Source organism: Panthera tigris, chromosome B4 (assembly GCF_018350195.1).
Source record: "Panthera tigris isolate Pti1 chromosome B4, P.tigris_Pti1_mat1.1, whole genome shotgun sequence".
Lineage (NCBI taxonomy): Eukaryota > Metazoa > Chordata > Mammalia > Carnivora > Felidae > Panthera > Panthera tigris.
The window spans coordinates 64,811,199-64,913,505 of NC_056666.1; the positions used below are offsets into that span (position 1 = coordinate 64,811,199).

At 36.1% G+C, this 102,307-nt stretch overlaps 1 protein-coding gene and 1 long non-coding RNA gene across 8 annotated transcripts; both read right to left on the minus strand.

The window, feature by feature from the left end:
• Nucleotides 1–585: 585 nt before the first annotated feature.
• SYT10 (synaptotagmin 10) lies at nucleotides 586–67,222 on the minus strand. Of its 7 annotated transcripts, none has more exons than XR_006219882.1 (8): nucleotides 66,905–67,222; nucleotides 48,470–48,827; nucleotides 33,517–34,084; nucleotides 12,104–12,224; nucleotides 8,601–8,772; nucleotides 5,734–5,863; nucleotides 2,588–2,732; nucleotides 586–673 (listed from the first exon to the last, which is right to left on the minus strand). XR_006219882.1 is itself a non-coding variant. In XM_042992097.1 (8 exons), exons 2-8 carry the CDS (start codon nucleotides 49,946–49,948, stop codon nucleotides 2,661–2,663), a joined length of 1,476 nt encoding a protein of 491 aa, XP_042848031.1. In that variant the 5' UTR covers nucleotides 49,949–50,010; nucleotides 50,266–50,499; the 3' UTR covers nucleotides 1,884–2,660. The 7 variants fall into 7 exon arrangements, 5 of the variants coding, with proteins under 5 accessions (XP_042848031.1, XP_042848028.1, XP_042848027.1 ...); XM_042992097.1 differs by lacking the exons at nucleotides 586–673; nucleotides 66,905–67,222 and adding exons at nucleotides 49,894–50,010; nucleotides 50,266–50,499 and having other exon boundaries at nucleotides 1,884–2,732; XM_042992094.1 differs by lacking the exons at nucleotides 586–673; nucleotides 66,905–67,222 and adding exons at nucleotides 49,894–50,010; nucleotides 50,262–50,499 and having other exon boundaries at nucleotides 1,884–2,732.
• On the minus strand, nucleotides 65,369–66,500 carry LOC122240327. The gene is made up of 2 exons (XR_006219884.1): nucleotides 66,103–66,500; nucleotides 65,369–65,554 (listed from the first exon to the last, which is right to left on the minus strand). It is a non-coding gene; the product is annotated as an uncharacterized LOC122240327 (long non-coding RNA).
• Nucleotides 67,223–102,307: the final 35,085 nt, after the last annotated feature.

The following is a 102,307-nucleotide window of genomic DNA, read 5'->3' on the forward strand; positions in this document are numbered from 1 at the left end:
AATTTCCTCATTCCCCTGATTATTTAGAGAATCAGGTAAAATACACAAGTAAATAAAATAAAATAAAATAAAATAAAATAAATTAAATTAAAAACCAAAAAGAAAATCAGTGTTACAAAATGAATCAACACTTGCTCCCTTTTCCTAGACTTATATTGGACAAGTCCCTGAATAAGTCCCTGAAATTAGGTGTTCATTATATACCCAAATTGCAACTTCATAATGGGTCAGTGTTGTCATTAAAATGTTAATTTTAAATACTGAAATTCAAAACATTCCATCTTCAATTACAAGCAGAAGGAGGATCAGTTTGAATCGGTGTGTGGCTGTGTAGAATGAGGGTGTGTTGTGTTGAAAGTGGTAGGATTATGTTTTTGCAACAAGACGTATTATTTTCAATGATCACGCTTTATGAATAGGAGGGTAAACGTCCCTCATGCGTTGCATGAAAGATGAGCTGTGGTAAAGTTTCTTTTCATCTGTCTCACAGGATTAACAAATACTTGGCATGATGGGTTTATTCTAATCCCTAGGAAACAGTTTTTAAAAACTACCCTAAAAACAGATTTTATCTATAATCCCCATAGTAAAGTCTCCTGTTTGGCTGGTTTGTGTTGTTTTCATCACAAGCATTGGCTTTTTCTCCATAGGAGGCAAAGAAAAGCAGGAGCTCCTAAGAATGCATAAAAAGTCCTTTAAAATATGTTTTCAGATGAAAATAATTATTATAGGAGATATAAGGAAATACAGTCGCTAATTAGTTATAGGCTGCAGCTATATCTACTAATAAAACATCTGTCAGCAAAAATGTTATTTTATTGAGTATCGCTTGTCTTCCCATTTGACAATTTTTATTTCCTAGTGAAACAAAGATTTCCAAAATTGAAGGATCATCTTCAGTCATTCTGTGTATAGCAAATGGTTCTTCTAAACTTCATAAGGTAGACAATTGTTTTCAAACAAGTTCCTTCTGTTATTTTTTATCAGCTAATATTAGCTAGAAATAATTTCTTTTGTTAGGAAGATACAGGCATTTTTGAAAAGTTTTAGGGAATTGTGTTTGCCTTTAAAATGTTAATGTGTAAAATATTTACATCTTAATTAACAGTAATGCCATCAGATGAGAGATGCCATGATCAAAATTTCACAGCTTAAATTTTTTTTTAACATGTAGAAATAAGGGATTCTACTAAAATCAAAATTTTATAACTACTGATAAAATTTTCTCATTCTGATAATGTGTTTTTACATTCTAAATACAGATTTTTCTTGCCTTTTTTGTTCTTTTAACCTCCTATCTTGAGATAGCTTTGAAATATGCACTATCCATTGCATATATCTCAAAAATACGGTTGAGGTCATTCAATATGGATACCTTCAGATAGGGTCCAGAAATGAGACAATAAAAAGTTGACCTGATTTAAAAGAAAGTTCTGTCATGTAAAAACATTTGCATAGTTTTTACAACTCCTGGCCTGATCCTTGATCCTTATGAAGGCAAATACCTTTCATGAAAGGATTGTGGGTCTGGGCCTTTAGAATTATTTTTATTTCTATTAAATGTGGAAGTTATGTTATTTATGGTATATGTATAGAATTTTCTGAAAAATAAGTCATCCATTCTTTAGGAAAATACCCAGTTCTAGTGATTAGTTTCTGATTGGGTTTAAAAGTCACCATTACTATGTACAATCTAATTGACAATAAGCACAGACATTTTATTGTACCTTTGGTGTAGTATGTTCTATCAGAAATACAGAATCTGTGTAATACCTTTATGTCATAAAATATACAGGTCACAGTACTTGAGAACTTTACAAACACTTAAAAAATAAATGACTTCTCATTCTATTGACTTAGGAATACTAACGCTACATTTGAGATAAAGATTATTAGAATTTTGAAAATATCAGTTAAACAGTTCAACAGATGTTTGAACCACTGTAACATTAAGACAGTATAAAATGGTAGCCCAAATGGCTCAACCTCCATTTTCCAGCTACTAAATATTACTCCTTAAGTTTAATTCAAAATTGTTCTTTAAATTACAGCTTTACGTGTATGCTTCAAAGAATGAGCTTGAGAGACAAAGTTTTGAGTTTAGCTGAGCCAAACCTCACTAAGGACCTAATTTTCTGAGAATGAAAGAATATATGATCAGATAAGTAACATTAATTTGATTGTTTAAGGATTTAATGCTGTTTAAGCTCAAAATTTCCATTAAAGTCTATATGGAACCATCTGTGGGACTAGAGATAAACATTGTAACAAAATCAAAACCATACATAAGTGACATGTGCTACTTTATACAATAGCAGCATAAACTATATTTAATTTTAGATAAGTATGGATTCTTTTAAAAGAATGTATTTCTTATGCAAAGAATTGCAACTTATTAAAACACCTTTGTGCTAATAGGTATATGAAATGAAGAATAAAATGCCTTATGAAAGTAAGGACTGTTTGTATTCAAGTAAAACATATTAAGATGTCCAAAGTTAAAGAAGGGACAAAAAAAAAAGCAAATGAAAAATTGTACATCAAGTTTGTTCATTATCAGGATATATTTTAAATGAGGAAATCAAACCTTCCACTCTTTTTCTGATCTGATGAGCACATGGTCCTGGGTCCTTATTAAAATGGTCTTTATTCTGGAGGCATTATGGTGTGGAAGGTGGTTTGGGAGATGGACAGGATCCTTGACTATCAAAACTGGTTGCCCGGCCAGGTAACTGAAAGACAATAATTTCATAATGCATGATCTAGTGCAAAAAAATAACAGAGTGGGTAGTTGTTGCTGTCTCTTAAAAAAATGTATATTTATTTTTGGAGTGAGAGAAAGCATGAGCAGGGAGGGGCCAGAGAGAGAGGGAGACAGAGAATCCCAAACAGGCTCTGCACTGTCAGCACAGAACCTGATGCAAGGCTCAAACCCACGAACTGTGAGATCATGACCTGAGCTGAAACCAAGAATCAGATGCTCAACCAACTGAGCCACCAGGGTGCCCCTGTTGTTACCTTTTAATAGTGAATATTCACCCATGATATGCAGTCTCTGAGGAGAAGATATACATAAATACCCCCACCCTCCAGAACTCACCTTCTCAGGCAGCACGATGGGGCACAGATATCTCACGGAGATGTAGACACAGCATGGTACAAAATGGCATGCAGACCAACACTGTACACACAATTATTCATGACTAGAGATTCATTTCACATTCTATGAATGTTCTCACTGCAAAATAATTAATGGTTTGTGATAGTGGAGGACACTTGCTAGGTAAGCGCAAGAAGGCTCAAGGCACAAGAGACCGCATTGCACTTGTTCTAAGGCAGGAGGTGATTTTTATCAGGGTCATTAACGAAACAACAGGGACTGACTTTGGCAAATGGGAGCCATGGGGGTTGAAGAATAATTTCTCATGGTTCTTAAATATTACATGTATTTAAAAAGTTCAATTACAACAGGATAAACTTTTGATTATTTAGGTAGAAGTAGCCAGATTTTCTAAATGATGCTTTAGTCTCTGTCCCGCCAACTTACCCTGTTTTCGAGTAATTGTTCCTTTATTATTTTAATCCCTCCTCTGGCAACAAAAGACATAGTTATACACTCACCACTTTCCCAAAATGCAAAATCCAGCCAGTTCTTAGGTCTCTAGTCCATATGTTCTGTTTGACCAATGAATGTAGGTGCAGGAGTTGGAAAAAAGGAGCTACTTGCTGGAGAAAGTATATTTACATAGTCTTTAGTCCCATTTGTCCTCTGATACTCAGCTGCTAGAAAAATATCAGGGATCTTCTTCTGATGCCCAGATTGTAGCTTGTTCTTCCTGTATGTCCTATAATGACTGAAAAGTGTTCACATGTCCTGAGACACAAACAGATGCCTATTCCATAGCTCCCCTTCACCAGATAAATGTAGAGCTGCTTATTAAACACTTACAAGTAATTATAATATACCTTGGGTCACACAAACCCTATCCTGTTATTAGTGAAAAGTTTTTGCTCATACTATCTCTTTTCTCCTTACATAATTCTTGTGAAGTCTGGAGGGGCATGCATTTCTATTTTCATTAAATATGCAGGAATGCGGCTGTAGATAGAATAAGTGATTTGCTCAGGATTAGACAGCCAGAGAAGCAAGGATTAGAACCCACATCACTTTCCAGTGTGGTTCTCTGCCCAGCAAACTTTACTTTCATGTCTAGATTCTTAGAATTAATATTCACTTTTCAAATTTTAAGTAAAAACAAGATGAGAAGCAGGAAAATGGATAGTGATCAAATAATAAAAAGTATAGTATACTTTAGACAGTACACACTGTTGACATGAAACACAACTTTCCCAAGACTTGCTGAATTAGAATGCACATGTCTGTACTTTGAGGGAAAGTGCTGCATGAATGTGCATTTTTGTTTGTATATGTGTATCTTTTATGATTTATATGAAATGAAATGAGGTAAAGATTAAGAGCATTAATATACATAAGCAGATATCTATGATAACAGTTCACTTCTGTTGCCTGAACATGCACTGTTCATATAGGGTTCATCAGATTTTCCCTATAATGTCCTGAGTAACAGCCAAGGTCACAGTTTTGTGACTAAGATGAAAGGAACCTGGACCCTCTGACATTTAGTTAATTACACTGTGCTGCCTTTCTCATTCAACCCAGGGCTTAGTGCCAGATAAGAAGCAGAATCTTACTGGTGAACATAGGGCAGAGTATTTTTCATTTACTATGTGGCTGTCATAACTATTTTTATCAAATTGCATAAATTCCATCATCTACCACACAACGTTTTGTCAACCTGCATTATCTCTCAGGTCACATAAAAGACTTACTTTGTGACTCTTCAAGAGGCTCCAGCAATCATCTTTGAGAAAGAAAGTCATTTCATCTAGCAACATTCAGTGTATCAAGTACTGACAAGTAACTTAAAGCCTAAAAATCCTGATAGAAACTGGTATTGATACTTCTGGTTAATATAACTATTAATGTTAGTTGTAATCAGAGCTAACATTATGTCAGACTGCTAAGCACTTACTATTTGGCATTTTATTTAGTTTTACTCTTTGAGTTTACTACTGTTACAGAGTAACAGCAGAAATGTAGAGAGGTTACAGTGACATGTCCAAAGTTCTCTAATAGACAGTCAAAAAGCAGAGCCAGGCTTTGAACTCAGGCATGCTGATGTCTCAACATTCTAAATACTTGTGAGCACTTTCACTTCCTGACCAGAGTATTGGGAGATATACCTGTCCCTTTACACAGATGTATTAGAAGATAGTACTTCTATTTAAGGATTCTTGGGATGTTTAGGTGAGGTGGCTGTTGTCACAAAAGAGAAGCAGCAAAATTCGGTTTCCAGTTAGCAATAAATTTGCTTGCTCTATTACTCATTGATAGAAGTTTCCAGGCTATGTAAAGATAATGACAGTCTTGCAATTTTCATGAGCTTACTGTCCAAAGGAATATCAAACGCAGAAAGTTTAGTGGTTTCTAAAATACAACAAGGCACACAAAACTCTGAATACTGGATGATAGAATATGTGGGACAGAAGTAAGAGCAGTCTCTGTTTAAAAAAATAGATGAATATATAAAATTTCAGACAAATGTTGGCAGATAAATAATATTTAAGCAAAAGAGATTAAAAGAGAGAGAGAGAGAGAGAGAGAGAGAGAGAGAGAGAGAGAGAGAGAGATGTCGGGGAATCACAGCATACCTCCAGCAAGGGGTGCCAATGTGTTATTGGTTTTCGGTGATAGGCCAGCATTTCATTCCAGTGGTCTCGCCCAAGACCCTCAGCGTCCAGTCCTGTTCTACACACTCCTATGACCTCATTGTGTCCTACCCTGCAATTCGGAGGATATCACACTTTCATTCCAACATTCAAAGATAAATGGAGTTTCATACATCTTAGCAGAATTTCAAGCATATGATTTAAACACTGGATTTTGTAACGGGCTCTAAATGATTCTGCAGATTAAACTACTTTAGGTCAAATTAAAAATCTTAAGTACACAAAATTTACTACACAAGATCAGCATTCAAATATGAATTTGTAAAAGGAGCACACATAAACCATTTTAGTTCTCTGTAACTTGAGCACATGTCACAATAAACTAGAATGAGAAACACTGCTCCTTACCTGTACTGTTGAATTTGGAAGCAGTACTATCAACTTTAAGTGACATAAATCAGCTCTCATTTTTTCTCCACAAGGCTTAATGTTTTATAATGATGCTTAGATTTCTTATCAAAAGGTCAGTACCCACTTTCTTGTATAAATGACCATATTTAATTGACTCTAAGTGATATGTCAGCGTATGTTACTGCTTATACTACAATTAAACAGGGCAGGGCTACTACAGCATTTGATTTATTATTGCATGGCACCAGAGCACACTGCACAACATTCCTATTTTCTATTCCTGTCCTGTTTTCACAGCAACAAATCAAAATAACAATGATAGTTAATATGTCTGAGAGCTTATTATGTGCCAGACACTGTTGTAAGTAATTTAAATGTACTAACTCACTTAATTCTCACACCATGACCATGAGTATCATTATCGTCATCTCATTTTACAGATAAAGAAAGTAAACACCCAGAGAAGTTAAGGGACCCACCCCTACTCACTTAGTAAGAGGCAGAGGCAGGGTATGAATCAAGACAGTTGACTCAAGTGTGCATGTGCTAAGTTGCGCAAGAATGAAATGTTATTTATTTATTATTTATTTATTTATTTATTTACGTGCTCACTTATTTGAGGGGGTGGGCAGAGAGGATGGGACAGAGAGGATCCCAAGCAGGTTCTGCACTGTCAGCACAGACCCCGATGCAGGGCTCAAACCCACTAACTGTGAGATCATGACCTGAGCCCAAATCAAGAGTCAGATGCTTAACCGACTGAGCCACCCAGGTGCTCCTAGAATGGAATGTAATTTAAGGGCATTTCTATAGGGTTATTTTGACAGACATCTCTAAGGAGACTTTTGAGATAATTTTAAGATCTTTTCGTTACTTTCTTCCTGTCATTGATGTAGATATGAATGCTTAGTATCGTGGTTCTTTCATATAAAGTTTCGCAAACAAGCGTATTTTTAGGAATAATTTTTCAAATCTTTCTGTTTTATATACTGTTAGCATCCATTTCCCTAAAACTGTCTGCATGACAAACACTCACTTGTATCTACCTGCAGTCACTGCTGTGCTAAATCAATAGGAGTAATTTTTTGGTAAAACAGAACAAGGGCTTCTAATGAAAACACTGCAACATTTTTAGAGTTTGAAATTTTAACCAATTCAAGATTTCTCTCTCTATAAATAGTAAATTTTTTCCCCATGAGCTGTGATATAAACTAATTGCAGATAGATGGTATAAAACATTTTATTTTTTTAGTGCTTCATTTCCTCTGAGCCAGAGGATAGCATATCAATTTCTCTAGGTTACAGGGTTCTGGTTACTACTATTTTCATCATACCATAAAATGGAGCACTCTTTTTGAATATATTAGAACAAAATAAATGTAGTAAGACACTGTCTGTGTGCTGATAATTTTGTAGGTTAAACATACAGTATTATTTTCTAAAAGGGGTGTGTGTGTGTGTGTGTGTGTGAAGCTGTGAAGCATGGGTGGGATGGGGTACATAGAGCTAGGTAACATTTCAGACCAGGCAAGAATGGGAGAATAAAGTAGGAGCTAAAGCAGGAAGAAACTTCAGATGTGCACTTGGGAGTTTGCCATTGATTTTGTGAAAGAAGTGACTCAAAGTGTGTGAGCTGGAAGAATTACCCACAAAGCATGTTTTAAGAGTGACGTGAAGGTATCAAGGCTGTCTTCCTATGGCCGTTATTCACCTTCCACTCTTAATACTCACTGTTAATGGTCCTGTAATATGCTAATGTCTTTCAAATGGGAAAAGTGAATCCCAAAGAGATTACATAATTTGCCCTTTCACACAGCCAGTTAATGATAGAGCCTGGTTAAGAATTACTAAATTCAGGGGTGCCTGGGTGGCTTGGTCGGTTGGGCGTCCGACTTTGGCTCAGGTCATGATCTCACGGTCTGTGGGTTAGAGCCCCGCGTCAGGCTCTGTGCTGACCGCTCAGAGCCTGGAGCCTGTTTCAGATTCTGTGTCTCCCTCTCTCTCTGCCCCTCCCCTGTTCATGCTCTGTCTCTCTCTGTCTCAAAAATAAATAAACGTTAAAAAAAAAAATTAGAAAAAAAAAAAGAATTACTAAATTCATATTCCAGCCCCGTTGGGAAAACAAACTTGATTGGTTGTAATTTCTGTTGTTACTGTAAAAGGACATCACAATAGTGTTTTGTGTAATGGGTCCCATACTACTTCTGCACCACCCTTACACCAGCCCCAGGTGTCCTGTCTTTCAACTTAAGAATGACTTCTTTTGGAAAAGAAAAAAGAAATATTATAACATGGGAAAAATAAATTTTGAATGAATAAATTTTCCCTCTTCCAGTTTAAATTAAAACCGTTGTTGTAGCAGTAAATAACCAGAAAAACTGTATTTGCTCTACATATGACCACACAGGGCTGTTCTTCAGTGAGAGAAATACACATACCTATCATAATCCATGACTGCAATGGAGAGGCTGACCTGGTCCACATTCTCTGGAGGGATATCGAAAATAATAGCCTCATTGTACACAGGGTTTAGAGTGTTTTTCTTCGTCGTTGTTTTCCTCTTTTTTAATCTCCGACCTTCACACATCAGAGACACTTTGACATAAGGATCTAGGAGTAGTGCGGTAATTTCATTAAAATGAAAGTAATAGTACAAGACATAAATCAAACTGTAGGTAACTGTAACTAAATAAGGAAAGTAGTATAGTAAGCCTTGTAGTATTATGTTTTAAATTCGAATGACTTATTTTGGGCAATAGACTAAGACTTCTTACTTTAAAAATTTTTTTAATGTTTTATTTATTTTTGAGACAGAGAGAGACAGAGCATAAGCAGTGGAGGGGCAGAGAGAGAGGGAGACACAGAATCCGGAGCAGGCTCCAGGCTCTGAGCTGTCAGCACAGAGCCCAATGCGGGGCTCGAACCCACGAACTGTGAGATCATGACCTGAGCGGAAGTCGGACACTCAACCGACTGAGCCACCCAGGCGCCCCATGACTTCTTACTTTAAATGTAAGAATTTATCCTGAAAGAATCAGAAAAGAATTAATTTCATTTTTAATACAACAGAGAAAACCTACTAGTTTATCAAGAGCCAGTCCAGAACTATAATGTGTCTTTTAGTCACAGCTATTTGAGGACATATTTTGTTAAAAGTGATTTCTAGGGAATATAATCCTAACAAGTAAGAATAATTGCATTAAAGTTAATTTCCTTCAAATGATTTAGGATAAGAGTAAAATTTGTGAAGAGCAATATTGTATCATATATGTGTATATATATATGTATATATATGATATAATAAGTAGAAATTAGAAAGCAAAAACTACATTAGTTAGAATTTCCTCAATTGTTGGAAAGGTACTAAAATTAGAAGTTTAATTTTACAGTCAGCATGTTGGTGCTTGATTAAGGAGCTCAGATTGAAGAAGAGGTCACTACAAATATATTAAATACATTGTATTTATATTTATTTACATTGTATTTGGTATTATACAATAGTATACAATAAAAAAAAGGCAATATTTGGTTTAAAGATGTTCTTAAGGAAACCTATTGATATGACATTGCCTATATGATGCCGACTTGGAAGAGAAAAATTTAGTTGGAGTATATTTTTATAGGCCAAAGGGGTCAAATAAATGTTAACAAGTTCTGCCCCCACTGACTCATCTCCAGTCTTACTTCTGCCACCTTAAGTAGAAAAACTGGTCCAGTATTATAGAAAATTATGCAGAATCATATGAAAGTTTCTGTAAAAGCCTTACTTTTGTACCTTTTTATGAGAAGCAGGTGTGGTTTTGGGAGGGGGTGTTGGCCTTGGGGTGAGAATGCTATCTGGTGAAAATCCGTGACTGCTCTACATTCATTCTTGTTTTTTCTCCTTTCCATCTATGGAGTAACACGTCTCATTTCCTTAGAATAAGCCAAAATCATGGCAGTATAAATTTATTTGAGCAAATGAACACCTTTTAAGTGCTAGAAAAATGTACGTGTATATTTCATAAGCATTTCCATCAAGGGGCAAAATATATGTTCTGACTAGAAATAGACTATGCAAAGGAAAACAAAGTAAAATGGTAATGTTCAGTGACTGCTTCCCATTTATTTTTCAGTTTTTTAATAGGAAGTATGTTCTAAGGAAGAAACTCACTTCTCTGATACTCTTTGGTCTATGAGCCCCCAGGCCTAGGCCTCTCATTAACAATGGGAACAAGGCATGATTTATCCTCCACCACCCCCATCATGTCTCTGACCACATTTCTCTACTAGTGACAAGGATAATTTACTGGCTCCTTAGTTGATTCACAAGCCTCCTGTGAGAATTAATGAGGTGGTGTTCTCCGAGCATGCACTCCTCTGATGAAAAGCTTCATATAAACAAAAAGTACTCTTGTAGTTAATTATAACTTTGATGCTGTCTGCTTGTCTCAAAATTTGATCTCTTTTGATACATGGTGGAAAGAGTAGAATAAACAATAATTTGCAGAGTTCTTCAACATTTACTGTCCCAAGACTTTTTCACCAAAACAAATGTGAAATTTACTTACTTTATTTCTACCTTTATATATCAATTATGTGTTGCAAATTAAAAAAGATGAAAACATAATTCACAAAATAGTTTAAAAGTGAAGATGATAGAGAAAAATTTACAATTGGAAGTCTCCCTCCCATCTGTTCCCATACCTCTCTCTCCACCGTTTAGTTTTTGTGTATCACTTTGGTATTTCTTTTGCAAATATTAACAACATAAATATATATTGTAGTGTTCCCCATTCTTACACAGAAAGGAACATGATTTTTGTATTTATTTTTGCACCTCACTTTTTATTTTTATTATTATTATTATTATTCACTTAGTATATCCTGGAGCTCTATCCCTTAAGCTTGTTGCAAATTTAGTTTATTTTTTTTGTTCTGTAGAACCATAAAGTTATAGACTCGTTTCCTTAGGTCATCCTTTCCTGTATCTCCACTACCATTTTTTATTTGTTTAATTCAACACATGCTTACTGACCTCCCTCTTCTATCCTTACCATTTTTCCCTTCATAGACCTGTGCCAGAGTTCACATATTTAGTTAACATATAACCCTCCAGACTGTTGTGATTTAAACAAAGGGATAGGGGCGCTTGGGTGGCTCAGTCGGTTGAGCATCTGGCTTTGGCTCAGGTCATGATCTCACGGTTTGTGAGTTCGAGCCCTGCGTTGGGCTCTGAGCTGACAGCTCAGAGCCTGGAGCCTGTTTCAGATTCTGTGTCTCTGTCTCTCTCTGCTCCTCCCCTGCTCGTGCTCTCTCTCTTTCAAAAATAAAAAAAACTTAAAAAATATATATATAAATAAACAAAGGGATAAAAGAGAATGGTGTGGCTTTACCTCTTTATCAAAATTAGCATAAGAGAAATTTTCTCCAAGAACATCCTTAAGAAACTTCAAGAAGCATTTCGTTACTTTATTATTTCTTTCAGTCCCTACTGTTGCCCCAATTCTTATTTAGAAAGGTGGTAAGAATAAATGCACATGATGGTCTTGGAAACTTGTTATTTCTCTATAGATCAGGTGAGGGAGATAAATTAAGTCTAAATGTGTTTTCATACTTGTAGGGTAATGCAAGCTTGAAGTCCAAGAATCTTCTTTTATAAGCCAACTGACTGGTTAGAAGTAGGGCAGTGATTGGTAAATTATGAATTTTTGAGAAAGAACTAGATCAGCAGAGAAAGAAAAAATAAAAATCCAAGTTCATAGTCAATCTATTTGATAACATCTTTTAAAAATTGTGAAATGATAATATAAATAAAACAGGTGATTTGGAGTACTTTGTCCAAATGAACTATAGACAAATGAACTCAATAATTCAACAGCCATATAGTTCTGTATATATGAAATATTTTATTTGGAATTTGAAAATGTACCCTTGACCTAGTGGCCAATTGTGTACATACCTGATGACCCAGTGATATCCATAGCCTTCAGATTTCTGCACTTGATGACTGTCAATGTCATACGTCCAGCAGTTGGCAAATAACAAAGAGAGAACATGATTTCACCCAGATCTATACTTTCCTAGAAAGGCAATTGGTAATGTTAGTAATTTCAAGCACCAGATAGTGAAAACCAAATATAATTGAAGATGTTGAGTAAAAAATCACTTTCATAGAATATCTGAATGTCATTCTAAATTGTTTTATTAAGGATACATATGACATTGCCAAAAGCTGTTCTAAACAGAGTAAAAAAAGGGAGTATAGTCTAGTCGCTCCTTTGACATCTCCACTTGTGTTTTTAACAGGAATCTCAAACTTATTATAGTCAAAACCAGACTGCTGATTCCATTCATTGCCATTCACTTTCTGAAACCAATTCCTCTGTCAGTCTTCCCCAAATCAGCACATGATGTCATAATTCAACCAGAGGCTGGAGCCAAAAGCCCAGCAGTCACTTTTCTTCCTTCTTTCCCTTGCCCTTACACATCCAATCCATGTCTTGTCAACAAAGTCTACAAAGTATATCCAAATTAGTGACTTTCTTTTTAGCTCTAGGAGTATCAGGCAAGTATCAGGATTACTTTATCAGTCTCTAAAATTGATCAATCTCAGAAGGAGCCAAAATGATCACTTATGAAATGCAAATCAAATTATTTTACTCTTCTGATTAAAACCATCTAAGGGTTCACAACTATACTGGAAACTTCAAACTCCTGGTATATAAGTGGGGTAACTATAAATCTTGGTATATCTGGGAAATTCTGGGTTTGTGCCTACTTTCCTGGTGTAATTATTAAGAATATCCCCTTCGGGGCGCCTGGGTGGCTCAGTCGGTTAAGCGTCCGACTTCAGCTCAGGTCGTGATCTCACAGTCTGTGAGTTCAAGCCCAGCGTTGGGCTCTGTGCTGACAGCTCAGAGCCTGGAGCCTGCTTCAGATTCTGTGTCTTGCTGTCCCTCTGCCCCTCCCATGCTCATGCTCTGTCTCTCTCTGTCTCAAATCTAAATAAAAACATTAAAAATTTTTAAAAAAGAACATCCCCTTTAATTTTTTTTCCCTTTTTTAATTTCAGAGAGAGCGCGCGTGCGCACATGAACTGGGGGAGGGGCAGAGAGAGGGAGAGACAGAATCACAAGCAGACTCTGCGCCACCAGAGCAGAGCCTGACACGGGGCTTGAACTCCCAAACTGTGAGATCATGACCTGAGCTGAGACCAAGAGTCCGCTTACCTGACTGAGCCACCCAGGAGCCTCTTTCATCCCTTTCAATTACTAAATATGTCTTTGGTTTGGACAATGCATTACAAGGTGACACATATAAGGCCCTGGGTCATAGGGATCCTACCTATCTTTCTAATTTTATTTCTTGCCTCTCTTCTCAGCTTACTCTGATGCAGACTCAAAAGCCTTTTTTTCTTTTCTGTTATTCAAACAAATGAAGTTTGTTCCTGCTTTTGCCAGTTGCATTTTCTTTTTTTCTCTTATGTCTTTTTTGTGGATGACTCCTTCTCACCATGCAGGACTCGGCTCAAATAGCATCTCTTTCCATCTTCTTATCCTATGCTCAACTATTCACAGACCCTTTACATTTTTTCCACAGCGCTTATCATCAGAAATTATCTTTTAAATTCATTTTTTGTCTCTCTGATTCCCATATTTAAGGTTAGGACATCAGAGTTCTTGTCTGTCTTATTGCTACTTCCTTCTGAGGTACATGGTACATAGCTGGCTCTCAGTGCATTTTTTGGAAGGAATGAAAAGATTATTAGTTAATATGGACAAAAATTGATCTGCTTTGTATCAAATATGAATTTGAACTGTGTCCAGTACCCTGATATAGATATATTTCCTCTCCATGGCTGCGTAGATGGTGGACAAATGAAAATGAGTGTGAACAATGCACATTTAAGATGCTTCCAAAAGAGCTGTTTACAGGATTTGATCAAATCATCCCTGGTGAGACAATATATGGTAGATTTAATTTGGTGGGAAATAAGTTGCTTATGTACCCAGGCCCATAGAAACAGGTTCCAAGAAATTCTTCATGACAAACTATTCACATTTACTGGACTTATTCTTCCAGCTTAGGTTCTGACTTCTATAATTCTGATTTCTTTATCCAGGCTCTAGAAGTAGTGGAGCTTGGTAGTTAAGAGCATAAACTTTACAGCCAGTTAACCTTGTGTTTCACTCCTGTTTTCTACTTCCTAGCTGTGAGATCCAGGAAATTTAATTCAACTTTGAATCTCTGAAGCTTCATTTTTAAATTGGGAAAAATACCCACTCAACAGTGGTGTTAATCATTAAATGAGATAATGTAAATAGAGTCCGGAGCATTCAACATAGTGTCTGGCATATGATAAAGGATGCTGTTTTGTTCATGGCTGTATTGCTATCACACGGAGCAGGGCCTTACACATACGAGAAGCTCAGTAAGTACTAGACAAATGAAAAAAAAATTACTGAAGGAAAGCAGCTATTATTTTTTAAGAACATTAGTAAAAAATATGTGTTTGAAAACAAAGATATATCCAACTGGGTCTCCTCTGGGCTGTTGGATTGCTACAGACCCCAAATAGTGAGTAAGATCCAATAGGAGAGGCCTGATGAAAAACAGGAAGAATATAATCTCTTACAAAGGATTCATTCTTTTCACCACCAAGCAGTTAATGAATATTATTTGCTAGGTGCACTGGTAGGTGCCGTAGATGCCAAGTAGATGTGGCATGATTCTGTCCTTGGAGATGTCAGTTGAGAAGGAAAACAGTAGGCTCTGAAAGGCTGAGAAATTAAGTCTGATCCTATTCTATCTGATTATTTTCTTCCTGTTTCTCTTTCTATCTCTTTTTCCAAGTATTTCTTTTCCTTCCTTCCTTCCTTCCTTCCTTCCTTCCTTCCTTCCTTCCTTCCTTCCTTCCTTCCTTCTTTCCTTCCTTCCTTCCTTCCTTCCTTCCTTCCTTCCTTCCTTCCTTCCTTCCTTCCTTCCTTCCTTCCTAAATAGGCTTCATGCCCAGCATGTAGCCCAACATGGGTCTTGAACTCACAACCCTGAGATCAAGACCTGAGTGAGCTGAGATCAAAAGTCAGGAGCTTAATTGACTGAGCCACCCAGGAGCACCGCCCCCCCCCCCCCCCCCCGCCTGAGTTGGTAGAGTTTTCTCTAAAGTTTTCTACCTGACAGCCAACCCCCTTTCTCTCACTGTGTATATCTCCTTCCAGGAATTATCAGTTGGGGATGGTGATGGAGAAGCTGGAAGGTAACAGGAGACATGATCTCATAGATGAAATGCTTAGAGTCCAATAGGGAATGTACCACAAACAGACAAAGGTACACAAACAGAGAAATCAAAGGGATTAACGAAACACTTTCATGTGTGGTGATTGATACGGTTTTCCTTTTACACATTAAACAATCTGTGGAAGTAATTTGTCTACTTTTCTAGATATATCACATGCTTACTGGTTGGAACAAAGAAAGTTTTACCATATTTGGTCCCATCTCTCAAAGGTCCTTTCTATGGATCCAGCTGCAACATAATTTTGACTATCTGTTATTAACGGGTATTGGTAAACATAGAGGTTAAACTGAGGAGTTGACCAAAGTACTAGCCTAAATCAACTGAAAGCAAAGAGCATGATTAAAGAACATCTCCAGGCAGCTCTGTACAACAAGCTAGCAGGCTTTTTGCCTACTGTAGTAGTAAGAAATCTCCTGAAGCATTTAAACTCCATGAGGTCAGGGGTTTTAAGGAAACTGGAATGGACTGGGTGGTAATGCTTAATGTATAATATGCATGCATAACAAGTGCACAAAAGTTAGTCTTCATTAGACTAGATTTTTCCTTCAGGAAGTATGAGTGTAAAAGAACTGAAACTGCTCATATACTGTAAAGGGCAGAATACTCTCTAAGATAAATACCAATATTCTAGAACTTTTTACATCTGGAAGTGATCTAAGAGATAAGTATGAAAAATGAACTTAATGAAGGTAAATGGCCATATAACCTTTAAAAAGGTCCTCTAACAAATGTAACAGCAGAACTCCGGATTTTGGCTATAGTCCTGTGAAGTAGCATGCACTAATGCTCAGTACCCTGACAGAGTTTGTCCCCGTGTTGATGTCCTCACTCCAGGGAGCTGAGTGTATTTTAATTCCTGCCTCTTCTCTGCCCCAGATCACTGCAGTTTATAAGGCCACACTCAGCCCCAACAATCTGAACCCTTCAGTGTCCAGCAAAGAATCAGGAAATAAGTTGAAAGGTCTCTGAACATATGGCATAAATATAACACAGTTATCTGATGAAATTCTCTTAAATAAGGATTCTACTTCATTTTCTATTCAACACCCATTTACTATTATTTTAGACAAAATTCTAACAATGTTTACTTGGCATATCAATCAATAGCAGGTCAAAACTCACACGTGAAATGTGGAGATGGGGAAACAGAGTTGATCTGGTGAAGGCAGCAATAAATGATGGCTAGAGAGACAATATTCATACAAGAAAGAAGGAAACATTCTAAAAACGATAGCAATCTGGAATCATCTTGTATCAAGGGGAACTAACACTAATAATGTATTAGAAACTTAAAAACAGCATTTTATTATAAACTTCAACAATAATTAGTATTCAAAATGATGACTCTTGAGTCATTAAGCTAAGAAAAAAATATTCCATATGTTCTGTTTAAGAAGGTAGAGAAGTATATACTAATTTTTAGAGTTATCTTTATTGAAATTCCTTAAAATGTTTGAAGTGGTAATTTGGGGTTTTAGTTTCTTAAAATGAGAAAGGCTTTGAGTTTCTGAAAATTTTATTTATGGGTAACCTCATTTATTCCAATTCTACATAAGCATGAACTTCCCATATTAATCTTTGAGAAACTATTGTATCTTTGGGCAAATAATCATTTGAAAACCTGCTTTAAGTCTAGGATAGTGTTCCATAAAATTTCTTACGGGTAAGAAGACCATTCTCATACACACTAATGTAGTTGGTGGAACATTCACAGTGACAATCTTTTAACTGTATACTTGGGAGAAGGGCTTACGAAAAAGTCTGACACTGAGGCTGAGTCAGGGACCGTATGTTTGATTTCTTTATCCTGGTCCCACAGACATAGGGCTGGGTAGATAAAGATCATTTTCTAATAATTGGCTATAGTTAACCTCATAAACATAGTCACAGTTATAAAGTTTCTTTCCACGTACCACTCTCCAAGATAAAAATAAAAGTCATTGGCAATCCTATTCCAGGACTGAGCTAATAGTAAGGTCAAACTGTAGCAACTGAGTACAGAGATGGAGAGGAGGCAGATTCAAGGCTTGGTAACTACAGTATGTCATAACCAAGGGAAGCACTCCTGGAGGGAGGTGAACATCATGTTGGGGTTTGAGAGTCTAAAGAGGTGGGATTTGACAGAGAACAAGAGGAATAGTGTTGTATGTGAGTACTATGATTGATATTTACAAATAAGAATGAGCAGCTTATGTTGAGAAATAAGGAATTTGGTAACATGTTGGAGGTCATGTAAGGCTATAGGTAGCTTATTCTGTGGCTCCTATGGTACCGGTAACAAGAAAGAGTGGGAGCTTGGCAGAATGAAAAGGGCGTATAAGTTTCCAGATTAGAAAAACCAGAGTTAAAATCCTACATCTTCCATGTACTAATTCCTACGTGTCAAAAATACATGACCTCCTTGAACTTCGGATCAATCACAACATGGGGATAATAACATCTGCCTCACAAGGTAGGTATCATGCATGTAAAGTGCCTGGCATAAACAGACACTCAAAAAATAAGGACAGTAATGTAAATAATATTTGAAAAACATTTCTTTGTTGTGAGTAGGCTAGGTTAGGATGAAAAAAAGAGAGGGGCCATTGAAGTAAACAGGTGTGTGAAGGTGTTGGCTGAAGAAAGGTCTGGATTCAGAGATCTATTAGGAAGTAAGAATCATTAGGACTTATTGAAAAGAAAATTTTAAACAAACATTTGGTTGCCATGGTGACAGCAGTCCTCACATCCACTTAACACCCTAAATGCAGCCTGCCTTTCACATTTCCTGGTTGGTAAGAAAACGGATGGTTTTCCTCACACTGTTAAACGATGTGTTACTAGATCAAAATGAGCTTCTTCATTAAATTACCAGTGTTTCATCCACCTGCTCACAAAATGAAGCTACGGTGCAGTGCAGACCCAGAGTGGGTCTGCTGCATTCAAACTACTATAAAATCTTTATTTCTTTCTGACCCACACAATCCATGCACCTGAGAAAATCATGGCATCCAACCTTGGGCAATCCACTTAAGCTCACTTAACCTCAGTTTCTTCGGTATAGCATGAGGGTGTTCCAAGAGATAAACTAGTTTATTTTCCAGCTCTAAAATTTTGTAATTTTAAGCACTGGTAAAATGAGGGCTAAATAGAATATATAATTCAGGCATGTTGAGGAATGTATGAATAGGCCCTTTTAGCCCTTGTGTGCTACAGACCCAACAGAACCTCATTAGAAAGACCACAAAGGATCAGCTAGTGCTACCAGCTCCATTTCAAGCTCAAGAACAAGATCAGGGCTGATCTGGTTGGGGATTCATGAGGAAAGAACATACTGGATAATGAATGTATCTGACTCTTCTCATGAGAATTAGAACTTCAGAGGTAGGTGACTTTTGATCTGAATTTTGAAGAATGACCAAAGGTAAAGAGAATTAAAAACAGAGGGAGCAGCACAAAAAGAGGCCATGAGGTGAGAAATGAAGTCTCCAGCCATGACCAAAGGTGAACAGAGACCACTGGCTCTGGCAAGGCCACAGGATAATTTAAATGGCAACACACTGGCCTTATTCTAAATGACCTCTCCTCAGCAATACTTAGATCAACCCTGATTTTTTTCTGCAGTCAAGATGAGATCCATTGTCATGGCTAATAACAATTACCTGGAAGGGTTGCGTTCAAATTTTAAAGGGATATATTATGGGTCCAGTTTGTAGTCTGACACATAGTAGATGTTGGAAAAAAATACCATTTCTTTTCTTGTTTATAACAATGTTTCTGGGGTCAGTGACTGGAATAAGGTTGATGCTCAGTAAAAAAATTATTGAATGAATAAATCATAAGAGCATCAGGCTGGGTCATGACTTCAGTGATAGTAGGGACACCTACCATTTGAAGGAGTGAAGGCTACTCCATAATCAGAGAACAAGTGAGCAAAGACACAGTTTATGGGTGTTGTGGACTCTGTGCGTGGGGCCCCCAGGAACTGTAGGGTATGTTCATACGGTGGCCCTGGAGGTACAATAAATAGTCCTAATAGTTTTGAGCCATCTAAAGATACACTAAGGGCTTGGGGAGCTAAAGCTAGAGGATACTTATCTATTGGTTTTATTGAACTTTATTTCTTGGGGCGCTTGAGTGGTTTAGTCGGTTAAGCATCTGACTTTGGCTCAGGGCATCATCTCATGGTTTGTGAGTTTGAGCCCTGCATTGGGCTCTCTGCTGTCAGCCGAGCCTGCTTCAGATCCTCTATCCCCCATCCCTCTCTGCCCCTCCCCTGCTTGCGCTCTCTCTCTTTAAAATAAATAAAAACATTTTCAAAAAAGAACTTTATTTCTTCAAAGATCCTTCTACTCTGGAGTGATCTGGGATTATGTTTGCTATAATTCTATCATGCATTGGAATTTGAGAATCAAATGTATCTTTAAGGTGTATAAATTGTGTTTTTTCCTTGCACATCTGGCCATCTCCTCCAACCTGCCAGCACAAGCAGTCTCGTGACTCTGGGAGGCAAAGGAGGAGGAGGAAGCTGTTTGATAGAATACAATTAGGAAATGTAATTAACATTGTAAATCTTCTCCAGTTTCTATTCCACTTCTCTCCTTTTCTTTCAAAGAACCACAATTTTCACACACTTCCTTCCTGCTCTGCCTCCTTTTCCCAGTGATGTGATTAAACCAAATTTCACCATGTTGAATGAGGGTGGAGGAAGGAACAGGCAAAGGAAGGTTCTGCCACAGCACCTGGTTGAACTCCTGGATTTTTACATACATTTTCATTATTGATTATTTTCCACCATCTCCACTGGAAGACAGAGAAAATGCTTACCAGGTGCCCTTTAGCAGGACCTGCTCATATTTCTGCAGGAAGGAAGGAATACACTTTTCAATAATATATTTTCAGTAATACAATATCATATTAAGCATTGTGCTTGGCCATAGCACAAAGTCCAGGTGAAACTTTGCTGAAGTCAGGGCAGAAAGGGGCAGAGAACATGGCAGTGTTAGAGATGGAATGATTACAAACCCCAATGAGCATTAGTGATCAATAGTCACCATGCAGAGCTACTATTGCCAGGGATGCAATTTAATAGTGCCATGTTTCTACTCAGTGGGGAACCACTGTCAGCTCCCAATCTGGGTGGGAAGTAACTCTGCCTGCCAAAATGGTTTAGCTTTTATCCTATCCAACACAACCTTGGATTTAGCTACTAGAAGCCACAAAGTGCTCAGGTTGTAGAAAAGAGCTGAGACCTTAAAACAGCCTTTCCTGGATTTAACAAATCAAATTTCATATCTACGGGTATAATAAGCTGCCTGAAACAAAGAGGGGACAGTCCGTTGTAGACACTGGGACAAGAGCAACCTGGGGCATAAGAAGAGAATACAAATCTAATAAGAACTCTTCCCTTTATAATACTGGTTAAGAGATACCTTAAACTTTTTGCTGAGAGGAACTGGTGACTTATTCTCAAACCTTGATGACTGTTTATAGATAGTGGCATAGAAACTTGTGTAATAAACTATGCAGCTCTCCTTAGAGTGTTTGAAGCTTTTAAATACCTTCCTAAAATTCCTAATTAAGGACATCCCTCTCAGTATCATTGTACATAGACACTTGGACTGGAGGAACTTGGCTTCTCTATTTAAGAAACTACCTTACTTTACATGGTTTCACCCCCCGTTGTGTATTGACTTTTTGTGATTTCAAACCAATGTTTTGAAAGCTTGTTTTTGTTTTGTTTTTTTTTTTAAGTAGGCTACATGCCCAGTGTGGAACCCAATGTGGGGTTTGAAATCACCAGCCTGAGGTCAAGACCTGAGTTGAGATCAAGAATTCAACCAAACCACCCAGGCACCCCTGAAAGCTTGTTTTGGACAGCACTGTTTGTAGTTTGAATTTGTTTTGAATAACTTGTTTCAACGAAATTGTTCTGCAGTTAGATATTAAGACTTTCTTGCCAAACGCTTGCACATGGAGTAGAGAACCATTATATCACTGATAGTGGAGTAATGGCAAGGGTGTCCATCACGTGATGGACTTTCAAACTTTAAAAACCAAGGTTTGACCAGTAACTCGAGAGTGTTGGGTTTGGGCTACTCTTGGCTAATCTAAATAGATTTTGTCTGTAGATTTTGAGACACCTCCTCCTGCCATGGCCAGGCTACTCTTGGTTGGCAGTGCCATTAAACTGTGCAGCAGTGTCAGGAAGGGACAGGTGTTTCTGACTTGGCAAGGCTACTTGTCATAGGCAGTGGTATAAGCTGTGTCCCTTGAGTAATAACCTTCGTAGAAGCCCATCTTGTCTGTAATATTGGTGCTGCCTCCTGCTAGCTACATGGTCCTAGCTCCTACTAGGCCAGCAACTGATACCCAGATTTTAGTTGGAAGGGTTGACTACCAAGAACAAACTCGTAGAAAGGAATACCTCAGCTAAATGTGGATTTTATTTCATTCATCTCCTCTTTGCCTGGAGCAATATTGTAATTATTCTATCATTGACTTGGTATCTCTTTATTGGCATATTAAAAGATGTTATCTGGTATGCTATTGGTTTGTGAACTATTATTGTAAATTATAATTCCCACAGTGAACCTATGTGAAGCAAATTACTGGCAAAGACAATCTTAGTCTCTCAGCATAATTCGCTATAAACAAAACAACCTTAGCTCCCCCATGTCTGTTCTTCATATAGTAGTCAGAAATCTTACTGAGGCTAAGTGACACCATAGCTCACTTCTGACCAAAAGCCATCAATGGTTTCACAAGTCAATCCGAGTAAAACTAAAAGCTCTTTCCATGGCCTGAGGGCTCTAGAAGATCCGGCCATCTTCTAACACTCTCATCAGAGAGGCCCTTTCTGACCACCCTTGTACAGCAACTCTGCCCCACTGCCACTTACTGTCCTTTATTCTGCCTCTGTTTCACAAAGCATTTCATTCATTGGACATATTACATATTTCCATTATTACCTGCCTCCCTTTTCTACAAAGTAGCCCTATATGGTGGGGACAGATTATGCTCTAAAACATCCAGAAGAGTGCCTGGTAAAAAGGAGAATTCAATAGAGTTAGATGAAATGGTGGATTTAAGATTCCTGTTCTATGAGTGGATGGGGTAGGTAACGACTTCCATCACAAAATGTTTTTATTCATTATTTTTCTCTGGATGTGCAATATATCATACATACCTGCTACTCTGTAGATAGAGAGACTATAAGTTAAACATCTGACCTGCACTGACAAAAGCCTGACTGGGCATAATTTTCTGCTTCTGATTATAGACTCTTTTGTAGATTGGTATTTGATAAGTGACTGTACTTGTAAAGCATCCTTTACTTACCATGGGGTGTGGGACTGTGCATAGAGTATTTAAAAATTTAAAGGCACTCTAAAGACATGAGTAAAACTGATACTCAGTAAAATCTCTGGTTTAGTGAATTAAATTTACAGAAAGACTGAATTTGATATATGCCATGGTATAGTCTTTTATGATACTATCCTATTTTATTCAAGTTCAAGATTGAAGAAAAGAGTAAAGGAAAACTATCTCATTCATTTTTTTAAAAAAAACATGAAGGTGATTCACTTAGGAAATTTAATTATTAGGGTAAGAAATTTAAAACATGGAAGAAACTGGGTTCTTAGCAATCAAGTGGATAACAAACAGCTGCTTGTGTGCAAGATTACAGCATGCTGGGATAAATGACACTTGGCAACTTTAAATTGTACAAGAAGTTCACATTTATTATCTCATTTCATTTTCAAAATATTCCTGTTGGGTTGATATTATTATACACCTTTTTTTATATGGACAAAGAAATGAGTTCAGAAATGTTAAGAAACTTACCCAAAGTAATGGAGCCAGAAGGCAGCAGAGCCAGGCTTCTAATGAAACTACACTCACTTAAGTTCCTGTAGACTTTTCTTTCCCTCTTAACCTTCCCCAGCAGAAACAATGCTTCAAATTTTACTAGCCAGGACAAAAAAACTTTAAATTGTTTTCATGGCCTTAGATTTCAAAGCCAAGAGATGAGTAACTATATTTCCTTGAAAAAATTTTTTAGAAATTAGGAAATCAGTTACCTGATTTATAGGAAACTGTTTAATGCAGTCTACTATAGTGAAGGAGGAGAATATTTTAAACATTCACATTTAAAAGTCAACTGCATATTCTCTTCACTATATAAGAGCATGTTAATAATAATTAAATTAGTAAAGTGCAAAAAGGAACACATTTAACTCAATGGTACCTTTAGAACTATAATGAATTCCTAAAACTTACAACAGATGCAGGTATATTGCTAGAATGTCATGGGGCTGAAAACCTTCTCCTTTTTTATTCATTTTTTAAAATTTTTTTTGAGGGGAGGGGCAGAGAGAGGGAGAAAGAGAATCCTGAGCAGGCTCCAGGCTCTGAACTGTCAGCACAGAGCCTAATGCGGGGCTTAAACTCAGGAACTATGAGATTATGACCTGAGCTGAAATCGAGAGTTGGAAGCTCAACTGACCAAGCCACCCAGAAGCTCCCTGAAAAGTTTCTCCTTATCTTTTGCAACTTCCAAACATTAAAATACAGTAAGACACAAGTGGTAAAATTCAATTATACCCCAAATATGGATTTTTTTCACTAGTTCCATCTAAGAGGAGAAAAATGGCCTAGAAATTTCCTGAAATAACATTGATTGCAACTGTTCCTTTTGAATAAGGCCAAGAGAGTCATTGTTTAGCTCTCCATGCATTTTAATAAAAGTTGTTAACAAGACAGATTTGACAAGATTATAAATTTTAAAAGCCTTAAGCATATTTTTGTCATAAGTATCATATTAAAAATTTCTTTAATTCAACTACGTAAATATTTTGAGATTTCAACTCTGTAAGCCAAAAGTTGAACTCCCATATTGAAAAGAAATTCTCTTTATTTCTTTTTAGTATATTCCAAGAACAGTAACACTCCAACATAATTCAAGACAAGGAACACTGGACTAAGAGTTGATTAAAGATTTAAAATATAGTTCTGGATCTCCTATTAACCAGCTGGATGGACATAAGTGATTTTTTTTTAACATTCCTTGGCCTTCATTTTCTAGATGATAAAATTAAAGGATTAAATTGAACTTTCTAGCAATTCTAAAATATGATCACATGATCTAGACATGAGTGTTCTCAAAATTCTACTCCAAACACACACCAGAATTTTTAAGTTAATATGAAAAGTCTTCTGACCTATTGTAAGTTCAAGCATTTTACTCTGAGAAAAAGATCTCAGGTCATTATTTAGGACATTGATTTTATTTGTACACAATTCTCTCAGTGTAAATATTCTTTTAGAAACCTAAAAGCAACAAATTGGAAAGGTAAGGAATGCAGGAAGCATGTGTACTTATAATGGAAGAGTAATGGACAGAAATAAAAATTTGCTTTTTAAATTTATTATAACAACTGATGGTCATAAAGATCACCACTATTAAGAAAAGGTTAAATTATTCAGTAGTTTTACTTAAAAAACCAGGGACATGCATAATATTTGATAAGTGTTTCTATTTAAAATTTTTTAAGTAGGAAATTAGGCACATAAATATGTTTTGAAACTTATTAACATAGAGTTTTTTTCAGACTATTCTTTTTTTATTTTAATTTTTTTTTTAACGTTTATTTATTTTTGAGACAGAGACAGAGCATGAACGGGGGAGGGTCAGAGAGAGGGAGACACAGAATCCGAAACAGGCTCCAGGCTCTGAGCTGTCAGCACAGAGCCCGACGCGGGGCTTGAACTCACGGACTGTGAGATCATGACCTGAGCTGAAGTCGGCCGCTTAACCGACTGAGCCACCCAGGCGCCCCATTCAGACTATTCTTAATAAATAATGTGTTATTTGTCTGAAATCTTGATTTTTAAGAAGCAGAAATTCTGACTTTCTCAATTGTGATGAAATGTGAAATTCCATTTTAAGGAGCTCCTTTCCACTTCTCTGTGTATAAAAATGAGAGGATGTTAGCATGGCCATGGTTCTTTCTCACTTTCTGCAGTTGAAGGCCTTGTCTAACTATCAAGCTTGTGAAGGACTAAAGGCAATGAACACACAGAATAGCTCAGACACAAGGCAAAGTCCAAGGTTACAAGAAATTAACCTGTTTGTAATCAGGAATCTTTTTTTTTTTCTTTAGGTTATCAGTCAGGGATCCAGGAGGAAACAGGTGGCACACACAAATTAGACTATTTCCAGAGGGCTTACTGAATAGACTATCTACAGAGATGTGAGCAGGGGTAGAAAACCACCAGAGATGGTACTGCACCCGGCTGCTGGGAAGGGGGGAGGCCATGATGACCTACTTCTAAGTCTGAAAGGACAAGGGAGGGAGGACCATTACCTGGACTTGGAAGGAAAAAATGGTGAAAAGCAAAGGCTGCTTTGAGAGAAATTGTGCCCTCAGGTGAAGGACACGGCCAGCCTGAGGCATCCTCTCAAGAGAAAGATGAGAGAATACACATCCAAATGACATTCTCCTCCTGCCCTAATGTCTCTTGCCAGAACTCCGAGAACAGTGTCAACAGTGTCGGTAGCCCTAATAGGCCAGCCCCCTGAGGTACCAGACAGGGTGGAGAATAGTAGAGAATGAACCTAAAGGGACACATGGACTACATCTAGCATCTTTAGCTCCTGAAGTTTTACAAGATGCACTTTTTAATAAGCACATGTACAGGTTGGTGAAGGAACAAAGAGGAGAAGTGCCCAGTGTAAAAGGAAGAATCAAGTCAGGGTGCAGATGAGAGGCGTGTGATGTAACATTATAAGTGTATACTTCATTTAAAAATCATATACTCACTGAATCACACCATACAGTAACTAAAAAGATTTAAATTAACTCTTACACAAAACTTTCCACCCTAAATAGAAAAGTGTACCACCTAAAACTATCTCCAACCATAATATTAAGACATAACCATTTTTTGCACCAAGATCTCTATTCCTACTTAATATGTAAGTGACATCAACAACCAAAACCATATCCTGTATCATTCTGTAATAACTTTTTGGCAGCTAACATACAGTGAGCATTTACAAATGCCTGACTCTGTGCTAAGCACTTATTTTATTTACTCTATTCAACAAACTGTGGTTTGCCTTCTCATAATTCCCATTTTATAAATAAGGTAATTAAGGCTTAGAGAGACTTTGTAACTTGCTCAAAGCCATAGATTCATTCAAAGTCATAAGTGACACAGCAGGGATGCAAAGGTTGTTAGTTTGTCCCAGAGCCTAAATTCTTCAGTGATTGGGCTACTCTCCTTCCAATAACAGCCAGAGAGGGTGAGGGAAAGAAGGGGGTGGGGTGGGAAGGGGAGGCCAGGAAAAGGGGAAGAGGAGGGGAATGGGGAAGAGGGAGAGGAAGAGAGCCAAGGATGATAGAGAAGTTAGATAGCATTATAATCTTTACAAGTTGAGCAAGGTAGGAATTTAAATTGGAAATTATGTGGATGCAGTGAATTTAGGCAAAAAAAAATTATCTTGCCTTTTGAGCAACCCCAAATGTTATGACTAAAATATGGTCAGCTTTGGCTACCAATCTGTGATATTCTTTTAATTACTCAAAATGTCTTACTGTGCTCACCCAACAATGCTGTATTTATTTAGAAAGTGTGGGTTCAGTTTTGAATTAAGACTAAAACTGGTGGCATAAATTTAAGTATTGGATATGCATTAACTTTTTTTGCTGTGTGAAACAAAATACTATAATCAATATTACAGGAATCTACTGCTTAAATTGATAATAAAAGGCTAATATAATTGTTATGAGCTATTTTAAGGCCAATTTGCCTGAGGTATTTTATGTAAAATGCAAAGGTAGTCAAAACAGACCAAACACTAAAGCCTTGCTCTCTAAATGTACACAGATGTGACTTAACTGTCAAAGTAATATAAACAACTATGGTGATTTATTGAACTCCAAATATTCATGAGACAAATTTCCTTATTTTTATTTCCTTTTCCTCCATTTTGCCCATCTCTCCACTCTCTTCCCCTGTGGCAACCACCAGTTTGTTGTGTTTTTATGGGTCTGTTCCTGCTTTGTTTCCTTGATTGCGTTAGAGTCCTTTAACAATCTTTTGGAGTTGAGCAGGTGTTAAGGCCAAGAAGAGCCAAGGTTTGGGAACTCACAGAATCTTTTGATAGTCTATGATAGACTCTATTATTTTGAATTTAATTTTAATTTGATTTTATATTGCAGCAAAGATACTTCCTATATATTCTTGCAAAATGATCTGATATCAGACTAAAAGATCTGATAGGTTTATAGGATTTATTTGCATCATGTAAGTTAATAATAAATTAATGGTGGCCCATTAACAGATGTGGTATCTGTGACACTCCAGAGATGAAATAGAAAATTAGGAATGCTTAAGGAGGAGCAGATATGGGTTCACTGTCCCAGTCTGCAGGCCTATGACTATAATTCTGCCTGCTGCACTCCGGAGATGTAGCGGGACAGCCCCTGACCAAAAAGGTCTTCTCTCTCCCACCTTGCCTTTCACCACACTTTTTTCTTTAGAAGAAGGTTGGAATTTTGCCATTCTTTAAAATGTTACTGGCTAACCCATTATTCCATAGTTAGCAAACTTTAAAAGTGAATTGATAGCTAAATGCAAACAAAGCAAAGCAAAACAAAACAAAAACCAGCATTATTTTGATCCTGGGATAGACCCAGGATGCTCAGAAAAATTAAAAATATATCACTAGAAATAAGAAAACAAATTAAAAACAATTTTTTAAACATTTAAAGAAATTTTAGTCACGGACATTAAAATACATTACTTCAAACTCAAGCTCAGCTAGTACATTTAGTACTCTGGTTGGTACAATGAACATAACAGTTTCTTTCAAACTTGACAGATCCTTAGTTAAAAGATAATAGATTCAAGTACTTTATAGCTGTAAACTAGGTCAGTGTGGTTATGTGCATATACCCTTTTTTCCTGTGAGAATTCTTGTCTAGAACATCGTTGGTGCTGAAAAAAAATGTTCATTGAATAGATGAGTAAATAAATATGTAAGATAAAGTTAGTTCTAGTAAAAAAATAAAGACAAGCTTTTCTTTATCTAGCTATACTTTCAGTGGCTTCTTGAGTGTGCATGAGATCACTATATTTAAATATTCAAAATACATCAGTCTTTATACTGATTGACTTTTTGAAAATAAGTGAATTAAAAATTTGAAAAATACACTTTTACATAGCTTAAAAAGTAAATGTGTATAAAGCATACATTGCAAACGTATTCTACCATTTTTGCCAACTTTCTATATTAGTGCAAGAGATGACTGGCTTGCCATATTTCTGATATGTAGTAGGATGATCCCTAAAGTGAAAATTAATTTTTTGTAAAGAAGTAAGGCATACCTTTTTTTTTATTTCCTTTGCCATTCAATCTTAAATTTTAAAAAACCCTGATTCCTGATAAAAATGTTAATTCTTGTATAGACATAATTAGTAATTAAATTGTGAGTACAAAATATGTTTCAACCTGATGGAGTTTTGACAATAAAATATTCCTGCTTTATTTTACATAAGAATTTATGCCACAAAGTTTTTCATTTTTTCTTATAGAAGGTAGTTGATGTTAACAAATAGAACTAATAAAATATTTATTAATTTGTAATCAATAGGGTACAATACTGCATTGTTTTTTCCCTCTGGTAGTGGCAGATTTATACTTACAAACATTCTCACACTTGACCTTGTGTGAAAATTTGCTATGTTAATTTATTCAACAGGTATTTATTGACTAATCACTAAGTGCTCATATATGCTGAGAAGAATATAAGAGGTATACAAGGTGATTTCTGTCTTCCAGCTCAGAGGGAAGGGGAAGACATGAGACATCTACTCAGACAAGGTATAAATATGTGCTACAGACAGCGCTTCCATCGGCAGATATTAGCTTCTTTCCATTTCCATGGCTACCAGCCTACTCCAGTCTCTATTTCATTTCATCTAGACTCCTACCTGGACCCCTCCATTTCATGATCCTTTACTCCTACCCACTGTACACACTGAAGCCATATAGGATGATAGCTCCACTAGTTTTATTCTCCTGATAAAAACAAATATAAATTCCCACAGCATTAAAGGGCTTACTGATTGTAGTTTAAACAGAACATTCTACTTTTGGTTCCCTTTAGTCCCTCTTCATCTCATATTCCACACAAGTCTACTATTTTCCCCCTGAAAACGTGCTAGTCTTGTTTATTTCCTTTTCCTCATGCTGTTTCCTTGTCAAGGAACATCCCTTTCCTTTATTCAGAATTCTATCATCCTCATATGGTGGTCTTATAAACCATTTTCATATTAGACATAGTCTGCATGAGAGGAGAAAGAGAGAGAGAGAGAGAATGTATGTGTGAACAAGACCGTATTTGTGGAGGTTTTCAGGAAAATGTTATATAGTATTATTTATACATTAACATATACTTTATTTCTTTGTTTCTTCTATTAAAGTTCTTGATCAAATACAAATTTATTAAATTTTATTAAATTTGTATTTTACTAAAGTATAAACTTTGTACATAGGTGATATTCAGTGAATTCTTATGTAATCAAATTGAAGTTGTTTGAATCTAATGCCATAGGAAAAAAGTCAATTTCATTTAATGAACTGGCCTAGGAAGATTTTTTTGAACAGGGCCTTGGACAGGCATCTGGATATATGGAAAAAAAATTGTGACAGATACTCTAAGATGAAAATTTTTTGGAATAAGACACATAAAATAATTAAAAACAACAATCACAAAAAAGCAGCAACTCTTATTTCCATAGAGTTCTATATTAATAATTATGTCATTGGCCTGAAGAAGAAAAAAGAGGTCCATGGCATTTACATCAATTGATGTTAGTAAAGCAGGAGATTCATTAAACATTAAAGATATATCAACTATTTCAAGTTGGTGACAAAAATTTTTTTTACTAAATTTTAGAATTTTTAACTTGGACGTTTGTAGTATATAAAGGCACTCTCTAAAATACACATGATTGGGGCACCTGGGTGGCTCAGTCGGTTAAGTGTCCGACTTCGGCTCAGGTCATGATCTCACGGCTTGTGAGTTTGAGCCCTGTGTTGGGCTATCTGCTGACAGCTCAGAGCCTAGAGCTTCTTCAGATTCTGTGTCTTTCTGTCTCTCTCTGCCCCTCCCGCGCTCACACTCTCTCTCTTTCAAAAAAAAAAAAATAATAAATAGAAAAAAAAATACACATGATTATCTCAGTATGAGAACCTTAAATTATAAGAATGGTTTTTCTAGATCTGTGTTTACTTAACTAGGTATTTATCTATATTTATCATTAGTGTCTCATAATATAAAGATAGCTAATATTTTAATTCAAATATATGTTTTATCTGTTACTTAAATTCTTTTATATCTCTGTTCACATAGTTGGATCACCTTTGCAGGTTTCTACAAAACTTGGGTGAGTGAGGGCATATGACTACATTTCTTTCTATCTCTTTCCTTTTTTCTCCTTCTTTGTAGGAAGCTCTGTATTTCTATATGAAATTACTTGAAGTTAAAAGTGTGTAAGAAAAGATAGTCACTTAAGCAATTTCAACCCATATTGTTTTCATTAATCTGAAATATAAAATTGCTTAATGATTTTTCAAAAGCTGACGAGAAGCTTTAATTAAACACTATGCTACGCATAAAGATGATACTAGCATATATTGTGAACTTGGGTCCCATAGTCAAGAAACGTAGGTTTCATTACGATCTTCCTAAAAGAAAACCCGTAAATGTATCTAGAACAATATGTACCTCAATGTTCCAGTTACAGAGAAATGTCATTTGGCTAGAATAATTTAATAATATATTTTATTATTACCCACTTATTTTTGTATCCAGAATATTGAAGCGAAAATGTGTATAGATGTGGTAATCAGAATAAAGGTACCCCCAGAGATGGCCACATCCTAATTTCTGGGACCTATGAATATGTTACCTACATGGCAAAAGGACTTTGCAGATATGATTAAGATTATGAATCTTGAGATGGGGAAATTATCCTAGATTTTCCATATGGGCCCAAGAACATGCTTTAAAACAATTTTTTGCATCCTTAAATATTTAGAACATGCTAAACCCATACTAGGCACTTAGCAAATATTTATTGAATGAATAAAAAAGAAGGGATAGTTTAAGATTGGGGCATCAAGAAAGAAATAACCTAACAATTAACTATTATCTGCATTTGCAGATTTTCCACTATAGGAATATAAGTAATAAAGTAAAAAACAACATGAAATTAAAAGAGCTCCAATGTATCTTTGAAATATGATCCGGTTTCAAAATTTCTTCTTTGTTCCCTAATAAATTTCACAGTGAAACCAAGAAATAAAGACCCAACAAGTGAGAATGTTATGATGATGCAATTCAACAAACTGGAAGTATAAAATTTTAAATGATCTTATCTATATCATTCTTAGTGAAAATATAATGACCCCAAATTCTGGTTTTCATTAGTAAAACATTGATGGCGGAAAAAGTAAAAGGAGTACTCTTGGGGCACCTAAGTGGCTCAGTCAGTTGAGCATCCGACTCTGGATTTCAGCTCAGGTCATGATCCCAGGGTAGTAGGATTGAGCCCCGAGTTGGGCTTCGCACTGAGCATGGAGCATGCTTAAGATTCTTTCCTTCTCTTTCTCTCCCTTTGCCCTTTCCCCTGTTGACATACTCTCTCTAAAAAATTAAAAAACAGGAGCTACTCTGTATTAAAATATAATTTCCTATTTTTATTTTTTAATATATTTAAAAAAAATTATCTTATTTTTAAAATTATCCCTTATCTCTAGTAAGGACTTCTACATTTTAAGCTTATAAATTTTGGTAAAATTTCGACAAAAGATGGTAAATACTTAAAGACAACCTGGTGGTAAAAAATTAAATGTACCCATTTAAAAACCAACAAATCAATACAATTCTGCAATCTAACCTAAGTGACCAGTTTTCTAATTCCAATTCCATAATTCTATCCTAGATACATAAGCTTAAATAAAACAGATTTGTGTAAATAAGAACATAACAATTTTTAGTATACCAAAATTTATGCCTAACTCAAATGTCCAACAGTAAGAGAATGGTTAGGTAAATAGATCATATATTTAAACATTATACAATAAAACAAATGTAACATAAAAGAAAATCAGTGGGAAAAAATGTAAACGTGGTTTGAACTATTTATTTATTTATTTACTTATTTATTTATTTAGAGAGAGAGTGGAGGGACAGAGAGAGAGAGAGAGAAAGAGAGAGAGAAAATCCCAAGGAGGTTCAGTGCCATCAGCACAGAACCCAACACATGGCTCGAATCCACAAACTATGAGATCATGACCTGAGCCTAAATCAAGAGTTGGATGCTTAACCAAGTGGGCCACCCAGGTACCCTGAAACTTAGTTTGAACAATAATTTCAAAACATGTATGGAAAAAATTTACAAAGCAATATACCATTATATTATATGTAATTGGTAGCATTATGGAGTATTTTATTTTGTATTATGTTTTTTACTGTTTTCCAAATTTTCAATATTAAAGTTATTATTTTATATTAAGAGTTTTGTATTGTAAAACAAAAATTCTAATATAAACAATCACTTCTGCTCATTCAACATTTCAAATTCTGTAATTGTGTCTATTCCATGAAACCTTCTGAAGAAATGGGCTGTTTTAGACTAAACCAAGGGCTTTTCCAAATATCATCAAAGTACATTTTAGGTTTGATCTGAGGAACAATATCTGAAATAATGAAAGTCACTCAATATTAACTATGAGGAAACTGAGTGCTGGGAATAGGTTATAAAATAAACATTTTACAAAAGAAAAGAACTACTATTTTTGTTAACTTACAAGAGCTGGGTTTTTTTATTTACATAGTCACTAATATCATGTAAGTGCCTAAATTATTATTACATACGTAATCAAATCCTACCTTTGCACGTTCTTAATATATAAATTCCGTAACTTTGTAAACTCATTCCAATAAGTTGAATGATAATTAGTTTTATATACTACTACAGGTGAAAAAAAATAGTTTGGTGGAATTATTACTTACTGTGGTAGCACAATGAATATCTTTCCACACTGTGGCTTCCCTGGAGAGATCAGAGACTTCAAACAAATTATCAAGAATCACTTCCCCAATCATGTCATGTCTAGAAAATCTGTCAAAATCATATACACTGAAATGTAGTTTTCGGTTGCTTAGTTGATCATATGCTACAGGAAACTGAAAAGTTTCATCAAATAGAGGATTTAAAGTCTTTCTGTGCACACGGGTCTGAAATTTCTTTTTCCTATCTGGAAGAAGATACATCTTCACATAAGGGTCAGAAGTGCCTGTGAAGTCTTTAGCAGGGAGATCTAAGGCTTTGATAATTTTAACAATCAGAAGTTCATTTTCATAGTCATACTGGAGGGTGAAGTTAAGTTTCCCACAGGTTTTGACATCTTCTTCCCTGTTGCCCTCAGAGTCAACGGATTTCTGTTTGTAGAGCTCTGGTTTTATCCTCCCAATGCTGGTTGTTGTTTCTCCTCTTTGTAAAACTGGTTCTGTGCCCATGCTAAAATCAACACTGGAAACCTGCATTTGCCTTGGTAGGTGTCTCCTGAAGGAATTGTGGCTGTATATACACACATATACACACAAGATAATTTAGGTAGATCATTTTGACGACAACATTATACAGTGGCATATAAACTCTCCCCCACCCCAGGATAATGAAAGCATTGCATTTGTATAAATAGAAAAACGGATGGACACACATGCATGCACGCACACGCGCGCACACACACACACACACACACACACACACACACACACACAGAGCTACTTTCGAAAAACCAGAAATGCAATAGTCAAAGGAAAAGACTTCTAAAATTATAGAAACATCTGAAACACTCAAATGTACATTTTTATGAACTTTTGGAATTTTTACTCTCAATCATAAGGACATAATTAAAAACAATTGTGAAGAAACACAGTTACAAAGTTTAGTATTCCACAAAATACCACAAATCATAAATCATCTGGTTATATCTTGTTGTAATTTTTGTGTAGACAAATCATGTTGATGACTGGTTTCTTTATATCTAGATTTTTTGCATCTCATGAATTTTGTGTTTTCAGTGACTGCCCCATTACAATAAAAAACATAAGTCCACCTATTCTAATACTATTTAATTATTCCTAATACTTAAGATAACTAAATGAATATTTACTTGTGAAAAGAATATATAGTGGTGACAGCCAAAATTAGTACATTTTCCTTTTTTCAACATGGAGTGGGCTTCAGAAATTCTAAGGATTAAAAATATACACTTTTAGAATTTGGGTCCAACCTAATAGAGTTTTTTAGAATTCAAACTGACTTTCCTTTATCACTGTTACTATTCATCTAGTCAACATTTCTGAAACATTAGCTATATCAACTTACCATTGTCTTGTAAATGTGACTTGCATTAAAATCTGCTTCTCTTCTACTTCATCTGTGATTTCTGGTATGAGCCATGTCAACTTATGTGTCTCCTCAAGGCTTAGTCCCAGGTCTTTAGTTCTTTATTCTCCTTAGTCTCTCCAGTAGACTAATCATCAATTCTTGAACTGTAACTGTCATCTTAAATCTGGTGGTTCCCTGCATATATCTCAGATATGTAAACTTCTAGTCCCATATTTACACATCTCTAAGGGAGATTTCTAAATGGATATCTTAATTTTTCCCCAAACTCAAGCAAAATCATTTTCTGCCTTTTGCTCTCAAACTAGTTCTCCCTTCCACAATCTCAGACAATAGCTCTAACATATTTATCAGCCACTTGTGCTTGGGAATCTGCAGTATGCTCTGAATCACATTTCCTTCATTCATGAGATTTACTCAATTTTTGAAATCCAGTTGATATTTGCTTTGAAACATTCCATATACTCGTCCATTCTGTTCCATTTCTATTGCTACTCAGTCCAGATCCTCATCAACTTCTGTTTTGCTTTCTATACTAGTCTTTGCCTGACTCTCCTTTCAGCTCTCTCTTACACTTAATATCTATCTAGCACTTACTTTAAAATCCTGTATTCACTTCTGTTGTCTGTTACATCAGATCTACATTTTTTACAGTAAACACTAAGTAATACTGAGGACATTGGTTTAACTAATACTTGATTCATTGATGCACACATAAGGACTGATTTAAGAGGGATAAAAAAAAATGAGTGAATATCCAGAAGTAAGATACCTAGCCATGTTACCATTTGAGCAGTACTTTGAGGAGCTGAGGATGTTGAACCTAGAAAGGAGAGGAATCTGTCTTCTAATTTCTAAAGGGCTGTCATGGCAGAATTAATAAGAATCTATGGAAGTTACAGGTAAAGATGGACTTTGGCTTAATATAAGGGAGCATTTAAAAATATCTACAGTTGTCCAGGGGTGCCTGGGTGGCTCAGTTGGTTGAGCGTCCGACTTCAGCTCAGGTCACGATCTCGCGGCCCGTGAGTTCGAGCCCCGCATCGGGCTTTGGGCTGATGGCTCAGAGCCTGGAGCCTGCTTCCGATTCTGTGTCTCCCTCTCTCTCTGCCCCTCCCCCGTTCGTGCTCTGTCTCTGTCTCAAAAATAAATAAACGTTAAAAAAAATTTTTAAAAATAAAAAAAATAAATAAAATAAAAATATCTACAGCTGTCCAAAATGGTGTACATGAAGTATAGAAACCAAAGTTAGATGTTGAAGAAAAAGGTTTATGCCTCAGGTTGAGATGTTAGACTTCTGTTTTCTAACACAATTTCTACGATTCTCTATCATTCTATGATTCTTTAATAATTTTATTCATGATATCATTATGTATATTAATAAAATGGAATTTTATTATGTAAATTATGTTATGTAAAATCAGAATTATAATCTGAGGTGTTCCAAATTTACTCTCTTACGTTTAATTAGCTTATTTTCTATTCTCAGGATGGAAATATTAAACAACTATTTAAATACCATAAAAATGGTATAGCTAATCTATCTACAGCTGTCCAAAATGGTGTACATGAAGTATAGAAACCAAAGTTAGATGTTGAAGAAAAAGGTTTATGCCTCAGGTTGAGATGTTAGACTTCTGTTTTCTAACACAATTTCTACGATTCTCTATCATTCTATGATTCTTTAATAATTTTATTCATGATATCATTATGTATATTAATAAAATGGAATTTTATTATGTAAATTATGTTATGTAAAATCAGAATTATAATCTGAGGTGTTCCAAATTTACTCTCTTACGTTTAATTAGCTTATTTTCTATTCTCAGGATGGAAATATTAAACAACTATTTAAATACCATAAAAATGGTATAGCTAATCCCATTCTAATTCTTGATATTCTTTAGTGCTAACCTGGTATTGGAATATCATTTTTTCCTTAAGCTTCTATATCTATTCCTTATATAGAATCAGGGGCTTAAATTGGGGTCAGGCCACCATTGGAGAGTATTTGTGAAAATAAGAATAATTTTAAAAAGAATACAAGTAGTATATGTTCTGAATTATTAAAGGGGTCTAATATAATTTAGTTATATATTCAGTGTTCTTAAGCAATTTAGAATATATTGTTGAATAAATATTTCTGCCTAAATCACTTTCCCTTATGTAATGATTTTCATTTTTAAAATATTTATTTATTTATTTATTTATTTATTTATTTATTTATTTATTTTTAACGTTTATTTATTTTTGAGACAGAGAGACAGAGCATGAACAGGGGAGGAGCAGAGAGAGAGGGAGACACAGAATTGGAAGCAGGCTCCAGGCTCCGAGCTGTCAGCACAGAGCCCGACACGGGGCTCGAACTCACGGACCATGAGATCGTGACCTGAGCCGAAGTCGGACGCTTAACCGACCGAGCCACCCAGGCGCCCCTTTACTTATTTATTTGTAGAGCATGTGCATGAACGGGGGGGAGGAGCAGAGGGAGAGAGAGAGAGAATTCTAAGTAGGCCCTGTGCTGCTAGCATGTAGCCTGATGCAGGGCTCCATCTCATGAACCATGAGATCATGACCTTCACCAAAATCAAGAGCCAGAGGCTCAATCAACTGAGCCACCGAGGAGCCCCTGTAGTGATATTTAAAGAAAATTTTTGTAAGCAAAATTCCCCCAAAAGTTAATTCCTTATTTCTTATAAATTGATTCCATAATTTTACCCTCATGCTTTTTGATATAACAAAATTTTAATCTTCTAACCTCTCCCTAAAAATCAGCACTTTCTTTATGTCTGTGAATATAATTGTACAGCTGTAAAGCCCCTCTGGCAAGAATCAAAGATTAGTAATGTTCTTGTTCTAGTAAGCCATTGCCCTAATTATAGGGTAAATAGTGCATATTCTAAGTCATAGTTTAGCTAGTCAGTTAAGAGAAGCTTTAATTATTACAATGTTAAACTATTGCCATAATAAAACAGACCTTTTTCTTTTTGCTTCCCCTTCCCCCCACCCCCCTTTCCTTTTTCTCTTTTGGAATGATATAAGTGGCTAGTATCACAAATATCCAGCCAATCAAAGTATAGGACATTTTACTATTACTGAGCCCATTCTTACCCTTCAAACCTAGGATGGCACCACCCAACTATTTCTCCAATAGAGAAGGAAAAACTTTCCCTACCTTGCCTAGAATATCTGACAGCAGCTAGATAGATCAAACTTAACTTAATGCCATAGGAATAGCATGCATTACCATGGTGATTTTCAAATATTTATTACCAACAGATCCCTTCCTTCAACGAAATCAGAAGCCAGAAGTTGAATATGTAAAGACAGCACTGCTCTGGTTGACGTGTGGGTAGAGTCCTGGAATTTCACTGGAAACCAAGCCAACTTTTCCCTACTACCCAGAAGAAAGTGCTTGAAGATCCTAACACTGAGATGAGGTAGGCAAAGTGCTGGACTAGAATCAGACAGTTTGCTCCCAGCTTCCCTATAAAATAAGAGCAACTTCGGGCAAGTCACTTAACTTGTTTGGGCTTTCCGCTCCTTACCTATAAAAGAGTCCTTTCACATTGTGAAGACCCAGTGAGATATTAGATGACTGAAAACTGTAATTTTTCATCTGATAATATCATTACAATTCAGGATACAAGGAGCTAAGGTGCAAATGCCATACTGAACTCTCTGGTTCTGATAATCTCAAGTCTAGGGTTGCTGTTTGGGGGTGCACAGATGGCACAAAGTCATTCCTGTGGGAGTATGTCCTGCAGCCACTGCCCTGGACAACACAGACTCTCTGATTAACTCACTTCTCAGCACCTACCAGTTCTCTTCTCCTTAAGTGGGAAACCTTTATCCTCCTACTCTTAACTGTAGTGCCTTTACCATCTGTTCAGTTTACCTTAGATATTGCTTGAGAAATCAGAGAGGAACAACAAAAATATATTTAGCAGCACTTTATTGATTTATTTTAATATGTTTATATGGAATTCATCTTTCCTTGTTTTTTGTTGGTATCAAAGTTTGTATCAGAGACTGTCAGCATATATTAAAGGTTATAGCCCCATTTCATAGTTAAGAAGTCTTGAAAAGTAAGACTAAATCAAGTTTCTGGTAAAGTAAGTTTTCATCTTTATTTGTTTCCTATTCTATTCAATTCGAAACAAGGATTCACTCAATACAGGCACAAAAATAACAGGCAGAGCACCACATATACGAAGGCAGACTAAGTTGTATAATATATCACAATGAATATTTAAAATAAAAATTGGAAGGGAGCCTGGGTGGCTCAGTCCACCAGCATCCAAGTTTTGATTTCGCGTCAGGTCATGATCTTGTGGTTTGTGACTTCGAGCCCTGCGTTGGGCTCTGCACTGACAGTGTGGAGCCTGCTTGGGATTCCCTCTGTCCCCCGCTCTCTCTGCCCCTCCCCTGCTCACATACTGTCTCTCAAAATAAATGAATAAAACTTAAGTAAATAAATAAAAATTGGACATCAGCAAAATCCTCTATATCCTTAATCTCTTCTTTGAATGTTCTCACATTATTGCTCAGTAGAAACATGACTTTTCTCCAAGGACATGTTTCCTGTGTGCCCCTCTCATGTGGTGGCTGATGTTTTCCCTGCAATCCTGTTCCACTGGCCTGGAGGCCAGGCAGTCGTATATTCCTCTTGTTCTCCATTACCTCTTTGACACCATTCTCCCTTCATCCACCTCTCCCAGTGCTGGAGCTCAAGTCAGCAAGTCATATCCCCATTACTACTTATTGTTAGTAGTCTGTTGATTACTACATCACTCTCATTTAAGTCGTCATTATTTCATTTCCTGCTCCACTAAAATACTGCCTTTGACAATGTTTTTGTTCTAACTGCTAGCAATGCACATGTCTCTTCCCACCTTGTGGCCTCTAGGTTCCCTGAACTCCCCTTCTACCATGATGCTCTTTACTTACTCAAGCTACTACCATGTACATAGATTTTGTCATCATTAGCTGCAAACTCTCCAGAATCCCAGTGTCACGCATGCCTCTCTCTGATCAACACCCATTATCCTTCTAGCTCAGACCCTCTTACACTCCAACTCAGACAACCTTTCCAATTCACCAGAACCTCCAATCCATTGTCTATACCACCATTTCATAATCCCTACTTCCCTGATGTCATTTCCCTCTCTTTACCCAGTTTTAATTTCATGGCTAATCAGTAGTCACTCTCATTAACACATCCCCTATTCCCTGTTGCTCCCTACCTTCTTAGTAGCAGGACAAAACTGTGGCTCTGGTTGAATTCAAGTCTCCATCATTTCTACACCTGCACAAGTGCAAGTGAATGCAATTGGAGAAATACATAAAACAACTCTCACTGGTCTACTTTATTTTTTATTTAGAGAGAGAGAGAGAAAGAGAGCACACGTGTGTGAATGCATGCACTTGAGTGGAGGAGGGGCAGAGAGAGAGGGGAAGAGAGAATCCCCAACAGTCTCCATGCTATCAGCTATCAGCATGGAGCCTGTCATGGGGTTTGATCTCACGAGAGATCAAGAGTTGGATGCTTAACCACCTGAGCCACCCAGGTGCCCCTCACTGCTCCACTTTAAATTTGTGACCACATTCCTCATGCAAACTCTAATGTAGCATAGCAATCCCTTCTCCCTCTCAACCTCCTGGATTCACAAGACGACTATTTCATACCTTCTCATTTTTCTTTTTTTTTTTTTTTTAATTTTTTTTTCAACGTTTTTTATTTATTTTTGGGACAGAGAGAGACAGAGCATGAACGGGGGAGGGGCAGAAAGAGAGGGAGACACAGAATCGGAAGCAGGCTCCAGGCTCCGAGCCATCAGCCCAGAGCCTGACGCGGGGCTCGAACTCACGGACCGCGAGATCGTGACCTGGCTGAAGTTGGACGCTTAACCGACTGCGCCACCCAGGCGCCCCTTTACCTTCTCATTTTTCTACAAACCTCCATCACCACCTTCTTCATTCTTAGTCTACATTAAGGACCAAACTTTCCATTGCACTCAGAAAAAATTAAAGCAAAGAGCAGAAACCTTCCGCAGACTCCCACTATCATCAACCCTCTTATCAGCATTTGTACCTATATGTTTTGCCTTGAAGCCAGTCCCTCCACTTATATACTAAATCCCATTTTTTCTCATGTTACCTTGAAGACTATTCCCTCTGCTTAATGCATTAATCCTCCCTCTCTGTTGAATCACTGCCTATCAGTATAAAAGCACACTATTGTTTCTCCCAACTTAAAGGAAACTTCTTTACACCACTTCCTCTCTCTGTACTACACTGTTTCTCTGTCACATTTGTAGCAAAACTCCTTGAAAGAGTTGAGGACAGTCTGTTTGCTGTCTAATTGATTTCCTTCTATTTAAACATATTCTAATTAGCTTTACATATGCCCAACTCCACCATAACCACTCTTAGAAATGTGAACAATGTCTTCCCCACTTTGCTAAGCTCCCAGGGCAATTCACGGTCTTCATCCCAACTGACCTTATTAGGGTCACTTAACAATTAATCATTCCTGGTTATTTACATACTCTGTTCACTTGGCTTCCAAGTTATACCTCTTGGCTTTTCTCCTGCTTTACAAGTCTCCATTTCTCAGTCTGTTATGCTCTTCCTGATGTCTGCAAACAGTGTATTGAAATTATGTTTCCACATCTGTCTTCCATTCCTCAACCCATGTGCTAGACTGTAGTCTTCATAACAGCAGAGACTAAGTATTATTCACCTTTTCATGAATTTCATAATAACATATGCTGAGACTCAGGAAATGTTAATTGGAGTTTGTATTAAAACAATTTACCCTAGGGGCGCCTGGGTGGCTCAGTCAGTTAAGCATCCGACTTCGGCTCAGGTCATGATCTCGCGGTTTGTGAGTTCGAGTCCTGCGTCAGGCTCTGTGTTGACAGCTCGGAGCCTGGAGCCTGCTTTGGATTCTGTGTCTCCTCCCCTCTCTTCCCCTCCCCTGCTCATGCTCTGTCTCTGTCTCTCAATAATAAATAAACGTTAAAAAATTTTTAAAACAATTTACCTTAATATTCCTGTGACTCATGAAATCAAACTTCCCAAGAATATTCTGTATTATAAAGAAGAGTCCAATCGATTCATAATTAGTGCTTATAAAGAGGAGATGGTATTTGTCAGTGCCAGAAAACAAACTCTCCAAGTTTGAATTTATTTTATAAGGTTTTGTCTTTGACCTTGGTTCAAAGAGCCATCCCACTTCAGAAAAGAAGTTAGTGTATTTATCAAATACATGTTTCATGAAAAGGGTTATTTAACCATTACATGGTTAAATGGTTAAACCATGAAATGGTTTCATGTACAGCATGTTTCATGAAATTTTATTTCAAAGAGATAGTTCTCAGTTCTCTCAGTTTTGGGTAAATACTGCTTCTTGACATCCTAGCTAGGTTTATATCTTTTATACTCTCCCTTTGTATAACATCTTGCTTTCCATTACTTACAGTGCCCTTGAATGGATAATTGCAATTTCTGCTTTTAGGAGGAATTTAATTGAAAAAAAAAATCTCTTAAAGAAAACTAAACAATCCAGTTTTATGTATTTTTATATAATTCTTTCATTTCTCTTATATAATGATTTTAAAAATTACTTTTGTAAGCAACCATACATAGCTGATTGTAAGTCCATGAACACATATAAGACAATTTCTTCCTATGCACATTTTCCTGCTTTTGTTAATGTTCAGTTGGCTCTGCCATTAGGTTTCCCAATTATTTTTCAGTAGGTATTTAGAATCCTCACAGTGGCTAACCTATATAATTCCTCATCCTCAACAAATTACTTTCCACTTACTATTCACCTCTTCTCTATACCATTAATGAATGCACAGAAAATTGGCCCTCAAACTCATCCCTGGGAGTATACCATCATTAACTTCTTTCTAATATGGGCAGTTTATCTCACCACCTGATGCTGTTGTTAAAAGAGCACAGAGAAGTGGAGACGACCCCAATCAGTTAGAAGCATCACTTGACACTTATTCTGTATCTACACAGTGATAGAAATTAGGAGCGCATAAAAGTAGGCTACACAGCCTTGTTCTCCTGAGAACTTAGCATCGAGTTTGGCAAATAGCTAGAGCTAAATATTAGGACAATAGATAATTGCTAGATTGTAACTATGGCTTCAAATGATAAAGGGTAATAGCTCATAATTGGGCAGAGAAGGTAGACTCTGAGATGCATTTTCCTTAAACATCTTACAGTAGATAAAAAAGAGGTCACCATCCCAGATGAAGGAAGCACAAAAGCCAAAATGCAGATGCAGAGAGGTGGGGACAGTCAAAAGATCAAGCACTCCTCTGGTGGACAATCATGAAGTATCCATTTGGATCAATAGGATGAGGTCATCAAATTCATTTAATGATTTTTTTTTTAGACCAACAAATATAACCTGAGTTCCTACAGTACTTTGTCTAGGTGTCAAGAGCAATACACAAGTGAATTTGGCATTTTCTGCCTAAGAAAGCAGCATAGAGCTCTATGTGTGGGGGAATATGGAACCATAATGCTTGAATGGTAGCTTGGTATCATCAAATTGTAATTGTTTGAATGGCAGGCTTTTATTTATTTATTTATTTTTTAAATGTTTATTTATTTTTGAGACAGAGAGAGAGAGAGAGAGACAGAGTGCGAGTGGGGGAGGGGCAGAGAGAGAGGGAGACACAGAATCCGAAGCAGTCTCCAGGCTCTGAGCAAGCAGTCAGCACAGAGCCTGATATGGGGCTCAAACCCACGAATGGCAAGATCATGACCTGAGCCAAAGTCGGACGCTCAACCGATTGAACCACCTAGGCGCCCCTGAATGGCAGGCTTTTAAAAGGTATAGGCTACACTCATAATGACTAAAATGTCACAGTGTTTTTTATAAGGGATCTTAGATTCTTCCTTTACAACTTCCTTCAGGTTTTTGTCTTTCGGTTATTGTTTGCTATTTCTTGACTTTTATCGTGCCTGAACTACTATATTAGTTTCCAAATAGATGTCTTTTTCTTTAGTCTGTCCTATAAGCTGTTGCCAAATTAATTTTCCTAGAACACAGCTCTTTATCCAAGGGACTCTTCTGCTGCAAATATTTTTGACAGGGCAGACCTTGAGTATCCTGCCCATGGTTTCAAGGCCTCCTTATATAGTTTGAGTCCAGCCAACTTTCTCTTCTATTTTACTCCTCCACTGAACTCTGTTTTCTGATCAAGTAAATTCCACTTTCATGGCAACATTTCCTATTCTAGGTCTTTTCACATAAAACGTTTCCATCTGGGATGCAAACTTTCTCCCAATTGCCATTTATGTGAATTCTTCATTTCCTTTAGCCTTTGCCTATTGGCCCTTTTCCAAGCCTCATACTAGGAATAATTTTTCTGTTCTCAGAATTCTACATTCTCCACCACAGTCTATACTTGTAATTCCTGATACTGAAGTTGGTCTTTCATGTCTTATCTTTGCATTATGTTGTAAATTTTTTTCCTGCTCCCTTAAGTTTGCAGAGTGGACAGGGTGTGTATAAGACACTGATGATACCCATTAGTAAATATCTACTGAATGAGACTATTGAATGAATGAACAATCAATCAAGATACATGCTAGAATAATATTAATAACTGAGAAATACAGAGATGCCTCCTGAGTCATTTGGCTGCTGGCAAGCTGATGTGGCCAAGTGTCTAGGCACTTGAAAAGGAAGATAAGAACTTGGAAAATGTTCCAGTTTCCAGCAATGCTGTTAATTTCTGAACCAATCAAAATGTTATTAAGATATAGAGACAAATAAGACTTGAAAGGGTAAGATGTTTGTCAGCTACTGTCTGAGCCGAGTAAAAGGGAGTCCCAATGGCAGACTGGAACTGGCATAGCCTAATAAGGTGACAAAACCAATTCATTGTGTGCATGTGCATGTGTGTGTATGTGTGTGGTTTGAGTTTGCTACATTTCAGTGAAAAGTTAAGATTTGAGCAGAATAATCAGATTTATGATAATGTGCCCTCAATCTGTGTCCAAGTGGGCTGCATAATGAACTCAGCAATTTCCTCCTCCTTCCATATAAAGGTAATTTCTAGTATGATGAAGGAATTAATGTAGATGAGGGGTTTTGAGAACTAAGTATAATCAAGTTTTATGCAAGGAATTCATCTCAAGGCCAAAGAGATTAAAATCGTGACTCTAGTCATTCACAATAACCACGTACAATCTTAGATTTCTGAGTAGAATGAGAAGGAAGATGCCCTCATTCTTCAACCCCCAAACTCTCTGTCCTCAGCAGACTGTAACCAACATCTTTGATTGTAAAAAACTATATATCCCCTTGGCTTTAATGCTTAAAATGTGAAACCATCAATCTGGATAAATTTGAACTCTAACTTTCACCAGCTGCATGACTTTAGGCAAAATTATAAATTTCCCTGGGCCTTGAGTTAACTCACAAGTAATGGGAATAATTAATAACACTTACTTCATGCAGGTCGGCAGGATTAGCAGGAAGGGTGCCTGGCATAGTGACCAAATTGCAAGTGCTCAAAAATAAATCTTTCTTCCTTCCCCAGCCACTCATATAAACAAGGAAATTCAAAGAGGTAGATGAAATATCAAAGTTCTAGCAAAACTATGAATTTGTATTCTACTTTTTCTCTTAGAAAATACAATGTATGTGTAATTTAATCTTTATGTTTTTTTAAGATTGGGGGACAAAGTGCACTTATCAACTAAAAGAGCTTAATGATTCTGAGTGCTAAGCTGATTGATGTACATACTGCTGTCAATATTTAAAATATGTTTTATAAAAAATAAATAAAAATGTTTTGTAAATTAATTGAACATTTTTACTCTAAAACTTCTGAGTGTCTTTAAGGCTTTACTAAATACTGTATTTGGCCACTGTTGCCAGTGATGAGAGTAGTGATAATCAAGTAATCAGATAGTTTTAAAGCAGTTTTTCTTAAAAATATTTTTTTATTTTTAATTTTTCTTAACATTTATTTATTATTGAGAGATACAGACAGAGCATGAGCATGGGAGGGGCAGAGAGAGGGGGAGACATAGAATCTGAAGCAGGTACCAGGCTCCGAGCTGTCAGCACAGAGCCTGATGTGGGGCTTGAATTCACAAACCATGAGATTATGACCTGAGCCAAAGTCGGATGCTTAACTCACTGAGCCACCCAGGTGCCCCTCTTATAAATGTTTTTAAAAGTGGCATAGGGGATAATTATTTCAGTTAAATAACCATAATAGATAAGTTTAAGTTAACATATATTCATATTACATAGAAATCATAAAAATTAAAAATGAACCTAAATGCCACTGCTCAGAAAAACTAACTATGAGACATACATTGGTTATAAATTTTAAAGAGCACAGAAAAGCATAACGTGGAAAAGACACCTCCATCCATCCTCCTTATTCCAAAGTTCCTTATCCCCAAAGTAACAGTTTTTCTTACTTGTTTGTCTGGAATGTATTTCAGAAAGAGGTGGATTTATTTATTGATACAATTCTCTTCTTTTCTTTTAAAAAAATTTTTTTTAATGTTTTTATTTTTGAGACAGAGAGAGACAGAGCACGAGCAGGGGAAGGGCAGAGAGCGAGGGAGACACAGAATCCGAAGCAGGCTCCAGGGTCTGAGCTGTAAGCATAGAGCCCGATGCAGGGCTCAGACCCACGGAGTGTGAGATCATGACCTGAGCCAAAGTCAGACACTTAATCGACGGAGCCACCCAGTCCCCTCTGATACAATTCTTTTCTATTTCACAAAAGATATACTGAATATTCTTTCAATCCTAGTGGCAAACATGATCCATGCACAGTGTTTCAATTTCACAGATTTTTAAACCTACAAAAGTATGTCATGTCAGAAAGCGTAGATGTTACTTAAATTTAGAGAGGTAAAAAGGGAAAATTAGGAAGTCAGTTACTTAGCAGGAAACCATACTTGCCTTTCCAAACCACTGATTTTCCTCTGCCCTCGGGTAAAACTAGTTGTTACTTCTGAGAAGCAGAGAAAAACCAGTACCACTACTTTGTCATTCATTTTAAGGACTGAAGACCATCCTTAATAGAAAAAAAATGACTCTTCACAAGAATGTGTTTTTCCTTGGGACGCCTGGGTGGCTCAGTTGGTTGGGCATCTGACTTTGGCTCAGGTCATGATCTCGCAGTTCCCGGGTTCGAGCCCCGCGTCGGGCTCTGTGCTGACAGCTCAGAGCCTGGAGCCCGTTTGGGATTCTGTGTCTCCTTCTCTCTCTGCCCCTCCCTGTTCATGCTCTGTCTCTTTAAATAAACATTAAAAAATTAAAAAAAAAAAAAAGAATCTATGTTTCCTTTACAGTTAACACAATTTGAAATACATTATAGCAAATTATTTTCATTCAAGCAATCTTTTACTGATTTTTCCAAGCAGAGTTAAAATATATCTCCATGAAGAGGCTCTCATTTCCCTCCTTTTGTATACACTCTTTAGTGTGCTCAGGATATTCACCAAAACTCCTGTGGCATTTACCACACTCTGCCCAATATGGCTTGGCCTATATGTGTTCAAATAGCATTTTCCAGTGGTTCCATGTGGACAATGCAGTTACTAAACAACTGGAGACTCAATATTAATCTCTGTTACTCAATTTTGATTGTGAACTTCCAGATGATTTCATGACAGACATTGCAAGTAGCTGTTTTCTTGATATTTATTGGTTGACTTAAACTACACTGAGACTGCAAGTAGCAACTATCAAGCAATGATCTTTCAAGGGAAAGAGTTAACAAATAATAGTCAGTAGTTATGTTATCTTACTGAGACCTTAAATTCTACTAAAACCCCTTCATGGTACTGCTCCCTGTCTGGCTCCTTTGTCCTCAGTTTCCCTCATCCTTACTTCCTCTGTCCTACCCTTTTCCTCTTTTTTTTTTAAGGTTTATTTATTTAATTTTGTAATGCTTCTTCATTTTGAAAGAGACAACATGTGTGCATGAGTGAATGGGGGAGAGGCAGAGAGGAAGGGAGAGAATCTCAAGCAGACTCTGTGCTGTCAGCATGAAGCCCGACTCAGGGCTTGATCTCAAGAACTGTGGGATCATTACCTGAGCAGAAATCAAGTTGGACCTTACCCAACTGAACCACCCAGGTGCCCCTATTTATTTATTTTTGAGAGGCAGAGACAGCCAGAGAGCTAGCATGAGAAGAGGAGGGGCAGAGAGAGAGAGAGAGAGAGAGAGAGAGACAGAGAATCCCAAGCAAGCTCCATGTTGTCAGCTCAGAGCCTGATGTAAGCCTCGAACTCATGAACCACGAGATTATGACCTGAGTTGAAATCAAGAGTTGGATGCTTAACTGTCCTGCCCTTTTCCTCTTTATTCAATGATCTGTTTCTTATGTCATTCTCATTTCTCCTGTTTTTCTTTTCTCCTTTCTCATCTCCATTTTTCTCCCCTTACAAAGTCACACACACACACACACACACACACACACACACACAAGCACACACATACACGCACACACAGTTTTATATATTTGATCTTTTCTTACCGGGATGAGGATGTAGGTTCAGTAATTTGTCTTTGCACACGTGCATGTTTAATTAAATGTTCTTTTAAAGCATTTTGGACTTCTGCTGGGATATCAGGGGAAGTGTGGCTGATTTTTATAGCAGGCTCAACAGCTTTTAGAGCTGGCTTTTCATTTTCTTTAACTTCTTTTTTCTCTTCGGCCTCCAAGACTTCAGTAGGAGCACTTGAAATGCTCTGTGGAAGGGTACTGACGTTGGAAGTCACAGGTTTGCTTTTCCAACAAGGCCAGCACAACTTCCAGAAGACAAAAAGTGAGACAACCAACAAGGCCAGGCCACAGAAGCTGACAACCACCGCTAACAAGCTGACCGAAATATCTGGAAAAAAATCACAATGTAAAGAAATATTAATCCACTGATAGTGTACATAAAAGAGCAGAAACAGTGAGATAATTTACATTATGGTTATTATCAACAGATTTCTTTTTTAGAGTTTCAAAATTTACTTTTAAGTTAGGGAGGAAAGATTAATAATTAAGCCTGGAAATTCTCAAAGGAGATATATGAAGAATCCCAATTGTGTATAGAAAAGGCATGATATATGCACATTATTTCAAAGAACAGTACAAGGGGTCCAAGAGTTTGCAAAACGAAAGGTGGCAACTTATAACCTGCCATGAAGTTATGAAACTTAAGAAACTCAGAAAATGCACACAATAAGAAGGCTTCTGTTTGTTTCATCTTTTATCTAAAGATGTAAACTTCTCACTTTCTAAGCAGGGAATCGTATCAAATATTTGTATAAACCACTTTCTGTAGTCTAAATAAGAATAATACGTTACTAACAGAGAAGAGGTACACTGGTAGTTATATTTTTAACCTCCCTAGGTCCTTTCTGATAACCTTGCATGTTCCTACTTTCTAACGTCCCAAATTAATGATGTAAGTATCTCTAAAATATCCTTATTTCAAAATAACCACAAAATTAATATATGCTCATTATGTAAAATGATCCAAAGAAATATAGTAAAAAAAAAAGTTAGTAAGATTGAGTAAATAAATGAATGAGAGAAAAGAAACAAATCTCCTGTGCAGAAGAATTCCAAGCAATATACGTAGATACTCTGTTCTAAAGAAGGTGGACCACAGCTCCCACTCCTCAAGTGTGGACATAGTGCACATACTGCACATAGTGACTTCCTTCCAGAGAAGACAGTATGGAAAGGGGTAAAAAAGGGTAACTATAGTTGGAGAGACCTCACCAGGTGATCAAGGTGACTGTTGGCAATAATGAATCATGTTGATAGTACACACCCTTAATATGATGTGATGAAAATGGCACTCTACCTTTGTGGTCTTCTTTCCCAAACCCATAACCCAAGACTAATCATTAGAAATCTATAAGACAAATTCCAGTAGGAGGGCATTCTACACAATATCTTACCAGCACTCTTCAACACTGCCAAGGTTGTCAAATAAAAAGTCTGAAAAACTATCATAGCCAAGAGGAGATTATGGAGACAATGACAACCAAATGTAATGTGGTATCCTAGATGGAGTCCTGAGATAGGAAAAGGATATTAGGTAAAAACTAAGGAAATGTGAATAAAGTATGGACTTTAAGTAACAGTGTATCAATACTGCTTCATTAATTACAACCAATAACCCATATTAATGTAAAATATTAATAACAGGAGAAACTGGGTGTGGGGTATATGGGAACTCTGTACTATCTTCCCAATTTTTATGTAAATCTAAAGCTGCTCTAAACAGTCAAGTCTGTTTTTTAAAAAGTTAAGGATATCCCCCTACCTACTTCCATTTTCACCTTCCTAGGATAACCAATGTTGGCAATCTGGTGTTACAGCACCCTTAAAAACTAAAAAGATTTCCTGTAAAGGGAAATTTGTCTAGATGTAAATAATCTTGTCATTTTCTTTTACAACTTTGCTTAGCCTCAATATAAATATGAATCCAATTTCTTTTGTTTAAAATAAAAATGTTAGGAATATGTTATAGGCTGAATTGTGTCTGTCCCTTAATCCTTTCCATTTTCTTATGTTGAAATCCTCACCCCCTAGTGCCTCAGAATGTGACTGTATTTTGGAGATAGGGCCTTTAAATTAGTCATAAAGGCAAAATGAGGTCATTATGAATAGGCACTATTCCAGTATGACTGGTGTCCTTGTAAGAAGAGGAGATTAGGACAAAGGTGCTCACAGAGGAAAGACCATGTGAAAACAAAGGGAGAAGGTGGCCACCTATAAGCAAGGGGAGAGGCCTCGGAAAAAAAATCAACCCTCCTGATACCTTGATCTCAGACATCAAGTTTTCACAACTGTGAGGAAATAAGTTTCTATTGTTTAAGCTACCAGTCTGTGGTACTTTGCTATGAAAGGCCTAAAAAACTAATAAAGAATAAATCTAATTTCCTTTAACCACTACTGGAAATTCAAGATTTCCTACCCCTCCCTAGAAGCAACCACTGATCCCAGTTTGGGGTGTATCTGTCCAGCCCAAGCACTAATAAAGATACTTCTTAAAAACCCATACAAAACTTTTTAAAAAAAACCTTAAATGGCTTACTGCATATTTATTTCTTCAATTTGCTTTACTTTTTAATTCAATGACCCTTGGGGTCTAACTTCATCTCACATAGCATTCCATAATACTTCCCCATGATGGATATTATGGGATAGATTATACCCAGTGTTTTGCTATTACCACATAGCTATAATGAGCACCTTTGCCCCTTCTTCTTGTACATATTTGTGAGTGTTTCTCTAAGGTAAATGTCTAGAAATAGAATTGCAAGGTCATAGGTTATGCACATATTTAATTTTATTAGCTATTTCCAAAAGAATCCCAGAGTGTCTATAACAAAAACATCCTAAGAGTATACTAGTTCCTGTAATCTCAGAGAAAAGCTGTTATACTTTAATTTTCACTGATATGATGGGAAAATGATACCTTGTTTTAATTTACATTTTCCTGATTAGTAAGATAAAATGGTTCTGTTGAAACTCCCAATTTGTACCTAATGGAAATCTATTCAGAAATTGAAATAATTCCAAATTTTTAATGCTACCTAATTATAAGATAAAAATTAATTTGACATACTGTGATACATAGATATTAATATTTTCCTTCATTTTCTACTTGCTTATTAAAGCAACCATTAAATATATTTCCCATTTATATTCAATTGGTGAAGAATGTGTGATCATATTTTATATTTTGTAATTTACTTTTACTTATTAATTTGCTCATTAGCCCCATAACTTGAAAAAAAGAAAAACACATCAATATACTTCCTACTTTTTTTAATGTTTATTTTGAGAGAGAGAGAGAGAGAAAACATGTGCATGTGCACAAGTGGCGGAAGGGCAGAAAGAGAGAGGGAGACACAGAATCCAAAGCAGGGTCCGGGCTCTGAGCTGTCAGCACAGAGCCTGATGACGTGGAGCCCAAACCCATGAACTGATCATGACCTGAGCCAGTCAGACGCTTAACCGACTGAGCCACCCAGGTGCCCCTTGCTTCCTAATTATTTTAAATGGAGGCATAAATACTACAATTATGGATTCATAATATTTATGTATTTTCAGCTCCATTTATGTTATATTTTTCTGGGTATTTTAACTCAGTTAACTTCTTCAACTCAGCTGGAGCCAAAAGCCAAGATATAAGGAAACCGCAGGACAATGTGAGGTAGAAGAAAGGATGGAGTTTGTTTTCAGTCCACAACTGAAAATGCCTCCCATCTTACTTATAGGCATTAGAAAACTTTTACTCACCCACAAAAATGTGATGACATTCTTTTATGCCATTTTTCCTACATGCTAGGTTTTGGCATTCATAAGGTTATTCTCATTTTAGGAAAAAGTCCTGTGGAAATCTCTGACCCTAATTCCATTTTCCCTACTACTGACAATTTTCTTTCTAAAATCAGTATCTGGTTCTACCATTTAGGGGCCCATAAACTATTTCACCCAAACTAAATTACTTGTGAAAGTGAAAAATTGTGTTATCAATAATGCTTGGGTAGCAGGAAGAAACCGAGTCATGTCCTGGCAACTGAGATGTATGGTCACCTTACCTCTCTTAGCCTAACATTCTTCTATATCACCTCTTAGCCATCTGGGACAAATCCAAACTTTGTAAGGCATTCCACAGCACCTTTGTGATTTTACCCCTGGGAACTGGTCAGCTTTATTCTTCTGTCACTTTCCTACCTGTACACCTTCCCCTGACCACTCATTACTCTCTCGTGATTTTGTTCAGGCTGTTGCGTGTAGTTCCACTGCATTTATCTTCCTCCATTTGGCTTCCTGGCAAATTTGTATTCAACAATCAGATCCAAATAGTACCTCTTTTTTGACACTCTCTTACCCAAAACTCCTGGGACACAATGTGTTTCAAAAATTATTATTTTCTTTTGAATATTAGAAAGGCAATATAGTACACATTATCTGGGATAACACTGAGTAACCAAACACATCGATACATCTAAAATGAAATGTATGAATTAGTCACACTGAGTGGGATCACTGAAGATTATAAGTAGCTTAATGCCAATTCAGATAGGGTGTTGATACCAAAATGCTACAATTTACAAAATAATTGTCAGTTTTCGGGATTTTGAGGTTTTGTGATTGTGGATAAGAGATTGCACATCTGTACTTATTTTGCTTCTCCAAATGCTCCCATCCTACACATAAACTCATTCCTTGATCCTTCAGAGCAGAAACCAAATTTATTCACCTATTGTAATGTCTGGTATTTATCAAATGGTCAAAAAATGTTTATGGAGCTATTGAATCCACATTTTGGGAATTACCTGAAAAAGAACTTAAAAGGCTGTAGATTTTGAGGTGGCTAGATGACTAAAAACTGAGTGATTTAGAAGGAATATGCAGAAATCCTTCTACCAGGAAGATAATATAATATAGCTTGTACCCTGGCACAGTTTAGATCTGGGTTCAAATGTCAGCTCCACCACAGGGACTTTGGGCAAGTTGTTTAGGTTTTAAGAGTCTCGTAAAAATAGAAGTATTTATATTTATTTCATAGGATGTTGTGAGGTTTAAGTAAAGGTATATAAAGTATATAAAGGTATATAAAGTTAATTTGGATAGTAAGTGCAGTGATGGTTTGCTGTCATTATCAACTCTTTATTTTTCTTTAAACAAGAGTACTGAGGAGAAAAGAGGCATAGTTATGGATTGAGTATGGACTGAATGGTGATTCACAGATTAGTAACAAGAGGAGAGACTCATCTGATGACAACTGGTACTGAAAGGAGTGAATTTGTTTAAAATGAACACCAGCATTTCTAAGTAAATATTAATGTTTCAGGAAGCTAACAAGTAACATTCCATTTTCCTGTCCATACGTGCTCAAAACAACTGAGAGGCAAACACATGTTCAAACAGGCAGCAATTAAAATACAGGCAGCTATCAGCTTAGGTCTATCAGAAAGTGGACTTGCTAATCTGCCACCTTGAATTGAATTAGACTTGACCATACAGTCACAAGCCTGGCTGCACCACCACTGGTATTCCCCATGAGGACTGGACCCCATAAAATTTACTACATGGAGGAGTAGAGAATATTTGTTTCCTGAGGATATGAAGCTCATACATCAAAGAAGGGGGAAACTGATAAGTCATTTCTCAGAGATGAGGGTGGGCCAAGATTCCTATCTTGCAGCTCCTTTCATTCAAAAGCATACAGCAAAGGGAAAAAGAGATTTCCTTCTTCTCAACAGCAAAAAGTGAAAGAAGTTGGGATAATTAGAATTTTATCCTGAAACAATAAAACTAAATTTATAAAAATAAGCTTATTGTATTTTATATATTTTGCATTGCTTGCTATTGGTAAAGGTATTAAAAACAAAATGAACTGTTTAATACTTAGGTCTTTATGACATAAATTTTTTCAACAAAATTTGTTTAGCAAAATAAAAGTATCTGACTATCAAAAGAATAAGGAAGAATCTGGGAGAATTTATAAAGTCATCAAAATGTTTTAAATGATTTTTTTTTATGATTGTGACTCACATTTAACCATGGTATGAAAAATGTTATGAGTCTGGACTTAGTTCAAAGAAAAATAAGTAACCTCAGAAACATTTTTAAATAAAGATATTGAAATGGTCAGAAATGCATTTCAGAAATAACACTCTGGCTAAGGAGAAGATAAGAGTGGAGGTCAGACTAGAAGAAGAGAAACTAGTTAACATATGATAATAGTCATTCATTGAAGGATTATAGTGGTTCTGAATGAGGGCTGCTGAAATGAGGAGAAAAGCAGATTCAGGAGATAACTGGAAGTTAAAGTTCCAGTTAAGGAGTGTGAAGACTGAAGGATAAGAATGTGAGTTAGTGGGAGACAACTAGGATGTTGAAGCAAGGAAGACCATGCCTTCAGCTTTGGTCATACTAAGTCTGAAGTACTTGTGCTCATGCAAGTAGAAATTTTGAGGAAGTTATTGGTAATGCATGACTGCAACTAAAGATGAAATTGAAGGACTTCCTTTAATAGTGGAATCTGAATCCAGGAAAGAGAAGACAAAATTTGATAGAAACCTGAGTACATCAATATTTAAAGAAAAAGAACTTAAAGGAACAAAGAGCCTGTGTGCATAGAAACCTGAGAAAGTATGAAAAAACAAACTCAGGTCAATGTGTTTTCATATATATATTTGAGAGAGAAGGGGCGAGCAAGAGAAAGCATAAGAAGGGGGGAGGGACAAAGGGACAGAGAATCTTAAGCAGGCTCTACGCTCAGCAAGGAGCCTGACTGGGGGCACCATCTTACAACTGTCAGATCTTGACTTGAGCCAAAATCAAGAGTCAGACACTTAACTGACTCAGCTACCAAGACATCCCTGGAGGAGAATATCCTAAGAAGTAATCAACATAAAAACGTTAAAGTAAGTTCAATTAGAATAAGTAACTATTAACATTAACAAGTAGGTTTTAGTGAATTCAATGAGATTAGTGAAGGAGAGGCTATATTAAGTACATTAATGTGGTTAAATAAATGAATAGGAGTGAGGAAGTGGATTCTATGAGAGTAGACCATTCCTTCAGGAAACTGGATGTTGGAAAGGAGGAAAGAGAAAGGAGGAAAGAGTAGCACGTGGAGGTGATGGAGGTGTTTTATTAGGATGTGCAATACTCAAGCATGTTTTAAAACTTAAGGGAAGGAATCAGCAGACAAGAAGACATAGAAAGTTAAGCAAATGAATAATTAAATGAAGTCCCATAAATGGTGAAAATGGATGGATGGGGTCCGAAGCAAAGGTGAAAGAATTGCCTCACTTTTTCCTTTACAAGTAAAAGAGGATGGTTCTGCAATCAGGGAAGTTTTTAGGTCTTGGGTAGAAAGTCAAGTGAATTCTTATTTATAAGTAGTATTTTCTCTCCAAAGTAGGAGTTGGGGTCAACTGCCAGTTACTTTGGGATATTTGGGAATAGCTTGGATTATGTAGATATAGTGGGGGAAAGTTTGAAAATAGGAATTGTAGAGAACAGGAGAAAATTGAATAGGAAAACACAGGATTTCTGTTCAGAATTGAGGGTTCTTTTGACATTGGATACTAGCTTGCCTGGTTTTAAAACCTCCTAAATAGTTGATTGCTCTGGTGTAGGGATAGAGAAGCAGATGAATTTATTCATGAATGAGGTCTCCCTTCCTCACAGCACTGGAAGATGTAATATATTTCAAAGGAGAAAGCGATTGCAATGATGAAATGATGCATCATTAAGTATGGTGCCATATCTATTGACAGAGAATTCACAGAGAAGTAGAAAGGTGAAAGGACTGGAGTTTCCAAGTGAGAAAGATGAAGGCATAGGAACTTGTGGTTGGGGACTGGGGAGGTTAGGTAGAGAAAAGAACACTGGAGGAAAAAGGTCAACCATGGGGAGGCCAGGGTGATGAATATAAATGGCTTTGCTTGCCTTCTCTGCAGGGCCTTTGAAGTTACCCTTGCAATAGGCAAACTTGATGAGTAGACCCTATCTCAAATTTTCAATGTCTCTGAATAGTTAAAAAGAATCCATTATATAACATTCATCTTATTATATTTTGGGAAGATTAAGAGTTAATTAAATTTACAGATATTAGATTAGGTGCCCAGATAATCAGGTTTAAAATTGCTCAAACCCTGGCTTGATTACATAAATATGCATAACCATTGCTTTACCACTGTCTACTTATCTGTCTGTCAAGATGTCTCTGACTCACTTTTGGTATAAAGATTTTATTCTTTCATTGTGTCTTAATAATTCAAAATAAAGTGACCCAGTTCTGAAAAACTCTCAGTAAGAGAAGATTAAGCCATGGGGCACCTGGGTGGCTCAGTCGGTTAAGGGTCCGACTTCGGCTCAGGTCATGATCTCACAGTTTGTGAGTTTGAGCCCCGTGTCGGGCTCTGTGCTGATAGTTTGGAGCCTGGAGCCTGCTTTGAATTCTGTGTCTCCCTCTCTCTCTGCCCCTCCCCTGCTCATGCTCTGTCTCTTATAAATAAATGTTAAAGGAAAAAAAAAAAGAGAGAGAAGAGTAAGCCAAAAAATGCTAATTCCTCAGAAACTTGTGTAAAGCAGAACTTTGCTAAAGTCTATGTAACCAGACCATAACATTTGCATGGTCCTATTCACTGAGGCTTGTAAAAAGGGTTAGATCTAATTGTCTACTACCTACACAGATGGATATGATCACACAGAAAAGCACAGACCAATTGGTGTGCTCTCCATTCCCATCACCACTGCGTTAATTGATATTCTTATCTGTGGTTTCTGTATCATTTTTTTTTAAATTTTAAAGTTCTAGTTCTTTAATTTTCAAAATGTACAAAAATATGATTTCTTATAATTAATCAAAACTTATAATTTAGTTCATTGATATTTCAAGCCTTTTGTTCTTTGGTCTCTTCCCATTATTGCCTGAACATAGACCATATTTACGGCATCATTCCATAGAGAAAGAAGGGGAATAAAACCCAAATCACCAACTCTTTTTTTTTTTTAATTTATTTTGAGAGAGAGAGAAAGCATGAGTAGAGGAGGAACAGAGTGGGGGTGGGAGGAGAGAGAGAGAGAATGAATCCCAAGCAGGCTCCACACAGCACAGAGCCCAATCCAGGGCTCAAACCCATGAACCATGAGACCATGACCTGAGCTGAAGTCGGATGCTTAACTGACTGAGCCACCCATGTGCCCCAAATCAACAACTCTTACTCAAAGAAAGCTGAGGGAAACTGTTTCTAAGATAAAAATTTGGAATTATCTTTGAAGTTAACCTATTTATCCTATTCAGATGATGTTGTGGTTGACCCTTAAACAATGAGGGGGTTAGAGGCACCAAGTCCCACCCAGTTGAAAACTGCCATATAAGTTTTGACTCCCCTAAAACTATTGATAGCCTACTGTTGACCAGAAACCTTGCCAATAACATAAACACTTGATTAACATATATTTTATATGTTATATTATATACTGTATTCTTACAATAAAGTTAGAAAAAATAAAATGTTATTAAGTAAATTATAAAAAAGAGAAAATACATTTAGAGTACTGTACTAGAAAAAATCTGCATATAAGTAGATCCACACAGTTGGATCCTGTGTCGTTCAAGGGTCAACTCTAATATTATAATAGGGCATAATTCTGATTTCTATAACAAGAGGCTAAACTAACAGTGACTTAAACAAGGTAGAAGAAGTTTATTTCTCTCTCATGTAATTAACTATTCCAGCATAAGCAGGCCAGGGCATACACATCAGGTTCAAGGTGTCTAGAGTCCTAATTTTTTTTTTTTTTATATTTGTGCTTTGCTATTCAAAGGTTTTTGCCTTCTCCTTAATGTCCAAGATGGCAAGCTACCATGCCCATGTTCCAGGCAGTTAGGTGGTAGAATACCATGGGGAAAGGGAAGGTGAGAGTCTGTCCTTTAATTCTAAGGGCACAGCCTGGAAGTAGTACACATCACTGCCACTAACATTCTGATGGTCAGATTTAGTCATGTGGCTGCAGCAAACCAGAAAGAAAGCTGAGAAAAGTTGTCATTTATAAATTAAAAAAAAATAAGTTATTTTAATGCTGCTATGTATCTAAATAAAAATAAAGGATTCTGATACTGTGAAATAAAAGGGGGGAAATGAATACTTGGAAATAACTAGCAGTCTCTTTTTCATCTATATATCCAATACATAATCAATCAACATATTATCCTTGCAACAATGCTTCTTATAATTTCCATTTTAACAGTACTGATTTGCCTTTTTCTTGAATTTCAATAAATGATAAAAACTTTGTATTAATACTATATTGAGTTGATTATAATATGCATATTTTAAAACATTTACATTTTCTGAAATCTGAATATATTTTAGTATCGATGGCTTATTACAATCACTAACAGCCAGGAAGTAAGTATGTCATAATTTTCTCTGTGTATGTGCAAAACAAAGGCATCAATATAAAAAGCCATAGAATGAGTCCAAGTGGCTTAAAAAAAAAACAACAACCAAAAAAAAACCAAAACAGTGGAGAAAACAGTAAAGCCTAGCACTAAACCTTACAAGACAAACTTTTGGGGGATAGGTGGAGAAGGCAGTGAGTCAGTGAGTTTGCCAACATTGCGAACATTGCACATAATTGTACAGGTAGCTTAGAGCACAACACCAAATGGCCTTTATATCTTTTATGAATTCTTTTAAGGGAAAAAATGCACCATTACCACTCTTGACAACACTCTTGATGGCACAGAGCCTAATAATGAGTGGAAAAACAATGGTGTCACCAATTCTGAAATCAAAAAGCCATTCAGAAGAATCATGGTCAAATGTAAACTTATTTTAACCCATTTATGTCTTTTATTTTACTTTTTATGTTTGTACAAGAGTGATATATGATTTCAACAATTTATGCCTGTTTTAAAAGAAGTCTCTACATAAGTGTGAAATAAAAACTCTATGTGATAACAAAGTATCAAGTTATAATTTATTTAGTGACATTTCTTTTTCTTTTTGGTACCATATAAAATAATGGTGCATCTTATAATCAATAGCATCTTAGATTCAATCAAATATGGTATTCAATATGATATAAAAGTATCCTAACTTATAAAAAAATCTTTACACATGTTCATAATTGAGTAAATAATTTATAATCTGTGATTATCTATTAATTCTACATTTACAATAACTTGAACTATGTACAGCATTTAATTAATGGTACAAGTACATTTTTTTTTTTAAGTTTATTTATTTATTTTGAGAGAGAGAGGGCACACGTGTGCACATGTACCCAGCGGGGGAGAGGCAGAGAGAGAGGAACCCAAACAGGCTCTGCCCTACCAGTGCAAACCCTGATGGAGGAATCATGGTTCGTAAGATCATGACCTGAGCTGAAATCAAGGATGAGACACTTTACTGACTGAGCCACCCAGGCCGCCTAGTACAAGTACATTTTATGTCTGGCACAGTGGCTTTTACCTAAGTGTTCAATAAATATTTGTTGAATAAAAAGCATAATGTTAAAACCACTTCTCAGATATAGTAACAATTCATATTGTAACATATTAGAAATGATAATAAGCTTAATATTGTTTTATCCATTATTCCTATAAATCTATGACTATTGAAACAGAATTAAGGGAATAATAAAGACTGTAAGCTATAGTCCTCATTGTTTGATTAAAATAATTCTGCAGTATGAACACATTGACATTTACAAGGTTTTTTAAATTGACTGTAATGTTCTCTATTCCATAACAGAATGTTAAATAGCAGATCGTAACACACTTCAGGATCCACCCGGATGAAAAAAAGGTAGTATCAGTCCCTCCCACCTTCATCATTCTACCCTTCTAGCTCTGAGGCATCACAGAACAATTTTATGATTTTATGTATACATATACAGTATTTCTGTGTGTGTGTGTATATATATCTATATATCTATAGATATAGATATAGATATAGATATATAGATACAGCTTTATTTTCAGACAGTCTACCTAAGTCATGTTGATGTCAGCTTTTACAGTTTCAGTAGTCATTTAGGATATTTAAAATGATAAAGAAAGAGGCACCTGGGTGGCTCAGTCAGTTGAGTGTCCGACTTCAGCCTAGGTCATGATCTCACCAGTCCCGAGTTGGAGCTCCATGGTGGGCTCTGTGCTGACAGCTCAGAGGCTGGGGCCTGTTTCAGATACCGGGTCTCCCTCTCCCTCTCTGCCCCTCCCCCATTCGCACTCTGTCTCTCTCTCTCTCTCTCTCTCTCAAAAATAAACATTAAAAAATAAAATAAAATAAAATAAAATAAAATAAAATAAAATAAGGAAAAAGAAAACTATTATATAATAACAAGAAGCCATCGCTTCAGTCAGGGACTGTTTCTAAACTTTGCCAGTGCTGGATATTCCACCAACAGAGAAAATCAGTATTGTACAAATTACAAATAAACAACATAATTTATTGAACTTTAATAATAACACTTCCTATTAGGAGGCCTAGTTTTCTTTGATATCATAGCACTGAATTTTAATAATGACATATATAGATGATTGACTACTAAACTTACATACCCAAAAAATGGTAGGAAAATAAAGCAAAAATTGATTTTAATGTATTATTTTTCTAATGACAAAGTAACAAAAATAATTTAACCAGAAATTTAATATCTGTTTTCATTATAGGCTTATTTATGGACATACAGAAGGAGCTATATTTATAATTATATGCATTCAAAGTTGTGCATTTCAAACACAGTAAAATCTTTTACATGATTTTACTGTTCAAATGAATCAATTATATTTAGCTAAGCATTCATGAATTAACTCTCATGTACACTTAATTATATGCATGCTTGTACTCAAGTAAGAAAAATAAAGAATGTTGTGTCTTACGCTTGTATGACAGTATATCTAACAAAAGGAAATTTTGGAATTTGGGTCATAATTACACACTGAGAAATCTTAATACCTTCCAATACATCACTAATTATAGCCAACGGTATAATGATAGGTAAGAGCCTATTTTTTACAAACATTTGTTCCAGTGCCCTGTGGCACCAAGGATGCCCCTAGGAAATCTTCCTATGCTTACTTTTTGTGGAACCTAAGGAACCCTGGGTTTTTATCCTTGCTGCTTCATTAACTAGCTTGATTTGAGGGGAAGTTGCTAACTTTCCCTGCCTTCGTTTTCAACATTGCAAAATAATGACTTCTAGTTGTAACTGGAATGACTAATAGGCATTTGAAAAAAGATGATTATCTTCCCCATGCTAGTTTCTACTTAAGCAAACAGGCTTTCTTTTACTATTATAAATTGATATTTTAAGTAGATATTCCCACTTTTCTAGAACTTGCATAAACTTAATACATTTATTACACAACACTTACAAATTTAGCCACTGGATCATAGCTCTACCTGAACACACTCTGTGGGAAGTCAACAGATACCCATATGATGTTCAGTTGCTTTTTTGTGAGTATTTTGCTCGTATTCTAGGTTTTAAATACCTAAAATGCTCTAATTTCTGCTATTATCATAAACAAAATACGATTTCTTGTAATTAATCAAAACTCATTTAGTTCATTGATATTTCAAGCCTTTTGTTCTGTGGCTTCTTGAGGATGAATTTATTAATTCATTCATTCTTTCATTAATCCAACAAATATTTATTGAGACTAAGAGCCATAGATTTTTCTAGGCACTGAGAATAAGACAGTAGACAAACCACTGCTCTCAAAGAGCTTATGTTCTACTGACTTAATGTATACATCAGGAAGAACACAATTGTATTTTCAAAATATAGATAATTTTAATTGGCATTAGAGATTCCAATAAACATTTGTGATAATGTTTATCTTCTGCCAGAATCTTGTAAAAAAATCTTGTAAATGAATGTAGATGTATCCAAATAATAACTAATTTTTTCCATAAAACAAAATGATTAAGTTTTAAAGACAATGGGATTTGAATGAAATGGACAGCTATAGATCTTATATATAAAATCATTCTTGTAAGGATCTGATTTCAGAGATTCACAGCTCATTTAAGAGGAAATATAAGGGTGCCTAGGTGGCTCAGGTGGTTAAGCATCTGACTCTTGATTTTAGCTCAGGTCATGATCTCCTGGTTGGTGAGTTTGAGCCCTACATTGGGCTCTGTGCTGGTGGCGCTGAACCTGCTTGGGATTTTCTCTCCCTCTCTGCCCCTCCCTGCCTCTCTCTCTCTCAAAATAAATAAACTTAAAATTTTTTTTTAAAAAGAAGAAATATAGATCTTAATTTGTCTCAAGAAGAAAAAAGATTAAAGCAAAACAAATCCTGTCAATATTGTCAAAATACTGATATCTCAGAATTAAGAAAAGTAGGTGTTTGCGGACACTGGCTTGGCCTTTGAAAGCAGTTGTTCATTTCCCTTGGGAACAAATGATACCAAGCATAGTATGTATTGATGATCATGTAAAAATGAGACTTTCTTGATTGGAGTGGCATTCTTCATTGGAGTGACAATGTGAGAGAAGGAAAAAAATCCTTTCTTACATCCTTCTTCATATATGGGTGTATCTGAATTTATTATGGTTCAATTACTCTGTCTCATATTTACAAGTTTTGAGGAAAAATTTCCACTATATTTCTAAATTGTAACTCTTTATACAATCATTAGAATGTGTAAAACTCAGTGTGTAGTTGTACCAGAATTATAGATTAAGTAATCATTTGCTTTGTGTCTGTAGAGAAAAACCTACGAAACACCCTTACTCATTTTAAGCCCTCATCATAGACTTAAAATGCCTCAATCTCAGAGAATCACAGTGTAATTTTAAAAATCTTACTTAGCAATCTCCTTTATTAGTCAAGTAACTTCAAAGAAATTCTTTGCCATATACCTATACTGATCCCTACATCTACAAAATTCAGGAATACACATAGAAATTGAGAAAGAAATTGTTTAAACTTTTATTTTAGAATTTTTAGTCCCAAATTAAAAGTATTAAAATGCAAAATCAAAACAATGATGAATTAAATGTTTATTGAAAATATTTAAATTAAGGTTAGGTCTATACAATTGTGATGTGACTATGTGCTTCAGGGGGTTTGATTAGCTATGGTTTATGAGGCCTGCCTTTTAAGCAACATACTTTCCTAAAACCTCATAAGCATTTGGATATGGGGCAGCAATTAAAGACTGACCGGAAATGAACCCAAATGCAGTTCCAAAACTATTATGTGTATTACTCATGGTATATCTGAAAAATAACATTTTTGGCTGATATATTGTTTTGTATGTTCCCTAAGTATTAAATCATATTGTGCACAAAGATGAATTTAGTTGGTGACATGTCTATTGGGGGTGGGGGTGGGGGTCAGAGGTAAAGAGAGGGCAAACATTTGATTTTCTAAAAATTACACATGATGAACTTTCCAGTGTGCTAGTAATGCTGACATCAATAATGTCTCTAATAAACTATTCCAAAAAAGTAAATTAATTGGTGTTGCCAGATGCAGTCTAATTTGTCACAAATCTTAAGAAAATATGGGATTAGTCAACTTGATTGGTAGATCCTTAATGCCAATAACACTGCTGATGCTTCTGCTACTGCTGTTACAGTAAAGAGGATGGTGGAGCCCGCTCTTTATTGGCACTTAAAACACTGGTAGGAGAATATATTATTTATATGTGTGATTCATAAGTTCTTTAATGTAGAATGACTTTAATTGGGATTACCAGAATTTCTCCCCCTCTACTCCTATGGGAAGGAATCTAAAAATATACACAATCTGGAAGCCTGTAATTGTCACTTCACCCTTTGAATAACTGACACCATATGGGCAGTGCTGATTAACATTCAAAGTAAATAACCACTGTGCCATTCAATGTAGATGCCCTCCTACCAATAATGTGTTTCCTATTCAACAAACAGTGAGTAGAAGGGTCACCTACTGGAAGTGTTTTTATTTAGAGACCTACTGCTCGCTTCGGCAGCACATATATTTAGAGACCTAGAATAAAGGGCACAAGTGCTAAGTTACAAGAAAATCGACTACAAAGAATAATGTGAAGCTGAGTGGCTAATATAAAGATTCAGTAGGTAATATGTGAATCCATTTTGCAGATATCTTTTGGTATTGGGAGTTTATTTATGGATTAAAGTATTTTATTTCTAATTGTACAGATTTACAAATGGAAAATGTAAAGTAATCTTGTGCATCTTTAGATCTCATACAACCTTACAGAATGTCTTCTTTAGTGGTAGCCACTAAAAATATATTCATATATTAAATCAAATACTCCATCTGAATAGCATATATTTTCTCTTTACAGAAGAAAAATATCCATGAAATTGTTTTAGACTCATTTTTCCCCAATTTTTCTTTCCAAGGGAAAGGCCAAAAGGAATGGGAACTAGGACTACCTCTTGTGGGCTTAGGACATGCTCAACACCCTTTCTGCAATTCATATACTGTGTTTTACCTTAAGTTTATATGGTTGTATATTTAGAAAGATTTATAAGCTAGCAACTGGTTTCCGACTGCACAGTTTTCCTCATTAGCAGCCAATCTGAGAACCAGGAGACTACTTCTTGCTGTATGATCACAAACAGATGATCACAGCATCAACCGTTAAATGACCAAATTACAGGTATTTAAATTTAAATACTTTAATTTCTTCCACTATACCCCCTTCTCGGAGTCTTATCTTTAGAATGTCGATCGCTAAAGATGTTTCAGAAGAGTTTATCCAATATCAACACAGAGGACTTTTAAGGTCACACTATTTTGGGTATTTATCTCATGCTTAGCAACCATGCACGTGACACACATATACACTGTGTTCACCCAGTTCCTTCCACTAATAGTTGTTTGATACACTCGTTGGAATTCAACACCTACTGAACAAGTGAAAAAAGACTGTTTTATTTGTATATGCACAAAACGTCTAAGTGTCCAGCATGGGGACAGCACCAATCATGTACCCTTCCGCTCCAGGGTTCAAGTAGCAGCATCTCTCAGGTTCTGCCAACCGCAGACAGAAAAGAAGCCTCTCTTGGTTCCGGTTGCCACGATCAGAGAATTTGAAAACCCTGCAGATAGTCCATTTAAATACTGGTAGGGAAAAGCTAAACCACATCTATTCCCACCTCCCCTTCCTCTCCCTTTTCTTTGGTGGTGGTGGTGGTGGTGGTGGCTGGGAGAGATTCACTCAGTGCGCCCTCCTGGCCCCCTTCCCCAGTCCGCAGAGCTGTGGGCAGTCGCGCTCCGCTTGAGTTGAGCGGTCCAGCTCTCACCTGTTGCCCTGGCTGCCCTCAAGCCACGAAGCCCCGCCACGAGGACAAAAATGACAGAAAACAAAGGGGAAGAAACAAGACCTACAGAAGAGATGGCGATCTTCCAGCCCGTTGCCGAAAATCCCGAAAGCAGTGCTTGTTGGTCGCCCAAAGCCACAAGCGACCGTCACAAGGGACTCTCGAAATCACGCGGCCCGCAACTCTGGAGTCCCTCTCGCTCGTGTGAACGGACAACAGGCTACACTAACCAAGCACTGCGCAGGTGGTTAAAACCCTTTCCCCAGGAGTGACCAAACACTAGTTCTGATACGGTTCCCCTCAACCCTCGGAGAAAAACCTGTCACCTGAGGCTTCTTTCCACTTCCAGATTTCTGACGGTCGGTGTCCTTCTCCATCTCACCCCATTTCTTCCAAGTTTCGTGAAGGGAGAGGGAGGATGCCCGTGCGTTGGGGTGTGCATGACAGCATGTGTGTAGAAAGAATTTCTAATCTTTTCTCTTTCCTCCACTTTATATGTGACCCGAGCCTTGGTTGTCGCCTCAAAAAAGAATCCCTGTTTTGCCAACGCTGTCACGAAACCCTCCAAGATCACATTTAATAAGGGGTTCGGACACTGTCAAAAGCTCGACAGGTTGTAGCCGCGAGTTACACACACCCCCCCCTCCCCCGCCCCCGGAGCCTTTCCGCTCCCGGAGGCCAAGGCAACCCTATTTGCAAGGCGGTTTTTCGCGTCCATGCAGGGATTCTCCGGCCCGGCCCCTTCCCCAAGCTCGCGACCCGCGACACGAGAGAGGGCAGCTGGAGTCCCGCCGGCGAGCGGCTCTCGCAGGCAGCGCTGGGTAACAGGCTGTGCGCCGCCGCCCTCGCTCGCCTCGCCTCGCCTCGCCACCCCGGAAGGGAGCCCGCAGGCGTGGGAGAGCGGCGGCGAGCGAGGGACTGCGCGGCGGGCTCGGAGCACGCCGGGGAGGTGGAAGAAGCCGGGCAGGCGGAGTCGAGCCGACAAAACCCGAAGAACCCACGCTCCCGGTGTCCGGGAGCTGAGCGGAAAGAGGAGCGAGGTAGGAAGGCGCGGCGTCCCACAGGCGCCCTGGCGCCGCGCGGGGTCCCGGCGGAGCGCGCGGACACGAGGGGGCCCTCCCCGGTTACCTGTGCTGCTTCCGCCCTGGCTGCCCCTGTCCCGGGGGAAGATGCCCGAGCACTTCTCCCACTCCACCTGGCCCGCGAAGCACAGCTCGGTGACGATGTGCAGCGCCTTCTGGCACAGGCTGCTCACTCCGTCCTCCTTGTGGAAACTCATGGTTGGCCTCTTTTTCCCCAGTCGGCCGGCCGAATTTCCCCTTCCCGGTACCTCTGGGCTGGCCCCTCTGGCGCCCTAAGCCATCGCCCGCTCGTGGGGAAATGGGCGGGAGAGCGCGCTGCTCCCAGCGGCAACTCTTAGGAGCCGCAGGTTGGCCCCATGGCGCGAGCGGGGGGCGCAGGGGAAGGCGGAGAGGCTGGGGCTGGAAGCGCGCGAGGCGGCGGCGGTTAGGTTTGCGCCGAGTCTCCTGCGGCGGGAGCCAGCCAGACGCGGCGAGCTGGAGAGAGAGACCCGGCATGGAGTGCGGAGAGGAAGGGTAGGGGGTGGGGGAGACGTGAAAAAGCCAAAGCCCTCGACTCGCTAGAACTCCCCCCGCCTCCTCCCAGCGCTTTAGTGTTTGGGCTGGTGGCTGGCGGCGGCGCGTCCAATCGCAGCCCGGCGCGGGCCGGCAGACCGGTTGAGGCACCCGCAGCGCCCCCTCCGCGCTCAGTCAGGGGCCCGAGGTGGCCTTGCAAGAGGCGCGACTCCTCGTCCCTGCCGGGACCCCAGCTTGGGCTGCAGGTGCACGATGCAGCGGGGAGGGGGATAGAGAAATCTTCGTTTTCTCCGTACTTTTTTCCCAGCCTCCGTCTGCCCCTCAGCTTCCTGTCTCTCCAACTTTACTGCATGTGTGTGGCTCTCCGTGGTCTGTCTAGTTTTACTTTTCTGAAAAGTCGTTACAACTGAAGACAAACTGAAAAAGTTAAATTTTAAAAACGAATAGGCGAATAATCAAGTCAGACGTCTACAGAGAAAGAGAAGTGTGCCTGGAAAGCACGTTTAAAATGATTTCTAACGATGATGATTTAGAGACAAAATTTAATTCCAGAGTTCTTTTTATTGCTATTACTGAAATTCACCGTAAGATACATTTCCTATCTATCCAATTCAGTTTTTCTTGATGCATAAATACTATGAATAAGCAGATTTTAATTTATTGCCTTTGACTTTGTTTTCTAATTCTCTTACGTATTTCACAAAACGAAATCTTATTTGTATTAATATTCACTGTCGATTAATCCGTAATTGGCAGTTAAGAATGCACAACTTGTCTTATCACTTCTGCACTGGAATACTGAAAACAACAACAACAAGACCTGGGTTTAAAGGGGAGAAGGGTTAAGTTCATATCTGTCACACACACCTGTGCTTAACCTTGAAGAAATTGCTTTTAGATCCTTCTTTCAATCTGTAAAATGAAGCCTTGGGACTCTTCTGTTGCAACACTTCTCTAAGGCGAACGGGCTTACTCATGGAGCTACAACTACAAAATAGTGTTAATAAGTATGGGCCACACGGTTATAGTAAATGGGTTCACATTTACTATAAATGGGTTTCATTGTTTTTAAATTGTTTTGGGGCAGAGTTTGATACTCGCTTATAACCTGAAGATTGATTTAACCTTTATTAGGTGAGGATTCTTTATTTTCGAAGTGGAATATCCTGACCTTGTGGGCATATTTATATAGACAGTTTATGATAAATCATTTCCTGTGTAAGGACACTGTGGTAAACTTACTATAAATACTAGGCATAGAATCACAGTAGATAAGCATTCACTAGTTGAATCATTTTGACCTGATTCATAGGACAATTGGTATAACTAGGAGTATTTTTATTGTGAATCAAGACAAACTAAAATCTGAAGGTTTCGTTTGCTTTTTGTTTTTATGCACATTGCTTTGGATGGTTTTTAGATAAAATTGACTATTTCAAAATAATTTCACTGTCAAAAAATATTGAATATCTACTGTATGTTTGGAGCAATGTAAACACACTTTAATAAGGCCCTTTCCAGCTGTCCTTGCCTCCCAGTCCTCCAGTCTAGACACCCTCCTGTAGAACAACCTGCAATGCAATGCTGTGCTTTCATATTTACTGTATGAGCAAACTGTTATGTGGGAGTCCAAATGAGTAATTTAGCTCTATACTACCTAGATTCTAATTGCTTAAGTGGAGTAATGCAGATCTCTCTCATGACCCTCTACTGTTTGATTTCAGTGCTCAATATTATTAGGTAAACAGATTCTGAAAATAACTTTCCCCGTATTTGTTTATCCTGTTCCTCGCCTCTTGCTTACTCTTCCCCGTGTTTCCACAATAAGCAGTTCACCTGTATGTTCATTTTTCTGAATTTATTTGTCTGAAATATTTTTGCTTTCATCTAAATCTCCTAAGGTTTTGCTTTTTTTCTTTGATCTTTAGACCATCTCTACAGCTCATTAGCAGATGAATCAAACCAGTTTTTCTTGTCACTTATTAACAGCTCCTGTAAGAGGTGTGGGGAATGTAGAAACTGCATTCAAGGTCATTATTTTCAATGCTGAAGGATGAGATGACAAGAATTTCAATTCACAATCTTTAAAAATTTTTTGCCAACTATTTGAACTAACAAGAGCCTACCCATCAAGTAAACCAAGCAATACAGATTTGCATTTACTTCCCCACCCACACTCCGAAGGAGTTGCTGAACAGTAAAGGAGGGGAGAGCAGGTGAGATTGATTTTACTAAGCACCAGTTGCTATACTAAGTGATATATGAGGCATTAATAGTCCAAAAATACAGGCAGGTCTCTGACACAGCTTCCTTCTGAATGATCCCTGCATTAAGACAAGGAGGAATTGGTGTAGAGGTGAACAGGCCCCCAGCGCTCCCATCCGTATAAGCTAAGCCATCCTCTTTCAGGGGTAATTCTGAAGGGTCAATACTGTGATTTCCCTGCTTATTCAATCCTTTTCCATTTCTTTCTTCTCCCCCTCCCTATGGCTCTTTCAAAATATGGAGGGGAGGGAGTTATCTTCTCAGGTAGAGATCTCCCTAAAGTAAGGGGAATCTGGGAATCATTCCTGTGACTAGAATTTCAAATACTACTTGATCTCCGTGACAGGCACTAAGAAGGTGGGTAAATGAGGAAATCTCAGAACAGCTGAGCTCAGTCTGAATGAAGGTGAGAGACGAGTAACTTATTTAAAGCTCCCCTACCTTACTTTTCTGTGTTCTACAGCTCAGATTCCTGTGAGCCCAATTCTCATCGCCTGTACATACTTGGGCCTGCTCCTGTATTCCTTAAGTTGAAGAGTGGCATCACCACTCACTCTCAACTGGAAAGATGACTCCAAACTTCTCATTTGCATGGGTGCATATTGCTACTGAGAAGTCTATTTCTGTTCTGACTCCAGATCCTTTGATTAGCCTGATTCATCTCTTCTCTGGAAGGTTTGGTGTCTTCTCTATCGGCTGTGCTCACTTTTGTTCATTCGTCCTGATGGATACTCAGCACTTCAAACAGACTCACTTTTGAATCCTGCAATCTTGAGAAATTGTATTGATTTATTTCTTTTCTTCCTTCTGTTTTTCTGTGTAGTCCCTCTCTGGAACTCTTTTATGTTGAATTTTTGGCCGCTAAGATTGAATCTCTAATTTTCATTTCTCTTCAGTTTTGCATCTCTACCACCTCCTACTCCTTGTGCTCTTAATTTTTGGGAGATTTCCTAGGCTTTCTCTTCTGAGCCTTCTATCAAATCACAATTTCAACTGTTGTAGTTTTAAGATATGCATAGTTTTTTGCTTAGTAGTTGTTCTTGTTTCTTATTTCATGCATACTATAATCTCTTCTTATCTTTCTGACCGTATTATATATTTTTTAACTCCCCCATCTGTGCTTCTGTCTTGTATCTTTTTTCTCTGAATAACTTGTTTTGTTGTTGTCATTTTTCATGTTGTAAGATTTCTCAGATGTTTGCTCATCCAAATAATCAAATATAAATACCAGTAAGATATGGAGTTGAAGCTCTAGGTATATTAGTAAGGCTTGAAAACAGGGTGTTCACTTCAGGGTGATTCAAGTTATTTTGAATTGGAGCACCCCCCAAATATCAGAGAGGGCTCTCTAATCTTTTACTAGGGATGTGGGGCAATATTTAAAGGCTACCTACTTTTCTTTTCTTTTTTTTTAAATTTTTAATGTTTATTTATTTTTGAGAGAGAAACAGAGTGTGAATGTGGGAAGGGTAGAGAGAGAGGGAGACACAGAATCCGAAGCAGGCTCCAGGCTCTGCAGCTGTCAGCACAGAGCCTGATGTGGGGCTCAAACTCACAGACTGTGAGATCATGATCTGAGCCAAAGTTGGACCCTTAGCTAACTGAGCCACCCAGGTGCCCCAGCCTGCTTTTATTTTCCAATCTGGGGCCTCTCATGGTTCTGCCTTCTTATACTTCTGGTGCCTTAGGTCTGGAGACTTTCCTTTGCTATCTCCAGGGGAAAACTATTTGCAAGTTTGGGTAAGGGTAATCACCAGACCACAGGAGTTGTGTGGATGGAGACTTGAGCCTTGAGACATCTTAAGAGTGACACTCCTAGGGTACCTGGGTTGCTCAGTTCATTAAGCATCTGACTTCGGCTCAGGTCATGATCTCATGGTTCGTGGGTTTGAGCCCCACATCGGACTCTGTGCTGACAGCTCAGAGCCTGGAGCCTGCTTCGGATTCTGTGTCTCCCTCTCTCTCTCTGACCCTCCCCTGCTTGTTCTCTCTCTTTCTCTCTCTGTCTCTCTCTCTCTCTGTGTGTGTCTCTCTCCATCAAAAATAAATAAATAAACATTAAAAAAAAAAAAAGAGTGACAGTTCTCCTTTTTTAGCCTTTCTCCCTAATGCCATCTTCTGTGGAATCAGTACAAGATAACTCCGTTTCTGAGTTTTTCTGAGACTCTGTGAGGTGAGAAGCCAGCTTCTCATTGCTATCTGCCTCTGGAGGTTTCAGCTCCCTCTGCTCAGTAAGGCAGTTACTACTCCTTCACTGCTTCCATCTGGTGAACCGTTTGACATCTTCTGTCCTTGCGTCATCTCCTGTGTCCTTTCCTATTCCGTCTGTCCTTTTACACTTCTACCTTTTTATTGCTCTATTATCATTTCAGTGTCTTTTCAGGAGTGGCAGGAAACATGTACATTTTCAATCCATCATGTGTAACTGTTTGAAGGTTGTCTTCAATCTTTTTTGTTTTTATGTTGAGAGAGAGAAAGAGAGAGAGAGGAAGGGCAGAGAGAGAGGGACAGAGAGAATCCCAAGCAGGTTCCATGCCATCAGCACAGAGCCCAGCACGGGATTCAATCCCACAAACTATGAGATTATTACCTGAGCTGCAATCAAGAGTCTGACACTTAACTGACTGAGCCACCCAGGCGTCTCCATCATGTATAACTGTTTAAAAAGGCAATTCTGATTTGTGTCCCTTCCAGTGTCCCTTCCCCTTGTGCTTTAGATACATCGAATACCTTGAATGTGGCCTATAGAGCTCTATGTGTCCTGGCCTCTGCCTAGTTTTTTTGTTCATTTCTGAATTCATTGACTTGTGTTTTCTTTTCATTCTTTATTTCTCCTTTGTGTCACATAACATAATGTAAATAATTAATTTGATATAAATTGGTAGGTAGAGAACCTGTCCTCCCTCGTCACTGCCCTTTCCAAGAGCCTTCACTCTGTCAGCAGTAATAGTCAGTAACATTTGCTGAATAAATTAATGTATGTCTTTTGTTAACCCTCTTCCCTCTAGTTATCAGAAATAAAAGCCTTTATTTACTTGTTGAAGAAATACGAGGGTATAGTAGAAACTGATAAATTTCCATTTCCAAGGAAGTTGGGAGAAGAGGGAAGAGAAGGAAGAGTGGTAGTAGTCCTTTGAGAAGGAAGAAGATGGTCATTTGTACCTTAGGGACAAACAGTAACTCTTGAATACCTACTTTGTACAGGTCTGTTATATGTATTATATATATGGTTTAATAATTACAGTGATAGTTTTTGTTTGATGTGTAACTTGTATAAAACTAAATACTTTGTAAGCTGATTGTTATAGTAACTCTTAGGTTAATTCATTTAGAACAGTGATAGGTATAGTACTAAGCTTTGTAGATACATTAACTTATTAAATCCTACAACAAACTTATGAGATAGGTACAATTATGTTCTCATTTAATAGGTAAGAAAACTGAGCCATAGGGGTGCCTGGGTGTTTCAGTTGGTTAAGTGTCCGACTCTTGATTTCGGCTTAGGTCATGATCTAGAGGTTTGTGGGCTTGAGCCTTGCATTGGGCTCTGTGCTCACAGTACAGAGCCTGCTTGAGATTCTCTCTCTCCCTCTCTCATTGCCCTTCCCCTACTTGCACTCTCTCTCTTTCTCTCTAAGATAAATAAATAAACTTGAAAGAAAGAGCCACACAGAGGTTAAGTAGCCTTTCTTAGGCTATATAGCTGTTGGTAGTAAAGCCCGATTTGGACTAAAGGCCTTAAGGTTGCAGAATTTAGCTTCTTCACTATTGTAGTATGTTGCTTCTTATCTATCATCATGACATGGTTGTAGGGTAGGCAGAATGTGATTAAAGGGCTATTCGTCCAGACAGCTCTCTAACTGATAAAAGCATATAATTATAAAATTATGACCTTTATCTACTTCACATTAGCAATCAGTCCCTGTGCCAATAGTTATGCCATTTAAGAACTTACAATGCATTTTGTCATATTCTTCATCTCTCTCATATAATTAAATAAGCACATGGATGGACATGTGTATACATAGGTGCTGTTCTGTCATTGTCTATTTTCCAAAAAGGTGCAGTTTTTACCCAACTGTAATGACAGTCTCTCTAGTTCACTTGGGTAGCCTTAACTAATTATTTTAAATGGCTATAAATTATTCAATATATACCATAATTTATTCAACTATTTCCCAACTGATAGGAATTCACTTTACTTCTAGTTATTTACTACAGTGGATCTCTGTACAGAGATCTGTACTCTGTACAGAGTAGCATATACTACATGTTGCAGTAAACCTCCTTGTAATATTTACTTACATACCGAGGATTTTATTTATTTGATCTAGATTCCCAAGGAAGAGAATTCTGATGTATGAAATCACATTCCTACCAGAGATATCTACGATATAATTTTTTGATCTCTTGCTTACAAAGATAGATGTTACAAATTCTTGCTACTATTTTGTGTGAAATTTTTCAGATTTCACTAAAAATCATGAAATTAAACCGTCATATTTTTATCAATACAATAATTTTATCTATGTATATAAATGAAGTTAAAATTAAAGTTTAAACATATTTACAGTAAAACCTTGGATTGCGAGTAATTTGTTCTATGAATGTTCCACAAGACAAGCAAACATTTGTAATAAATTTTAACTTGATAAATGAGTGATGTCTTACAATACGAGTAGTACGTGATGCCAAACATCACATGATCACAACTGAGCCTATGGTTCTTCTCTCTCTCTGTCTTTCTCTCTGTCTTTCTCTCTGTCTCTCTTGCTGTGGGATTGTGGGTGATTGTCTCCCATGCTTGGATGCTCCATCTCGGCTGTGGTGTTTGGCAGAAATCAGTGATTTTTCAGAACTTTGGCAGGTGCCCACACTGGCACTAGTGTATTTTTTGTCACTTCAAAGCTCCTATGGACAGTCATTTGCTTTTCCATTCAAGAGTACGCTTAAGAATGCTTTGCTTCATTCTAAGTTATTGGATAGGTTCCTTGATAAAATTTCATGAAAAGAAAGAGATTTCATTAAGCCAATAGATAGCAGTGATTCTGTTAGTGATAGTGAAAGTCATCCTACACAATAACCCTCCTTTCTCTTGTCTCCTGACCAGCCATGAAAGTTTTCGAAGATAAGTGCAAGTTAATTTGTTTACATTTCTTTATATTTTGTGTTTTCTTTATTTTGTATTATATTACAGTATTATAATCATTTTGTATGAATATTTTTGGGTTGTGGAACAAATTATCTGTGGTTCTATTATTTCTTATGGGGAAATTTGCTTTGATATGGAAGTGCTTTGGATCACAAGCATGTTTCCAGAATGAATAATGCCTGCAACCAAAGTTTTACTGTATTGTCAATTAAAAAAAACCAAAAACCACAAGAATATGGGAATAGACGGTTTTTTGTTTGTTAAATTATTTTTGAGACAGACAGAACACAAGTGGGGGAGGGGCAGAGAGAGAGGGTGACACAGAATGTGAAACAGGCTCCAGACTCTGAGCTGTCAGCACAGAGCCCAACTGCCTGGCTTGACCCACCAGCTGTGAGATCATGACCTGAGTGGAAGTCGGACACTCAACCAACTGAGCCTACCCAGGTGCCTTGGGGATAACCATTTCTTACCTTTTAATTTAGTAATCTCAAACCATAGCATGTATTGGAATCATCTGGAAGGTTTGCTAAACCACAAATAGTTGGGCCCCACTCTCAGAGTTTCCAATTTGAGGCTTGAGAGGGGAGTCTGAGAATTTGCATTTCCATAAGTTCCCATGCAACAATGCTGCTTGTCCCTGGGATCACATACTGGGAATCATTGTTCTGGTGGCCTGTTTGAAATCAAGAAGTATTCCTAAATATTTACACCAAAAGTAATTTCCCCAATAATCATACCTGATCAATTCAAAATAACCAATCTAAAATAACAAAAATTCAGAGTATTCCATTAGGTAGAAAACCTTAGTTCTAGTCTAAATTCCATCACTTGCCAGCTGTGTGATATATAGTTTACTCAATCTCTTTGAACTTAGTTTTTCTTTTTAAACCTTAGAATAATACTGTGTTTTACTTTCATCAAAGGATTGTCCTGAGGCACATTAGAGGCAAGGAATGTGAAAATACGAAAAAAGCTATCAAACACTGTGCAAATACAGGTTATCATCATCATCCTTTGGATTCGGATTATTTGATATGTAAACAAGCCTTGTCAAGGCTTTTCTTAATGTGACATCTCATTCATAAGTAAAACAAGGAGACCCACAAAAGCCTTAAAAAGTGCACCTTTCTTAAGAGATAAGTGATGTTTTACCTCACAAGCACATCATTAACCTCCCTAAAAGTCCTCCTTAGACAATATTCTCCAATTTCTATGCATTGAGGAGGTTCCAGTTGTTACAAATCATATTATTCTATTATCTCTGTAGCAATAGCCCCTCTCTGAAATTATCTTGCTTATTTGTTTATAATCTATCTTCCACTCAGTAGAGTACACACTCTGTGAGAACTAGATCTCTCTGACTTTTTCACCCACTACATCCCCAGAACTGAGCACAATGATAGAGTATCAATGAAATAATTTAGTTTTTAGGGACTGAATGAACTGTACAAAAGCCTATAAGTAGGTTTATGTGACTGACGAGTTTAAAATAGTCACTTAGAATGTGCTATGCCAGGGGCGCCTGGGTGGCGCAGTCGGTTAAGCATCTGACTTCAGCCAGGTCACGATCTCGCGGTCCGTGAGTTCGTGCCCCGCGTCAGGCTCTGGGCTGATGGCTCGGAGCCTGGAGCCTGTTTCCGATTCTGTGTCTCCCTCTCTCTCTGCCCCTCCCCCGTTCATGCTCTGTCTCTCTCTGTCCCATTCTGTGTCTCCCTCTCTCTCTGCCCCTCCCCCGTTCATGCTCTGTCTCTCTCTGTCCCAAAAATAAATAAAAAACGTTGAAAAAAAAATTAAAAAAAAAAATGTGCTATGCCAATTCCTAAGCTTCAGAAAGTTGAAACATTATTTGTTATTTGGGGAAATTCCAGAGGGAGGATATAGTGATTCAATGTTTTGTAAATCACCATGATTACAATTTATTCATTCATTGAACAAATACTTATGCAATTTATAAATGATAAAATTAGCGGTTTGTAAGTTTTTAGCAATTTTTTTTTTTCCAAGACATATTCTTGGAAGAAAGCTTACCCAGAAAAAAAGCAATTCTAATCTGGTACACTAGAACCAATTGTCCTAATGTTAAGTATACTTTTCCCAGCTGAAGAAATGATAAAGTTATTGTAGGTCTACTCTTGGAAGCAGAACTAGGGTAAATGGGGTAAATTCCAGGAACACAACTTTGGCTGAATATTAGAAACAACTTTCTGATGATGATTATTCTCATAATATTTCAATTTTAACTTGTGGAATAAATTTTCTGCAGAAGCATTTGTACCATTCTTGGCTGTAAACATTAAAGAGTAAGTCCTAGAACATAGAATCTGCTTATAAAATAAGGAGTATACTGTTTTTCTGAATAGTTGTTTTTATAGGATTATCACTAATTTTCATAATGTTACATTTACTCACAATATTTTGGGATTACTTCTTTTTTTGAACTGACTTCAAAATCAATTCACATGCTACCAAGAAAACCAGAAAACTTTAGGATAATGCCATTTTTTAAACCTAAATTGTAGTTGTGTAATTTGATTAAATGTTTTATTTATCAATGTTGAATGCTGGCTGTTTAATGTCAACTTAAAAACATTAGATCCAATATTCTTCCATGACAAAAACATTCAACAAACTAGGGATAGAAGAGGACTGCCAAAAGGTGATAAAAAGCTCTATGAAAAACCCCAGCTAAGGGTGAAAGTCTGAATGCTTTCCTCCTGAGATCAGCAAATGATAAGGATATCCACTCTTGACATATGTTATTCAATATTGTACTAGAGGTTCTAGCCAGGGATATTAGGCAAGAAAATGAAGTAGAAGGCATCCAGATTGAAAAGGGAGAAATAAAACTGTATCTATTTGCAGAGGACATGGTCTTAAATATAGAAAATCCTAAGGAACCCATGTGAAAACTATCACAGCTAATAAATGAATTCTTCACAGTTGCAGGATACAAGACCAATAATTTAAAAGATTGTGTTGCTATCCACTAGCAATGAACACTCTAAATAAACAGTTTCATTTATAATAGCATCAAAAAAATAAAATATTTAAGAATAAAGTTAACAAAAGAAGTATAAGACTTGACCCCTGAAAATTACAAAACATTGCTATTCAAGAATTTAAAGACTTTAATAAATGAAAAATACCCTGTGTTTATGAGTCAAAAGATTTGACCTACAGATTTAATGTTATCCATATAAAAATCGCAGCTGCTTTTTTTGCAAAATTGATAGAATGATCTTAAAATTTATATGGAAATATAATACACTCAGAATAACCACAAGAATCTTGAAAAAGAAGAAAATTAGGGGACCCACACTTCCAGTTTTCAAAATTAACTAAAAGCTCTATAGCAATTCAGACAATGAGATGCTTGTATAGATTAATGGAATAGAACTGAAAGCCCCAGAAAGGAAAGAATAGTCTTTTCCATAAATGGGCTGGGATAAGTGGTATCCACATATGAAAGAATGAAGTTGGACCTCTTTCACACATCATACACAATAATTAACTCATAGTGGATCATAGGCCTAAATATATATTCTTCTTTTTAGAAGAAAATGTAGGAATAAATTTTTGTGTCCTTAGGTTAGACAATGATTTTTTTTTTTTTTTTTTTTTTTTGAGAGAGAGAGAAAGAGAGACTGAGTGTGAGCTGGGTAGAGGCAGAGAAAGAGGGAGACACAGAATCTGAAGCAGGCTCCAGGCTCTGAGCTGTCAACACAGAACCCAACGCGAGGCTTGAACCCACAAACCATGAGATCATGACCTGAGCTGAAGTTGGGCGCTTAACCAACTGAGCCACCCAGGCGCCCTGACAATGATTTTTTTTAAATGACACCAAAAGCTCAATCAACAACTGAAAAAAAAAATAGGTAAAGTGAACTTAATGAAAATTAAAACTTGTGCTTCAAAGGAAATTATCAAGAGAGTGAAAGGCAGCCGACATGTTTGAAAATATTGTACAGCGTATATAAAGGGATTTTTATCCAGAGAATATAAAGAACTCTTACAAGTCAACAATCAAAAGATAACCCAATTAAAAAATAGGCAAAGGATTTGAATAGATATTTCTCCAGAGAAGATATACAAATTGTCAATAAGCCTATGAAAAGATGCACAACATCATTAGCCATTAGGGAAATGAAAATTAAAAGCACAATAATATACCACTTCAAATTAAGTAAGATAATTATTACCAAAAAGACAAACGTGCATTGGAGAGAATGGAGTAATAAGAACCCTCATACATTTCTGGTAGGAATATAATTTGTGCAGTCACTTGGGAAAACAGTTTGGAACTTCCTATTAGGTATCTACTAATTCACTACTCAGTATCTACTCAAGAGAATTAAAAACAAATGTTCACACAAAAACTTGTACTCTGCTGTTTAAGCAGCATTATTTCTAGTAGCCAGAAAATGGTAATGTCCATTAATTGATAAAGGTGGTATATTTATACAGTGGAATATTATTTGGCAGTAGAAAGGAATGCATTATTGATACGTTCTATAGCATGTATGAACCCTAAAAAGATTGTGTTAAAGAACCCTGTCATGAAAGAGAACATATATGATAACCACTCACATGAAAGTCTAGAATATAGATACATAGAATAAAAAGTACATTAGTGGTTTCTAGGGTGTGGGTGGGTGGAGACAACTAGGGAATGGAGAGTGGCTGCTAACAGAGATGGGATTTCTCCATTTTCACTTGAAAATGTTTTAAAATTATATAGTGGTAGTGTTTGCATGGTTCTATGAATATACTAAAACCCACCAAATTCTATTCTTTAAAGTATGACTATTCTGGTATGGGAATTAGATCTCACCAAAGCTGTTATGTTTTGTAAAAATGCTGATTTGTCACAATGGACCTAATTTGATTTTAAATATTTAAAATTCAAAAATAATAAAAAATGAAAATTTCTGTTACAGAATTTTATAATTCAAAATTGAACTATAAAAATTGAGACCATAACATACAGGGCAAAAGTATACTGAGAAAACACCATAAAAATTGAACTGAGGAAATTGTGTGTGGTATATATGCAAGAAAAAGGCTAATAACCGTAATAATGACATCTCAATAGAAAAAGATCTCTTATAAATCAGTTAAAACAAAAGTTTAATTTTAATGAAGTAGGAAATACGAATTTAAAAAACTACACATATGACAAATTAACATGTAAAATAACTTTATTAATAGTCAAATAACTGCAAAGCTTAACAATATGACAATCTTTATAAAAAATTATAAGGTCCAGTGTAGGCAAGATTTTGGAGGAAACTGGGTAATTGTGTACATTGCTGGTAAGAAAACAAATTGATACCATATTTCTCTAAATTATTTAACAGCATTACAATGTTTTGTATACTTTATTTAGAAATTCCCTTCTAACAGTGTATCTTAAGGAAGATATCATAAATGTGTTAATTGAGTCAGCCACAAAAATATTTCTGAATATTTATTTATTTTGAGACAGAGAGAGAAAGCACAAGTGGAGGGAAGAAGCAGAGAGAGAGGAGAGAGAAAGAGAATCCCAAACAGGCTCCGTGCCATTAGTTCAGAGCCTGATGCGGGGCTCAATCTCACCAACCATGAGATCATGACCTGAGGCGAAATCAAGAGTCAGATTCTTAACCAACTAAGCCACTCAGGTGCTGGTAGCCACAAAAATACTTACTGAAACACTGTAACATTGTAATATTAAAACACATTACATTGTTATAACAATCTACATTTTCAAAATGGAGCTTTTATTAGATTGTGTATATCCATAAAATTGAACACCATTCAGGTATTCAATTAAAAAAAATCAGATTATAGAGAAGTAGGTACAAATTTATTGATTTATAAATAGTAAGAAAAAGTAACAAAATGCTCACAGTGGTTACATCCAGTGTTAGGCTTAGTGGTTATGATGGCTGGCACCCAACATCTCTTCCAACCTTCCAAGCCTCAGAGGCTTTCTTTGTAAAGACAAGAAAGTTAGAAATTCCATTTCTTAAACTCCAATGTAGCTTGGGTTCTGTATCTTATTAATGTCCACGAAGACCATGTCATTGCAGGATATCTCAAAGTTATAGGTGAGGCAGAAGTTATAGTTCTACTACTCTTGGCATTTTCTAAGTAGAGTCAGAGAAGCATTTGATTTTTTTGCTGCAGCATCATCAAGGGTCCCACTGTTGGGCTACTTGTAATGTGATTGCTAAGAAGCTTTTCTTGGGACATCTATTTTGCTGTTGTGTAGTATAGCAGGTACCAAGATTGTGGAGCAGTACCTAGTCCTGGCAGGGACATCATGATTTTGCGTAATGACTACTAATCTTGAAGCATTAGTAGTGACCATAGTTACCTATGGTATGGCAGTAGGATTCATTTCTGAAAGCACAACCTAGAATTTGTTTCTGCCCACTTTACAATAATTCTGTAATCCATTTAAGAGTAAAATTTCTTTCGGTTTACACTGGCACAAAGGATTCTGTTCTCTATAGTTGGACTTTGAACACAGATACAATTGGATTATTTTCATGCATTTTTTTTTTGAAAGAGAGGGGGCTCTGGGGGTCTGGGGGAAGGAGAGAGAGAGAGAGAGAGAGAGAGAGAGAGAGAGAGAGAGAGAGAGAGAGAGAGAAAGAAAGAAAGAAAGAAAATGAATCTTAAGTAGGCTCCTCACTTAGCATGGAGCCCGACATGGGGCTCGATCTCATGACCACAAGATTGTGACTGAGGTGAAATCAATAGTTGAATGCTCAACCAACTGAGTGCCCCTTATTTTCATTCTTTAGTTTATATGTATTATGCAACTTTTTAACGACTATATATTACTATTGTAATGTAAAAAAGATTTATATAACAATAATATTATTATTTAGGATAAATCTGAAGTTTTGTACAAAGGGGCTTAAGATTACAGTTTTTGGAAGAAAGTATATAGTTTAGTAGTTAAAAGTTTGGGCTCTGGAGACATCATAGGCTTAAATCCCAGCTTCTTCCTTTAGCATTCTTAAGCAATAACACTTCTAAGACCTCAGAATTATTCTCTATAAACTGAGGATTAGAACACTTTATTTATGGTGTAAAGATTAAATAAGATAATGTATGTAAAGCTGAGATCCCAATGCTGAATATTTTATAGGAATTCGATAAATGGTAGCCTGTAGTCTCCTGTAAACTTTCATAGAGTTCACATTTTCCATCTTGATCATAAGAACATCCATGCATATCTTCCTTAAATGCTTTGCTTTGAACTGCATTTCACTATATTCATTATACTACCTCAAGATAAATTTAGATAAATGTCCTAATCATATTTAAATTAGATGAAAGTAACATCATGAAAATATTAAATGAAACTTGTTTCTCCATGTGAGATTATACGTTACTTGACATTACTTAAGAAAATAAATTGTACTTTATATTTAAGTGATTTTAATATTTAAGTATGCTGATTGTTTCAAATTGAAACAAGTGCCAGCCTGGTGTTCAAAATACAGCAACACATCAATGTCTAATAATTAAGGAGTCTATGCTTCGTGGATCTACATGCATAACTCCTTGTACAGTTAATAGCAAAATGAGGGCACACAATGAACTTACTAGGAATTTAAAATAAGAACATACTTCTGATTTGTTTTAACTTAAGTATCCACAGTACACAGGGTATATATTACCCTTGAATATTGAATACTTACACCTGAATCTTGTGTGATTACAGCTAGGTCTCTTAAAACTGTCAACAAACTGAAAGCACCTTTTTAATAAAGCTAATGTTTTCTGCTGATGTAGTTGCATTCAACATATTCTTTGGCAATGTTAAGCTGCCAAGGGAAAGGAATGCGATATGTGGCCAGGACCTAAACAAATAGAAAACCACCGTTTATGGGGTTCAAACTTATCAACTTGGTTTTATTGGCATATATACCAACCAACTGAGCTGATTTGCTGTTTTAATTATGAATAAATCATGTCATATATCTATAAATTACTTTGAATGTGTAATTCCTATATTCTTGAGAAAAATAATGTTCAGGAGGATTAATCCTTGAGACAATGTGCTCCTGAGTTGTAGGTAACTATCTGAGATTCCCTTCTGCCTTAACTAATAACAATGAGATTAGGAATGCCTGTTTACAACTTCTTTTAAATAAGTGATTGGCACTAATTTGTTATAGTGAGAACTTGTGAAGAAGTAGGAAAACTATGTTCATTCATTCATTCATTCATTCAATATATATAGGTATGAGACCTGCTAGGCAATCTTAAGTGCTGGAGATACAGCAATGAACAAAATAAGTAAGGAATGTAAATGGTACAGCCATTTTGGAAAACAGTTTGGAAGTTTCTCAAAATGTTCAACATAGGGTTTACCAATATGACCAGAAATTCCACTCCTAGGAATCAATCCAAAACAACTGAAAACATGTTCACCCACAAAAATTTGTACATTAATATTCATAGCATCATTATTTCTAATAGCCAAAAACTGGTAACATCTATCAACTCATGAATGGATAAACTCACGTGGTATATCCTTGTACTGGAATATATTGGGCAATAAAAATGAATGAATTATTGGAACATAACACAATATGGATGAACTTTGTAATATTACGCTAAGTGAAAGAAGCTAGTCACAAAAAGCCACATATTGTATGATTCCATTTATATGAAAGGTTCAGAGTACACAAACCCATAGAGACAGAAAGTAGATTACTGACTCTCAGAGTCTTGTAAGAGACAAAAATGAGGGAATGGGAAAGGATTGTTAATGGATATGGGGTTTCTTTTTGGTGTGATTAAAAATGTTCTAAAATTATTTAGTGGTGACATTTGCACAACTATGTGATTATACTCAAAAACACTGAATTATCACCTTTAAAAGGGTGAATATTATGGTGTGTGAATTATTTCTCATAAAGCTGTTATATTTAAAAAACTGAAAAATTAATTGTGCATCTTCTTTATGCCAGGTAATATCTCAGGATTTGGTGATACTGTAGGTATCAAAAAGAATAAATCTGCATTCACAGAGTTAACCACTTTTTTAATACATGCTTATTGAAATTGGAAGATAATGCTCTATGTTTGAAAATGTTTAAATGAAATTACTACTGGATGTTATAGTTAGTATATTATTATGTAGAAGTAGGATTCTTCTTCCTATAATATTATGTGAAGAATTGTAGCATGGCACAAGGTGTCACTAAAGAGATGGAATATACTTCTTACATTTAGGATGAATCTTAACATAATGTAAGAACTTGTAGAAGCATATTTTCCTATAATTTTACATCAGAATTTCATTGAAGAGTATTTTGGAAAGTGACAAAAATTACTATCACTCTGTGCCTATCCTTATTGAAATATCGATATACCTGCTGATGACATTTTCCCTAGGTTTTTTTTTTTATTTTATAAAATATAACTATGGAAACAAAGATACAAATATTAATTACACATAGATGTAACATAAAAGATGATTTCAACAGAATGATAATTATGTGCAACAAATTACATAATATTACATTGTAAGGAAGATATGAGCTTCATGAAGACATTCTGGTTGATTTATGGTTTACCCAGAAGTTGCTATTGTCATTTCCAAGGAGAGGATTCTGTTATGGTTAGTTTTACATGTCAACATGACTAGGCTGTAGTACTCAGGTTTAAATTAAATTAATTATTTTGTATTTAATTAAATTAATTAATTTAGACTTGCTAGTCCCCACAATTATGTAAGCTAATTCTTTGAAACAAATCTTTTTGTCTTCTCCCTTCTTAATTTATCTATATCTATCTATCTATCATCATCTATCTACCTACCTATCTATCTATCTTACAAGTACTATTTGTCTGTTGGAATCCTGATTAATACAGATTTTGGTACCAAGAATGGTTCTAGAAAAAGAGAATTTTAGGGTGAATTTTTAAAATTGGTTCTGAGTGTTCTGGAATTGACTCTGTAATCTCATTAGATTTGAAGGCATTAATGACTGTGTCTTGAGAAGTAAAGAGAACCGTGATAGCCCTTGGCACTCAGTGGCTATAGAAATGCAAAATATTGCCATTGAATACTCCAAATGCTTACCCAGCTAGGACCTAGTGGGGCTAGAATTTAAATGTAGTTTATTCAGATGCTAAAATCTGTGAAGTTTCCACTCCATGAACAAAAGTTCAGTCTTCTAAGAGCGATAGATACTTGTAACATCTCCTTGGAAATCTGTTCTTGGGTGGGAAAGCCTAAGACTTACGGTCACAATGTACTAAGAGAGACTGGCTTCACTATCACCCTACTATCCTTTCAGACCTAGAATTAAGGTCGCCCTATTATATCCACAGTGGCTACACTCAAGCTGTTAACAGAGTCAAAACTCAATTTTTTCATCACATTTATAATCTTATTTGTGTGCTCGCTTCGGCAGCACATATACTATAATCTTATTTGTTATAAGAAGAAGCAAAAATCCTGGTGCTTGTGATGACATTGTACTAAGTGGCCATAACAGGCCATGAGAGGGGACATAGACATTTCGTTTTTTGTTTTTTTTTAATGTTTATTTATTTTTGAGATAGAGAGAGACAGACAGACACAGAGACAGAGAGAGACAAATACAGAATCCAAAGCAGGCTTCAGGCTCTGAGCCCTCAGCACTGAGCCTGAGGCGGGGCTCAAACTCAAGAACCACGAGATCATGAGCTAAGGTAAAGTCGGACACCCAACCAACTGAGCCACCTGGGCACCCCAGGACACAGACATTTCTGCTTACATGTCAGACACAATAGGAAACGAATTAAATATACATTAGGTTTTATTTGACTTTCTAGGCAAAGACTCTGAGGTTAGGGCAAACTTGGTAGTTTACATTGAGTAGTTACTGAATTTTAGGGCTTGAAGAGATGCAATTACTCTTCTGTAAGGCTATAAAATATCTACCGGTTCCTAGTTTTTATTTGATCATTGAATAAAATTTAAGTAGCCCACAAAATAAATTTACTTAACATGCATATATTACCATTATGGAGTCTCAAAGAGTAGAGACTAGAATTTTGCCTAATAAAATGGGCACAGATATATAAAAGTAAAGCTATTAAATATATATTTTTTTCATTAAACATATAGAGGATGAATTAGCAATATGCACCTCTGGGTATTCATCAGAGTTCCCTGCAAGGCTTCCTAAAATACTTATGCCTGGATTATACCACAGACTCATGAATAAAATTCTCAGAGGGGGATTCCAGAAACCTGAATTTTTACAAAGTGCTACAGGTGGCTTTGATCCATGGCCAGTGTTGAAAAATATAGAAGTCACAAAAGAGAAGCTTTAAAATTTGCATCTTTTAACTAAGTCAACTGATTTTCTACCCTGCTCCCACTTTATGTGCCCAACTTCTCATTCTACACACACATTCCTTTTTTCTTAATGTTTATTTATTTTTAAGAGAGAGAGAGAGAGAGAGCGCGAGCACATGGGAGCAGTGAGGGGCAAAGAGAAAGGGGGACAGAGGATCTGAAGTGGACTCCCGTGCTGACAGCAGAGAGCCTGATGCATGACTCAAACCCACAAACTGTGAGATTATGACCTAAACTGAAGTTGGAGGCTTAACCAGTTAAGCCACCCTCAAGTGTCCCTACACATACATTCCTATTCAGTTTTATTAGGTTCACTTTGCCACCAATTTAATTTTGGACTTTCTATATAACTCGACTCTTCCAGGCTGACATGAATATTTTCTTTGATTCTTAAAGGATTGCTTTGCTTCAGGACTTTGTAAAGCCCTGGCATATATCAGTTCTGGTTTGGTGATATATTTTTATTTTTTAAATTGACTTTTCATTCTACACACACACACACACACACACACACACACACACACACTCAAATGTGTTAGTATCTAGATTTTTTTTCCTTGAGTTAATTTGCTTGCTTTCTTGGAGGGGAAAAAAACAAGCAAACAGTGTTTTGAGAACAAATACAAATGGCTTATTTTTCATTAGCTGAATTTTGGAAGAGCATTGACAAATCAGCTGTGCAGAATAAAATTCAAGAATACACCCATTCTAATATTCTCATTTTATACATGTATATAATTACTTTTGCATTGCCTTTTTATTTTTTTGTGTATAATACATTCAAACATATCTCTCTTTTTTTAAATTTGTAATGTGAATGTTGGTAAATGGACAAAATTGTGTTTACTATATATGTGCAATTTTCTAATTAATAATTGAATAGCGGTATAAACTAAAATGGAATTAAGATGTTAAAAATTTATTATAAAATGAATTCTCTTTTTGAGCTTATTTCTCATTTGAAGTCAAATGAAGTGTAGAGGGGGAAAAAATTTGGTATATTAGTCTTAGCAGTGTGACATTATTATTCCTTAGGTGGATTTCTCATATCTGGGATGCAGTATGATTCTTTAGGGGAGAATTTAGGTGTTTACAATCACTTACAGCCCCCAATTTTAAGATATTTGGTCTTGGTCATACCAGGTAAAATTTTATATTCATCATTATATTAAAAGCATAGAAAATGGTAACCTCCTTTAAAATATTCTTGCAATTTTTTGCAATTTTTATATAATTATAATTTTTTAAATGTTATGTAATACTGTATCCTTGAATTCTGATAATATGTACAACAGTACTTGGAATAAGATCTCTTTAAAATACACCTGCTCAAGAAATGTTACTACTTTTAAACTCTACTAAAAAGATCTTCAGAAACATAATGGCTACTGTTAATAGGGTAAGCATAGAAAAATAACTTGATTCACATTATAGGATTCAAAGATTTAACAAAGCTTGTCAATTATCTAGGAATATGTTCATAAATAAGTTATAAATTCAAGTATGATAGTCATTTCTATTTGTAATTCATGAATTCTATCTTAATAGTTTGTCATTTTTTGGGTAAAACATTTAAAAATATGCTTTAATAAAAGTGACAGTATGGAAAAGAGTAGGGAGCTCACTCCACTGAAACTCATTAAGTTGGCAAAAACAGAATAAACTTTTTAGAAACCTAGAAACTTATGAAAAATTTACAGCAACCAGGGAAGTGCTTGATGAAGAAAAATGATGCTAAATTTAAGCATTTAAAGAAATCTCTGTCAGGTCACTGGCTAAGTCTTGAGATAATGGAACAGAGAATGAGTGGCTACATACAACAAAGAAAACAATTTTTGTTAAAATAGTTTGGAAAAGTCATTAAGTGAATGGATAGGTGTAGCCCCCAACAAGCAACAACAGCAAACCTTCGGGGCGGGGGGAGGCAGAAAGGAGAAAAATCTGATTTCTGGAGTTCACACATTAGAATATGCAAAATGTCAACTTTTCAGCAAACAAAATTAAAAGCAAACAAAGAAATAGGAGAGTATGGCCTTCCTGGAATAAAGGGGAGGGGGGGACAAAAACCATAACTGAACAAGCCTAAACATTGGACTTATAAGACAGTACTTTAAGTCAACTGTCTTAATTTTCTCAAAGAGCTAAAAGAAGCCATTAAAGAATTAAATGAACCCCGGAGGCTGATGTCTCATGATATAGATAATATCAATAGGGACATACAAATTATAAGAAAGAGATCAGATAGAAATTTTGGAGCTGAAGAAATTACAATATCTGAAATAAAAGATTCACTAAAGGGAAAAAATAATATATTTGAGTAGGCAGAAGAAAAAATCATTAAACTCAAATATAGGACAATTGAAATTATCCACTCTGAGGAATAAAAGAGAAAAAAAAAAGTAAAATGAACAGGGCCTAAGGAATCTTTTGGGCACTATCAAGTGTACTGGCACAGCATTATGGGAGCCCCAGGAAAAGAGAGAGTTAGAGAGAATGTATAAAGAAACAATGGCTGAAAACCTCACAAATTTGATGAAAGAAGTGAATCTACAAATCCAACAAGTTCATCAAACTTCAATAGAATGAACTCAGAGGTTAACAGTGAGACACATTATAATAAAACTATAAAAAATCAAAAACAAAGAATCTTGTAAGCAGCAAGAGAGACATGACTCATCATCTACAAGTGATCCTGAATATGATTAATAACTGAATTATCATTAGAAATCATACAGACCAGCAGATAGTGGATGACATATCTAAGTTACTAAAAGGAAAAAAAAAACCAACCCTGTCAACCAAGAAGTTCATATCTGGGCAAACTATCTTACAGAGAAAAAAAGTATTAATAGAGGAACAAAAGCTGTAGACTTGCCCTACAAGTAATGTCAAAGGGAGTCCTTTATGGTGAAATGAAAAGATAGTAGAAAATAACTTAAAGGCATACACAGAAATAAAGTGCTCCAGTAAAAGTAACTACACAGGTTAATATAAAGTAGGTATTATGGTATTCTTAGTTTGTAACACCTCTTTCTTTTCATATATGATTTGAAAGGTAAATGCATAAAACAATCATTGTAATCATTAGCAGAGACACACAATGTACAAAGATGTAACTTTTGACAGTAATAACATAAAGGGGGCATGGAGCTAAGAAACAGAGTTTGTGAATGCTATTGAAGCTAAGTTAGTATCAATTCAGAATAGACTCTTCTAATTTATGTTGCTAATAGTAATTCCCAAGGAAAACATTAAGAAAATTACTAAAAGTATACAGAAAAGAAAATGAGGACGAAATCAAAATGATACACCAGAAATCATCAAACAGAAAAAAACAGTATTAGATAAATTGTAAAACAATAAAAGTTAAGACATACAGAAAACATATTTCAAAATAGAGAAGTTCTAATCAGTAATCACTTTAAATGGATTAAACTCACCAATTCAAGATAGACATTGACAGAATAGATCTAAAAAAACTAAAAGGCAACCGACAGAATGGGAGAAGATATTTGCAAACGACATATCAGATAAAGGGTTAGTATCCAAAATCTATAAAGAACTTATAAAACTCAACACCCAAAAAACAAATAATCCAGTGAAGAAATGGGCAGAAGACATGAATAGACATTTCTCCAAAGAAGACATCCAGATGGCCAACCGACACATGAAAAAATGCTCAACATCACTTGTCATCAGGGAAACGCAAATCAAAACCACAATGAGATACCACCTCACCCCTGTCAGAATGGCTAACCTTAACAACTCAGGCAAAAACAGATGTTGGCGAGGATGCGGAGAAAGAGGATTTCTTTTGCATTGCTGGTGGGAATGCAAGCTGGTGCAGCCATTCTGGAAAACAATATGGAGGTTCCTCAATACACTAAAAATAGAACTACCCTATGACCCAGAAATTGCACTACTAGGTACTTATCCAAGGGATACAGGTGTACTGTTTCGAAGGGACACATGCACCCCAATGTTTATAGCAGCACTATCAACAATAGCCAAAGTATGGAAAGAGCCCAAATGTCCATTGATGGATGAATGGATAAAGAAGATGTGGTATATATATATACAACGGAATATTACTCAGCAATCAAAAAGAATGAAATCTTGCCATTTGCAACTACACGGATGGAACTGGAGGGTATTATGCTAAGTGAAATCAGTCAGTCAGAGAAAGACAAATATCATATGACTTCACTCATATGAGGACTTTAAGAGACAAAACAGATGAACATAAGATAAGGGAAACAAAAATAATATAAAAATAGGGAGGGGGACAAAGCATAAGAGACTCATAAATATGGAGAACAAACAGAGGGTTACTGGAGGGGTTGTGGGAGGGCGGATGGGCTAAATGGGTAAGGGTCATTAAGGAATCTATTCCTGAAATCATTGTTGCACCATATGCTAACTAATTTGGATATAAATTAAAAAAAAAAAATTAAAAAAAATAAATGAAAACAATCTCTAAATAAATAAATACGAACACACAATGCAGGAAACTCACTTTAGCTTCAAAGATACAAATAAGTTCACAGTGAAGGGATGGGAAAAAAGGATGCAAATGGGAACAAGAGAGCCAAGGTAGCTATTATGAAAAGGAAAGTTTACATCAACATCAATAAAGACGATATAAAATTTATAAACATATCCAAACAACAGAGCCTTAAAATATATGCAGCAAACACTGGCAGAATTGAAGGGAAAAATAGATAGAGAGTGGTTCAATAATTATTGGAAATTTCAAAACCCCTGTTTTAGTAATGGATAGAACATTTGGATGGAAGAATAATAAGAAAGTTGAGGACTTAAAACGCACTATAAAACAACTAGCCTTAACAGACATATATAGAACACTTTATCTAAAAACATCAGAATACACATTCTTCTCAAATGTAGAAGAACATTGTCTAGGAAACATGATATAAAAGGCTACCAAACAAGTTTTAATACATTTAAAAGATTGAAATCATGTAAAGTATCTTCTCTGACCATATGGAATGAAACTAGAAACCAATAATAGAAGAAAAACTAGAAAATTTGTAAATATCTGGAAACACACTCTTCACTAATTAGTCAAAGAAGAAATCATGAGAAAAACTAGAAAATAATTAAAGATGAATGAAAGCAAAAACACAGTATACAAAAGCTTATAGCATTCAGTGAAAGCTGTGTTCTGTAGAAAATTTATACATTTAAATGAGGACATTGAAAAAGAATAAAAATCTCAAATCTTTAACCCAATTTTACACCATAAGGCATTAGAAAAAGAAGAGCAAATTAAATGGAAAGGACAAAAATTAAAGTTGAAGTCAACAAAACAAAAAAAAACACAATAGAATCAATGAAACACAAAATAAGTTCTTTGAAAAAGATTCACAAGACTGACAAAACTTTAGCTAGATTGATTACAGGGGAAAAAAAAACAACAGAGAACCTGCAAGTAACTAAAATCAGAAATGAAAGAGTGGACATTACTACTGACCTTACAGAAATTAAAAGGATTATAAGAATACTATAAACAACTGTACATCAACAAATTAGACAAGATGAAATTGACAAATTCCCAGAAACATACAAATTATCAAAGCTGACTGAGAAAGCAGTAACAAATCTGAACAGATCCAGGACAAATATCAAGTGATTCAATCAGTAGTCAAAACCTCCCTGCAAAAAAAAAAAAAAAAAAAAAAATTGCCAGGACCAGATGCCTTTACTGGTGAATTCTGCCAAACGTTTAAAGAGGAGTTAATACCAACCCTTCTCAACTGCTTCCAAAAACTACAAGAGAGAGGAATATTTCATAACCTATGTGGCCAGCATTACCTTATTATCAAAGCCAAAGACACCACAAGAAGAGAAAACCACAGATTAATATCCCTTATGAATAAATATACAAAAACACCAACAGAATACTAGTAAAGCAAATCCAAAAGCACGTGAAAAAGGACAATACACTATGACCAAGTGGAGTTAATCCCAGGAATGCAAGGGTGGTTCAACATGAGAAAATCAAAATGAAAAACCACATTAATAGAACAAAAAGAAAAAAGAAACATGATTATCTCAGTTGGCTCAGAGAAAGCATATGACAAAATTCAACACCCTTCTATAGTAAAAACACTCAGTAAACTAAGATTAGAAGGTAACTTCCTCAACATAATAAAAGGCATTTGTGAAAAGCCTATAACTGACATCATACTCAGTGGTGACAGTCTGAAAGCTTTCCCCCTAAGATCAGAAATAAGACCAGTATGTCTGCTTTCAATACTGCAACTCAACATTGTACCGGATGTTCATGTCAGGACAAATAGTCAAAAATAAATAAAAGGAATCCAAATTAGAAAAGAGGTAAAACTATCTCTATTTATAGATGACATAATCCTATATATAGAAAATCCCCCATAACTAATAGAATTGGCAAATGAATTTAGCAAAATTGCAGGGGAACATACCAACACACAAAATCAGTTGTGTTTCCATACAAGAGCAATTAACAATCTGAAAAGAAATTTATGAAAATGATCCTATTTTTAATATTACCCAATGAATAAAATATCTACACAAAAAGCTAACCAATGAGGTAAGAGACTTATATAACAGCAATTATAAAATGTTGCTGAAAGAAATTATGGAACACCTAAATAAAAGGAAAGGCACTCTGGGTTCATGGGTTGGAGGACGTTATTATGAAGTATTATGAAGTATTACCCAAAGTGATCTACAGATTGAAGGCAATCCCTAGAAAAACTCTGACATCTTTTTTTGCAGAATTTAGAAATGCCAGTTCTCAAATTCATCTGGAATTGCAAAGAGTTCTGACTAGCCCAAACAATAATGAAAAAGGAAAAAAAATTGGAGCTCACACTTTCTGATTTCAAAACTTAGTATACAGCTGCAGTTAAGCAAAACAGTGTGGTACCAGTATTAGAATAGACAGATAGATGGAATACAATTGAAAGTCCTGAATTAAACCCATACATTTGTGTGCAGTTGATTTTTTAAAGTAAGCTCTATGCCCAACGTGAGGCTTGAACTCATGTGCCTGATATCAACAGTTGCAGACTGTACCAACTGAGCTAACCAGGCTCCCCTGTGTGCAACTGATTTTTGACAAGGATTGCAAATCCATTCAATGAGGAAGTAGTCTTTCAACAAATGGTGCTGGCACAACTGGTTATCCACATACAAAAGAATGAAGTTAATGCTGACTTCACACAGTGCACAAAAAGTTAACTCAAACTGGGTCAGTTATGTAAATATAAAAGCTAATGCTATAAGACTCTTACAAGAAAACATAAGGAAAAATCATGACATTGGATATGGCAATGTATTCTTCAATATGACACTGAAGCATGAGCAACACAAGAAAAACTAGATAAACTGGACTACATAAGAATTTAAAACTTGTGTGCATCAAAGGACATTATCAAGAAAGTAAGAAGAAAACCTACATAATAGGAGAAAATATTGTAAATCATTTATCTTATAAAAGTCTATTATCCAGAATATAAAAAGAAATCTTCCAACCGACTTAAAAATGAGCAAAAGACTTGAATAGAGATTTCTCCAGAGCAGATATATAATGGCCAAGAAACACAAAAGATGATCAACATCATTAGAGAAATCCAAATTGGAGCCACGAGATACTCTTTTACACCCACTAAGATGGCTATAAATAAAAAAAAATAAAAATAAAAAAATTGGTGCCTGGGTCTGACTTCAGCTCAGGTCATTATGTCAAGGTTCCTGAGTCTGAGTCCCGTGTTGGACTCTGTGCTGATAACTCAGAGCCTGGAGCCTACTTTGGATTCTTTGTCTCCTTCGCTCTCTACCCCTCCCCCACTCATGCTCTGTCTCTGTCTCTTTCTGTCTCTCTCTCAAAAATAAATAAACGTGAAAAAACTTAAAAATAAATGAAAAATAGCAAATGGCAAAAATGTGGAGAAACTGAAACCATTGTACATTGCTGGTGGGAATATAAAATGGTGCAGCCACAATGGAAAACAGTTTGGTGATTCATCAAAAAGTTTAAATAGAGGATTACTGTATGGTTAATATTTATACTTGTAGGTATATATCCCAAAGAATTAAAAACAGAGACTCATACCAATTCTTGCATATTAAAATTCATAGCAGCACTATTTACAATAACTAAAAGGTACAACTAACTCAAATGTCTTTCAATAGATGTATGGATAAGCAAATGTGTACACATAGAATGAAATGTTACCTTGAAAAGGAATGAAATACTGATACATGTCTCTATGTGGCTGAAGCTTGAAAACATTATGTGAATGAAGCTAGACACAAAAGGTCACGTATATTCCATTTATATGAAATAATCAACATAGGTAAACCTATATAACAACAGAAAGCAGATTGGTGATTTCTAGGAAGGAGGCAAAGGGAAAATGGAGAGTGACCACTTAATGAGAAAAGGTTTTCTTTTGGGGTGATAAAAATATCTTGGAACTAGATAGAGGTATGTGGTGTTTGAGCAACATTGAGAATGTATTAAATGCACTGAATGACATATTTTTAAATGGTTAATTTCATATTAAATAAATTGTACCTCAATAAGAAAATAAAAAATCCACTATATTCTGGTACATTCTTTTTTTTTAAATGATGGGATAAAACTGAAAGTTGTGCTAGTTAGGGTCCAGTCAAAAAGATAGAAACTACATAGTAATTTTAGCAAGGAAGGTTTAATGTAAACAATTATAATGGACTACCTACTAATAGGAAAGGAGAACTCTGAAGAATAGAAGAGCAGTCATAAGGAGGAGCCCCTACCTTTTTGGCCGAGACAGCCCTGAAAGAAGGAACAAATATGGAAGAACCTTCTTCCCAAGGCTGAGCCCTTTACTTTGTTGGAGAGGGTGTAGCAGTAGCTCATACAATGGTGAAAATGTTCTCTGAGGGTCCTGGGCCATGGAACTTACTGGTAATCCTCCTGCAAGGATGTGAATTGGAAAACTGCCTGCTGGGGGACACTGCCCAAGAAGTGCTGTTGGCTGTTGTGCACTGCAGGAGTTTACCAAGAAGAGCATTCTGAAACCAAGAAAAGACCCTTACTCCTGCTGGGTCCCTGCAGCACTCTGCACTAACAAAGCCTAATATGTGCCAACTGGCAAAGGAAAGTGTTTACAAGGTTACATTATTGTTTTCACTATTGCATGAGAGGAAGTTATTAAAAAGGGTTTTCAGCTGAGAAAAAATAAATTGTTAATTGGCACAAAATTATTTTAACAAAGTAAGTTTAGATCAAGTAATTTACACAGAGTTCTCTAAGTTTGGCAATAGCTTCCGATATTAATTCATGAGTCATATAATAATTCATACATGATTACTTAGTTGTCATTTGAGGTTGTGATATTACTTCCAATCATATGAGAACTGGAAAGATATATTCCTTAGAAAAAAATGTAGGTTAGTTAAAAAATAGGCATATTAAACTATAATATTCAACTGAAGGTATTAAATAAAAATGTAACAGTGAATTTAAAAACATTATCAGTACAGCATGCTTATTGATAATAAATTAGTACATTATTTTTTACTTAGACCCTCAGGTGTAAATCATTTTTTTCAAGTAAAGCTTATACAGGCTAACTGTGTAAGATGTAAAGTAGTTGTGCTGGGAAATACACTGAAATAAACACTTCTAAATTGTTAAAAATAAAAATGCCAGATTTTGAATAACCATAACATTGAATATAATAACAAATAACTGTCAGGACACAATTATAGCATCCCTATTATAAAATAATTACTTTTTCTAGCATTTTTAGAGCAAGGTATAATGTATCCAAAATAAATTATTGGAATACAACATTGTTTAAAGGTTATTATTTTATGAGATAAAAATTCCTGTCTCAACTTTGACATTTGTTTTTGAAAAATTGGCTCCACTTCAACATTTATATAGCAGCAGGAGGCCATTATCTTGTGACAACACTTCATTGCATTGACATTATCTGTTAATTATCTTTGTCACCACTAATTTCAAGCCTGGTGTGCTATATATGCTGGCTCTTACCAGTGGTATGATTGCTCTTTCTTTCTTTGTTGATGAGTCTGAAAAATATACAAAGCTTAATTAAAAGTGAAACTCAGACAAAGGCTATACTTTGCACAATCATAAGATACAGAAAATGAAAAACAGTAAGCGTAATAATTAATTTTTTATTTAATAGGGGCTATGTTCTATTTCTAATATAAAGTGCTCTTATGAGTTGCATGGATATTTTAAATCTGAAGACCAAGTAAAGGAGAACATTTAATTATTGATATATAAAAACATTTAGAAAAGAGAAAAATTTTATAAGTACTGTAATAAAACAAACAGATGAGTAGTGTGAAGGGAGATTTACTTTTGTAGGCAAGTAGATCAATAAAATTCTGGCTAGAAGCCCATCAGTTACTGTTGTTATTAAATTGCCCTTTTATCAGTATGCTCATTACTTGGAAACACTTTTAAAGATAAAATTGTTAGTTCTGTGTGTTTGTGTATGTTTGTGTACGTGTGTGCACTGTTTTTTTTTTTTTAAAGAAGAAAAGCTACCTATTGAATGCTTGCTTTTTCCCCTTATCGATTCACATGCCTTTAGTATAGTATTACAGGACTTAGGGTTTGTTTGTTTTAACTTACACAGGCTTCTCTTCTCCTCAGGGAAACTCACTGAAAAGGGTATTACTAATAAATTTATAATACCAAAAAGCAACTCAGAAAACAAATTGATATTACTGTGTTCTTTTAAAGATGAGGAAATTGGGGCAGAGATAAAACCAAATAACCTACCGAAGTGTACACACTTACTGAGGTCATCCGTGTATAATGCATAGTTTAATGTCTGATGTATGGCAGATAATCAACAGATCATGGGTACTATTGAATATAACCCAATACATACAAATCTGAATATTTGACCACAAATGTGACATATTTTCTGATATTTAACTGAAATACAAATAGATCCTCTTTTGCTTTTTTGAGATATTTTTAATGGTGTTTTTATGCGTGTCTTACTCTATGTGTATGCATTTGTGTCAGTGCCTGATAAATATTCTTTGGTTCAATACCAAGATGGAGGATACAAGAGTCTGACATTTGAGGATATAATATTTATAGTGGGAAAATAATCTCTTTTCTACTCTTAAATAAAACATAGTTATAGTCTCCCCTAATCAGGCTTTATACAAGGCTTGACCTGGTGAATAGGTGAGAATAAGTTAGTACTACTTAATATTCGGTGTTTTTAAACACTAAAATTATATTTGTATCGCTATGTCAATATAAAATATGTTTTATAGCAAAGACTGTTAAGGAAAGGTCAAACTATAATTTCAACAGGTTCAGGCCTCCCTGAACATAATTTACTTCTGAACATTAAGATTATAATAGCATAATCTCAGGTTATATGAGAAAAAATTCAAATAACTATGAACATTGGTGTGCTAATTAACCATCATCATGTGAGATTTCAACATACCTATCTAATTGATGAAACAAGCACACATTAATAAGGATATGGAACAAAATTAATAAGCTTGATAAAGTAGATATAATGTAATTAAAATTTGAACAGCTCATATCCTTCTTAAGTATTCATGAAATATTTACCAAATTGAATGATTAATATGCCATAAATGAAGCCTCAAATTTTCAAAAACTGGTAACCATACAGATGTAATTCAACTATAATTCAGTTAATTGAAACTTCCGATGTTAAAGATAATATATATCCAAATGCCTTACATTGCAAAGAATTTCTAATGCACATGATAACATATTCAGAAGAATATTGAAATGATCATATGGTTCTTTCCCTTTCTTTTATTAATGTGGTGTATCACATTGATTGATTTGCAGATATTGAACCACACCTGAAACCCAGGAATAAATCCCACTTCATCATGGTGAATGATTTTTTTAAATGTATTATTGGATTTGTCCATTGGTTGATGAATGGATAAAGATGTGGTGTACATATACAATGGAATATTACTCAGCCTCAAAAAGAATGAAATCTTGCCATTTGCAACAATGCTAAATAAGTGAAATAAGTCAGAGAAAGACAAATATCATATGATTTCACTCATATGTGGAATTTAAAAAACAACAAGAGAACATGGGGTGGGGGGAAGAGAGAGGCAAGCCAAGAAACAGGCTCTTAACTATAGGGAACAAACTTATGGTTACCAGAGGGGTGGTGGTTGGGGGATGGGTTAAATAGGTGAAGGGGATTAAGGAGTGCACTTGTGATGAGCACCAGGTGTTGTATGGAAGTGTCAAACCACTTAATATTGTACACCTGAAGCTAATATTATACTGTATGCTAACTAACTGGAAATTAAAAAAAATACTTAAAAAATAGTTTGTTATGTATTGGCAAAACAAAAAGTATATTGAAAATACCACTTATTGAAATGCTTGTATGTAGCCAAAATAGTACAACAAAGGAAATACTTAATCTCAAATGCATATGAAAAATAGGAAAAATTACTCAAAACCTATAAGATGGGTATCTACCAAAAGAAAAAAAGAAAACACAACAAATACAGTGAATAGAAGAAAGAAGAAAATAGAAGAATAAAAATGCAGTGAAACAGCGAATTTCTACTTCTGGCATGTTGGAGTAAATGCTACTAGATTTGTCTTCCTATTGGAAAAAAAGGAAAAACTAGAAAATCACACAAAATATATGAAATAACTGTTTTCAGATATTGGGCAATAGGCATCAAAAGACCATTCTTCCTGAAAGAAGGGAAACAAGAGATGAGCCCTGCGAAATACCCTATGTTTCTGTCTGAAGGTGCATTTTGAACCTTGGCCTTCATAGGGTCAAATATTTATAGTAGTGATAAACTGGCCCAATACTAAAGGCAGCTATTTTCACCCTTCCTAGCAATGCTAAAAAACTAATCTTGAAAGGATCACACTTAACTTAAAACACCTTCTCCTTTTTAGTAGATTGCCTTTTCGTTAACTGCCTGATTAAGAAAGTTTAATATTGTTAAAGGAAGATCTAAAAATCCAGAAACTCAAAATACACCATGTAATCCAAAAATTTCTATAAATTCCACGGAATTTAAAAAGTAGAAGCTCTCTCATATTCATTTTACAAGCCCAGTATTACCTTGCTACACAACTATATACAAAGAGCATGAGAATTAAGAATTGTAGTCCACAATTAATCATTCACATAGGTCCCATTATGCAAAAGAATATATAAGCAAATCAGCAGTAAGTAAAAATGGAAACTCGACAGGTCCAAATTGAATTTATCTTAGTAATTCAAGAATGGTTTAACGTTAGGAAAAACAATATAGCAATGTAATTCCCACATTAATAGATTAAAGGAAAAAAGCAGTGTAATTTTTACTAGTAAAGGAAGAAATGCTATTTGAAAAACTTTGGTAGAGATTTAACCCTATCAGAATTCTGGAAGACAAAAATTTATAGCAATCCAGTTAATGCTTAACCAGAAGGGACACTTAAGGTGGGATAAATTTTTGTATTTTAACTTACTTTCTTCCCTACAGCAGTGGCCGTCTTGAAAATGGCAGCAGGATGCCTGGGTGGCTCAGTTGGTTAAACATCTGACTCTTGATTTTGGCTCAGTCATGAACTTGCAGTTTTTGAGTTTGAGCCCAGCAGTGGGCTCTGTGCTGACAAAGCAGAGCCTATGTGGGATTCTCTCTCTGTCCCTCCTCTACTTGCGTGATCTCTTTCTCTCTTTCAAAATAAATAAACATTGGAAAAAATGGCAGTTCACATTCTCAGTGTAGGTATTTCATCCTTGAAGAAGCAGAGCAAACATTATACCCAAAGGATTATGTTTGTCTGTTTTGTCCTGTCTGTGGGTTCCCTGAAGGACCTGCATAACCTTCCTTTGTTTTTTACTAACTTGGAACTTTTTCAGGGGCAAATAGATAGAATGACTACACAGATGTTCCCTGGAAACATTGGAAGTCAAATGAATAAGCTGCTGTCATGTGGGCAAAAAATAAGGAACACGGAAAGCTATAGAAAAATTGGGGGAGTGAGAATCTTTAAGGACTAAGGGTTTTCTCAATATACCAGGGAAATTAGAAAGCCATACATATGTCCAGGGTAGGATGCATGCTTTAAAAAGACCACAGACTGACTGCTGGCTTCTTTTTAGTTTCAGCACATGTGGGAAGTGAAGCCTAAGACAGAGTTGCAAATGCTTGGCCAAGTGTTAAGAGAGTGCTCCCAACCCAGAGCCAATCTGCAATGACCTATGGATTATCTTTTTTAATTAAATTCGTTCTTTGTACATGATAATATTTAAATGCCCATTTTTTTCAACCAAACGTGCTTTTTTTTAAGTTTGCAAAGAAAAAATAACATATGGTACATCATCAGAAAAAAGTAACAGAAATCGTCCCAGAGGAAGCATGGACATTGCATTTATTAGACAAATACTTTAAACCAACTGTCTTAAATTTGCTAAGAAAGCTAAAAAACCATGGGAAAAGAACTAAATGAAATCAGGATAATGATGTCTCACCAATAAAGAATATCAATAAAGACATAGAAATTATATTAAAAAAAGAATCAGAAATTCTGGAGTTGAAAAAATACAACAGCTGAAATAAAAATTCACTAGTGGGGTCAATAACAGATAAGAACAGATAGAAGAAAGGTAGAAGAAGTGAATTTGAAGATAGGTCAAATGAAATTATCCAATCTGCTTGTAGAAAAAGAAAAGAATTAAGAAAATTGAACAGAGCATAAGAGACTGTGGGATACCATTAACATGCCAACATGTGTACAATGAGAGTTGCAGGACAGGAGAGAAAGGCATCATCTCATGATAAGTGATGTTGAGCCAATTTTCATGTGCCTAATTGACTTTCTGTATATTTTCTTTGCAAAAATGTTTATTCAGCTTCTTTTCAGTTTTTAATCAGATTTTTTCTTTTGCTATTGAGTTGTGTGAGTTTTTAAAATATATTTTGGACATTAGCCACTTATATGTGATTTGCAATATTTTCTTCTCATTCAGTAGGTGACTTTTTCATTTTGTTGATGGTTTCCTTTTCTGTATAGAAGTTTTTTAATTAGATGTGTTCCTACTTGTTTGTTTTTATATTGGTTGCTTTTGCTTTTGGAATAAAAAAAAATCATTGCCAAGGCTGATGTCAAGGACCTGACCCCCTGTTTTATTCTAGGAATTTTATGGTCTTAGATTCAATCTAATTCATTTTGAGTTAGTTTTTGTTTATGGTGTAAGATAGTGATATAGCATGTAGGCTTTCCAGTTTTCCAAATACTGCCAATTTTTCCCTAGGAAGAGAATAACCTTTCCTCAGTGTATACTCTTGCCTCCTTTGTCACAAATTAATTGAATATATATGCATGGGTTTCTTTATGGGCTCTCTGTTCTATTGATCTATGTGGCTGTTTCTGTGCCAGTAGTATACTATTTTGATTACTAGAGCTTTGTAATATAGTTTGAAATAAGGGATCATGGTGTCTTCGGATTTTTTTCTTTCTTAAGATTGCTTTGGCTATTCAGGGTCTTTTGTGATTTCATACAAATTTTAGGATTGTTCAATCTTTTTCTGTGAAAAATGCCATCGACATCTTGATAGGGATTGCATTGAATCTGTATATTGTTTTGAGTAATATGGAAATTACAGAATTATTAATTCCTCCACTTCATAAGCATGGAATATTGTTCGATTTATTTGTGTCTTCTTCAATTTCTTTTGTCAGTGTCTTACGGTTTTCGGTGTACAGGTCTTTCACCTCCTTGGTAAAATTTATTTCTAGGTATTTCTTGCCTGGTTTTGGTATCAGGGTAATGCTGGCCTCGTAAAATGAATTTGGAAGCATTTCCTTCTCTTCAGTTTTTTAGAAGAGTTTGAGAAGGATAGGAATTAATTTTTCTTTATATGTTTGAATTCTATATATGTGAATTTCTATATATGTAGAATTCACCAGTGAAGCCATTTGATCCTGAAATTTCTTTGTTGGAAGATTTTGGAGGATTCAGTCTCCTTACTATTAATTGATCAATCTATTCAAATTTCTTATTTTTTCAGGATTTAATCTTAGAAGGTGTCTTTTTCTGGGAATTTGTCCATTTCTTGCTTGTCCAGTTTGTTGG

Excerpts from the sequence above, each read along its gene's own strand:
- SYT10 (XM_042992093.1), bottom strand. The coding sequence starts at position 67,055 with ATGAGTTTCCACAAGGAGGACGGAGTGAGCAGCCTGTGCCAGAAGGCG. Across the intron at positions 8,773-12,103 it reads GGATATCACTGGGTCATCAG|ATCCTTATGTCAAAGTGTCT; the intron begins GTATGTACACAA and ends CACTACTCCTAG. Across the intron at positions 2,733-5,733 it reads ATTGGCACCCCTTGCTGGAG|TTACCTGGCCGGGCAACCAG; the intron begins GTATGCTGTGAT and ends ATTGTCTTTCAG.